The sequence below is a fragment of the Micrasema longulum genome, unplaced genomic scaffold, assembly GCF_059751315.1.
Source record: "Micrasema longulum isolate JH-2025_06_02 unplaced genomic scaffold, ASM5975131v1 h1tg000354l, whole genome shotgun sequence".
NCBI lineage: Eukaryota > Metazoa > Arthropoda > Insecta > Trichoptera > Brachycentridae > Micrasema > Micrasema longulum.
This window is the reverse complement of record NW_028277556.1, coordinates 663351-807529: the sequence shown is the minus strand read 5'-3', so window position 1 is coordinate 807529 and position 144179 is coordinate 663351. Positions and strand designations below refer to the sequence as shown.

Sequence of the window (144179 nt, the reverse complement as noted above, 5' to 3'; positions counted from 1 at the left end):
CCTCTTGTCCTCTTCATTTAGAAAAAAAAAACGGATTTTACTTATGTCAACACTTAATACATATACAGGATGTTCATTAAACCCTCTTTCATCCGAAACCACGATGATCAGTATTAGCAAGCAGACACATTGGCAAATTAAAATATTTTTTTAGAATGAATAATTAAAAAAAAAAAAAGAAGTAATAAAAAAAGCAAATAGTTGCTTACTTTTGCAGGGGTGAAACGAGGAGGGGGGAGGGGGAGTCTGATACGCCGATAAATTTGCGGCCGCGCTCATTTCGCTTCTCCCCTGCAAAAGTGCACAACCATTTGTTTTTTCAAATATTTTATTTAAAAAAAATCTTTGATCTAAATATTTTTTTCAGTATGCTAATATGTCTTCTTGCCCATACTCATCATCGTGGTCTCGGATGTGACAGGGTTTAAAGAACACCCTGTATATAGTATGTGTTAGTTACAACAATAATAAATATCGTTGCTTCGGTACCGTGCTCGCTACGCTAAAATTTTGTTTCGAAAAGCTTTGATTACGCAAGATAATTGTTGTCCTACTTGGCCACGTGGGAAGAAAAGGACTTTATATTAATAACTTGTTACTCAATTGTAATAATGTTGAATAATTTATAAAGCTGATATAATCGCTGAAAATCAATTCATTTAATATATACGTATGTACACTTTTATTTCATTTTATAGTATCTGGACTGGCACTTGATCATCTAAACTTGATTTGACAGATTACCACGATTAGTTTCTTAACAATCAAAGCGCCCACCCCTTTCCCGTATCTGTTTATAAAATTAGTATTTTGCTTATTCTTTATCAATTGAAGACGTCAGTGGATGAAGGCGTTATGTCGCAAATTTTTAAAAATGAACTTTTTCTTTACTCAAATAGCCCTTTCACATGAAGCCAAAAACACCATTGAAAAGAAGCAGAAAAACCGACTTTGAGACCGAGGGAAGGTTTTTATTCTACCAATAATTGTATTAGTGTTCAACATTGTAACCCCAGATATCCATGATTTTGTTTTTTTGTCACATAACACCGGTGGCGGCTTAAAGGGGGAAAATAGGAGGGTCATATTTTTTACTAAATAGGTACATATGCTTTTAAATTTTGACACTAAATTGCTTTGTAAAAATACATGAATATGCTTATCTATGTCTTTATAGATATTTCCAATATGATACACAAATTCACAAAATACCATTTAACGATCAAACCATTTTTTTGGTCTTAATAGTCACTTAATAACTATCTATTTATATTAGATACTTACTGAATATTAAACACAGTTTTTTTAAAGTTTTTGTACATAAGATTATTTTTTAATTTCTCTGCAGGAAGAACAATGAACATGAAAACTGGAGCGATTTTTTTCTTACGTACCTAATATAGCGAGTGCACTTAGTCTATATTGGCTTATAGAATTTTTCAAAAGTAATTTTTTTTATCATTGAAAAACATATTTCACTCTGAACTGTCGTCATCGTATTTCCATAAATAAAAATATTCCAGTAAATTTAATCTTTAAAACGCGAAGAAACTAATACAAATTTAAAGTATTTAAAATTAACGAGTCAACAAAAATTTAGTTCGTATGAAACAGAGCGCTAACAAACACTAGGTAATTGGACATGTGCAAGAAACAATATATTATAATAAAATTAATTCACAAAACTCATTTTAGGATGGGAAAATATAAGCTAATATTATCCTTTCCATTAAGGATTCGTCCTTCTTTAGTGTAGGTATGTAAAATACATAGGAATTCATTTATCATCGTATCTCTTCGAGTCCAGACCGATGCCAATATGATATTATTATAATCAATCATATTCTAATCATCCTTGTTTCATATTGCTATCCCTACCGGGAAAATGCCCGCGTTTGACCTAATTTTGGGCAAAATGTTTCGATATTTATTTACGAACGATACGCTTCATCTTTTTCTTCTCATCCAAAAATGTTGAGTTTAGCTTTAGAACAGGTATAAAAATGACCTGCGCATCCGACAAAAAAATAATATAGCGGATTCAACGGCGCATTTTTCTTGAAAATAACATTTATTATATATTTTAAAATATGAAGATTATTAAGTTATTATATATATTTGAATAAATGATTTAAAAAAAGAATATTATAAAACCTACTTACATTATATTATGTACTTTACATATTTCTTTAATTGGTCGCTAACTTTGAGGGGCATTGACCCAGTGGACATAAGGGAAAGACGCCGCTGCATAACACCTTTATCGACTCATGTCTTCAATTTTCTTTTTTTTCAATGAAACCGCGAAAATAACAAGACAGAAACTTTAAAAACTTTCTTTGAACTCTTCTTTGCTGTATCGTTACGTAATCAATCATATACACATGGACAGTAAATTCACCGTATTCTAATTTCCCTGTTTGACAGCGAAGGAATACAGTGTTAGTTCTAAATTATTGGAACTGCGACCATACTTCCCAGATCCTGCTTCGAAAGGATGAAGCACGTAGTGAGATAAACAGAATAAACAACCAGGTACATAGAACTCCTGTGCATCCAGTAAGCATTTACAGAAGTCGACTGATACAACATGGACATAGTTTGTTAGTATGTGCTGGGTACGCACATACTAACAAACTATGCTATATACTCTTGACCCGTTGAAAATGGTCACCGAAATTTGAGTAAATTATAAGAACGCTAATATTTCTTTAAAACGATAGTTAAATCAGCCACTGAACTGAGCAGCTAGCCTGTTCTTTAAATGCCGACATTCAACTGAATGGCTAGGCCGTTCATTGAATTATCATTTAAGGTGATTCTTAACGAAAATATAAAACTAATTATTCACACATATATTATAATTTTTTATTGAAAAATGCCATTTTTATGGTATTTGTGTAATCAAGTGTAAAGTTTCCGCCGACCAAGTTTTGTAAAATTTCCATTGAAAATAAACGTAAAAATGGCATTTTTTAACAAAAATGATGAAAGAGCCACCTATGAATAATTAGTTTCATATTTTCGTTTAGAATCACCTTAACGAAAGGGTTAAACGACGCTTAGCCGCTTTAATTTTAATACAACAGTAATAACAGGGTATTCGTATGAAGTTAGGTTAGGTTTCGTTGATTATAATAATAATTTTAAAATCATTTTTTCACCTAACAAAATCCCCTATTTAACATAGTAAATAATCCTTAACTTAATAAGTTACGTAAAAAATAATTTATATTTTATAAAACCGAACCTAACCTATCCCAAACTAACCCGGCGGCTTAATAAATATTGTGTACTAAAATTTGTGTTGTATAACTAAAATATAATTACTTTTTGACCGACAGACCTCAATATTTAGACGAAAACACTCCAGGTTTCTGGATCTATTTTACGCATAACTGTATTTTTAAACCGCCCGGACACGGACTATAAAGTATTATGTGCACATGGTTCATTATTATATGTATCCAACATGTCACTTTTTTATTTTATTTAATAAGTGAAAAAAAAAATTGTCAATACTTTTGGGAATCGAAATGTGCGGTAATCATAGGCACATTTCGGACGGATCGTACAAATCCACATGGCTTGGTAATATTACATAGGTGAACATTTTTTTATCCTACCGTTTTTTTATAGAAGGCAAACGCGCTACCATGTGGTCGACTAGTCTCTACTTGTCTCTCATCTATTGATGCATTGCCCCTTTTTTAGTCTGCACAGAATGCAACTGGAGGCGCGATGCAGAGGTCTAAATGAGGATTTACACGATGTTCATGTAGTAATTAGTCATTGGGACTTGTCAAGAGAGATAACATTATACATGACAAATAAAGTAAAGGCAATAAAAGGTATCAATGATAGCAGGACACCAAATGCCGAACACTCTTCAAGTGGATCGGAAGATATATTGACGAATTACAACGGTCCGCCTTCTTATGATGAGTTTTATGTGGTTTCCTCGTTACTAGAGCAAATGCGGAGAAGCTCCTGAAACAGGTCACAGCCGAAACATCCCACCGATCCTTACATAAAAGAACTAAATAACTAAACAAAGTTTTTCATTGCATTAAATAAAGCCTTTAGAATCATTTTGAAAAAAAACAGATATACGAGGGTAAAGTCGATGGTAAATGAAATGAAATTATTAACATATAAACAAAGAATATTTTACAATACAATGATATTTGTTCATAAAATTATAAACTCTAATAAAAAAACAGAATTTTGGAAAAAAATTGATCGGAACCAGCATGAACACGATCACAATACTAGAGAAAAGAACAAAATTAGACTTCCATTTAGGAAAAAGGCAAAGTCACAAAATTCAATTTTATTCAAAGCAATTAAAAAGTATTACGAAATGGAAAAAAATATTTATGAAGAAAAGAACATATCAAAATTTAAAATAATGGTCAAGACATATGTGATAAACAATTTATAAATTAAATATATTTGCAATGTTATTATTAGAACACACATAACAATATGTATGATATGTGTGCCCTACTTTAGGATTTAAATAAAAAAAAAGTAAGTCTTAAAAAAAAAAAAAAAATTTAATCTAATATATTTTTTTTTTAAGTAAAAAAATAAATAACTATCGCTTTGAAGTAAATATAAACCTTGTACATCACAAGCAAGGTAAAAGAATAATGCAACTCACATATTTAAAAAAAGTCTCTACTAGATTTTTCGCAGGAAGTTTACCTGAAACTACCCACTTAATAAATAAAAATCGAACGCGATGAAGCCGGCCAAACACTAAATGGTGATAGGGCACTGCATTGCTACACAAAATGCAGCATATCTCTATCATCTGTTGCGTGAAGGTAAGGTGGTCAGCTTTACGCTTCATGTGCCAGTCCAGAATGAAATACTGCAGGGCAGGGCCACCTTTTAATCAATATTTTATGTCGACCCTCCCAGGAATCGAACCCGCGACCTCAAACATAGTAGGCGAATGGGCCAACTACTGGACTAGGACTGGATTCAGGGTTTTTACCTGAGATTAGTTATCGCTATCGATACAAAAACACTCGTCCTGGATTCTGGTTCTATTTCAAACAGAACTGTATCGTACAGAGAGAAAGATCAAACTATTTGTATTGTTTATTATGAAGTTTAAATGATTGATGTTCTGTATTTTTCTCTCGAGGACACAGGACAAAGAGACTTTGTACGCGGAAATAATTTAAAGTAATTTAATAATAAAAAATGTATGTGGGATTCGTTTTTAATACTCGTAGCCTTATTCAAAATATAATAACGAATGAAATTCATAATTATTTCATCGATAAGCTTGTAAAAAGTCAAGTCATCTCAATTTAAAGAGCTACGTGGATTTATCATGCATTAGGAAGTAAACTGGAAATAAACTTAACTAATCACAATAATATTTAGATCACTGTCTGTTAATTTATATGTACATAACAAAAGTACCTACATTTGATTCCCAAGTACAATTATTTAGTTATTGAAATCTGTTAGTGAAAATTCTTGGTGGAATTCCATTTTCATTTACAATAGAAATAAAGGACGGGTGATGCGTCAATCCACAAACAGGCGGCCTCCGTAGTGTAGTGGTCGAGGCACTTGACTCACTCACGCAAGGTTCCGGGTTCGATTCCAGATTAGAATGCAAAAAAATAATGGGATTTTTCTCAAGCCTGGGTGTTCTGTGCTATATGTGTTATGTGCCATTCACCTCTGCGATTGGGCTTCTTGGCCTGTTGAGGTGCAAAAAAAAATGTAAACTGGGCACTGGTCACTGGTCACTGGTTGGTTATTCCAAATTAGCGGATATAAGTATCACCCGCCTTTATTTCTATAATGAATCATTATTTATAATTTTATAGAGGATTCATATGATTTGCAATGAGTAAAATGCCCCATAATAACGACGTTTGGAATATATCGTGAATAAACAAATCAATATTTTATTTTTATTTTCAATATATCGAGCAATGATCTCCAATTTATAGTAATGTGCTTTATCTGAAATGTGGCAAGTGTCTCGGACTTACGCTTTAAAGGTCCGTGGTTCAAATCCCACTCTACTACCCCAACTTGATTCTCATTTTCTAACCGTGAGTTATTTACAACTCGTTGAAAATGGCCCTCAACGATTTTCCCTCTATTTGGGTATATCATTAGAACGCATATATTTATTTATTATACTAAAAAAATATATATTTAAAAAATCCATTCATACTTTGTAGGAGAGAGGTATAAGGTTTTTTCGTCATATTTTTTTTTGAACAATTTACCATTCTATTTGAATTGTATACGTCTTTAAATTATGTGTCTGTATACCTACATCTCTTTTGTTTTTTATGTTTAAAGATAAAAAGATCATAATGTCAATGTCATGCAGTTAGAGTACTTTACGTAGGGCAAGTAGATTTTACAGGAGAACAGTAAGTTTGATTTTTAAAGTGTGATTCTTTCGAGAGGAAGACATGTTTGGTCGCGTCACTATTTTTTTAGCGGCCCCGTGGTGTTGTGGCTAAGGCGCTTGCCCCGCGCTCGAAGGGGTCCGGGTTCGATTTTAGGTGACGAAAATCAATGTTGCATTTAAACGAATAGTACACATAAAATATTGAGAGAAAATGAGAATAAAAGATATAAAGAAATAAAGAAATAAAGAAAGAAAATAAATAATATGAATTGACGGCTGTATGCCAAAACGTAAACGTTTTTATTTTTTTTTGCATATTTAACAACGGGTAAAGATTATGATCTTACAAGGCAAAAAATAACATATATTTCAGTGTGCCATAGCGATAAAAATTTAGATTTAAAAAATATTTTTTCTTGATATAACCGATTTTTTTATTTATGTATTTTTTGCTAATCGTGGCTTTAAAATCACTTTTAATTACTGTGATCACACTGGAAAACGAACGCGATCCTTCGTGTGTGAAGGCAAGCGTCTTACTTATTACACATATTATGTCACAATTTCGTTCATTTGTCATATATCCATCTCGATCCAACGAATTAAAAATTACGTTTCGTCTTTCCCCCTCATACGATACGAATGAATTTACGAAACGAATTTGTCACAGAATAAGGCTATAGGGGCTGTCTACGTTAAAAATACGTTAAAGTAAACAATCGTCAATTATCGGATTAAAAGTGATAATTTGTGAAAAATCTTTTTATTTTTTTGACAATTATTTTGGATTTTTTTTTTAAAAAGTATTTTACCACATTATTTACCCTTTAAAAACATTTCGGCATTTTTTTAAGTGGAAAAAAGCGTCATGAATGGTTATTTCTAAAGGTGGCGACCTAACGTTTGGAAATTGCTGGTTTAGCTGAAATGATGTAGCTCAGAATGTTATCTCTGCACTGAATAAATAAAATGTAACTATATTTTACTTCGCAAAATGCTAGTGATATTTATTAAAAATAAGATACAAAAACAATCAATTATTTGCAAGTTAGTTTATGGCAACCTAATACTCAATTTGAGATCGAAAAGGTAAAACGGTAAATGAAAGAAATCAATAAGATTATGGGCTTTTATTATTTTTCACGTGCTTTTTGAAGAATACAAGACTGCATTAGAATTTGATATAAATAAAAATAAAGTTGTTACATCATTAAACTAGTCGCATATTATTCAATTCCACCCTCATTTATCCCACCAAATTTTTCGTCAGATTCGACATAGGTACATTCGGTTTTTTTGCAATGACAAGGATATTTTGTGCTGCCCTCTGTCAGTTTTTACTCATTGCCAGGAAATTTAACCGTCATTATGTGGGTTTGATTCAGGTTCTTCAATTTCGCTATAAACAAGTCTTCAGTGCATGATGGTGCATGAAGTACATTAAAATAATTACCGTATATTTTAAGCAACGGTAATCTATAGACGTAGGAAACGCGGCTCTTCGTTGGCTTACGTTCGGTTCCCAATGTTTCTTGATAAAAATATGGATACTTTCTTATCCTATTATACTTGTTTTTTCGCGAGTTTTGCTCTCTCAATGTTGTTAGCATATATTCAAAAATAATTACTTACAATCTACCTAATCTCTAATCTATTTTTTTTCAAAGGGAAGATTTTTGCTTCTTCCTTCTTCACCATCCTTCATCTCTCCACTGCTGGATATAGGCCTCTTCCATACCCTTCCATCCATCAGTTTTGAGGTCTTATGACACCTCTCGTATTCTCCCAAAGTCTTCACTTTAGAATTCTAGAAGTCCATCTTGTGGCATGCTGTCTTGGGATATGGGATTCTGCGCCTAATTTCATCATTTGTTATTCAATCTCTTAGGCTTTATACCAAGCTTGGACCTCACCATGGATCGTTGCGTGCGTTTGAGCTTTGAAAAAATATTTTGGGTACTAACCTTTTTTTACATTTTATTTTTATTGTATTAATTTTTGGAATATTAATCTTGGACCAGATAAAGTTGAAGTTTAAGAATAAGTTTGAAAATTGAAAAATCGTTTTCAGGCGTAGCCTTGTATGCTATAATAATTCAATCAGATGAATCTCTTCACAACAATAAAGGTTTCAGTTCTTTAACTTCACTTAAGTTAGCGGATGGAAAACTTAAAGAAATATCATATATTATATTATGATATTCAAACATAGGCAAAATGTGGAATCTTACACTGTGTGTAAAGTGGCCATTTAAACCAGCCAATGACAGGTCTTAAGCCCTGTAAATAAAGACTTCTATATTCCCTTCCCTAAAATGTTCTCCATCCCTGTTGCATTTTGTTAATCTTAATAACTCCCTGGGGGGTAAAATCCAGTCTTTTGTCCACAAACATTTGGACAAACTCAAAATGTTGTAATAATACGCATTTTCTTAAAGTCAATAGTATCATAAATTTAGCTATACTAGGAACAAAAAATATTTTAATTTATAAAAAAAACAAAAAAAAAACTAGTGCAAATAGAAAAAAAAACAAAGAAATTTTAACGTACGAGTATAAAAGAAAATATTATCAAATGTAATAGATTTTCTCGTGACATAAGGATACCTTCCTGGCTTCTTCAATGTCCCCTTACAGTGCTACTCGTACACAACCTCGATACGGTTAAAGATCTAGGCATCACTTTTGTGAGTTCCCTGACATTTCTCGATCAGATCGAAACTGTTTGTAGTAGATTTGGGGACCGTCAGAGTTGAAGTACTCTCTTATGGTGGGGAGAGGGTTCAGAAGAAATTTCTTCGATTTCTCTACATGGGAGTGCGGATATTATCCATGGCTTTATCCCACTGAGTTCTTTCAGGGTATGCTCAGTTACAGCAGTTTGAAGACCAGATTGTTGCGCGGTATTATTAACAACCCTGGAATTATGCGGAGCATTAGCCTTTATGTTAGACAGCGTCAGCATAGATTGTTTCACATTCCAATATACAGTACCAACCTGCCAATGGTTATGCCTGTTGAAAGGGCTATCTCTATGTTGAACAATATTAATTTGGATATTGACATTTTTCACGTCTCTGAGAGAGTTTTTCGTTATAAGATTCTCTTACTTTTATAAAATATTATTCTCTGGATATTATGTATACTTTTGTGTTTTTTTTACATATTCCTAATTTTACCTAATTATTTACGTATGTATGAATTAAGATATTCCATTTTGTAATGTAGATATATATTAATAAATAAAATTGAAAAAAAAAAAAAAAAAATACCCGGCAGAGTTCCACCTGTTGACTGATTGCTCAATTTTGACAAACTTTTTTTACAGCCTTTCTGTGAGGCATTCTTTAACCTTTGCTGATTATTTTATTGAATCAAATTCGTTTTAACTTAAATTTAGATAATGGAATACACGTTATAAATATATGTCTTAAAAACGTATAATGTACGAGTAATTAAGAGAGTCTACTCTCTTTAAAAAAAATAAGCCGAACTTACCCGCAAATTATGATTTACTGCTTTAGTAAGAAAACGTAGGCTTAGGATTTCAACCTGAATTGAAGTGACTACGCTTAAGAATAATGCTTCTGCCCTTTTAAATAAGCGATTAATGATCACAAAAAATTTTCAAGGCCATGGATTATTTAATTATAATATGTGACCTTCATTCATCCTTTGCAATACTGGACAATCATGGTTTTGATCAGATTTTTTACGCATCATTAATAACCATATTTCGCAGCCGGTGTGTGGAGGTTGACGAATCGAAAATGCACACCGGATTGCTTAACAGAGCCATTGTTTTTTATCGTGATTTGTATGAAGTAATGATTTATTATTGATTATAATCAACATAACCTCTTTTTGATCACGTAAAAACTAACGTGCTCGAGAAAATTTTATGTGTTCTCGGTGTTTATTGATTTTGTTTTAAACAGTTTTCGTTATACTACTTCTACCGTTACGCCACTTCTCCGTAGGCAAAAGGGGAGAGGAATTTAATGTTAATAATAAATCCAATAGTACATAGGGCACTCCAACTTGTAGAACTGAATGCTGTGAATTTAGATCATTTGTAGCGGGAAGGTAACGTGATCAGTCTTACGCTCCAGGTGCTGGCCTAGGACGCTGAATTATCTCAGTGTAAACCCACCCTTAAAAGCAAATATTTTATGTCCCAGAAATCGAACCCAGGACCTTAAGTATGGTAGGTGAAAGCCGCAATCACTACTTTACGAGGCGGATTCTGTACTCGATTTTCTTTTTCAGGATTTTTACACACATATTTGTGCAGGATTTTGATTATTTTTCACACTCACAACTGTATTTTTTATCTTTCCGGACACATATACGAGTATTTATATATTTGTACGTTACTTCATTTATTATATTTCTACAGCGTTTCGCAAACAAGCATGGCGAAATTGATAAAAAAAGTATGCATTAAAGCTCTCAAATTTAAATATGTATTATTATTAAAGAAATTTTATTTTATCATACTTTTCTTTTACAGTATATTTTATGTTATGAATGAATTTATTGTTCTGTATTTTTGCTACTGTTTAAAATTCAATTATAACTTGTCTCTTACATAAATTTAGATAGTACCTTTTGTTGGGGTCCACGTTCAAGGTGCACGGAATGAATGTCCGGTTAAGAATGAATGGCCACCAAACCAGCCAATGACAGGTCATAAGCCCTGTAAATGCCTTGACTTCCATATTCCCTTATTTAAGGTATTCTCCATCCCTGTTGTAATTTATTAATCTTAATGACCCCAGAAGGGGTAAAATCCAGTCTTTTGTCTATGAACATTTGGACAAACTCAAATATTGTAATACAGAAAGTAAATAAAAATATCACAAATAACAACATAATGCATCGTTTATTTCCTATAAAACTAAACGTTATTTTGTTTTTTTTTTCTGGATAGATTTACGGATAAAGTCCATTTCAAACATTGATTATAATGAAAACAATCATTTACAGTAACATACGTCTTAGGTCAGCATTTGATTCAGGCAGAGGAAAACTTGTCGAAATCTGGCGCCCCCCTAACACTACGTTCGGAGATCGTGCTTTTGCCGTTGCAGGCCCCTCTGCCTGGAACCAATTGCCTTCAAACTTACGAATCATTGACAATCCCAGTCAGTTCAGGTCCCAACAAATATATTAATTCTTAAGTTTGTCAGACTCTCAATTTTAAATCAGAAAATATAATATGTCACTTTTGCTTAGGTAGAATGCAAGTATAATATAATATAATAATATAATAATATTCAATTTCGGTCACCATTTTCAACGAGTTGTAAATAACTTACTATTAGAAAATGGAAATCAAGTTTGGGTAGAGTGGGGTTTGAACCTCGGACCTCCGGCTCGTGAGCCCGCAACACTAGCCACGGGATCACAACCCGATTCTTTAAATTTAGAAGTATTCAGATTCTAATTTTCGTTAGCAAATCTTAATTATTCTGGATAGAGGTGGATGGAAATCGTTAGTCTTATGATGACCGAGAGACAGAATTTCATTATTGCTAAGTTTACGCGAAGGAACATTAAAAGGTATTTGTTGGAGAATAGTTGGGACATTATTTAAACCATTGAGTGTTTCAAAGATTCAATTAAATTATAAATTATGCATATTTGCTCTAGTATTACTTGTTAAGTATCTGGCCCAGTAAGAAATATGAATGATACATGTATAAACTTATGTAACATTACATGACAAAATTGATTTGCTGTCAAAACAACTTTCCTCGTTGGTGCAGTGTAAATAAGTGAATAATATATGTACATACATCTACAATATCTATCTACATCTACGATACTCGTGTATATATATTATGAATCAGGCTGTGGCCCGTGGACAGCGTTGTGGTCTCACGGATTAGAGGGCCGAGGTTCGAACCCCACTCTATCCCAATTAGATTTCCACAAACGGGGTTTACCACAAACTCTGAATTCGGGAAAAGAAATTTCAGTTTTCTGGGCCCCAAAATATTCAATAAGTTACCCAAACATTGCAAAACCATGACCCGGATTCAGTTTGATAAATTTGTAAAAAAATTGGTTTCTGGGTTTAGGTCGAGAAAAATTGGAAAATTTACTCAAATACATTCTTACATAATAAATGGTATAAATTAATATCATTTAACTGTATATTTAATTAATTAGTAGGTAGTAATATTATTGTTTATTTTGCACAAAAATGTCTGCCTTTAAACAGGTTGTACCTAGTTAGGCAGACTAGACATGATTCAGAGAAATCTATTACCTAAGTGTGTATGTAGTAGATACAGTAATTGTTATTTTTGTTAATAAACCATTATTATTATTATTATTATTTCCAAATAGTGAGTTCTCCATACTCACTGTTAGAAAACGGAAATCAAGTTGTAAATATGTAAACTTACAACTCGTTGGAAATGGCCTCAAAATTATAATTTTTGAGTAAAACATACGAACGCAAATATTTTCTTTTTGTATAAAAATACATTTTTTTATTTTCACATAATCTGTACTAAATGAAATAAGTTGTTTACTTATAGCTATAGAAAATAAATGAACGAATAATAAAAAATATTATTAATATTTAAAGCATACGCATTGTGGTAAAATGTTTGTAAATAATTTATTGTGTGTATTTTGCCGATTTTCTACGTCGACCGGTCGCGAGACGTACCCTCCTCTTCGTCAGGATGCTAATAATAACACTAACAAGCAAACCCTATACCCAGTAAATTCATGCTTCCTACTTCTTCTCCTCCCCCCTTTTCAACAATTTTTCTTTGCAAGTTAGTATTAGCTTCTAACAGCATGTATCCTATCAGCACGTTGGTTTTCTTTTTTGTGCAACTGCTACTGTGGTGCAGGTTCGTTTGTTAGTGTAACTTGTGTCCCGGAGAAGAGGCGGATATGTATCGAAACCGTTAGACATGGGTAAGACGGTAAGAGACTTTGTGAAATTATTAATTAACATTTAATAATTAAGAAAGTCAAAATAATAATTAAACTATGTAAATCTATGAAATTATGCGTCGTTAAAATCTCAAAAAGGTAACCCACGTTTGAATATAAGCTAAAACGATCCACACATAGGGTGTGCTTGTATTAAATTAGCTCCGCCGAATATTTTAACAGGAGTCAAAGTCCAGCTGATAATGGTTAGCGAATCAGAGCTAAGGGGGGATCCCCGATCAATCAAACATTTTTTGAAGCTTAATTCTACCAATTTCCTTCCCACAGACCTTGGTATTTGGTGTTGCGCGTCATGTATTGTCTTTCTATGTGCCATATTGTTTAAGACATTGCGATTGTGCTTCCCCAAATAGTCATCTCTCACTGAATGGTTTATTTCCCCCGTCGCAGTACTATGCCTGTCGTCGATTTCCGATCGGTAGTGGTTAATGTCTGGTATCCTGTCATCGCCGTTCACAAAACTCGTCTCTCTGTTCTCTCCGCGCTGTCCGAATATATACTTTTCATTTAGCGCATTGCCCAACTTGACAGGCTTCTCAAACTCTCCATTTTCTTGCTTGATCGATGACTTTTTCAGCGATGTGTCAAAATCGTATTCGTCATGATTTATTTTGTCTCTTATGTTTTCTGGATATCTCCTGTAAAGAGACGGGCTAGTTTTTTGTCTACCGAACGTATGGCGGTCTTCATTATTTTTGTCAGTATTGAGTAACCTCACCGTTTTATGATTAATCTTCGTTTCTGGATGATTTCGAAATATTTTTGTATTGTCCTTATTCGTGTATGGTTGATTATGTATCTGTTGACGCTGCAAAATAAAATGATTGTAGCCTGTATTATTTAATCTCTCACTTTCATCCGGTACCGCGTCTACGTCGGGTGCGGCAGATTTTTGATATCTATTATGTTGTCCCAAGATACTTTCGCTATGCTTACTGTACTCCTTTATTGAATCATTGAATGAGTTTTGAAAATAGTCGCCATCCGATAATATTGGAGTTGTTTTTTTAAGTTTATTTCCCGTATAAAACATTTGAGAGTACAATATTTCATAACTAGGTTTTGGAGAGCTGTCATTTTCGACGTCATCCATTTCATTAGAATGTTCTTCTATATTGTTTTGTGATATGGGTGTAACGACTTGGATTCCTTTGGTAAAATTGCCATGGCGATGATTTTTCGATATCCTATTTTTATCAAGTTCAATAACGATTCTCGTAAACTGGTCGTTATTTTCCCTCTCATTATCAATGTAAGATGAGGGTGATTCATTGGGTTCCTTTAATTCGTAATTCAACTCCTCCGAAATCCCACTTCTGGGAAATACTTCCACATTTATAACATCATTTATAGTTGGATAAACAATAACAGACTCTGGATTTAATATTTCAATATTTTTTTCGCCACCATTTGCACTTCGACGAATTATTGAGTGATTAATTTCATAATTTTTCTTTGCTATTTGATTGTATCTTACAAATACACTGTGTTGTGTACTTGGATAGGGGAACAGATCTGAAATAGACATTTTTGTTTTGTGGTCATGATTACCATGCCTATTATGTTTCTGTTGATTATTTCGATTATTTTTGTATTTTAAATGCCTTAATAATTCTTTGGGAAAGTAATGATCTTGATTGTACCATTCATTACCTTTGAAATTGTTTCTGGAATATAGAACTTCAAATGTTGGTTTTGTAAATGCAGGAGTTACTTCTACATGAAGAGGAGGTGGTGTTTGGTAGATGGGAAGATTATTTAATGCTTGCGGTTTTTGTTCTTTTAAAAATGTATGATCTGTATAATGTGCAATTCTTGTCGGTGCAGGTGGTCGAAGAAGTTCCGAAGGAAAATTAGAGAGGGGTTCATCTTCGGTTTCATCGAACAACTGTTCTTCTTCTGATTCTTGTTCAACATCGTCATCTGAATATGCTACTGATAACATATCGTCAGGATTTTCACTGTTTTGAAATGCGTTTGGATCTGAAATGAAATCTTCATATACATCGTAAAAATGATCCCTTAATATCCGATGCTTATTATTTTCAATTTCTCTGGTATTTTTCTTTTTCTGTACGTGTGGACGGATTTTAGGCGAGAAATTGTATTCGGGGTTCCGGCCATTAGTTTTATCTGGGTTTTTAATGTCCGCTAAACGAATATATCCAGTTTCTAGTGGTTCATATTCGTCAGGATTGGTGGCCAAATAATTATGTTTACTCTCTTGCCTCTCGAAGTATTTGTGATTAGGTGCTTCTGTTGTAGATGACAATACCATGTTGAAGCCAAAAATTTCACCTTCGATGCCGTCATCCAATCCTAAACATAATATATCATATACTGAACGGTGGTTACAAAAACTCGCAATAAATGAATTCAAATAATTATTGCTTACCTTTATCAATGTCTGTGTATTCTTGCCCCAACACAATGTCGCCTCCTCCTGGTATTGTTATATCCCGTAGCTGAAAAATTTCATTTTTGAATATCAGTGATCATTGGAAAAATCATTACATGGGATCGTTTCGTTCATCATTATCATTTCATTTCTGTTGCATGGGAAGATTGGCACTGCATTCGTAAGCCAACCGCAGTGTTTCGTGATATTTTTTGTTACATTAAGGTTAGGTGATCAGTCTTACGCTTCAGATGCCAGTCCATGTACTATGGCGGCCTCCGTGGTGTAGTGGTCAAGACGCTTGACTCACGCAGGTAAGGTTCCGGGTTCGATTCCCGGTGAGAAAACAAAAATTAAAAATGTGATTTTTCTCAAGCCTGGGTGCTCTGTGATGTAATTCACCACTGTAATTAGGCCTCCTGGCCTGTTGTGGTGCAAAAAAAATGTATATGTATGTATGTATGAAATATTATAGTGTAAAAACACATTAATTATTTTTTTATCAATATTTTATATCAGCTATGTCAATAGTAGAACTCGAGTCCTTTTACATGTATATATTTATATATCAGTTTAGTTTACCAGTATAAAATAAAAAAATTAAAAAATAAATGCATAGAAGTTTTAAGAAAACTTGTTTTTCGGTGCCTACTTTATTCAATACTATTTGTATTTTGCTGAATAAGATATTTTTCTTAGATTATCTGTTGTTGCTTTCTTAGAAAGCGTACAATAGGTTACTTACTCACTAGCGAAAAATACTCTCCTAGCGAGCCACTTCCTTGTCAGCGTCCGGTGCGTATCGCTTCATTGGTCAAATACGTTTTTTATCTTTTTTTTATAGGGGAGTGGTAGGGGTCTGTAGAGGAAATGCTAGTCCGAGAAATTAAAGATTTATTCCATTTTCAAATTATAAAAAAAATCATTAAAGAAATTAAATGTGTTTTTGGAAAAAAAATGATTTTTTAAAAGTAAAGTTTACCTTCAGGAATGTTCCTCTAAAGTTTTGCGGTCTAGTCCTAAAACACCGTGTATACATATATGTCTTTTATTTGAATAAATAATGAGTTCGTCATTTGCTTTAACATACCTAAATTATATGACTACTTTTACGAATTATGGAAATAAACAGTATATACAAACAAACATGTTGTAATTTTTTGTTTTAAAATACTTGTATTTAAAAACATATCAACTGTTATTTAATGTAACACGACGTTACAGTTACATCATTTTAGCATTGTATTTCGAGAGTTAATTTATATAGGTAGGTACTCTCGGTATGGATGAGAAGATTATATTTATTGGAAAACTACGATGCAAATATGTGTAGTCTTATACAGATTACTGGAACGAAAAATTGGTCCACTCGGGCGATTTAAAAGCAAAGGGTTAAACGCGATTTGGTGTTAATCATTCTGACCTTTTCGTTTATTCCCTGATCGACGAGGGCTCCGTTTGCGTACACCTGCCACGTGCCCGTCCCCGCGTGCCACGACTGGCACACGTGCAGCCAAGCGCGTTCGCGCGCTCTCACTCTAACCCGGCTCAGCTCTCGCCCCAATACGCGCGTGCTTAACCACTGACCACCCTCGCCCTGGGATAGACGCGTGCTTAACAGTCGATCCCGAGCGTGTTCTGAAAAAAAAAAAGACAAACAAGTTTCCGTGATAAATGAAATGTTAAATGGATAAACTGAATAAATATTCGTTTAACCACCTCCATAAAACAATTATCTCCGCGAGATACAACAAAAAAGCATCTAAATATTGAACAAGTTCAAATCGTTCTTGAAAGATTCAGGATTTGACCCTCAATATTTTATCATGATAGATCATCATCATTATTGCCCTTTCCGCGCCCAGTGGTTCATAAAGCACTGCATTTGCAAAACATTTGCCGAGTATTTTGATCATCTGTTACCTGAAGATATGGTTATGACTATTACGTCTAAGATCAATAGGATATTGCAGTTTAAATAACCATTCACGTCCACTATGTCAGAAACCGAACCCAGAACCTGAAGAATGATAGGCAAACGTGTCAACTTCACAACGAGATGGGCCTCTCCTCTCCACTCGATCTTCATGTCCAGGATTTTTACCCAAGAGCAACCGACGAGTCGAAAACACCCGTCCAGGATTCTGATTCTATTTCACACACAGAACTATATTCTTTATCCGCCTGGACACAAGATAGATAGGTATCTAAAAAAGAACTGAAGGTGCTTAACATGCTTTTGGTCGAGCCAAGAATAATTTTATGTAGATAAGTATTAATATTCTAGTAAAAAGTAAATATACAATTTAAATTTTAAGCACTTACTGTATGGTCATAATTAAAATTTTAATAAAACGACTTTGTTTTAAACCACTTTCCCCTACAAATTTAACCAAATTGTTTTGGTATATTTCGAAAAGGAAGCTTGGGTACCTTCAAAACTAGTTGGTAAAAAAATTAAAAATGATTGATTAAAAACGATTTTTTTAAAATTTTTTAATGAAATGTATATCGTTTCCCGAATATATGTTAGTAATATTCAGCGTAATAACGAAATTTATTGCTATCCTACTAGGGAGGCGAGTGTTTCAGGCTCCCAAAAACAAGAATCACGGCAACTCAGAACAATCTGTACCATAAAGGACTAAAGTTGTTCAATGAGTTGCCGATAGAGGTTGAGGAAGCTGGGTCTATCGCATTGTTTTGTGGGTAGACGATGGTTTTAGTTAAAAACAAACATCTACTAGAGCAGTGTTTCCCAGCCTTCTTTATGCCATGCCCCACCGTAGTCTTTTCAAAAGTCAGATGCCCCACCGGCATAGTTTTTAATTTAACAGCAGGTAAATTTTCAATTCATCTTGTTATATGTTTGTAAACATGTGAACCCCCTAATGAAATTAAATGAAACCTATTCCAATACATATATTATAACTGAAATTATTACAGAACACAAATTGAAAATGTAATTAAGTAGAATAAAATAAATACGTGTATAGTGCTCTTTATAGACACGTCTTCCGCGCATTGACATACCTATAACAATGTACTATCAAAATATCGCAATACAATTATACAGCCTGGGCCCGGTACCGATACAACATCTACAGCTAGATCCTTCACAGTTTCTGTGTTTTTAGAAAATCATTGAAGTAGTAACGGGCTTCATTCTATTTTAAGTACAATTTGGTGAAGGTTTTAATTTTGTTCGTCTCAGGCATTTTTTAGTATGACCGATGAGTATTCCCCTTTATATGTGGAATGCCGACGTGTCTCATCTCTGACGCGTGGTGCCCCACCTCTGAGGCGTTGTGCTCCACCTCTGAGGCGTTGTGCCCCACCGGCGGGGCGTGCGCCCCGCCCTGGGAAACACTGTACTAGAGTGTCAACAGGAAGCGTCTGGATAAATAACATTTTTTGTATAATAAGTTTTAGTTATAGTTGTTTGTCATTGGCTAGTTTAAGTGATATGTATTTAGTGATTTTACCTTACCGAAAATCATATTTTTGTTTGCTGAAAGTTAAGAACATTCAACGAGTAAACGATTTCACACAAGAGTCAAGTTAATACACAGTAAAAATTAAATTCAAATCTGTCTTATAATATGTATATTTATAACATAATATATATTATTAACATATTACAACAGAGATGAAGAACATTTAAGAGAAGGTAATATAGAAGTCTAGGCATCTACAGGGCTTATGACCTGTCAATGGCTGGTTTACCAAACCTGGAAACCAGCCATTACCAAACCTGGTAACCAGCCATTGACAGGTCATAAGCCCTGTAGATGCCTAGACTTCTATATTACCTTCTCTTAAATGTTCTTCATCTCTGTTGTAATATGTTAATATAAACAGCTCCCCGGGGAGTCTAATCCAGTCCTTGTCTTCAAAAATTTGGACAAACTCAAAATTTTGATAATATATATTCATAAAGTGTTAATACGGGACTCTTTTAAGGAGTTTTTTGAGCATTTTAGAGAAAGTAATTTAGAAGTCTTGGCACATACAGGGCTTATAACATGTCACTGGCTGATTTAAGTGGCTTCTTTCTTCTTTAAAATTGTATGCATCTCTATTGTGATAAGTTAATCTTAAAAACTCCCAAGGGGGTGAAATCGAGTCATTACTACAAACATTTGAACAAGCTTAAAATATAGTTAAGAAAAGACTTACTCAGTCGTGCAAAAATAAGGCTATAGTTCTTACGTGAATAGCTCAGGATAGGGTGGTCGAATGTCAAATTGTAGCTTTTGATCCAAACACAAAATGTGAACTGACTCAGCGGTGGCACATCAACTTTGTATTTGATGTACTGAAAAAAAAAATCATAAGTTCATATTTCTGCTCCTTAGAGAATAAAACACGGGTGTCCACTTTTTGCCATTTTGAAGTTGAAGGTGTAGAAAATGTCGCGATAAGCTATTTTATACATGAATAAAACACCGAAGTCCACTTTCATCATAAAAAAGGATTTATTTAGTTGAAATAAAAATCTGAATTTAACTTTGTTTGAATTAGTTATTTATTATAATTAGTTGAAGAAATCGCACAATCACTAAATCTTGTTTCCTGAACATTTTATTCAATGTGAACCCGTCGTTTTTTCTTTGAGGTACAGATTTGTATTTTGACGCCCTGTAGGCATTTAAACAAACACTTATAATCACTAAATAAACACAGAAAAAAGAGCAAGAACATCGCTCTGGCTAAGAAACAAGGTTCTTCTTTTGTTTTTTGTATAAAAACCCCAAGGAACAACACTGGCAGTGAAAGGAGGATAGCAGAGTAAATATAATATGACGTAATACGTCATGTCATGTCAGGTATTACTTGCGAACTCGGCAAAATCCAAAATCTCAAAAAAGTGAGATATGAATTGAAACTTATTCAGAATCCAATTGCTCACAATAATTATAACACAAAATAAGGCTTTACTTGTGAGAATCGGCCTTTCAAATTGTTGGGTTTGCTAAAAACATGGCAACTTCTACTTGATTATTGCAAAGTTGGCAATCTCCAAAATTAAATTTATTATTTCGCTATTGTTTCTTAACATATCTATGACTATTTCATCACTAATTACATGTAAAATATTTACTGGTTATAATAAACATTTGAAATATGAAAATGAAGTTGATGCTATTATATTGCATAACTTTTTTGTGATAAGCTTAATATAAAAATTAATTAAAATAAAAAAGAAATGCATACTGCAAATAAATTATATTTTCGTAATATCAGCATATGTTAATTTGTTTTTTTTTTTATTTTTCTCTTCTTTTCTTTTCATGGTCATGTCATACCATTAATATGTTCTATAAACTTTTTAATAATTAAAAAGGAATGGCCCACGCTCAGACGCTGTAGTCTTTGTGGGCATTTTTTCCAATTCATGTTATAGCTTAATTTTAAGATGTATTTTTCTTAAGTGTATTTTTGTAATTATATTTCTATGTATACGTATGGAAAAATAAAAAATAAATAAAAAAAAGAAAGACGGATTTTGCCGGGTTTGCAAATAGTAACCTCAATGTGTGGTCAGGCTGGGTAAGAATTGTTACGAATGATGAAATCTGAAGTGAATGCATATCTGTTTTAATATTGAAATTCCCTTTAATTTTTTTACATTTTAATTGATAAGGGTCCATGAAACACTGTCGAGTAAAAAAAGTATTTTTTTACCACTTATTAGGAGCATTGAAAATATTTTTCAAATTATACTTTTGAATTCCCACAAAACAGGTCCATTACATTGGCAACGTCCCTAATACTTCACAATTCGTGTAAATTTTAACTTTGTTTGTGACCGAAAACATTTCTCCACAATATCTATACTGATTTTGGGAAAACAATTGATTTTTCTAAATCCATTTAATATATTTTTATCGGTATTCGTAGTTTGTGATATTTTTTTATCGAAAAAAGATAAGAAAATGTCGGGTGTGGTTATTTGGATCGAATTGATGATGAAAGAATGGTTGAACTAGTGTACATTCTTATTCTGTATGTATTTATTCCGATATCAAACATAAAAGTGAATGCGTCCTTATTAGGATGTCTTCTGTCCTGTGCCGAAGAAACGGTCATAAATATATATGTCTTCCTCGGCACAGGTTTTCCCAGTGAAGAATACATTGTTAATTCAATTATTTATTTATGTGACGGACTTATGCAGTCCATTTTAATGCTGGTAAATACAATTTCTTATAATCTATACAGGCACTTATAAAATAAAATACAACTAAATCAAATTAAAGCTAGGACAAAAAAAAATTACTTCCTCAAGACAAGATCCGGTCTACCTTAGTGATTTTTTTAAATCCACAAAGACTTACACCAAAAAAGTCAATATCTTGTCTCGAGTTTACAATACAACACAATCGGGACATTGGTGCATGCAAGCCATAGTCATATAATGTATTCTTGTGAAGTATTAAATAAATAAATAAAAATGTGTGCGAATGTAAAAAGTATGGAGACACCGAAGAATACAGGCATGATGAGACAGATTTAACATTACTTAAAAAAATAAGCAATAGGTGATGTATCTATATAAATTAATTGAACACATTACAATTCCTGCGATGTCAAGGTAATATTTACTACTTTTAATTCGCAACTAATGATTTCGATATTCTGGAGCTGTAAGAAAACTGTAAAAACATATGTATGTAAAAAAATACACGAGAAATATGAAGTTTATCTGAGACGGTAAACAAGCCGGTTTGTGTACCTAGAACACGAACTATGTCGATCTGACTTAGAGTAGTAACGTGCTGCCCGCTTATAGAGATGCCATTTCGCTCTATTGCGTAGAACAAAAGCGTTGCAATTTTTATGTTTAGCAACAGACGTGTAACGGACTGTTTCGTTGCTGTGCTTAGCTTTGCTAATGAATAGTGTGGATTTTTTATTATTATAGTAATAAAAGACGAATTATTGAAATATTAATTAGAGTAACCATAAAATAATAAATTATTACATAATATCTACCTTTATTATCATCATTATTCCCTTTCTGCACCTAATGGTGCATAGGGCACTGCACTGGTACACCGATCGCAGCGTATTATGATTATATTTGAACATTAAGGTAAGATGATTAGTCTTACGTTTCAGGTGCCAGTCCAGGGAATTATGAAACATTTTACTTTAAATACACCCTTTAAAAAAAATATTTTATGTCAACTATGTCGGGAACCGAACCTGAGATCTCTTGCGTGGTTTGCAATCGCGCTGACCACTGACCACCTACGAAAATGTTTTAAGTGCGTCCAAACTTTTGTAGACAGGCTGGGTTTCCTCCCTCGGGAGTTATTTAGATCTATATTTGTTGCAACAGAGAGGGAGTAAGAAGTAAAAAATTGAAAATTTGTTTTCAGGCGTTGCCTAGTAGGTGAATTGGTTCAGCCGGATGAATTTCACACACATGATGAAGGTTTTAGCTCTTTAACTTCACAAAAGTTAACAGATGGAAGAGTTCGTATCTTGATCATTTTTTTTTACATGAAGGTTAGATGTTCAGTCTTACGTTTCAGGTACCAGTCCAGGGACTAAAACATAATTCATTTTTCATTATTTTCTTTCCCCACCTAATGGTGCATAGGGCACTGCATTGGTACACCAACCGCAGATTATCTTGATCATATTTGTCACATGAAGATAAGATGACCAGTCCCTCGCTTGAGGTACTAGTCCAGGGACTACGAAATATTCTAGTGTGAAAATACCCGTTTAAATAAATATTTCATATCAACCATGCCGGAAATCGAACCCGAGACCTCTCGAATGGTAGGCAAACGCGCTAACCATTACACCACGAGGCCGACATATTCCAGTGTAAAGAGGCCCTTTAGAATAAGTATTTCATGTCAACCATGTCGGGAATATAATCCTCGAGACTTCTTGCGTGGCAGGCAAATGAGCTGACCATTACTGCCCCACGAGGCCGACAAAATATTTAAAATACGCCTATCATTTGTAAACATAATAATGATATGCGAGGAAGGTTAGATAATTTATTAAGCAAGCTTGCGTTAAAACCATTTCTCGCTTAATTCAAGTTACAGCAATTATTATTAGACATATTGACTACCGGCTTCATAACTTACTAATGATTAGGTCACTATTTCGAATATAAAAAAAACGTTTGAAATCGGCTTAATATGAACATGTTTTTCGTCGTATTAGTATTTTTAGCCAATCCGTCATTTAAAGTACTTTTAACAAAATTATTTTTATCTTTTTTTTGTGTATGTAAATTAATTTTAGTTTCTTTCATTACTCCTTCTACCTTATTCATTTCTCTTTTCTGTTCTTTAAAAACAATTAGTCTTATCTTTGACTCAATCTTTACTATTACTCGAATTGATTTAATCAAGATATACACTTTATGAAAGATGGTCGAGTTCTATAATTGAGGATATTTATGAAGATTGATACCAATGCTTACTTACAAATTGTATGTATTTTATGTACCCTAGTTGAACTTTCAAATAAGAAAAATGAAATATGCTCAGTATTTAACTTATATATTTAGTCCACCCCGTGATCTAAAAGTCAGCGCGTATGCCTATAATGCAAGATGTTACGGGTTCAATTCACGCCATGAAATAATATGTTAAAAACTTTTTTAATTTGTAATATTTCCTAGTCTCTTGACTGATAACTGAACAGTGATACTGATCATCTTGCCATGGTAAAACATTCATTTTTAAGATACGCTGCGGTTGGTGTACCAATGTTTGTTTATTTTTATTTATTTTATTTTTCTTCAATGTGCGTTTAATTTACACGCTCATTGAAATTCAATATATAAATGAATAAATAAAACAGCACAAAGAGATGAAGTGCACTATGTACCACTAGGTGGGGAAAGAAAACGGTGATGATTTACTCTACATCAAAAAAATATTATGTTGGCCTTGTGGTATAATGGTCAGCGCGTTTGCCTACCATGCAAGAGGTCTCGGGTTCGATTCCCGACATGCTTGATATATTTATTTAAAAGGGTGTTTTCACACTAGAATATTTCATAGTCCCTGGACTGGTACCTGAATCGTAAGACTGATCACCTTACCTTCATGTAACAAAATTGATCGAGATATGCTGCGATTGGTGTACCAATCTAGTGCCCTATGCACCATTAGGTGCGGAAAGGGAATGATGTTGAAAAAAATATGTTATTTATTTCAGTTTGTTTTAAAAAAAGAAAGGCTAATTAGGGTTTACTCCGTGTGAATCCGATGACGAAAAGGTTTTCTTAAGACCGACTTAACAACAAAAAACTTTTTCTTTCCGTATGTATATGTTATGTAATATGATTGTTTTTTTTAAATGCACGAGTGGGGTGAAACAGAGTGACTTTACACAAAGATGCTTTTTTTAGCTTTGTTTTTATGTAAAGAAAGCTATAATTGGCCTATAATTTTCGTTTGTTTGTAAACGTCGTATTTTGGTTGTAATGGCAGTTTAAAAAAAAATAAAAAGCTAAACGAAATAAGCAAAATAATTATAAACGATTTACCTGAATAAAACCTCTCTGTGATAAAACGAATTTATGAATATTTTTCGAAAAGAGTTCGCCTTCTAGATTGTCACTCTCCGTATTGACAAAAAATACTACATTAATGATTAAAATCGACATTCTGTAAATAATATTCATGATTTGACTAATAATTTATCGCTCTTTCAATGTTTTGATTAACACTCTCTTCTCGATAACCGCTTATGTCTCCGACTTTTCAATTTGCGCTTTTGAGAACACTCCAAAATACATTTATTACGCTTGTGTGTGTTATCGGCGAAGTAAACGATTCAGTTTCTTATGTTTGATTGGTGAATTCTCAAATGAGAAAGTAAGCTGCAAATCGCACGGAACGTTTTCGCTTTCAATCGGAAACCGACTTAAAATATCCACACATTATATAATACGAATACTAGATCAATTTCTCATGCGTTAAAAATCCAATAATAATAACATGCATATATGAGAACGGTAGCGTGATACGGATTATTATCGCAAAATGTTGTTAACACTATGTAACACTTTATAGCACGATCATTTATTATAGTGACTTTCTTTGAACGTGTTTGAGTTAAGACTGAGATTCGTTTTATCTGTGCTCAAATACTTCAGCATTTTCAATTTGATTTTGTCACGCCTTTTCGTAATTTAACTATTTATTGTCTTTGAGAGTTATTGTCAGCGAGAATATCCTTCGTCGGTAATAGATTCGCACGACTAAACCTAAATGTACTTTCATTTCTAGGATTTATTTAGAAGCGTGGGTTTTATTTCTTTATAATATTAGAGTAGTAGGCTGGGCCGGAATTTTTTTTTGCATAATTTTTGTGTCTTTCTAGTAGCAAAAATATGGTGCTGAATAAATAAAACTACATGTACAAAAAATATTATAATTCAATGTCGTCTTCTGTCTCCGGAGTGGTTTTGAAATTTCGTATAAAACTAATATCTTACAGCCGTTTTCTAGTTAATGGTATTGTAAGTAAAGACATATTTATTTTTATATTTTTCTCGACTAAATAAAGTCTTTTACTTTAAACATGACCAAAATAGGCCTTCGTTTTGACCGAATATGAGTTATGGTAACGGGGCGGGAGCGCCGAACTCTGCTCGCGCGCAACAATTCGTGCTCCATACATTTAAGTGAGTGCCCGCGTTTGGGCTTGTCATTGGTATGTATTGAAATCGGAAATGATCAAAAAACTTATTCCTGGTAATATTCATGATATAAGAGGCGATGCGTTGCCAACTTATAAAGAAGAAGAAACGGTAGACAAGACAGCACTAAAAATTTTTATAATTTACTACAATACCTGACTTTGTACCAAACAAAATGAATACATAAAAAAAGCTTGTTTTTCTACTGTGATGTATATATTTTTTTTCATGGAAGTTAAAAAATATCATTTAATCTCTACAAAAATCCGTAAGATCGCATCGTAAGATAACGCGGAAAAATCTAGAAGAATTCCGTCACGGGAATCGTTAGTTAATTTAAAGTGTTTAAAAAAAAATTAAATCACCTCCTTCGTAATTGAATCTATGACATAAAGCATGGTAGGTGAACACGCTTACCACTACAGTTCGAGGCCGACTTGATTCACTTTTTCAGGATTTTTACCTGAGAGTGGCCATCGAGTCGAAAACACCCGTTTAGGATTCTGGTTTGATTTTACCTACAAATCTATTTATCATAATGACGTTCCCAACTTGAACTTGCCTAGTAACTTACAGTACAAAAACATAAATTTTATTTTTTCTTATTGAAGCGTGGTGCAGCATGTTGATTAGAATAATAGATTGAAATGAACGCTAGATAAGCATGTGGGTAATTTGGTTCGATGAGTAGGCTTTTGATAAATACTAATATCCGTGTTGGTTCATCCGGTAACCGATTCCGGTACCGGATTGTAAGATTTTATGTAATATCTACATAGCTAGACAAGTCCTTGTATGTTTTGCATATCCGATAGAATGGAATCATAAAAAAAATACAGAATTTTCAGGAGAGCCAAAAAAACTTAATTAACACGTCACTAAACTGTTTATTTTAAATTGAGTTTTTCGTTTTTCTTTTCACCTTTTAAATCAATTAATTTAAAAGATACTCTCGATTGCCATAAAGAAAACAGTTGAAATGTGACACTGCTTGAGAACGGCGGGGTTTAAATGAGCGTTTGTGTGAGTTCAATTTCGAATAAGGTAAACGAGGAAGTTCAGTACCATGGAAATTTGTATATAAAAAATGTTTGCTTACACGCGGTGAAAATTAGAGCTCTATTCCATCCGGTTTCATTGACAAGCTCGCTGTCCATAAGTATCCGCCTAAATGTGCTGCTGGTGGAGATGTTCACAGACAGTAAGGCCAGACATAAAGTTGACGTTTGTTTTTTGCTTAAAAATACAAACACGTTAAGGTTTAAAAAACATTCAGAAACGAGTGTGGCCCCCTTCCGCAGAAGTAGACTAACATATGAATTGACTTGGCAACATATTTATTTATTTATTATATGTAAACGGCCTAAGCCAATGACAACAGTTACATGAAGAAACATGAATGCAAGAAACTGAACAAAAAGAACATAAAACTATTCAGCAAAGACAAACAAGGGCAAAACAATAATACTCGTAGTATACAACATATGTATCTAACTAATTTATTTATTTAGAAGACGTTGTTTCTCATGATGGGCGAACTAGCCGATGCTAATAGTCTAATTTTTCAAATAAAAATAAAATTCTAAATATTAAATTTTAGCTTTTGAAAACATATTTTGTAAAATTATTCGTCTTAAAAATACAATTCAATTAAATTTTACAATTCATTTTTATAATGCAATTGTTTGAAAAAATTTCATGTACATAACAAACTTAAATTAAAGGCGTACATATTATAATAAGAAAAAAAACATTAAATAGGCTTTTGTAAAAGTAGTAAGAGAATCCTGCTTCGGCAAATCCCTTCGGATACATGGAACAGATCAACATCCAGAGCGATGTTTTTCAGCATAGGTGTAGCCCTTCCAATAGGCATAACCATCGGCAGGTTGGACATGGAACAATTTATGCTGACGTTGTCTTAGGTAATTATCAGGAATATACAAACCAATGCTTCTCATAATCTCAGGATTATCGACCATACCGCGCGCAATCGATAAAAATGTGTAGCTAAGTACACATTTTTCCTAGTCTCTAAACTGTTGTAGCCAAGCATACTTTAGAGAAACTCGGTCGGGTAGAGCCAAGAATAATATCCGCACTCTCTCATGTAGAGATATCTCCGAAAATTATTTTGAATTTTCTCTATCATAAGAGAGTACTTCAGTTCATCGGCCCCCAAATCATCGAATCACTCTCGAGTCTACTTTACAGTAAGGAGTTGTAAAGAGTTCTTAGTACGCAGGTATTTTCAAAAATCCTGACAGTACGTAGAACGAGTCCTAACATCTTCAATGATTTACCACTGATTGTCTCTATGTGATCATGAAATGTCAGAGTGCTCACAAATCTAACGCCCAGATCCTTAACATTTGATGTTCTTGTCTAAATATAGTTTTAAAATAGAGTTTTTTGGGCCCTAGAGAAAGACGTGACTGAACACTTGGAAACATTAAATCTAAGTCGGTTTCGTCTTCCCTATTCACATAAATTAGATATATTTGGTTGGAGAAGACGAAAATCGTCCAAAGTTGTCACCTTTAAGAAAAGTTTTAAGTCATCCGCAAATAACAGAAAACAGGAATTCAAAATGACATTTTAAATATTATTAATAAAAATAAAGAACAACAATGGACCCAGGTTAGAGCTTTGCGGGACTCCCGAGAAATTATATAAACACTCTGACGCGAATATACCATAGGAGACGTATAAGCTTGTATTCTGGAGGTAGCTTGCCATTAATTTTAACATACCATTCGAGAAACCGATCTCATACAGCCTTTTTAATAAGACATCATGGTCGACAGTATCAAAGGCCTTGGCGAAGTCATTATATGAACAGTCTACCTGATGTCTTGCATCCAGAGCTTTCGTGACGTAGTTCGTGAAAACCATTAGATTGATCTCGACCGAGGGGCCTTTCTCGAACCCATGTTGTTCATCCATAATAATTGGCTCTACTCGGGCAGCGACGATTCTACATATTATAATTTCAAATACCTTCGTTAGTGCAGAAAGAACAGCTACAGGTCTCTAATTTTCTACAGGTGACTTAGATCCACTCTTATGTATAGGTGTTATTTTTGACGTCTTCCATGTTGTGGTTCGTTTTTTGTTTTTTCATGGCCTTTTCACATCTCTACTCGGGTGTTCTGGCCACTTCCATGTTGTCAATAATGCTACAAGCAACATGGCTTGAATAATAACGCGACTAACACAACCCAACATAACCGAGGTAACGCGACTCTAACGCAGAGCCCCGAAACATAATAGTATTTCGTATAATGTATTAATTACTAAATAATATTGTACTTAGGTAATAAAATAATATCACAACTTTTCTTTTCCGAGTACTCGATTCATAAGTTATTTTGGTCTCATCAAGAAACTTCTAGAAGCGCTTAAGACAAAAGCAAATGGAGGCGGATCCTAACAATGTACTACGCTTGCCACTGCTTTGATGAGTGCACTTACCTATAAAGAAATTTAATTATGAATAATTAATAGCAAAAATATGCGTTTTTATTATTTTTTAATAGAATTTCTCTCTTTTCCACATCCGCTACTAAGTGGAGCATGTAGACATCACCAGTTGCCTTTAGCAGATCCTATCGCCAGTCAGCACTCTCGCCTCCTCCCACGTCAATCCAGCGCCCTTAATTTCGCCGAATAAAGTCAAAAGATCCTCATCGACGGCCTTCCAGGATGGCAAGAGCACGCAGGTTTAAAGAACAGGCAACTTGGGTTTAGGTTTTCCTGAGGCATGCGTAGCACGTGTCAGAGCCAGGTCCACCGCCGCATCCCCAAGACGCTCGTTATAGGAGGCTGCTGCGTCCGTTCTCGGACTTCAATATTAGTTGAAAATAAAATTGAACTGCCCTTTGCCTAATATTTTCCTCATGCACTTACTCTCAAAATTCAGAAGTTTAGTGTTCTGAGCTTTGGCAAAGTGCCAAGATTCGCACCTATATAGGAGTACTGGCATTATACTAGACCTTTAAAAATCGCCATTTCGGGCAAAACGAAATGGCGATTAATAGAATTCAATTATAGTTAAATAATGTCTTACACTTTCAAATAATTTTTTTTATCAATAAGTTTTTAGATACACAGAGGTATTTTCAATTTTGTTTACATGATATAATTTACGTTCCTACCTCTCTCATGAAGCAAAACGCTCATTTTTAGAGGGAAATTTAAAAAAAATATTTAGTGCACTTTAACTTTACTTCAACCAATAACCGTTTTCACCATCAAACCGGGCGTCTTCAAACTGGTGATTATTAAACAGTGTTCATTTGTACAAATTAAATAATATATGTTTTGTAAATAAATAAATTTTAATCAACATAAAATACAAAATAAAATAAAAAAACACGGTAGCGGCATTCATTCAATAGATGATTCCGCAATTATTTAACACGCTACTACCTCTCTAATAATCTCCCAATCAGACTGCAGGTTTTTAGAGAGGGAGTTCTCGCTTTACATTTTTTTTTTACTTATCTAAAGTACATTTTAAAAATAAGTTGAAAGCAATACACGAATTTATAAGTGCTAAAACCAGAGACAATGTTATGGAATTACCTGTTGGTAATGTACTGAAAATCTTTTCAAAAGATGTAAAAAATATTATTTTGAACAACAGAGTATGAATAAAAAATGTATATATAATTTTTGTAAAATGAATCTAATAATCCGTTAGGGTTAATAAATAAATTTTCAAATAAAAAAATACAAAAATTGAAAAAATATAATTCATCAATTAATCAAATAAAAAAGTAAATAATAATTTAAGTTTTAAATGATAACGATATAATTAAATTTTTTTATATATTTATATTTAGCTTTGAAATAGGCCGGTGGGAAAAAAAATAGTGGTTACAAACAAAGTAGTTTTATTAATTTTATTATAATTATAGTAACGATATCATTTAATTTCTAATCACGTTTATAGCCTGACTTATTTTTTATTTTTCTTAACATCATATCTTAACCGCAAAACACTTAGTTTATGCTTAGAAGCGATTATTTTCGAGTAGTTTTCTCCAACTTTCTCTAGACCGAATTAAGAATTGTTTATTAAAGTTAATTCTTACGATAATTTTGTTAGGTATACATAATAATGCACTTATCTAACGTTTTATTTATTTTTAATACATATAATCACAGTACCCCGAAGTTAGTTCGTGATTGTTTTAGAATCGAACAATCTAGAGAAACTTAAATAATAATGTAGCGTTAATAATAATAATGTCAACAATGAAGGGAGCGTGAGTTTTAAAATAGTATTAGAAAAATATACACCTCATGCTGCCGTTCTGCGGTGAGTTGGGACGTATTCAGAATATTTGTTTATTTCTCCTACCACGGGTATGGACCCGTTCGAAGCTTCCACGGTGTAAGGCAAAATGTATTTATCAATACGTTTATTTTTGTTAAGTTATCACAAGACAATATATTATGTATTATGAAAATCTACGTCAGGTGGGTAACGCCATCAAGAAAATGGGTGGATTTCTAAGTACATATAAAAAGGTTTGTGTACAGTTAATGTAAGTCTATGTTGAGGAATCTAACGGCCATGTTGAAATCACAGTAAAAAACTGGATTGATTTTATATTAATGGGAACAAATTTTCGGAATAACGTATCATATTTTATTTTATTCATTGGGAATATCAACAGTGAAAAGTAATATGCGTGAACAAATTGAAACAAAGTATACAGATAACAAAACCAATGACAGATATCCACAGAAATACATGAAATATACGTAAATCGGTTTTCTTTGCGCGTGTAAAATATGTTTTGGACATTAGTTGTGAAGGTTAGTGGTTTGTGTGATTTTAAGTGTGCGAGAGGGTAGATGAGTGGGTGTTATAATGGAATGAGGGTGGACATGTGTGTGTTTATTATTGCGTGACAAAAAGATATAAAATATGAAAAATTAGATAAAAATTAAGTTTTTTTAATGTTAAATGGAGAAACTACTAAGTAAAAGAGAAAAATGTGTGTTTTAAAATGCACATTTTAAATGTTAATTTAATATTTTGTGTTCAAATATGACCCGGAATTTGTAAAAAAAGACGTCTTTGGTTTAATTAATCGTTTATATTTATTGTATCCCTTTATATGCCAATACACATATGCCAACGCTTTTTCCAATCTTCATAGCACTTGTCTTAGGCCGATTTCGGAATGGCTTTTAGCTCCGCTTGCGAATTTTATTTATCAACTCAATCGGGTCAAAATACTTTCCGCAAAGTGATCATTTGAGTTAAGGGAACATGAAAAAGTCGCACAGAGTCAAACCAGGTGAATACGGTGCATGGGGAATGACTTTATAAGTCGATTACTAGAAGACATGTATGAGACGGCAAATTATCGTGTAGAAACTAAAAGTTATATTTTCATAAATCTGGCCTTTTTCGACAAATATTCTTCTTCAAATGCTTCAATACTCCTAAATAGTATTCTTAATTGATCGTCTGGCCTGTTGAAAGGAACTCCGAGTGCAAAGCACCACGATAATGGAAGAAGACAGGCAACGTTCTTTATTTTTTAGCGACTTTGGATTTTTTTTTGGGTTTTGGTTCAGATGGCTAGCGCCACTTCGAAGGTTGTCAACTTATTTCCCTGTCATATTCATACACCAGCATCTTATAACCTGTAACGATGTGCTGAACAGCGGTATCGTCTGTATAAAGTATCTCTTCAGCGACAGATTTGCGTTGATCTTTTTGAAAAAAAATAAGCTAAATTTGTAGAACACACTAAAGTTTACACAGCTGCCACAAACAAACTACATGACAGATTGCGCTAAAATTAACAGCTATATCTATGACAGTCCTACCAACCTTAAGAAGTAAAAAAAAATATCCTTAGCGCAGTTCTTTTAAATAACATAATTTGAACATAACACTATACAGTTTTTTTCCATTTATTATCATTTGTATTTGTTTGCGTTAGTGGTTGTTTTATCATATTAAAAACTCATTTAAAAAAGTGTTTTTATAATTATAATGACACGACATTATAATTAAAGTAACTCAAAATTTCGTCGAAGTTGTTTCCTCTGATGACCGTTTTTTTTAATTTTTTTCTTAATTTCATACACCTACAATATCTGGCCGCTAACCAATCGAAGTTTGAACGTGAATAGAATATCATACATTTTCAATAATTTTAAAGCAGCAAAAGCAGTAAAGCCTATTCAAGTATTACTGAAGATATTTGATCAAACAATATGTCGTGAATTTGTTGTTTTTACGTCAATTACATATGTAATTAGTTTTCTTTTGATAAATCCCAAATATGTTTTATGAAAATACACTATTCATTTCCCTTTGTTTTAAGACAAAAGTAAGTACACAATTAGTTATCTCATTAACATACGAAATATTCCACCCACCCATATCATTTTCACCCCGTCTTTAGCTTTTAACATTTTCTTGTACATAAAAAATTTCTGCTTTCTAAAAAGAAAGCATTCTTATCTAAAGTATAAAACCATATTCGGATATTATTTGTAAATTTTGTAATTCATACAATACAATGTTGATCGTGAACCTACCCAAAGTTGCTGCGAAGACTCAATATTTATATTTTGTACGTCGTTTCTCGTCGCATTTAGCTCAATAATTTTGTAAATCTAATTACTTGTCAAAATATTTTTTTGTCGATAATGGTTGTATCAGATGTCTCAGTCTTACATAATGCCCGGATCTCGACTATCACATATAGTTTTACCACATATTCGCCTGAAAGATTGCATTTCGACAGCATTTAGCCTACTTTTATCCTTGTTTTTCCGATTGCATACTTCGCTCCCATATAAAGGGGTCGACACCAGGATTCCATAGTAATCTGCTAATTTTGCCTCGATCGACAAATATGATATTTATTTGCCACGGGTGATTAAAGTGCACCTTTCACCCTATTACGGTACTCACCCTTTTTACAATATCTTTGTCAGTCTTTCCTACTTGAGTATTATTCCACTCATATACAATAATTCAACATATGTTGACGGTACTGAACATGCTTTCGTAAAGCAAAGAGCAATTTTAAATACTTTAAAGTTAATATTTAAATTAAAAATAAATTATTGCCCGAATACGTGTTTTGTGATGTTCAGCGTAATAACAAAATTCATCGCTATCCTACATATATATTTATCGCTATTCGAACCATTGATAAGATACGCAATAACTTCCTGCACTTTTAATTTATTTGGTAAAAAATCAGCAGTTTTTACATGCATGTAAAAACTGTTGCACAGTGCATACATACAATAAGAGTACATTCAAACTAAAATTCTAAACAGTCAACATAAATTTTCCACACCGATAAAAGTTTATAATTACGTACATACTTACACTGTAGTAATAAAATACCAATAAAACATTTATACAACAAAATAAATTTAAAATTATAGAAATGTTCAAAATAAGGAATTTAATTAAAAACTAAGAAAGAAACCAGTTGAATTAAAATATTTTAGAACGTACAAAACAAAATAATGATCAAATAATTAATTACTTCATATGAAACACTAAAAAAATTCTCTGATAGCGTGGATGAACGATACAGTACTATTCAACCCAGTGACACAGACAAATTTAAATATTCGTTTGCTAGATAATTCCAAATCTAAATGTTTTTTGCTTTGAAAGCATGTTATTTTTTTCTAAAACCAATTACAGGTAACTTCAGTGATCGTGCCCTGCGCGGATTCGTTATAACGCGATGTTTTTTGCAATGTAGTGACTTTAGAAATAATCAAAACGATTGAAAATTGTGGTAAATTTGCAGTTGCAGGTAAAGATTTCAAATCGCCTGAAACAGTGCGATTAATTGAGCAACACAAATGCATGAATAAAAACATTTGAAGATGTCTTTAAAGAAAGCAAACGTAAGTTTGATCGGTGTAAAAAACGATCTAACTTGCATTGCCTTATAATGATTGGCGAATCGGCTAGTGCGGAGGTAGAATCAGCTGAAAAATACCTGAAAGAGTTCTGTGAAAAATCCCCCGTTGATCGCGAAATTTTGTCCAGAACGCATCTCCTGCGATAAACGGGGGTTACCTGTTTTCATTAATTTAATTTTTCCTTTTTTTTATTTATTTTCTTTTATTCAGGAAACAGTACAGTTACCAAGTTAAATATTTTACACAATTAGACTTAATTTTAATGGACCAGTGAAGTTTCCATATTAAAAAGCAATTATATGTAAGGTTAATTATGAAAGCATAAAAAAGAGAAGGAAAAAGAAAACATAAATGAAAGTGGTTTAAAAATTAAAATTTAAGTGAAAAAAGGATATTTTAAGGTTTGTAGTGAGTATTTACAAATGGAAATAATATTAAAAATGAAGAAAATTTGTAAGAGGAATTAAAAATTAAGAATGGAATATTTACGTCGTTATACCTGTATTGATCAGGAATTTATTTCGAATTTTTTAAAATAATTCTATCCGCGTGAGAGTGTCAATGAAATATTGTAGTGTAAAACCCTTAGAGTATATACAGATGTATATACTCTAAGGTAAAATCACATTTTTAACCAATATTTTTCTCGTCGACCTGGCTAGGATGAATAACATGAGAAGAAAATATGAAAGTCTCTTTACAGAGCCTATGACTCGTCATTGGCTGGTTTAATTTGAGCCACCATTACACACTTTGTAACGTTCTCCATTCCGCCTATATTTGAACATCCTCATTTCCTTAACTCTTTCATCTGGTTACTTTTGTGACGTTAAAACGCTGAAACCTTTATTGATGTTGGTGAGATTAAACTGACTCAATTATTTCACCTACTAGAGAACGCCTGAAATTACTTATTATTATTATTTTTTTTTTTCCAAAAGTTAGTTAAGTGAGAAAGTTCAGTCCTACAAGCAATTGGTAAATGTAATTGGTAAATGTATTCTTACGCGCAGTAAAATTGTTCAGCAAGGTGTACTGAAAATTTATGAATAAATAAATAAAAATGATTTTAATAAAAACGAACTAGTTTGAATGACGTCACTAGTTCTTCCGAATCAACCAATAATAAAGGCGTGATATATTTCCGGTTTACAGTCAGTCAACTGACCAATCAGCACAACTTAACGAGAAGAAGGAGAAGAGAACTTGAGATGTCACACACGAAGGAATTTCTAAAATACTATACTTTAAAAAATCATAGTGCTGATAATACGATACATGTTTATTTTAAAATGGGTTTGGTTAATAGTTCTAGTAATAATTAAAAACCATTGAACTTTCTTATTAACAGTATTTTTAGTATGTCCAAATGATTTTTCAAATTTTATTTTTAGATTATTTTTTACTTTCTCTTTTTTGTTGAAATTTAACTTTTTTTGCACACGTTTCTCAATACATTGTCTTGTTTTTTATTGGCACAATGTATAGTTATTCAGGCCATTACTCTCTATTTTATTTTTAAACTAATAAATAAGACAAAGTTATTGTAGCAGTTTATTAGCTCATGGTTATTGTATCTTACATTCAGTTTTGTGTACCCATTACAAACTTATGTGTAAATTTCTGTATAATTAATTTGTGTTCTTTTCTTCTAGGCCGCCGTGAAGCCCCCTGCATACTATATGGGTAATGCTACTCCTAGCACACTTCCAAGAGGGGGCGCTATAAGGGCGTACTCTCCCGCCGGTGGGGGCCCTATTCCAGCTGACAGGATTAAGTCCATTCCCGGGCCTGGTAAGTAAATGAATTGAGTTAATGACTTTTGCAATCCTAAAACCCCACTTTTGACTGGAATCTTGTTACTCGCCAGAAAATTATATTATGCCAGCCGGAGCTGGAACCTACATACATAAATCAGGAATTGACAGACGGAATTGTGGCGTTATACAAACATCTTTTATATATTCATTGTTTTATATTACAATTGAACATCAAAGCTTGCATAATACTTTTTTTGAATTAGTCAGCGAAGACTTAGGCGCGCTTAGGTAACTTTGAAGTTGAATATTAATCAATTGATTTTTTTCTGGTATCTAAAACGCTTATCACGTAAAAAATCAGAAAAAATGCTAAAAAAAATAGAAAATGAATGCTTCTGTTTGTTTGTCCGTCACAAGAACTTCTCTTAAACGGAAAGTCATAGCGACGTGAAATTCGGACACATCTTTTTGATCCAATTTGGAATTTAGTATTTTAAAATAATATCTTAGATACTGTTATGACAGGGAATTCAAAAAAAAAATGTCATTTTAACTTTCAATTTAGAGAGTATTCCTTTTGTGCACTCATTAAAAATATATATTATGATTTTACCGGGAATCTAACCCGTAATCCCCCCGGGTGTGAGGAAAGCCTAAATCATTACACCAAGGGGGCTTAGAATTTACCAGAAGTACTTTATATTAGAAAAGTTGTAGATTGGATCTACAGGAGATCCTTACTCGTATATGCTTTGGATAAGATTTAAATCCATTTAACACTTTTAAAATGGTAAAGTTTGTTTGTCAACCTTACTACGATGGTATATTTAGTACTATTACAGTCCTCGTATGCCTGAAAACCGTTCCAAGCAACTTTTATCTTCTCCTGGACAGTTCGACAGTTAATTTGTTAAACTTTTACAGTTCTGTAGCAACAATGACAGGATTAACACCCTCACATAACACGTAGATTTCATTAAAATTCACAAACATATTGGATGCAAATCGACTATACAGAGACAGGAATTTTATAGCTTATGACGACCTTAACTTTTCGACCAGCCAGCGGCTGTAAACTTGATTTATTATTTTGACACATTAAAGGAATTAGTTTATATTATTTAATATATTATAACTGAGATAAAGAGCATTTTATAGCAGGGAAAATATATGTCTAGGCATTTACAGGGCTTATGACCTGTCATTAGTTAGTTTATTAAAAAAAAATGATTTACGATGTTTTGTTTACATTTTGGTACATTTTTTGCCATTTATTTTACTGTATTTATTAAACTAAAAAAATCTTTATGGGTATGGCCTGTGCGTGGGTAACTAAATCTAGAATATATTATGAAATACATTTAAATGGTCACTCTACACACTGTGTAACGTACGTTTTGACATCTGTATTCCGTCAATTTTTTTATCTGTTGATCGTTGTAAAGTTAAAGAGCTGAAACCTTTATCGATGCGGGTGAGATTCTGACCAAATTATTTCATCTTTATACTAGGCAACGCCTAAAAATATATTTTTGATTTTCATGGCGTAGTTGGTTAGACTGCCAACTGTGAAACTGGCGTCGCGGGTTTGATTCCCGCCAGTTACAAGAAAAAAATCCAAGAAATATATTTTTTCAATTGGTCTGGGTGTTGTGGAGTATTTTTCATTACCTCCTTCCATATCCCCTCTATGCCAACCAGCCTCAAAACAGAGGCTTAGCGGGTTTTTCCTATAAAAAAAACACTTCTTCTTAGACCAGGGCCGCGATTACAATGGGAAGTTAACGTCATACCTTCATCATGACAATTTTTAAAGATGAATTTTCCCGAGTGATTACGAAGATACATTACCGACACCTCACCTTCAAGTTTTGAGTGGGTACATCTATATGTACCAAGGGGACGTGTACACCACGATACATATATCCATGCACGAATTGTGTAAGTGATACATCTTCATTATGACGTCATAGTCAAAGATAAATTCTCCCTAGCGATTACGAAGATACAATACTGACACCCCACCTTCAAGTTTTGAGGTAGATACATCAGTATGTGCAGACGGGTTTAGTACCTCACGGTACACATATCTACTTTTAAAAAGTGACAAAAATTTTGCTCCACCGAGCAGTTTTTGTTTTAATTACAATTTATTTAAATTTTTATTCGTTCTGAGTTGACCAGTTTTTTTCTAAAAAGCCTATTAATTTGAGAGAAATTCTGACATAACTGTCAGTTTTGAATCCAAACGGCTGAATGCTACGCTTTTAACATATAAGGGCATCTAGCCGTAAAAACATACCACACATAAAACTAAATTTAGTTATTATATTTTTTTCCGTCTGATTTACAATCTTCCTGAGTTTAAAGCCAGCTAAATAATACCTTGGTAGATAAATACAGACGAAAGTTAAGCATACCCTCTTAGTAATTGTCAAAAGCCACATCTAAATCATATTCAAACGATCATTATTTGCTTGAATTGGGATTCATTTAAGTGTAAAACCGCTTTTTATCACTTTATTCTATTTTAATATAAATGTGGACTATTTTAAATTTTAATTAAGTAAGGAACGCCAACTAAATTTTCGGCGTCATTTATAAGTTGGATCATTCGATCATATGACGTCGAGATGACAAGTCGGTAGAACATACCGAGGTAGATAGAGATAGTACAGAAGTTAAGTATCCCATTTTAGTATGTACCGATGAAGATAGCCTTTGTAATTGACCCCAGCTGGTTTTATCACGAATGTAAGGAAGAATTAAAGGAATATAGATGTTAAAACATAGGCAGAATAGGACATGTAACACAGTGTGTAAAGTGGCCACTTAAACCGGCCGAAACAGGTCATCAACCCTGCAAATGCATTGACTTATATATCCCCTTCAATAAAATGTTCTTCGACTTTGTTGTACTATATATATAAATCTCCCAAAGGGGTTGAATCCAGTTCTTGTCTGCAAAAATTTGAACCGACAGAATATTCTTAAATAATTTATATCTTTAAGAACGGAATGAGGCAGTTTAGTGGCTTTTTTTTTTGTTAATAGACTATCAAATAAAGCCTTTTTATGAAATAAAAATATTTTTTTGTATCGTATTATCATCGTTAAAAATAATGCTTTATAATAAGTAAACAGTGGTTTTCAGTTCTAAAAATTCAACGATGTTTTGAATTTGTCCAAATTTTTGTAGACAAGGACTAAATTCAACCCCCTAGAAAGCTGTTTATGTTAACATATTACAACAGACATAAAGAACAGTTTACAGAAGGGAATATAGAAGCCCAGGCATACACAGGGTCTGAAATGCTCTTTAAATACAACCCATAAACAATGAAAAAATATATTTAGGCATAATCAAATACATATTGTGTTAAGTTATTTTATTTGTTAATATAAATAAATATTTAAAAAAAAAAGTAATTTAATAGCAATAAATTGCAATCGACTTACTATAGGTTACTTCGTGTCATCTTCCAAGTGTTGCAAACTTAATTCTAAAATATGAATAACATATCTTCTAATTAGCTTGTTGCGCAAGGCGTCATTATATACATTGATGATTATTTTTTGATTGCTACAAAAATTTAGATTACAATTTGTTCTAGATCTAACAATGTAGACATACTGATAGATATTATTCTTGTTTCCTGTTATAATAAAATAATGATCTGATCGTTTATATAATCGGTATAGTTTCAATAGTACACCTACTCATGACTGTCATAGTAAAATTTCCCGGTAACGAAATCGAAATCGACTCATTTAAACGCAGAAGAAAAACCCAATGAATTAACATATTACAACAGACATAAAGAACATTTTACAGAAGGGAATATAGAAGCCCAGTCATCCACATGGCTTATGACCTGTCATTGTCCAGATTTTTGTAAACAAGAACTGGATTTAGCTCCTTTGGGAGAGATATAAATATATATATGTATAGGACAACGGAGACGAAGAATATTTTGTTGAAGAGAATATATAAGTCTACGCATTTACAGGGTTGACGACTGGTTTTTGTCTGGTTTAAGTGGCCAATTTACACACTGTAACATTCACCATTCTCCCTAAATGTAAACATCTTTATTCCTTCGACTCTTCCATCTACTGACGTTTGTGAAGTTAAAGAGAAAAGAAGTCGAAGGAATGAATACGTTCAAATAAAGGCAGAATGGTGAATGTTACAGTACGTAAAATGCCCTCTGAAACCAGCCAATGACAGATCATAAGCCCTGTTTAGCCCAGACTTCCATATTCCCTTCTCAAAAAGTTATCCCTCTCTTGATACAAATTTAGACTTTATAACTTCTTTTTATTATTATTGTAAATAATTTATATAGCGCCATTTTTGTGAAAATCACTTCAAGGGCGCTTCTTCATTTGATAGAAACCACTTTTACTTGACTAATTATATTATCTTATCGGACAGACTGGGGTCGTCTGCTCTACTCGTATAAACCTCTTTTATTGGAAATTCTGATCCGCTATAGGTACTCGCATGTTAGTTTGTTTTGGCACGTCAGCGTCCCTCAGGTGTCAAATTTTCCAACCAAACTCATCGCCGACCACACATAATCCTCTCCTTTTGCGTCGTTTTATTTTATTGTAAAATATTTATTTTAGGTAAATTATAACCGTCAGAAGATAAGTCTTACTCATAAACTTGGTTTACAGTTAAGCCCTGGCATAGTGGTAGAATACGGATGGAAATATTATCCTTATTATAGTGGTAGAATAAGGTTGGTATTCCCACCGTTATTCTACCACATGTCTAGGCACAACTTTATACCAGGTTTATAAGTAAGGCTCTGTATGTATAAACGCCTCAGCGAAACTTTTTTTATGTCTAAGTTCAGTCATAACACTCCACTACTTTAAAAACTACAAAGAGAAATAACCGTTGTTTCGCATAGAGACCGGAAACAATAATTTAGAAATATGAATAAAATAATTACGAGTACTCTAGAGCAAATTACTTTTTATCATAAATATATTTTTATCAAAGAAATTGTTCAGAGAGTTCACAATTTTTATTTTTTTTTCTTAATTTTATTATTGTACACTGCACAAATGTATTTTACTAACATAAACATAAATATATTAAACCTAACTTCATTTAAGATTTTTTGTCCCAACTCATTGCATTTTTTTATTTTTATTTCAGTCGCTAAGCACACGATTTCCAGATGAAAGATATATTTAACATGAAAGAGTTTATCGAAGCAAGATTAGTTTGTGGGAGTGTATATATTTGAACAAAAAAATCTAATATGTTACTATTAACAAATAACAACAGAGATAGAGAAGGGAATAATGAAAGAATCGAAGAAATATGGATATTCAAACATAAGCAAAATGATGCATGTTACACAGTGTGTAAAGTGGCCACTTAAACCATGTAATGACAGGTCATAAGCCCTGTAAATGCCTGGACTACCGTATTCCCTTCTCTAAAATGTTCTCATTCTCTGTTGTTACTTGTTAATCTTAATGACCCCCTAGGGGGTGAAATTCAGTCTTTAGTCTACAAACATTTAGACAAACTTAAAATATTTTAACAGTGTTTATTACAAAATTATGAAATAATACAAAAGAAATTAAGTTCTATATATTACACAGTTGTTTAATACATTGTCCTATATTATAATACTAAGCGATACATTATACTTAACATCATCATCATTACCTTTCCGCATCTAATTGTGCATAAGGCACTGCATTGGTAAACCAATCGCAGCGTATCTTGATCTTTTTTTTTTACATGAAGGTAAGGTGATCAGTCTTAGGCTTGTGACAGGGTTTAAAGAACTCCTGTATATAATTTTTTTTAAACTATGAAAATAAAAAAATCTAGTCATTCGTATATATATATTTATTTATTAACATAATACAACAGAGATAAAGAACATTTTAGAGAAGGTAATATAGAAGTCTAGGCATCTTAAGACCTGGCATTTGGTGGTTTAAGTGGCCACATTACATTATTTTTAATTTACTTATTTCTTTTAATCGTTTTACAAATTTAATATTTAAACAGCAGTCATAATCTTAAATTATTTCTTAAATAGAAAGTTTAAACTTGATTCGAGTAGTGTGAAAAATGTCAATACAACTGATCTGCTTCTGTAGACTGTGCAATCTTGGAATACGTGAATTAATAGCATAATTTGTTCCTGCAATTTCTATACGAAATTCCTTACAAATATAAAATTATAGTTGAATGTCGTCCCTAGAACGGCTTTTTATTGTCTAAATGGGACCATTTTTATATTTAAGACAGGTAGTCAACTTTAAGAATACAGTTTAACAAATAAAAACTATTTTAATCTAGGACGTTTTTTTTGTACCACAACCGGCCTTGAGACCTAATTACAGTGGTGAATTACAACGCCTTGGCTGCACTACTCCCAGGTTTGAGGAAAGTAACTTTTTTGTGTTCGCACTGGGAATCGAACCCAGAACATTTAAGTGACTTAACCACTACACTACGGAAGCAGAAAGGAGGAAAATTGGAATAAATGCATTAAAAAATAAAGTAGTGGATAATTCACAAGCTGCGGCGTGGAAAGCGGACATTACTAAAATTGGTGTTTCGTATTCGTCAATTTTGCATAAATAGCTTTTATTTTTTACTCAAATATAAAAATTTTCAGACCATTTCCTAAAAGTCGTAAATAAGTTGTACTGGAAAAATGGAAATCGAGTTGTGGTAGATTGGGATTTGGACCACGGACACGGACCCCAGGTCAAAAGTCAGCAAATGTAAGATTTGAAGAAATGTGGATGTTTAAATATAGGCAGAATGGTGAATGTTACACAGTGTGTAAAATGGCCGCTTAAGCCAGCCAGTGACATGTCATAAGACTTGTGAATGCCTAGACCCATATTACCTTTTCAAAAATGATTTCCCAGTTCTGTTGCAACAAATTTAGATGGAAAGAACATATTAAAATATTCTACAGATCAGGCAATACAAGAAGATACTTTTGACAGATTACGATAGTGTTGTCTTTTTTCATTTGATTTTCGACATCGATTTTTCAATTTCATATATTTAGATGGGATATATAGAAACGGGTTTTAATATTTACGACTTAATAGCTTAATACTAACTAAAAGTAAAATCAGTGTAAAAAAATAAAACATAAAAGCAGTTTATGTAATTTTTTGATTAAGTCTTTTGACAGGAATGCATAAATAAAGACAAAATAATAGGATGACTTAAATAGTAGAAAAAATAGCCACATGAGTCAAAATTGTTTTATTTAGATTAACTGATTTATAATTTATGTAAAACTTTCATCAGTATTTTTACAGCTCGTCAAATACATTTTCACTATTTTTTTTTTAACCTCTTCTTTTCTTATTTTTTTTTTACATATTTAAAATCTGATTTTGATGTGTAGTTTTAATTTTCATTTTGTAGATATAAATGAAATTTTTTGTTTATTTTGTTTTATTTTTCTTTTTTATCTTGTTTTGGTTGCATTTATGAGCCACTTATTTTACTTTTTTCCTAAAGTTAAATATATTCAAGTTAATGTTAATTCTTTAATTTAATTGTTTTTTTTTTATTCTCTATTTTTCTACTTTTTGAAAAATATTTTTTACCGTTTTATTTGGTTTTTTGGAGTTTTTTCTTTCTTTCTTCTCAAAACTATTTTTTATTTGTTTAAATCATCATTAAAAAAATAAATATATGTTAATTATTTTATGTGTTCAATATTATGTCTGTACACTTTTATTTAAATCTCAATAAAAAATCATGTCTGAGCACCCGCTTACATACTTTTATTTAATAGTTTATCGGGACAAATATGTTTAAATACAATATATTTTAATTCTTATAATCTATTAATATTGTAATAAAATGTGGATTTTATTGTATAAAGACTCATTTAATAATAAAACTAACTAGCTTTATATTTTAACAAACTAAATTGTAGTACAGATCACATTATAATAATCGCGAGTGAAATTGTGATTTTTGACGTTATTTTGGGTATTATAGTGGGGATGTGCTAAAGTTACTAATCTGTGAACATGCCTTGTTTTAAGTGACCATTACGCATAATTGTATATTTAATTTTAAAAGTTTAACTTTTTCTAATGGGCGCATAAATAAGGTAAACGTCAAAGTAGGGAGATATCACATTTTTACAACGTTTTTAAAGTAATGAAGGTCTATGAACTACTGTGCAGAAAAAAAAAATTGCCAATTATTAGTAGCACTAAAAAATACTTTTAAATTTGTAATTTTGAATTCCCGCAAAAATGGTGATTCCATTGGCCACGCCCCTAATACGTCACGGCCTATGTTTATTTGTTCCTGCCATTAAAAATTGTGTTGAACAATCTCACAAATCTTGACGTCACAACAACCAAGGCCAAATACGTCGCGTTTTTCTACAAACGTATTTTTATTGAATTGCTTTTTTACATTTATGTATAAAAAAACATTTCTCCCCAATATCCACATTGATTTTGAAAATGCAATTAATTATTCTAAATCCATTTCATATATTTTTTATCGGTATTCGTAGTATGTGATATTTCCCTATTAGGCCTTATTTTTTTAAGGAGAACGGTGAGACGACCTCAAAATATATACATCTCATTAGTTTTTAGTATACTATAAAGAGACGACATTAATTTCAGATTGTTACATAAAAACGAGCAACAGCTTTTTTCTACGTGAATTAAAAATGAAGATTGATCTTTGTTATGTGCGGTTCCAATAAGATGGGGCCGCAGCTCAAATGTCCAGAAATTCAATGCCATATGTTCCCTGTGGCCGTATTCTGTAACTAATTCGTTTCGTAAATTAATTCGTATTGTTTGAGAGGCAACGAGAGCGAAATACGATTTTGGTTGCATTAGAGCGAGATGTATATATGACGAACGAACGAACTTGCGAAACGAAATTGTGACAGAATAAAGCTAGGGTTTCCTAGGACAGCGGTGTCCGTATCTTAACGGCCGTAGTGAACGGTGATGCGGTGGACAGCCGTCGTAATGGTGAATAGAGAGTGGTTTTCTAGGAAAACGGTGTTAACAAATGTTATCAATACCATTTTCCTAGGAAACCACTCTCTAGTCGCCGTTACGACGGCTGTCCACCGCATCACCGTTTACTAAGGCCGTTAAGATACGGGCACCGCTGTCCTAGGAAACCCTAACTTAAGTCTGCTGACCACTTTATTTCACGTTTGAGTATGTTCCACAGGCCCCAAGCTCACCTGTTTTGTTCACAAGCGACTTTTTATGGGGGTATTTTAAGGCACGTGTGCCATAAGACAACACTTTGTACTTTAGGCGCATTGAAGATTGATATTCCTCAGAAAACCGCCGAAATTAACAGACAGACGTTTGGAGAAAGTGGAGAGAATTTTTCGTCAATAGCTTCAAATTTGCATCGGCAAAAGTAGACAACACTTGAGTGACATATTTTTACGAATATAAACCACAGTTTAAGGCATGTTTTTAGGTTTTCCTTTGCATTAATAAATTATTTTTAAATATGCGAAATCAACGGAGTGCTGATTTTCTAAAGAACGTTCACTTTCATTTTTGATAGCAGTTGACATGAATATTTGAAATCTCGGTTACAAAGTGTTTTCTTGTTTATTAGGGGCTCCTCCGAAGCCTTTGCGAGCGTATGGTAGCGCCACTTCCATATCCCGTGGAAGTACAGAGAGATGTTTTCCTTTTGCAAACCCAATAGACGCTTTGCGGGCCCCAGATCAACTTTACAGCCTGCCAGGTGAGATCTAAGTCAATAAAGCAGAAAAATAATTAAATATTAACATTTTTCCTAAGGGTAGAGTAATATTACAACAGACGCTTTCCCCCTAGCGCACTACCTACCCCAAAAATATATAATATGTTTTTTTAAATAAAATCGTGTAATCCGCATGTTTTATTCATAATGCATGGCCAATTGATTAATACGCTTGGTTTTATAACTTTTTCTTTGAGGTTTCCGATTTAAAGAACTCGCTTAAAACAAAATTTTATTCATATACTATACACACATACTCGTACATATATTTTTTTATTCATTTTAATTTTTTTGCTTAGGTAGTTTAAATGTATTTTCTTCATTTATCTTCTTTAAGTAAAGATAGAGGCTTTGAACAAAACTTAATATTTCAAAATCTAACGGTTTTGTATTTGATTAATAAAAGTAGTAAAAATTTATTTGCGTTTATTTTTGGTTATAAAATGTACTAAAAAACTAATTCGTTGTTACACAACTTTTTTGAAAGAAACTACATTTTTTTTGACATACTATGCATATTATTAAAAAATATCATGAATATCTCTTTGGTAAATTCCGTACTTTATAATAAATCATCCCTACACTTTGTAAAGGTTTACAATTTAAAAGCGGTAAAATAACGACAAAAAAATGCTTTTCTGTTAACCACCTCCTATTAATTTACTTAATTATTTTTTACTTTTCGGATGACTGCTATTAAATTTGCAAATTATTGACCTACGTTTTATTTTTGCTGCAAGACTTAAATTGTAAGTCTTACTAGATTTGAATAATCACTAAAATATAGTGTAGGAGACCAGATCTTGTCTCGCGGTCGTTATTTTTTTTGTCCTTCTCATAGCTTTAACTGTTTAGCTGTTTTATTTTAATCTTACTTGTATGAAGAAATAACATTTTTTAAATTGGTTGCAACAGAGAGGGAAACATTTTTGAGAAGATAATATGGAAGTCTAGGCATTTACATGGCGCATGACCTGTCATTAGCTGGTTTAGGTGGTGATATTTGACTGAATTGAGTCCGTGAATAATAAATAAATAGCAAATGGATCGAGAGATTCTACGAGATTAATGAAAATATATTTCTATAAAATCTGGTCCAAAGGAAGTTTAAAAACTGAATAAATTTGTTTATAAAATCTGACGTTTTATTTTTTAAACTTTGTCTAAATACGGAATTTGGTAAAAAAATTTTTTTGGATCACCATATTTATTTTGCCTTACTACTTGTATTGGTTCTGACATTGATTATGTAGGTCAAATGCCAGACGTAAGACGAAAATTAATTTCAACAGAGAGGGAAAACATTTTTGAGAAGGGAATATGGAAGTCTAGGCATTTACAGGGCTTATGACCTATCATTGGTTGGTTTAAGTGGCCACTTTACACACTGTGTAACATTCACCATTCTGCCCATGTTTGAACATCCACGATTCCTCAACTCTGGAGTATTTTGACTTTTTACCTAATTAATAAATATTTTTTTTGTTTCATTTAGTGCTTTAGTTTTTATATATAGGTTAGCTTTTATTAAATAAATTGTAATTCATTTTCTTATTATTCCTTTTATATTTAAAAATTTTTAAACTGCATGCATGCATGCACAAAGCTATATAGTACAATAAAAGATTGTCCTTTTTTTAACGTACCAAATCAATACACTTATATTATATTTTTATGTACGTAATTATTTATATTATCGATTGTTTTGTGTTGTTAAATGTTTAAAAAATATACCGACCATGGCCCGTATTACATCTGGTTCAGTTCAAAGTTATCTTAAATTTTATCAATAAAATAAAATAAAGTTTTCTGTATGAAAAATAGAATATGCATACCTTTTTTTCTAAACATGTTCAATTACAGGTTACCGACGAAGGTATTTTAAATTTTCTTACAAATATTCACATTTTCGAACATAAATTTCTATTTTACTTTTAGAGACAGTCGAAGATAACTCTCTTGACTTCCCATTGTGATCGGGGTTCACGAATGTTCTTCCTCAGAACTTTTAACATTTAATTATATTAATTTAAACGTTTATCAAACATATACGTATAATAAACATTTAATTTAATATAGTATTCTTTGAGCGACGCATATAAATTTATGCATGTTACAAATAATATTACAAAATCCAGACTTCCTGCTACGGTTTTTCAGGATTATTAAAAAAAGAGGTAAGCCTTTTTCTCCCGTAAGCAGAGTTGCCAATTCGTCATACTGATGAAAAGCTTAATGCTTTCGATTTCGTTGGGAAAATATGTGGAGTCAATTTCGGATTGATGGGTCAAGCCGATTTTTTGTATCCGATATGCTCGTTAGCACTATGAAAGGTGTCATTCGTCCCTTCAATTTCAATAAATGAAGCATTTGGCATGTTTGTGAATTTATAATGTATTAATACCACACGGAAAAGCAAGCTTACTCTATGATCGTAATATGTTTAAACGGAATTGCATTGAATAATTTCAACTATACACGAGTACGCTTCACCCACTGAATGGAAAATGCATCTGTGGTTGACCCAATGCCCAATGAGGAATAAAAGCTGTTCCGTGTTTTTTTAATGACGATTTGAATGTTGAAATATTGATATGAACTTCATAGTAAAACAGCGTTCGAAAGATGTTTATATCACTGATATGTGTCACAACATATAATGATATTTATTGCAGATATAAAGCAGATATAAAGCAGATATAAAGCAGATATAAAGCAGATATAAAGCAGATATAAATATAAATAATGTACAGTGTTGTGAGAATTAATAAAATAAGAGAATTTGTTCTCGTTTTTTACGTATAGCAACACTCATATGTCAATTAGACAGTTCATACGCCTCAAAATTATGACTTACAGCTCATTAATCTTTTGGAAGCTAATATTGCTGTTTGTTGGAGTACTATCTGTTGTTTTTTTTTACATTTTCTCAATAAAGGACTAATTTTATAAATTGCTTGCATATTAAACAGTGTTTTTGAGTTGGTTTAAATCGTGGATTTCACGCCGAGGAAAAGCGAAAAGAATATAACCATAAGTGAACATACGTCAATGACTCAGAAGGAGATTGCAAATGAATGTTATGTGAGTCAGGGAGCAGTCAGCGAGATTATAAGGCAGAAAAGAGAAACAGGGTCAGTTGAAGCAAATATAATTGGGAAATATGGAAGAAACCAGAAATCTAGTGTCCGAGATAAAATATCTTTAATCAGAAATAGTAGGTTAAGCATCAGAAAAACAAGTTACGAACTTCAACGAGATTTAGCAGCTACTAGGGTGATGATACATGACTCAACAGTAAAAAGAAGACCCATTAAATCTGGAAGAAATGCATTTCGACCACAGAAGAAATAACTCCTGACGGCTCGTATGATGAAGCGAAGGCTCATTAGGGCTAGAAAATATATCAAATGGACTGAAGAAGACTGAAGAAAGGTGCTGTTTTCAGATGAGACCCACTTTCTCGTTTCAGAGATATCGCACAAAATTTATTAGAAAAAGTGGGGATGAAAAACTTACTGTGGCTCATATAGACCAATCGTTGAAATATCCCGTGAAGAAGATGTTTTGCGGCTGCTTTTTGTATATGGGGACCGGATCTTTGATACCAATAGAAGAAACGATGAATAGCCTAAAATATAAAGCTCTATTGGAACAGCACTTGAGTAGAGAACTGAGTAAATGTTGTTCTAATGGTGCGGCTGTATTTCAACAGGATCTCGGCTCCTTGTCACGTATCGAAGTTTATGCTTAAGTATTTCATTGATAAAAAGATAACTCTTTTAGACTGGACTGGAAATTCACCTGATCTAAACCCTTCATAGAAAATTTGTGGGCAATTTGTAAATCTATTCATAAAAATTGGACTGTACCACCAAGATAAATATGATAGAAGCTGTTATTCAGATGTGGTTTCGAGATGATAGAATAAAAGAAAATTGCTTAAGTTGAATTGATTCCATGCCAAAACGTGTTAAGGCTTTTATAAAAGCAAAAGGAGGACATACATCCTATTCAATAAAAAATATTTTATGATTTTACGTCACCTGTAACTCAAAATATTAATGAAAAACGTAGTTTATGATTACAAGGAATTTTATTCCATTAATTTGCACAATACTGTAGGTGCCTCTGTTTTTACGAGACATCCCTGCGTTTTTCCGTATTTAACTAAGATGAGATTCTCCGGGCATCATAAATTCGCGTTTGTTGCGTGTAGTCAGTCTTTAGTTCAGTGCCGAAAATCGGCGTTTATTATACTAAATAATAAAATGTCTTCTATTTGCAAAACAGTGAAAAAGGGTACAATTAAGTAAAATCAGGTTTAGTACAATTATTAAAATTAAATTATGTATTATATTTTTATACCACAAAAGGCCAGGAGTCCCCATTACGGTGGTGAATTACATCACAGAACACCCAGGCTTGAGAAAAATCAGATTTCATTTTTGTGTTCTCACCGGAAATCGAACCCGGAACCTTCCGTGTGTCAGTCAAGCACCTTGACCTTGTACATAACGGAGACTATAAGCAGACATATTAGATACTGTCTATCTTTACTATTTACTAGGTATAGTAAATACCTGTTCTGAGGTCGGTAGTATTTACTTATTTTTATATAATACTGCATATTTAGTCTTCGTGATGTCTAGAGATGATTTAAAGATGAAGTAACATATAAAAAAATTACAAAAATGATGTTACTAAAAATAATCGAACCGTCAAAGTGTATGAAACTGAAAAAAAATCGATATTTTTTTTTAGTAGGTATAAACTTATAGAAGTATAGTAGAATCCAGTGAAAAATAACATTTTTTAAACACTATACGTTGCCAAAAAAAAACGTTGAATCACATAAACTTTTGATTGCTACTACAGCTGGTTGGCTCCTTCATTTTTAAAAGTAGTGGATCTGAATAGGGATTCACCGGGAGTTGGAGAAAAATATGCAGCAGCTCTAGAGAGATTCTTATCACCCTTTGGTTTGGTTCAGTCCAAACATTGATAGGCTGGTCAATGAAAAGGCTTGTATTCCTCTTAAAGTATTTCAACCATCACTCCAAAGCCAGACATACTGATTTAAATTGGGTTTGCGAGGCAGTTTGGTCACAAATGCTCATGGAGATTGCTCGTCGTCTGATGATTTTCCAATATTAATTTTAATCCGATATTAATTTATGTTTCATGCTTTATAATTTTCCTCGTTTAATAAATATAATTTGTGAGTTACGTTGTATTCAAATGAAGGCCACGGTAAAATTGTGTGTGTGTTTTCTAACTTAACTAACACAAAATCATACAAATACTTAATTCCAAGATGTGGGTAAATTTTTTATCATTGGTTTATTTTCGATCAGTGTATGTTCTTCGCCCTTAATTTTTGTGCACGATAATATTCTCAATAAACTCGCACTTGAAATGCAAACATTTATGTGGTGGACCTTTTTCTTTTAGCCGACCGTATTCTGAACGACGGGTACATGTCTTCACCAGAGCGCGGGTCCCGGGGGGCGTATGAAGAACCCTACTACACCCAGTATGTGGGACCCCTCAGAGGCGGCATGACCCCCGTTATTGACGAGGAGGTTACTGGGTAAGTGAACAATACCATTTTAACCATGTGTCTAGAATAAAGTTGCAGTCGACTAAAGCAAAAATTACAAGAGACAGCAAATCCTACATATATATTATGTTATCGATATTTTTTCTGTGTCTGTTTATTGGTTCGGTAAATTTATTAATTTTTTTATTAATTTTCACGCCCTACGGGCTTTTACATATATTAGAAATTACATTCAAGTGCAGCAGTGAAACATAAGTATGTAAATTTAATTAAAATTAAAGATAACATAAGAAAAACTAAAAGATACAATAATAAGTAAAAATAAGGAAATGTACCAACATAGGTATATGGGTACATAGAAAAATATTTAATAAATTTACATATGAAAACATACACACATATATAAACATGCATATGCATACATACACACACATATACATACGTGCATGTACATATATAAACATACACATACACGCACATACATGCACATACATATACATACATATAAGTTTATACATTATTATAGAGATACATGAGAAAAAAAAATAGTAAATAAAGAACAATATTAAGAAATTTTATACAAATTAATTTATAACCCTTTGAATACTTAACCTATATTTATATAAAGACAGATGAAATATATCAACTTCACCATACTCGTTACCTAGCCGTTGGCCGGTGTAGTCTAGGTATTGGTGAATTGTAATAATAATTGTGACTGCCAGGAGATTAAAAAAATAATAAATAAATTAAGATGATATTTTATTGGTACTTCGATTTTACAAAATGAATGCACCGTTTTGGCATTTGGTGGTTGGAATATATAAGTACCTTGTTATATTATTTATATACAGACGCGATCAGCGGGAAGGATTTATTGCCATGGCCTTACTACTTAGTCACTCAAAGCTAGCTCAAAGAAACTTTACTTTCCTGGCTCCTAATATTTTCAATCAACTTCCGGCAGCCATAAAGAACTCCACAAGTGCAAGAGAAAAATTATTAAAGAAAAATGTTTGCAATTGGCTGCACATTGATAGGGACGAGGTTGCAATCTTTTTAAAGCTCGAGATTAGCGGAAATTGACCAATCTGCTTTCCTTCCATATTTGAATTGGCTTTTTATATATCTTGATATTGGTTTGTTTTTTTGTATTATTTAATTTAGTACTCACTGTTATTTGGCATATTTTTTATGACTCTCATTTTTAGAGTGAGTATTTAGATACCATATCTTAATTATCATTTAAATTATGTTTTTTTTTTTCTATTGATTTCAATGATACTATTATTTTGTATATTTGATTATGTATGAATCTAAATCTGTATAATTTGTATTTAAATATTTCTATTAGATAATTTTTTATATTGTCTTCTTTGGAATTTTTTTATTCAATATTTGTACTTTGTTTTTCTGGATTGTTGTTCTATTGCATCACATGTCATTTTAATTTAATTTAATTGATTTTACTATGTATTTTTTATTGTCAATTATTGTGGCTTAGTACTTGATTGGCGATCTAGCCCGCGAAGTTCTCGGTTCTGGCCCTTCGGGTTCGTGTTCAGTTTCTGAACGGACCACAGTAGTACATGCGACCCAGTCGTTAATTAAGAATTTAACTTTATTTTTTCGTAAATAAGAATGTTCAGAGATACGACCGTGGTAGTTGGCACATTTCGTATTAAAATGTCGTTTTAAATTGTATTATTTCATCACAGCAATTATTGAATTGCATATTAGGAGCATTGGTTTTAAATCTGTTGTCTTCGGCTCGCAAGAGCACTAGTGACGTCGACGGTCACGTTGCCCTCAAATCAATAAAGAACTTTAGCCTTACAAGAAATAAGATACAAAAATGGTTTTCTTACGCGCGTTAAAAATTAAAGCATTTAATTACATTGAAACGAAAAAAAAAACATGAAAACGAACTTTGAACGAAGGAACTAGTTCATATGAATCAATCAATTATAAGAGAGTTGTGGACGATTTCCGGTTTACTTACCGTCAACAGACTAATCGGCAGAACTGATCGAGAAGAAGCGAAAGAGAACATGAGACGTCACACGCGAGTCATTTTTGGTACCGGTAAGGGCAGGTATGAAGGAAATAACAACGTAAATAAGATATTGTTACAAATTGAATATTACAACCAGAGTTATTTTCTTTGAAAAAAAAGATAATTAAATTCTATAAAACCGGTTTCAACTAAAATATTTCAATAAATATATTTATTTCATATGCACATTTATATACATTATGTATAATAAAAATATATATTACCGGCACGGGCCATTTTAGTTCAATACTTAGTCTTTATATGAGAACCCTGATACCTAAGTTTAGTCTAAATTTGAAATGGCGTAATCTGCCAGTCTAAAAGTAAATATATTTTAGTTACATAAAACTTTTAAGTATATTTTTTGAAAGAAATACCTTTAAAAATTATTGTTTTTGTCTAATTTATGTTTTTTATATTTTTTTATTAATGCGCGATTAAAAAAAACATTAATTTTAAAATGGCACAATCGAATTATTTCCTTATTTTGCATGCGTTTTACCAGACTAGAAGCCTTAAGTTCACGCCAATAATGTGGGTCAGACCTTTTGTAAGAATAGACGAATTCGATGTTTCGTAGTCCCGTTTTCCGCACCTCCAAACCGAATCGATTTTGTTATTTTTTGACAGAATATCAGAATAAAAGCTTCTGTATCAGGACTTTTGCGTCCTTGCACCCGAAGACAGCAGATAAAACTGTATTCTTTTTACGAGGTTTTTGGATGGCTTTAGTTCCCATAATAAACATTTTTCAAAAAAGGAACAATAGGGAAATGCCGATGGTAATAGTGTGTAAAAAATCACTGCTCTAATGCCATAATCTAGAGAGAAAATACGGGAATACGTTTGTATGAAGAAAAGTCGGACCGCGTTTCCTCTTAAAATTAAACATTATTAAGTATACTTACAAAACTTTACTTCATAATGCTTTTATGTAACCATAGAAACAGGTTCGGTGTTTTTAAATAAACCATTGAATACACATAGACGTACCCGGAACGATCCAAAATTAGGACACTTAACTCCTGCCTAAACACTCGGTCCTGCCCTACGCGTATTTAGTCGTTTTTTATCCGCTAGCTGAGTTTTGACGTGAGCTTGACATTTAACTCGAAACCAAAATGCTTGGTTGTTTCGTGTATTTGTTTTTGGATAAACGTAAATAAAGATTTTGTAACTTTTCATTAGTAAGTAGGTACCTAGGTACTTGTTTATGATTGAATTCCAAAACTTAAAATAATTCATTTTCAAATATTGAATTTAAGTATATACCTCGGTACTGATAGTGTTTGGTTGAAATTCCAAAACTTTAAAAATTAATTTTCAAATATAGAATTCTTTTTGCAAATATCAAACTTTGCTCTTCTCACCAACAGGGATGCACTTGATTTAGGATGCGATTTTCAAAAATGTATTGACTGTCAGTTAATATTATTTATTATTTTAGTATTACCTCTTTGGCAATAGTAAATAGAAATAAATCGTTAGAAATTAAAAGGAATTTTAGGAAATATTCTGATGGGATCCATAAAAAAAGAATGTTATTTGTAAACATTCAAAACTTTTTTTCAGACACAAAAAAACCACATCTTTCCATTTTTTTGTAAATGCGTTCTAGGCAAATGCAGCCCTGGTAACGACGAAAAAAAAATATTTACGCTTCTAACTTTTTTTTTATTTGATAAATTAAAGATTTTTGAAGCTATAAATATGCTCATGGCAAAGATCTACATTTCGCTGAAATCCGTAACGCACGAAAATCGATCCAGAATTTATTAAGTCTATCGAGGACACACATACAAACATTGCTTTTTACATATTTGTATAGAAGATAAAATTTTATAACATTTTTCAAATTTCAACAATTTTATATTTTGTGAAAACCTAATTAATAGTATAAAACCAATACCTGAGTGTTTTTTTTTTATTTGTGTAAATATTTACATTTTTTACACTTGAATAAGAAACAAAAAAATGTATAACTCAAGAACTAAGTTGTATTTTTATATGCAGTAATGTCAGCATGCAGTTGTCTCTTTCGAACAGTACCGGGGAAGCATCTGCCAGACAGTAAAAGGAACACAATGTTCGAATACCTATTTATCAAAATTTTCTGTCCTCACAATTCATGTAAACCGAAACACAAAAATAATCATGTATGCCGTACATATCTAATTTGGCCTCTATAAAATAATTAATATAATATTTTCGATTCTGTTAATTTAATATATATATCCGAGTATGTACTCAAATCTAGCAACAGCAAAGCGTTGCCGCGTTCAGCTCGTATATTTTATACATTAGTTTGAAGTATTTTTTATTAAAATCTAATTAATTTGATTTTAACATTTGTTATATTATAGCAGTACAATCCGTGAGACTTGTCTCTATATTCGTACAATGTAATGTATTTAAATAGATACAACGTAACATTTCTGTTCCTAAGTTTATTTAAAGTTAATCGGCCACCAATCGCTTTCACTAACAGATAATAATGACTGCACCCGACGTATGGAAAATAAAAAGAAAAACCGCATTAGATGGTTAAGAAACAATTATATAAAAATCTTGTTTAAACGGAGCGTAATTAGAACTAAAAATATTAACATTAAATACATGCAAACTGTTAATTTAAAGTTTGTAAGAGAAAATTCTTGATGGAAGTTCATTGTAATTTATTGTAGAAAAGAAAGAAGAGTGAAACTTTAATCCACAAATTTGGAATATCCAGTGACCGGTTTCATCGCTTTCGCGATATCTTCGAGACTAATATAGTTATTAAGGAGTTAAATGTATTTATACAAAACAGAGGTAAGGATAGATAATTCAAAATTATATGAAAGTAAATTAAATAAAATTTTTGTCATCTTAAGGATAATTTAAAAAAAAATTCGGGTCAACTAATGAGTTGATATAATGCTATTTTAATGAGTTTATTGTATATATATTTTTTAGTGTCCCATCCTTCGTGAGTGTGATTTTTATCAATTATGATTTCTGAAAAACAAAGGGTAAAAATTTGTGGATTAAAGTATCACTCGTCTTTAATTTCTATAATATATGTTAATTTAATTCTTTGAAAATATTGATCCCATAACCGATTTATTTAATTAATTGATTAATTGTAAACGATAAGTGCCAAGGACATGTATACTTTTTTTTTTAAATTTTCATTTGAGAATATACAGAGAAGACAAGAAGAAGAGATAAATTACAAATGTTAAGAATGTTTTAAATACTACGTACTCGTATTTATGTTTATATTCAATTTCGGTATACTTGAATTATTTATATTATAAAACGTAAAATAAAATAACAAAAATATGACATAAACTATACGTTTGTGGATCAGGTGACTCAATATTAGTTTGAGCAAAAAGTACAATTCATTTACTTTTACCTACCTCCACTATCCATTTTTTTAAAGCCCTTTTTGAACATTTTCTCGTTGCAAATTGTTTTAATGGACAGTGAAAGTAGGTTATTGATTTTAATGGCATAATACTCAAAATCCCTTTGTCCGAATGCGGTATTCGTTTATATTTGTTTAAGTTGTATGTTGGGGATATGTATATTGATGTAGCCGAATTACGATTTATATTTGGTTATGAAAATATTCGATTGATCGCCCATGATAAAAAGGTTTAAAAAAAAAATCGTTTGTTGATGAAATCGATTAACCAATTCGTAACCAATATTAATTATATTTTTTCTTATGATTATCGTTTTTCGCTATCTTAACGATAAGCTAACCTCAAAATTTCAAAAAACTTGTTTCGCTTTTCCCCACAAGTTTCGCTTTGGACTTACATATTTCTTTCAAAGTCCCCACCCTTAGGATTGTCCCTTACCTCCAAATGTATCCTGATCGTGTTCTTTTTTAAAAAATTGTTCAAAATTAGGGGGCACTATCAGTGAAAACCAAATGCCGCACATATAACGCCTGCATAACACATATTCTCCTCTATGGATGCGAACCGTGGCACCTCACTTGAGCTCAAAACAGCAAAATAATGAGTTTTGAGAATATGTGTATCAGAAGAATCTTGGGTATGCAGTGGTTTGACTCTGTGCGGAATGAAGTAGTAAGAGAACGGACGCAGCAAACTCCGGTGATAACTGTCGTCAAGCGGAGGCGACACGGTTAGCTAGCCCATATACTGCGGATGCCTCCTGGGCTGGTATTCCAAACGAAATTATAGCGCGGTATAGCGCGTTTTTACGTACTAAATACGCATTATAGCGCGCTGTAAACGCGTTCGGAATACCAGCCCTGAGAGTCTTAGCCACGCTTGCCTACTTTTAAAGGCACCATTTTCTCGACGTCCTGGACGTCCACTGCTGACTGTTTGACGGCAGCTCGTGTCAGAACTACGGGACGCGAACCTGACTTAGGAGGATGCACAGGGGTTGGCAATCGACAGAGATGCCTGGAGGATCTTCTTGGACACCATATGCTCCAACTAGGGAGCGGACATGGAATGATGATCAGTGACAAAAATGTTTATCACTAAATTATTTACAAAATGGTATTTAGTTCATCTTCATTCTTCTTAATGGTTTTGAAATATGACTCGATTATGATTTCAAGATTATTTTTTTAATAAAATATCATAAGAAAATGACCATCGCTGTTACAGAATGATCTAGAGGCGTATTTAGCTTGATAAACTACCGAATTAGACCTAATTCACTTCCGTAGGATAATTGGTTCCCGAGTTACACACCTTATCGCATCGTAATAAATTATTACCAATAATTAATCATTGGTTGATAGTCGTGCTATGGTGACGACCACGTGACGACCGACGGTACGGCGACGCTGATGCGGGGCGTGACGGCACTCAGTGCTTCGTTTTACACCAATCATGGTGCTAAAAATTCTGCCATAAAAGGTCTTGATACCCATTCGTGCGATGTATTTCATCCTTCCACGATGAAAAATTTACTTTAATAGGATTATTAATTTTTTTGAAAGTCGCATGATAGCTTTTTTAAATGAATGTATTGAATTCTTAAGAAATTAAAGTCTACGTGAAAACATGTGTTTGAAGAGTAACATTTTACAACATTTTGAGTTTGTCCAAATGTTTGCAGACAAAAAACGGATTTCACCCCCTAGAGAGTCATTAAGATTAACAAATTATAACAGAGATGGAGAACATTCGTAAAAAGGGAATATGGAAGTCTAGGCATTTACATGACTAATGACCTGAATTGAAAAAATGGTGAATGTTACACAGTGCGTAAAGTGGCCACCCAAACCAGTCCATGACAGGTCATAAGCCCTGTAAATGCCAATACTTCCATATTCCCTTATCTGAAATGCTCTCCATCTCTGTTGTAATTTGTTAATAGTATAATATTAGATTTTTTTTGTTCAAATATATTCACTCCCACAAACTAATCTTGCTTCGATAAACTCTTTCATGTTAAATAAATCTTTTGTCTGGAAATCGTGTGCTTAGCGACTGAAAAATAAAAATAAAAATATGACACTATGAGATGAAAAATCTTAAACGAATTTAGTTGTACACATTTTTTTTTTCAATACATATAATATTTTGAAGTTTTTAAAAAAAACTCCCGACAAAGTTTTAAGATAAAATTGTCGACCATAAAAAAATTACCAACGTCATATATTTTTTTAGAGGAACACGTAGCATAATTTAAATTAATTGTTAGAAATAATATAGTACATTTTTAAATAACCAAAAATAAATATTTAAAACTCAAAACAACCTTGATCGAAGCGCGACAATGAGAGAATAAAAGCAAATCGTAATCACCAAAAAATATTAATAGTTTCGGATGTACTCGATAGTCAATGCTTGTATTAGTCATACAAATTAAGCTTGACTTTGTCGTGTTAATTATCTGGGAATGTCTCCATGACGTCATCGTTCAAGAATGCAAAAGTCAATTTCTAGCGTCAAACTTATATGAAACGAAAAACTGTGCGGCGTGACAGCGCCCCCGGGGCACGAGGCAGGAGGAACCCTGCGCAATAATGAATGTAATTTATTTTATGTGAAATGAAAATTGGTATCCAAAATTGTTTAATTAATAACAAGTTCGGGGTTGAAACAAGAAAGAAAAATGGGAAGACGGAATCTATTTGTTCGATAGAAAATGCACTGGTTCTTTAATGTCGTATTGTAAACATTAGGAGAAATAGCATTTCTTCAACTCTTCCTGACCCAAATTAGTTCCAGTAAATACATTTGATTTTTAAAAAATATTTTGTGTACTAAAGGAATTTTTTTTTTTTTTGGTGTTTGTGTTTTTTTTCATAAATACTAATTATTTAGCTTTCATTTTTTATTTTAATGGTTCTCAAACTGGTTACCAACCCACAATTTTAAACGTTTATTGTCTACAATGTATGTTTATTCAATTGAATTAATTTAATTTTATTGAAATATCTTTAAAACTTTTCTTACATATTATTTACAAGGACGACAGGAATTCGCTTGAAAAAAAGCAAACCAGACAGCTGTCAAAGTTAAAGACGAACTTTTCTGTGTAATGCTGGTTACCGACGCAAACAAAAAAATAGAGAGTACTCGAGGGTTCGAATTTCGGTAGGTACGAGATCAAAAAAATCTTAACATTCGTACATATTTAATGAACACCCGGGCTGAAAGGGATAAGGGTAAAAAAATAGGCGATTTAAAGACATTTAACAATATCGTCGTAACCAGAAAAGGTATTTTACGTTTGTCTCTTTGTGCTTTCGATTCGAAAGCTCACTGCTTGTTTTGTGCGATGCAAGCGTCGGCGTCGGTGAAAAAATTTAAAATATTTCTGTCTATCCTTACGGGGAAACGGCGTGATGGTTTGTTTGTTTTTGAAAACGAAATTTCGCCTACATAACATATCGAGGCTTTACTGACAGAATGTATTAAGTCATTAAAACAAGTTTCGATATAATCTCATTTAAACCTTTTTTATTCTTTCAACGCATTTTTTCTCCCACTATTTTATTTTATTTTAATATTTTTAAAGCCTTCAAAGAGTAATCTTTATTCTAGGCATAGCATTAAATTTGAAATCAACATCTAGCACCTATATTTAAACATATTTGAAATATATAAAGACTGTCGACTTAATGCATTCTGTCAGTGTAGCCTCTATATATTCTCCTCCACAGATGGGAATCGTGACACCTCACTGGGCCCAAAACAGAGAATATTTAATTTTGAAAATAGTTGACTAGAGAGAATAATTTTGGGTATGCGATGGTTTGGCTTTGTGAGAAACAACAATTATTATCAAGCAAAAACGATACTGCTAGCTGGGTAATGGGTAAGGTACTGCGGAAGCTTTCTGAGAGCTTTAAACGAGCTTAACAAGGCATCAGGTGCTCGACGGCTCGCGTATGAACAGGAGCTGATAGACACAAGTCAAGTCAGTCTAAAATTATTGTTAAATTTGTTTAATTCCATTAATCGTCTAAATTTTTTATAAAATAATACGGCGAATTTTTAATTTTTTTATTTATTTAATGCACACAGTACACAATTTTATCATAGCACAATTATATTTTTTTATGTCCCGACTTGTTGGAAAATTCCGTGGGACTCTTCTATATATAAAAATAAAAAACAATTGCAAACATATTAAACAATTAAATTAACGATTTTTAATTTCTTACATTTGCTTTACTAGGCATGAATAATTAAGTAGTTTTAGTTTTTTTTGTTATTATTTTATTAGTATAGGACTACTTGTCATTGGCTGGTTTAAGTGGCCACTTTACACACTGTGTAACATTCACCATTCTGCCCGTGTTTGAACATCCACATTTCCTCAACTCTTCCATCTGTTGACTTTTGTGAAGTAAAAGAGCTGAAACCTTCATCACGTGGGTGAGATTCATCCGGACAGGTCATAAGCCCTGTAAATGCCTAGACTTCCATATTCCCTTCTCGAAAACTTTTTCCCTCTCTGTTGAAATAAATTTAAATATGAACAACTCCCTAGGGATGAAATCCAGCCAGTCTGCAAGCATTTGGACATAATCAAACATTGTTAAAATAAAACACTTTGTAATTTTTTACCACAAACGAGTTTAATATGATTACACTACTAGTTTCAGGTATTCTGAATTACCCACCATCAGGTATAAACTAAACTAAAATATACAGATTAGTACTTAGCTATCAATATTCCCCATAATTAGGAAAACCCCATGCCCTCCACCTCACTCTGTCTTGCCCCTTTCACCCACACTGTCTTGCCCCTTCCGCCATACTTTATCAGTACCTAAGTACTAATCTGTATATTTTAGTTTAGTTTATATTTATACCTGATGATGGGTAATTCAGAATGCCTTAAGGTTGCCTTTTAATGGTAAAAATTGGGTTTTTTGACGAGCAAACTGATTGAGATGTATTTTGATTAAGGGTGATAGCCGCACATCCCTGAAGCGTGACTCATCCAACACATTCAATAAAGTATGCTATTGAGGTCTTCGAAATAAATGAAGTATTACAGAGGTACATCAATATTACAATTTTGTTATCGAAGGAGAGGTGAATTTGGATAACCGCTGACCGATAACCTTTTACTTCAAAGGAGGAATAAAATACGCTACCAACATCTAGTGTCGAAGCACATCCAAGTGGAAGAGAATGCAACTAAGTGAAAGTTTTAAATCTTCTCACCCACAGGACAGAAGCTCGCTGTCGCGTAGCGTCGCTCTGTACACGGGCGTTTGTGAAACGCTTGATAGGGCAGTAAAATACAGTACGAAAATTGGTATTCAACAATAGGGTATTTTCACATGTCGAGAATAACGATAAAAAAATATATTAAGAGTAGATTTTTACGATTCTAACGGTATAACTATCAATGTATTTAAAACGAGTTTTCGTTAATAATTTTCGGGTTTAAAAATGAGCACATACAAAACGGCTCTCAGTTGGCATCGCGTCATTTCGACGTCAGACGTTACGACCGCCGACTAAGCCTTTAATAAACATTGCGTCCAAGTTTGGCGCCAAAACGTCACATGTGCTGTTTGTCCCACCGGGCGCATAACGTCTCGTTTTCGGGTAATTCAAAATATGCTTATTTTAAGCCATCGTAGAAAATTTATCCGACGTCTCACAAAAAAATATTCATCCCGTTACCATTGTATTTGTTTGCTTATTTTAAAATAAAAAAAACGTGAAAAGACCCTATCCGATTCATCTTTCGAAGCGGGATCTGGGAAGTGGGCACGCGCTCCCACTTTGGAACTAACGCTGAACTTCTTCGCTGGCACACAGGGAAACTACCTAGAACAAGGTCGATGTAGTGACCGTGTGTAACAAAGATCTTCAGCCCCACGGGAATTTCGACACTAAAAATGTTTTCTTACGCGGGGTAAAAATAAAAGCATCAAATTATATGGTAAAGTTTCTTGAAAATGTACGAAAATTATTTTTTAAACTTAAAACGAACTACTGTGAACAACGTCACTAGTTCATATGAATCAACCAATGATAAGGGAGTTGTGGAAGATTTTCAGTTTACCTACCGTCAACGGGCCAATCGGCAGAACTGACCGAGAAGAAGCGGAAGAGAACTTGAGACGTCTTACGTCGAGTCATTTCAGAAATCATCATCATCATCATTGCATGTCCGCTCCCTAGTTGGAGCATATTGTATCTACAAAGAGCCTCCGTGCATCTCTATTGGCTGCCAACTCCTTTGCGTCCGTCATGTTTTCGTCCTGAAGTTCTGACATAAACTGCCAACGAACAGTCGGCAGGAGATGTCCACGACGTCGAGAACCTGATGCCCTGCAAATTAGGCAAGCATGGTTAAGGCTCTCAGGAGGCATCTGCAGTATCGCCTCCGCTTGATGACAGTTGTCGCCGGAGTTTGCTGCGTCCGTTCTCTTATTACTTCATTCCGCATACCCAAGATTCTTCTGATTCACCTATTCTCAACACTCAGTATTTTGCTGTTTTGGGCCCTAGTAAGGTGCCACGATTCGCATCTGTAAAATTTTTACTTACCTATCTAAAAATGGTTAAATTTGAACAATTTATTTACATTTGTGTATAAAACAATGCAGTAGTAAATATAGTAGTTTTTTTAAAATAAATAAACGTATTAGTATGTAAGAGAGAGGTTTATTTATTTACTTCGCTTGTAAATTTAAGCATCTTTAAATTTAGGCATCTTTAAATTTAGGCATCTTTAAATTTTAGCATCTTTATATTTTGGCATTTTTCTGTTTTACTGTATAATAAAGGGCACGAAAATGTAACATTTAACAAGGAAGACAGAGACGCTGTTCTGTGGCCGGTGTTTGTGTGAAAGAGACAAAGACATAAAAAGAAATTAGTCTAATCAGTCGGTTATTGGCAGTTAGCTCGAGTGCACGCTATTTATATATAACCGGCGTATTTATGATTTTAATTTTATTTGCTAAAATATGCCTAAATTGTATTATATTTTTTACGAATTACGGAACGTTATTTTAAATACTAAGCAGTATGTCTCTATGTCTGAACTTCAAAATATTATGTGGCAATACGATATTACATCACCATGTGTAAAGGAATTTTGTAGCACAGCCTTTCAAGAGTTAAGAGGATATGCGGTGTCTGGATTTTTTTATATATAGGTATTTAGTCGGCTTCGTGGAGTAGTGGTCAGCACGTTTGCCTACCATGTAAGATGTTTTGGGTTCGATTCCCGATACGGTTGGCATGAAATATTTATTTAAAAAGTGTTTTTACACTAGAATATTTCATAGTCCTAGGACTGGCACCTGAAGCGTTAGGCAGATCATCTTACCTTCGTGCAACAAAAATGATCAAGATACGCTGCGGTCGGCGTACCGATGCAGTGCCCTGTGCACCATTAGGTGCGGAAAGCGGAATGATGACGATTATGTTAATTTTAATATTACACACATTTACTTACTAGCACTTTATTAAAACTCTAAATAAATATCATCCCGATTCTCTTTCCGCACCTCATGGTGCATAGAGCACTGTATTTTAATCAATTTCGTTACATGAAGGTAAGACGACAATTTTACTCTTCAGGTGCCAGTCCATGGCTGTGAAATATTCTAGTGAAAAAATACTGTTATAAATTAATATTTCATGTCAACCATGTCGGGAATCGAACCCGATACCTTTTGTATGGTACGAAAATGTGCTGATCATTGCACCACGAGGCGGGCAATATACCCAACTTAAATATATCTATTATTTAACAAAAAATATTATTTATCCCAAAAGTACACAAAGCATTTTGATCGAAAATTGGAGACGCATCCAGCTTCCCTGGGACGTTGAGGTATTATATTACGAAAATGGCGCTATATAAGTTATCCATAATTATGTTCTGGCAACTCATGAAATGTTTTCAAACCTTTATAGTAAATGTTGTTTTAAGTTTCAGTCAGTCTTACCTTGGGAAGCCTGTGATCACCTTTACTTCTCGTTACATATTTGTGAAAATCGACAAGAGACTGATAAATTGTTCAAATTTATTTTGTTATACCTATTACACAGTTAGATTTTATTTTTTTCCATTTATCCCAAAATTTTTAAAAATCGAGATTTCTGTCTAGGTGACAGGCCTCTAATATATTATGTATAATTTTAGGGATCATCCTTCGCTCTTAGATGATCAGTTCTCCCTGTACGCACCAAGAGCTGCTGCCAGAGTACCGCCTTATGATGGACCCAGGTTGGTTAATATTCAATTCAAAGTATTTACCTTAATTTTTTTATTGCGATAATTATACATGTAATTTTAATTATAAATAAGATTTGGCGATATTTTGCGAAGTGACATCTGTTGTGCGACATGAATATTGCGTTTTTTTCCGTTTGAGAAACACTTAAGAGAAATTTTGCTACCGCCAGCGTCATAATGAGGAAGTTCAGTGCAACGGGAAGTTGGAAATAAAAAATGTTTTGGTGAGGATTCTCTAAAAAGTATGAAAAAATTCATAAGAAATATTTTAATAACTATGAACTACTCTGAACGACGCCACTAGTACTCCGAAATCAACCTATGGGTGTTGTGATACATTTTTGTGTAATATATATATTTTTTTAATTCTTGGACTACTGAACTTCCTCATTATAAATGATTTTGGGCAGCTGTATCGATATCGGGAGGAATATTTGAGTCGGATGAATTGATGATTCTGTCAAACACAATTCACATTTGCAGCCCGGTAGTAAAATAATTGTTTGAAATTGTAATAATGTAGATGCGAACCCTACTAATATTCTACAAAAAATGTATGTTTATGTATTATAATAAAATAAATTATAGGGTGTAATTCACAAATGTAATTGGGCCTCCTAAATAAAATAAAATAATAATGGAAATCATTGATTGCTATGGTATGTACGTACATTTCTAAATTTGCTTGTTGTGGATCCTCATTTGGATTGTGCCAGTGAATATATAAACTATCTATTTCGATAACGTTTTATTTGTTCACCAAAATATGCTAAAAGGCCTGGCGAAAACGCACAAGCTGGAGAATAATGAATATTGTTATCTCTCCGGGAATCGAATCTCGAACCCCCGTGCGAGATGCAAGCCTCTTGCTGAGTACGGAATGTGTATTTTTCATTCTGATTTTTTTTCATTTCTCTCTTTTTCCTTGCGTTGTGATTGCAATTGAACTGATAACTTCAAAAGTGTAATACGAAATTGAAAAGAAGATGTCCAAATATAATATCGCAAGGACACTAGTCGTCATGTCATAGATATCATCATTTAAATTTTTCTAATATTATGGATTGATATCATATGCTTAAAAAATACGATCAATTATTTTATAACCACTGTTGACGTATTCATATTAAAACAGTAACTTTACTATTTCTGGAATTTTGGTAAATGTTTTCAGGTAAGCCCTTTGATTAGTTTAATCTACTCCCGTAAATAATATAACTTTTTTATGTTTTTTTTTATTTTTAATTCATGATTTTAATATGTGGCTTACATTATTTAATAATTATGTCAAAGCGAATGTTTATTTAATCTGCACTTTTCGATACTACACCAACTTGTAAACTGAAAAAAATCAACAAAATTAAAACACAAATTAAATATTTTTCTTTATAAAACGGTTTTGTTTGGTTTGGCATCGAAGAGTGTCAGTAAGATAAAATAAACGACAGAAAGTATAAGTTACATTGTAACAAAAACTATCAAAACCATTTTTAAATAATCGATTTGGTCTTCTCGGCGCTTGTAACGTGGCCATCGCGTGAGAAAAAAAACATTTGTAATTTGGTGTAATGTTGATAATTGCAGATTAAATGCGCACAACGAAGATGTTCAACAGCGAATGCGTGTTGAACATATGGAGCGCCAACTTGCAAATCTCACGGGCTTGGTCCAAAAGGCTTTACAGACCCCGGCTACTTCACAACCATCGCGCGACTTCGTTCCAGTTGCCTCTCACTTCAGGACGAACCAAGGTTACTAATTAATCTCTTAAACTTTATTTTTACCTGCGTTGAGGAGTAATTAGCAAAAAATATGCGTCAACAAGGGAATAGCCATATTGTGTACAGGTACAAATTTATAATCATTTTTGATTTTATTTGAAAAATATGTTCAATGATAAAATTACTCAAATAAAGTCGGTTTTAAAAGCTAAATCATTCATAACATTATTGAATCGATTATGCTTACTGTCACTCCTTGATTTTTATTTATGTTTTAATTTTAAAAACGAAGAATTATCAGGGCATCACGGTAGCAATTTAAAGTAGATAGAACGAGAAGCAACTCTTAAAATTAATAATCTTGCGGTGGTAGGTTTATATTGTTATTTTTCTTGGTGGAGGCTTAAATTTATTACATTTGGCTGTGGGAAAATTAACCATTACAAAGAAAAGAGTTTCAAACGCATTAAACTTAAACATAAAAAAATTGTTGTTGCTCCAATATGGAAGGAATAGTTCAAATAAAAATATCAGATATTTCAATAACATAAGATAAATGCAAACTCAAGAAATGTTTTCACGTGATCCACTTGCGCCTATTGAAAAAAGTATTTAGGTACTAATAGGCAAGAGGTGCGGAAATACAGAAACTTTGAAAATAGTAAAAGTCTAAAATGGAAAAAGTCTGGAAAAAGGCTAAAAGTCTGGAATAAAACAACAGAGTACAGTTATTTCACGCATTAACATTTTTCTTTAATGTTTTTATATTCATCAAGATATTTATGTATTTTGGTGCAACTAAAACTATTGCAATAATTGATCGTGAAATTTTAGTAACATAAATGAACAAGTATGAATTATTCAATCATGTGTGTTTGCAAATATATTCAATTATAAACCCTAACATTTCAGTTCAGTTTTGGTGCCGAATTACGGCGTTTATTGTAAAAAAAATAGTACACAGTAAATAGTGCAATACAAAAAAAAAATACTATTAAAATACAGCAGGGCCTCGATAGTCCGAATGCCCTAAATGTATACCCTGTTCGGATGTACAAAGCGTTGAGATTATAGTGTGGAGATAAAGGCATTTTAAAAACAAAACAAAGTGTTTTGTCACTAAAAGTACGTTTTAATCTTGCTAAGTTAATGTCGCTATTATTAAAGTATAATGCTATTAATAATACATTTTTAAAGAATTCCAATACAGTGCTTTGACGAGTGGTATTTAGCGACTTAGAAAATGCAACAATGTTTTGAGTATGTCCAAATGTTTGCAGACTGGTTGGATTTCCTCCCTAGGGAGTTTATTTAGATCTAAATTTGTTGCAACAGAGAGGGAAAACATTTTTAACAAAGGAATATGGAAGTTTAAGTATTTACAGGGCTTATGACTTGTCATTGGCTGGTTTAAGTGGCCACTTTACACCCTGTGTAACATTCACAATTCTGCCTATGTTTAAACATCCACTCTTGCATCTGTTGACTTTTGTGAAGTAAAAGAGCTGCGATTTCAAGCAAGTATTGAACGCCTCCAATTCTTTTTCGTTTTCGCTGTCACGCTCATTTCCTACTTTTCTTACTATGTCTTCATCAGTTAAAGGCTTCAGACATTCAATATCGGCACCGTTTATCGAGAAATCGTTAATCTCTACTTCTGAAAAGTCTCTGTTTCGAAAAATACATAAAGTAAGTCATCTTCGAGGTTAAAATCTTCCGCATCTGATTCAAATAGCAAGGGCTTCGGTGGCCTCACGGAGGCAGGGGGGTCGCGGTCGTTCGGGCCATAGAGGCGTTCGGATTAGCTGGGGGATATCGAGGCCCTGCTGCAAGATGGTATTCCTAGCAATTTCACTAGGCCCAAACTTATATTGTTTTATTTATTTATTTTAATTCTTTTCTAAATTTTTAGCAGCATTTATTACTCAAACTACGAGTATTTAATCTAAGAAAATAATACACTTGTCGTCATACTGCTTAATTTTTATGTAAACTGACATTAAAAGGGAGAACTAAATTATTAGCACACCTTTTCACTGTTTTCATAATGTTAAATAAAATTATGCCTCTCATATTGTATTATCAAACATGACATGGGTATACATAACTTAGTAAATAAAATTCTTTAATTTAGGACCTGTTGGTGTGCTAAAAACATCATCCAGTACCACTTCCTTAGTAGGTTTGTACATATTATGAAACTCGCTAATGCATTGCGTATATTAACAACTACATATTTATCTCCCATCAATACTCTTCCAAATCTATATTGCTTCACCCAGAAACCATAAAACGTATATGTTTTATTTCCACTACCAATACACTACATTTATAACCAACTAAAATACATTATTTCCAATGTGTATTGTAACCCTCAAATTATAAAGAAAAATACTTTTTTTTAAGGACGAGCTATAATGTCTCGCTTAGTTGATGTACCATTGGTTGTTGTTCTCAAATAATGCTGACATTTTTATGTCTTAAAAATAAATCGAGTGAAATTTTCAAAAATACATTGAAAATAAGTAGAAAATATGTAAATTTGATAATATCATTAAGTTACCTTTTTTTATTACTGTAAAATACATACGGGATGTCTGATTATAAATAAAATATTATGATTAGCGTCTTGGGTGACAATGCTCAGGTTCAATTCCAGTAGTCAATTTAAAATATTTACAAAACAAATATTATTCTGATACCTGAAATGTAAAACTGGCTATCTTACTTTGTAATATGTTAGCGATGAGATAACACTGCAACTGTTGTCATAAATGTACTGCCTTATGCACCATAAGTTACAGATAAGATACAGTTTATAAAGAAGTTGTGAAGTTGTTGAAAATATCTTATGATTACATTTTTTAAGACTGTATGAAAAAAAATGTACCCATTTTTACTTTTTCTTGTTAATATGAGGGTTATAATAGAGTTGAAATATTATATTAATGAAAAAATAATGCTTTTTGTCTGGAATGAAATGTTTTGGTTCAGAGCGATGATTTAAAAGAAAAACACAAGATCTTATTAGAGAATATCGCTAATTAACTAGACTAAATATATCATTGGAAAAAACTAACTTATGTTACTGGGATTTGTCTAATGTATGCAGGTACTCTTAGCAAAACACCCTAAACACATCTTACGATAAAAAATCCCTACTGAAATATCACCAGTTCTATTATTGTAACATTGTTAATGTGTTGGTGAATCCTTGTTGGACACTCCACCCAGTTATATCGATACTATTATGATAACATCCCCCTAAACAAATCTAGACTTAATGTTGGTATAATATTTTTTGTTGTTTATTATTCATAGATGTAATGAAAATTTGTGATTCCCTGAATGTTTTCCTACAGCTTGATGCTTTTACATTAAAATGGTTTTATGGGTTTTTGGTTTTCGAAACATATTTATAAATTTATTTTTAAAATATAAACCACACTCGTTGTTGTGTGGCTTTTTTGTTTTTTTGTTTTTTTAATATATTTTTTTATCATGATTTAACTAGCTAGCTGCATTTGACATAATTTACATTCAAAATCTTGTGAAAAAATTTTTGTGTTCAGTTAAAAAAAAACTGTTGTTTTTTTTAATTTAATTTTTAATAATTTTTTAATATTGACTGCATTTTGCGATGTAATCATTAGTAGAATTACTGGCTTCATATAAATTTCTGTCCATGCTTCAGTTGTTAACATTTTTGAAAGCAAAATTTTATTGAAAAATATTTACCTCGTGCTTAGAATCTGTGGATCCATTCCTACGTACTGAGAGACCTCCGAAATTAGGCAAAGGTCGTTATCGTAAGTGCCCATTACCTATTATTACCTATTACTCTTACTTCTACTCAGTATTGTGTCTTGTTTCAGTTCCAATATATTAATTTGGTCATGCTTCCTCTATGTGCTTAAAATTTAGACATTTGGACGCTTCATGTAAAAATGAGAAATATTTCAAACCAATTGGCATGTAATTAAGCTTTTTCAAAATTATTTTCTCTACTCTGCATTTACCACAAGATTAAATTATTTTTTTTGATTACACGAATAATAAAAATCTTCATTCATACGAATAACAAATTCTAATAAAACAATAACTGTATTAAAAATGTTAACAGTAAAAAATTAATGTTTTGTGAATGTAAAACCATCTTCATCATTAAAAAAAATCATTTTCGGAATGAAAACCATTCTGTATATGTATGTGGTGTGGCATTAGTAATAACACTGTCAAACATAATGTCTTACTATATAACATATAAAGCATGTATAACATGGCCATACTTCCCGTTTTGAACGTGACTGTAACGTTTTTAAAGGCCGTTTACGCGTAGAAAATACAATATTGTTTTGTAAGCAACGATTTGTAGGACAAAAAAATTGTCCCGAGACATCGCCACCGAGATAGACAGGCATGCAATTTCGGCCGCCAGCGGTCATATTGTCCTTGTGTGAACACGTATGGACTGGACCTTGTGACACTCGAGGCTGTTCACGGAGCTGGGACAAGACAATATTATCATATCTATTGTATTGTCCACATGTAAACGGCGCTTAAGGTAAAAGTCCCGTTTACTGAAAAATATCAACCCGCCGTACAAATTTTTTAAAAAATCACAAGAAAAAAAATTAAACATTTGACGGCAGCGCCTAGTATTCGGTCGGATTGGAGTGCATATGAAATTGAATAATTTTGTGTCTAATGAGATTTAGAGGATGACCGATTTTCAAGCCGAATCGCTGTTGGAGTAACAAAGTTATTCCCGGAATCACTGAAATAATATACTGGCAATTTCTCCGGGCGAACATTTATTTAGGCCAACTGTAATGTACGAGTACCTACTAACTTTAAAGATGGGGAGGTGATTTAAATAATGGTACTCTGTGTTTTCTCTCATAACAATTGCATATTTCAACCAGGTGTGTACACAAGCCGGAATAAATATGAACTATGAATAAATATGCATTTTCTTGAATACACATACATTTCCTGAAAATTAGTAGATGTTCCGTTTTAAGGGAAAAATTAAATGGTCGCATTAAACATGTGTATAATATATTAAGCATATTATGGTATTACACATAACAGTTGGTCGTTAGTTAGTGTAAATAGGTAACCTAAATTATGAATGATTATAGGTATCATTTTCACAAGGCAAATTATTATAAGCTATGAAAATTCAAGCCCGAAATTCATGTTTTAATGCAGTATATGCAATCGTCTCACCCTGAAGTAAACGTGTGTTATATAAAATGCCACACCTCTCTACTTTCTTCATTTGTGTTGTTAATGTATTGCATGATAGTTTCTACGATATATTTACATACATTTCCAAGGATTTACAAAAGTCATATTATGTTGGATTAGTTGTATCTGAGCATGATTTGGTATTGTTAGGTACTTTCATTTCGCTACACTAATCTGATTTCTGTTTTACCAACTTACTTTTGCTTGGACCTATTTCAACATTGTCAGATATTATTGGGAACATATAGGAACAGGAGTTTTGTTTCATTTAAATAAAGGTACCTTTAATTTGTTTTTAATTATTGAATGATCTTCACTCTAGTTCATAAAACATACGTATTAAGTTAGCTTAAAACAAGGAAATACATACATTCAAAGCATATTCACCCAATATTTTGTATATAAATAAAATTATTTATAAATCAGTGAGCTAGCAAAACTGAACTTGATGTACTGAATAAACTAAATTTGAAATACTGTTACAATAATTATTTATTTTAAATTATAAATTGGTATTTCATTGTTTGTAGAGGAAATAGTAAATGAAAGCGGTGATCAATTTTAAAATCATTGAATTTTTTACATAAAATTCTTTACATATTCATGAAAATCTTAAATAATTTAAAAGTTATAATTAAATAAATATGTAAAACAAATTTGTTTTTAACCACTTATTTGTGTTAAATTTATTTTATTTTAATGAATAAACATAAATTTAGTGCTTCAAATATAAATTTAATTAAAAAAAAAGTATATATGTAACAGTAAAATAAAAATATATATTTTTAATTTAAAAGTTGTTTGATATAATGTCATTTTTGTTAGAGGTAGTAGTTCCAGCTTTTAAACAACATTGTCGGTATTTATTATTTCTATAATATGTATAATATATTAAATTTAGATGATATATATATATATTTTTCCTCATTGTAGATGTGACACTTGAATTGTGCAGCGAAGTTGAGTGGGTTGGATTGAAATAGTGTAGCTTGAACAAACCATTCATTTTTACGAAATATGGACCATGCCTACCTATATTATAAAGCATATTTATTAAAATTTATAATCAGCGAAAATTATTTGGTACCATTCCCAATGTTTAAGAAAAGAAAAAAAATAAGACTTCTTTCACTGAATCAATTATTACAATGCAGGTACAGGGGTGTTCACTTTATTATACTCAACACAAATTTTCAAGTAGGTAAACCCTGTATGAATTTGTCGAAAACTTTTGTTCAGAATGTTCTCGAATCATAAATTAAACAGTTATATATATCTGCAATAAAAAATCTTAATATAGTATTGGAATAGCAACACTGTTAACTACACTGAAGTATTCAATATTGACATATTCCTGGACAGTAATGATTTGGTAACCCGTGTGGCTTTTTGACTCTTCAGGTTTTGTTATTGCTTTTTCATAAAATATTTTTACTCTTAACGAACAGTATTTTTAGTTTGAAAAGTTTTTTAGCATGATTTTATAACACTTAATGTCATTAAAATCGGTTTTTATTATGTATATATGGTATTATTACGTAAAATAAATGAGTCAAATTGACCACAAAAATGCAAAAATAATCCTTAAATTAGCATACTCTATAGTTAAAATGTATTTTTTAGGGAACTTGGAATATATATTATAAATGTATATTACAACTTTACCCATGAGGCATACAATCAAAAAAGATATACAGTTGCATTCAATATTTAAACATAATCGTATAATTAGTTTTTTACACATTTTTACTGTTAAAAAATACCCGTTTTCATAATTTTCCTTGAATTTTCATTTCATTGTGATTTTTCTCAAGCCCGGGTGTTCTGCCATGTAATTCACCAATATAATTGGGCCTCCTGGCCTGTTGTGGTGTAAAAAAAATATCGTTTTTCATTTTCTAACACACTTATTTACTACTTAAAAAAAATAACCCCAAAAATAGAATATTTTAGTAAATCGTATGCAAAATTTTATTTTTGTGCAAAAAATCCTACCAAACAACTTCGCTAAACATTGATATAAGTATCAGTTTGCAATGTGACGTGTACCTTACAAAATTTGTCATCTCAATAAAATATAGCTTTTGTATAATATACCTATTGTGTGTCAATATAATTTGCATTCTCAAACATATAATATTCACAAATTCATTGGTTTGAATAGTCTGATTTTAAAACAAATATATTTACAACTTGTTGCTTTGCGAAAAAACTGCTTGAAATTGACTTGGACTGAGGTTAATTATATTTGTGTAAATTTACAGATAAGTCAGTTTCATTCGAAAAGTCAGTGTCCTTTAGTGATGAGCCTCCTGATATGAATTCACCAAAGCAGCACTCTCCACAAAACTCTGGTAAAAAATACTGCTTATTGTTTTTCTTCTAATAAGATAAACTGGCCAATCATTATGAGTAGATAATGTTATGTATTATATTAATAATTAAATAACAAGTTGCCAGGTAACTTTCATCCATTTGACAAAAGTAATTGTATAAAAAGCAATATGACTAACTCTGGTACCTATATATTATAAAAGATAGTTGTTTGACAACTATTGCGCAATGTTATGCATATACCCATACCTATCCAATAAATAAATCCTTTGTTGAGTTTGTTGACAATATCCAACAGATCAAAATTAAAAATGTTGTTCACTATGTTATTTAACAGATTTGGAACATTGGTAATTGACAGAAATAGGTTTGAAACTTTGGTTACGTTTACAAAAATGAGCAATAGATGGCATTCGACAAAAATAATTTTGAAAAATAAAAAATTGAATTATTATTAACCCAACATAATCCATGGTGAAGGAATATAGAGCATCCTGAGGTTATAATATAACTAATATATAATAATATTATTTCCTGATTGTCTAAAGATACTTAATTATGGAGTTGGTGATTAGTTGGGAAAATTCCATAATTTAATAAATAACTAAACTGTAATAAAACACATTGATATGGTTCTACAATACTTGATAAATGATAAATATATAAAGTGATATTGGTAAATTCCCAAAACACTATTATTGTAATGCAATCACATATTCAAACAATGTAATGACAAAATAGTTTTATAATCTCTTGACACAAAAAATAACAATAAAAGTGTTTTAGAAATTTACAGTATTTTGAGTTTGTCCAAATGTTTGTAGAAACGATTCGTTCTAAATCTTATAGAATCACACTTTTGTGTTTTGTTTTGGTTCTCATTATCTACTTAACATTCTTGTTAATAACAACCCATATTTGTATATATAAACATGTACACAAATAAAAATATTATTTGATTGAAAAATAAATCCATGATAAAGACTAATAATATTATATATTTAAATAAAAGCTCAGCCTTCACTTACATCAGGCCTACAATTATTATACTGTAATTATGTACAAATTTCCTAATACAACTGTTGTGTCATTTTTGGATTAACTTTTGAAATAATAAATAATCCTTTAAAAAAACATAAAAATATGTTCTATAATTATGAGGAAATGAACTCTTTATTTACTTTAAAGAGCAGTAAAGGAAACATGTTTGATTATACAAGTATTAATAGTTTCAAAATGATTATTGTAGTCTTATTACTAACACTTTTTTACTTTAATTAGTTGATTCCAAACCACCAAAGCCAGCTATCAAGTCTTCTACTTTGCCGAGAATGTCATCTCAAGGTACGATTCACAATATTTATTATCTCTATTCCCTGCTTGATTCTATTGACAGAGGTAGTGTCAATAGAGATGAGCTTTACTGAGTTTTACCTTGGCAAACATAAGTTTTATCCGAGCACTACAATAGTTGGCATTTTAATTATTGTTTAAAAATGTTATATTCAAATTTAATGATGGCATCTTATTTTTCTTAAATCTTTACACCAATCCATGATTAAAAATGCACCATAAGCACATTACTTTATTTGGTTTAAATAGTAAAAAACTACTTTTGTGTATTCATACAGTTTTCCTTTGTTGCTCTATTTGTGACCCTTTGCCACTCGAGAATAGTAATAATAATAGTAACCTCAGACATTTAAAAAAAAAAAAAGAATATTAACTGTGTTCAAGACTAAGGCTTCAAACAACCAAAACGGAAAAAGAAGTTTCATTATTTTAAACTCGTTTTCACCAATTACGTATGTATTATTCTTTTAAATGTGGGTTAGTGCTATATAAGCTCTTGACGTGTCTCTGTGTTACTGTGTGAAAGGCGAGAGTTCTCAGAATTCCCCATAAAGATCGAGGTTTTCATCCGTATGGTTATCGCTCGAGAATCATCAGAACGTGAGTGCCGTAATTAGTTTCGGGCATGTGAAAGTTTCGGAAATTTGATCTTCCTGAGAGGTGATATTCAGTGGCCCTAAAACTAGTTAGATTTGACCCCCTGTGATTTTTTCTTGTGGGGTGGGGTTATCTCAAAGTGAAAGTTTATAAACATCGCCCAAGAAACTTACAAAACATGAAGGAGGCAATCCGCACTGAAGTTTGCCATATTCTCCAAAAAATGCTACAGAGAGTTGTGCGACGCTTCAGATATCTTATGCAGGAGTGTAAAGACAATAGCGAGCACCACGTGCACCATCTCTTTTCAAAACATTACAAGATAAAATTACATATATTGAAATTTTCAGAAATAAAAAATACATTTCTTGTACCTCAAATAGCTTTTTATTTATCCATCTACAAAACTAGAGAGATAGCAATGCTGCATCCTGTAAAACAACAAACAAAAAATTGAGATTTGAAGCCTTTGTTTTAAACACAGTCAATATACCTATCTGTACTCATTTTTAGGATGAGATTTGTGAATTTAAAGATCTCTATTATCTCAAAACCGTATTTTTGCCTTAATAAAGTATTTAAGGTGCGAGGGAGTTTTAAGTCAGTTACATACCACTGAGAATAAAATTAGAAGCTTTTTTATTGCCTTCCAAAAAAAAAACAGTTAACGCCATGACGATTGCCACAAATATTTAGAATATTTAGGGTTGGTCTTTTTATGTGTTCATTAAGTCAACACATTACTCATAATTGCGTAGTTCTAATTTTCAAATATAACGTTTTGAGGAGGCAATATTTATTCATGTATTTTTGTAGTTTTATTTATGTATGTTTTTTAATAGTGTATTAATTTTTCTACAGAACGGGATCGCTTGAAACCTGTACCACCACCAAAACCAAAAGCATTGGTACCAGTCTCTGGAGTTGTTCCTGTAGGAATTGCACCAGGTTGCACATCACCTGCATTAGAATACTATGCCCATCTCAGACAACTGCACAGGAGATGCAAGGAAATACGCTCTGAAGTAAGATTTATAGCGTCTATCAATATGGAAATAGATACGATACTCACCATCACATCAAGTAGCATAACTAAGCTAGTAAAGTACTAACTGGGATGGTCGACAAAAAGTTCTGATTGAAAAGGTGATTTTACAATGCAATATTTCATGATTCTGGACCAGCACCTGAGGCATCTTCACGTAACAGATGATCCATATACGCTGCATTTGGTGTACCGATGCAGTGCTCTATGCACCATCGGGCGGCGACAGGAGTATGATGATGATGATAATTTGTACAACGCTATTAATTTTTAGAATGTTTTTAATATTATTTTTTTATCAACCAGAGAAATATATTTTAACTAAAATGCTTGGCTTTACAGTATCAACATAGCAAGTCAAATCGTCGCGCTGGGGTAACAAGGTTCTACCAAACAAAATATGTTTTTTCGCATTGAACTTTTATTATATTTATATTTAAATATCTGCATCAAAATTTTAAAGAAAAACAAAATCAGTCCTTAATTATTATCAAGTTTATTGAAACAATATTCATAAAAACTATTAGATAAAATAATGTCTTCATTTCAAACTCTTATTTCTCAAAAAAATTATGAATCCACATAGAACCTCGTTTCTCCAAAACGACAAAATGTTATATTAAATGAATGCTTAAGGAATTTTTCTGTTTTTTAGATGCGTAACTTACGTCGTATGACACTTGCTCAAGCTCACACTATGAGGGAATTGATTTGTGATACCTTTGTAAAGTTTAAAAATGCAACCATGAGTGGTGGGGACTTCAACTTTCACGAGGACTCGGTATGTATTATTATTATTGTAGTTGTTTAATTTATGTAACGCCATTTTTGTGAAAATCACCTCAAGGGCGCTGTACAATAAAGAAATATCCCAGCACAACAAGATGCTGCAAGCAGCTACAGATCATGGACGGTTGGGATTCTATTTTATTGTCTCCAATTATGATCTATTTTAATTATAACAGATAGGAGTTAGATTACAACAATTCTTGCAGTTACTGAACGCATGGACGGTTAGAATTCTAGACCCCATATACAAAATTTCGGTATTTGATAGTTGATAACATTTACATATTGAAGCTACCGAAAGCATGGTCGAGTGGAGTTCTTGCAAATAGTATATCAATAAATTTACAAAAAATAAACCTTAAGGAGAATAGTAAATTTGTCAAAAGTTCAAGCTAAAAAGTAAAGAATAAATAACTAAATAAATAAATCACTGTTTCAACCCATGTTTAACAAAATAAATAAAGATATCTGAAGGGTAACTTTCGAAGATTGTAGGTAGTTACTGCCGCACATGTAGCTTGGAAGCGGCTTGCTAATTCTTGGAAGGTGGGTAGGTGCACATGTGAATTCATTGCGGAATGGTTCATTAAAAACTATTAAAATAATTGACACACTGATGTAGAAATCAGAAATAGAAATTTGTCTGTATCCCAGTGGATGAAGAATACGTTTCATTTCAGGACAAGTGTTTTCAAATCGATAGCTACTCTCAGGTAAAAACCCTGAAAATGGCAAGTGAGAGGAGAAAAGTCCATAGTGTACCAGTTGGCGCGTTAGTATTCCATGTTGAAGTCCTAAGTTTGATTCCTGGGAGAGTAAACATGAAATATTATCATGAGATATCATGAAAATTGTAAGGCTGGTCACTTTACCTTCCATGTTACGAAAACAATCCAGATATGCTGAAATTGGAGTGTCAATGCAGTGCCCTATCACAAGAGATCAGATCTTTGAAATATAAAGTGAAATAAGCTCTTCATCACGGATCGGATATTTTTATTGAAATAATATACAGTTCTAAAATGAATTAAGGTTATTAGGTATTGATTAGTATATTGAACATAAAATACTTAGGTGTGACAACAAGATCCTATAATAGAAATTTATTATTAGTTCAATGTCAAATATCAAATGAAAGTAACATTTTTATTGTGACTTTTCTCTCCCGTGAACCTGAATTTATCCTTCTGTATCTACTTATGCTACAAAATGAGGAGCTTAGTATCAAAGAGGGATAGTAGCTATTTTCATAATTTTTTAGTAGAGATGACTTTCTGTTTCGAATCAATTGTCGATAATATATGTATACACTAGATGTGCCACTGAGCACCTGACTTGTACTCCATTCAACATAGGTTCCGGAGTTTATTTTGTATTCAGTGGGAAATAGTGTGCTTCTTTGTATACGTTAAGCAAATGTGAAGTAGTGCGAAAGGGCGCGACGTACAGTTTTGTATTCAGAGTTGGCGGCATAATCAGTTAGTCCTTTTTACTACACGTTTTGCACGGTAATGTTGTTCGATTATTAAAAGAACATGATTTCAAATTTGCGTTACATGAAGTGTCATCTCTATTCAATTATACCTTAGTGTATTAAATGTTTATTTTTATACCATCATAAAAAAATGGGTCATCATTATTTCCTTTGCGCACCTAATGATGCATAGGGCACTGCATTGGTGCACCAATCGCAGTGTATTTTGATCATTTTTGTTACATGAAGGTAAGATGATCAGTCTTACGCTTTAGGTACCAGCCCAGGGACTATGGAATATTGTAGTGTAAAAAAACCTGTTTAAATAAATATTTCATGTCAACCACGTCGGGAATCGAACTCGAAACCTCTTGCTTGGCAGGCAAACGCGCTGACCACTACACCACAAGGCCGACATGACACGATAAAAAAATGGGTAGAGATTCATTTTGTGAACTTCAAATATCTAAGATGAACATTATTTAAATAAAATAACACAATTTGAAAATGTCTTTGTTCGTGAAACCAAAACATGCAGTTGTCCGTTTTTGAAACCCATGGAATTGCAAGTGTCCGTTATTTCAAGATTCATAAAACAATGATAAAGGGGGTTTACGTTCAGTGTATAGAAATGCATTTTTATTTTATACTTTTACTACATAGCAACACACTCTCTGAACTCTAAAAATGGCAGACGCTCTCACTTCAGCGGTTGATTTTGAGCCATCAATAGATGACGAAATAACAGCTGTGACATAATGTATGGAATGTTCACTTTGATGCAAAGATGGTGTGTAAATATCCGTTTTTAATATTGGGTGCATATTTTATACCTAATTTTCAACTCCAAATGGCTGTTTTTGATATGTATCTTTAGTTTTTTGTTAAGAAAATCTTTTTTACTATCATAACCAATCAAAACACCCAGTTTGAAAAAAATGGTGATGATCCCACTATGATACTAGAGTCCTCAATTATTTATAACTGTTTGTAGCTTACGAAATGAAGATAATCATATTCCTTATTAAGTTTTCTCTCATTGTCCATGAAACAATTTTTTTTTCTTATGAGATGAACGTTTGACTGTAGATGCGTCTTGCCCAAGAAGAAGAGGACTATAAGCAAGAAATGCTGAAGTTAGAAGCTGATTTGTGTGATTTGGAGAATACAGTGGAACACCTAAGAGGGAGCGTCATTCACAGGTATTATCTTCTATCAAAAAATATATATTATATAAATCAGATATATTGTAACACCTGCTGTAAAACAATTTTGGATGCACTTGCATGAAAGATTTCATGATCTAAGATATTTATTTTTTGAGAAATGCATACTTAAATTATATTTTGTCTCCAGGCGGATGAAGAATACAGTTATGTGTGTGAAATAGAACCAGGCCCTGGATGAGCATTTTTGAGTCGATGGCTACTCCCAGATAAAAATCTAGTTGAGATAAGTCAGCCTCGTAGTGTAGTGGCTGGCGTGTTTGCCAACCATGATTGAGGTTCTGAGTTCGATTCTTGGCAGGGAACTGTTATTTCAAAACTGTTATTCTTCTAAAACAGCTTAAACAGTTTCACAAAGAAATAAACTGTAACTTGGTAAAAACAGCCCTATAAGAAAATGAAGCTGGTAATGTATAGAAAAATTAGTCAGGATATTAACAGAAACGGTTTTTAAAAATAACAGTTTAAAGGTGCATGGGAAAAATTATGACCCTGACCATAAAAATTAAACTGTTTTTTTTATTATATAGAAACCAAAAAATGTTAAAATGTTAACAAAAAACGTTTTAAAATGTTTCTAATAGTTCAATAAAGCTCTACTAAACTGTTATTTAGAAACAGTTACACAAAACAGCTTTATTTATGAAACAGCAACTGTCACTGTTACTTCTTTTGAATTACCAAAACGCCCATCTTTAGTTCAGAGCCAAAAAAACAGAGTTTTTTTTATTAATTATTCTTACATACATGTATTTGTAAATGCTGATTTAATAGAGATTTTTGTCTCCAGGAAAAAATATGAGGTATTTTGTTACGAGCTATAAATTCACCAACAGACTTCTGGGCGGCTCCTGTGGTGCAATAGCTAAGATGCTTGCATCATGCACAGAGGCGGGTTCAACTCCCATCGAGATCACAAAAATGAAATGTGGTTTTTCTCAAGCCCGGGTGTCTGTGGGGATGCAAAAAAATATAAAAATACAAAAAACAAGCCTCAAAAAATGGATTTGTAAAATTTAGTTTAGAAAAATTATATGCCATGTAATATATTGTGTTCTGCTTACATTTTTGTGTTTACTAAAATAAAATAAAACAAGTATATATACAAACGTATATATTATGTGTATTACGTATATTAGTAGGATTTTGAGTGTTGTGAAGTGATCACTTAGGTCGTCTTTTGCTAGTAACAGGAAGACCAGAGTAAACATGCTGGACGTAGAGAGAATGGCTCTTATTCTATCCAAGAGTAGCAAAACAGTTGCAGATCTGAAGGTTCGCTTTCCTTCCCTTCATGAAGGGATGAAAGGCATGCTTGGCAACGAAATGGAAAAGGTAAATACATTTTAATTTTGCTATTAAACTAAATAAATTATTTTGATTCCATTATCATAAATATGTATGAGTAAATCAGAAGCGGTAGTTCCATAGAAGCCCATAAGCCGGGCTTGTCCGACATTCCATGCATATTTTCACTTGAAATTGTTTGTCTTTATGATGTCATAATATGCCTTCTGGGTTCTTTGTATGCTTGCACCGTGTTTTCATGTAATTGAATTTATAAAAATAAATATGGGCTTGCCTTACCGGTACTAGGCATGCCGCTGGTGTAAATATATGTACATATATATAATTCTGTTACTTATAAATAATTTATCTTTATTGGAAATACAAGTGTTCTTTTTTTATAAAAAATATTATTTGGGTTCTGATTAATTGACCCAAATATTTAAATTTTGGGCCAATTTCCAAGTCATGAAATAAATGTGTTGAAAAATTACAATTTGAAGAAAAAGTTACAATTGTTCTGTTTATTGTAAGTACAAAAATACATAACTCTTTTATTGGCAGTACTGTTATCTGTAGGAGATGTTACTGTGGAATGAGCACTGCCAGTCGTAATTTTATGGATATAATATTGTTACATAATAAAACAATATCATACCTAAGTACATATCACATATTTGTTCATAAAACTTACAAATATGTGATAATGTGCATATTTTATAACATAATTTACAAATTTCATTAATACAAGTTGTTAGCAGTGCTGTACAGAATATATGTTTTGGCCATTTTGGTTATTTATTATTATTAGATGCTTACCAATGAAACTGCCATTTTGAATGGTAAAAATTAACTATTTTTAGCATTTATTTATTGAATTAATCAAAATTCTGTCCCACAGAATACTCATACATATTAATCTACAAAGTTTTGCCATTTTAATGGTAGTTGATTAATGCCTTTGCTTAAGTTCTGTGGGCGGGAGTCGACAAATAATGCTATGAAGGAAATTTTCACAGAATCTTTAGAGTAAATTTTTTTCTCTTGTAAAAAGTTATGTACATTTAAAAAAAAAGTAATCAGGTGAAGCAAAATCCGGCGAGTATGATGGATAGCTTCCGGCTTCAGTTTTTGTAGCTCAGAGAGCATCGGCTGTGAAGTGTGTAACCGGCATTGTTATGAAGCGACAGTGGCGATGAAGGATTGATCAGTTTCGGTTGTTTTATTGCAACCTTCCCCATCATTGTCTGCAGTTATGTACAGTTGAGCCAGATCTTATGAGGCTGTAGTGGATAATGCCTACTCAGGATCGCCATACCATTACCATGAGCTTCTTTTGGGTGATCTCTAGTTTTTGGCATTGTTTAGCTGATTCTCTTTTATCTAACCATTGCGATGACGCAAACTTGCCGACTTTATGTTAATGACTAAATATTGCTTTGTCACTTACATTCAACGCTTTCAATCCCTCATCTTCAACTTTAGGGGGGGGTTCATTCTTGAGCTTGAAATTTCCTGAACGGAAGTGATTAAACCAAAAACTTTCAGTGCGTTCGCTTGCGGTGTTTAGCCCTTACATCATTAATGTAAAGCCGTCTTCGTTACGTTTGTACTATAATGGAACTTGTCAACTTATACATCATTAAAATCGTGAAATTATCGGAGCAATAACAAACGACCAAAAAAATAAATGACTTAATTACTGAAAAAAAACAAAAACATGGCTTCAAAGCAAAAAATTCCTATGCAAACGATAGTCAACCACGTTCAAATTAACCGATTTTTAAGAATGGAAATTTCATAGGTATGAAAACACCAAATATTAAAAGTAATAAGTAAATTGTATCGTTGAATACCTTCAAATTGTATGTTTTCTAGTTTGTATCTTATGTTATAAAATATAAAATAAAATAAGTAAATAATATTTTCTTCCTTAATGCAGTATAGAATTAAGTAGGATTGACATGGTGAAGCTAGAAGTCTCATGTAAAACTTATTCTCTGAGTACAAACTAGATACCTCTTTATAGTTACCCTTGTTTTGAAATTGCTAAATATGTATAAGTTTTGGTAAAACATCTCAATGAGGAAAAAAAATGACCAAACAATTGGTTTTTAAATGTATTTTTATTTAATTAAAGGTGGTCCGAGAAGAAAAATTTTTGAAGGAGGAACCAGAACGGCTTGAAATGGCTCTACGTCGCTGCAAGAAATTAACCGGAACTCTCGTTACTTTGAAGAGGTACTTAGATTTTTATTTTTTAGAAATTTAAATCTGTAATATTAATAAATTTTAAAAGAATATAAATCTAAGACAGGTTTGATTAAAAATATTAAAGATTTATATAACCAATGTGTTTTGGTCTCATGGAATAAATGAATGATGAAATAATTTCACACTAAACTTAAATAAACAGGTATATATGGCGAGAAAGAATGGTAACATGGAATGAGGACGTCCGAGAAAGACTTAAATCTGATAGCAAAATGTATTGAGGTGGATAGGCTTTTATAACGATAAACGGACGTGGCATTCCATCCTCTCTGCTCACCTCTGCAGTAAATTATTGGCACTATTTCTATTAAGTAACGAGGGTAAATTGATGTTTTCTATATTATTTATTGTGTCTAATAACTTTAGATTGGCTAGTGTCCAAGAACAACGCCTGCCATGCGATGGTAGAATGTCTCCTGATCTAGAAGATATGGAGCTTGAAGATCTCCGTGCTCATGAAAATTCTACTCACAACAAGGTAAAATCTCAACCTTGGGTATTTATATAAAACTAAACAATATTTAGATAATAATCTACAACTATCAATAATTCAGTAGTAGTTTCAGTGAAATTTTTAGCTAGGTACTTTATTTTAAATATTATTAATGAAAAATTCAATGGGAAAAGTATTAAAAAATTTTTTTACTTTGAAATGTAATGTGTAATGTGTAAGACTCCTCGGGTTCGATTCCCAGTGAGAACACAAAAATGAAATGTGATTTTTCTCAAGCCTGGGTGTTCTGTGCTGTAATTCACAGCTGTAATTGTGGTGTAAAAAATGCTTACTGGCAATGTATGATATATAAAATACTGACTTTTTAATAAAGAGGATTTAAAAAAAATGAATGCAGAATTTAAGTATTATTTACTTTAATTTATACTGATTTAGCATTAAAAGTGATGGTTTTGTTTTCACATATGAACCATCTTGTTTTTTTTATTATGAAACTAAATTTTTAATTGCATTTTGCAGCTATTTCCTTGCAGGATTACTAATGACTAATTTCACAAGGACATTTAATATTAAGTATTATACATATTCTTTATTAATTTGAAATATTTATGATTATTCTATATTATACTGATTAAGTATAGCTATATATTTTATATAATGTTTCATTGTCTTAACATCTCACTATATGCAAATAAATAAAATAGTAAGGAATAGTAAGGAACAAAACCTTTTTTTTAAATAAAATTATAACAGTGATGTTACAGTAGATGAAAAATAACATAATACATTACATTTTACTGTACACTTAGGTCGAAAATTCGCATTTTTTCATTCTGAAAAATTTGATCAAAATTTATCACTCCTTTCCATTTATTTGATATTTTGAATTTGCTTGAATGGCATAAATAAAAACGCACCCAAAATCCGTTTTTTTCTGTACAAAATAATAACCATTTAAATTACCAACATGAATAGGTCGAAATTACAGACAAAAAATGATAAAGGACTTGTATTAATTTTATTTTGATTTTTGAACACTGCTTGTTTCGAAAGGTGTAATGAACAGATAAACGATAATTACTAGTTCTCACGCCTCTCGAAAATAGGTGCAGCTCAGAACTCAGTGCATATAATAACTGATTTTAAATTTCTTATCTATTAATGCTAATAGATGTAAAAATGTTTTTCTTTATCTCATTCAAGCAAAGATCGCATGGAAACTTTTGTTTATTTTGATTACTTTTTTGTTGCTGTTTTTCATCAGTTCTTATTTTTTAGTTTTTGGTTGGTCTCAATACAGTAAAAAGCGATGTTGAATGAATATTATTTACCCAAAATAGATCAATTTGAGGTTTTTCGAATCCCTGCATATTTTGGACAAAAATTGAGGTAGAAGTCTCTCCAAAAACTCCACAGAAACATACATGTTATTCATTTATTCCAGCATATTTTAGACAAACACTGTACACATACATAGTTCAATACACATAGAGGTGCATGATTTCAATCTGATCACAATTTTAATTTAAAAATTTGCTTACAGCTTAGTAAAGAATTAAAAAAATGAATGGCAGTTTACAATATAATCACAATTTACTAATGTTTTTACTAACAGCATGGTAAAAGTATTTGTAATTTTCACAATAGAGTAGTTAGAAAGCTTGCAAGGCTCCCTTTGAATTTGTACTGTGAAAAGATCAAACTGTCTTAGCAGAACAATTAAATAACACGTTTTTATTGGAAAAACAAAAAAGAGGATTTCACGTTCTAGGCTTTACTATGATTTTTAATATTTGAGTTTTTATTTTTACACCTTATTTATATAAAATATTCCTGAATGAATCTACACACACATTATACATGTGTAGCACAAATCCCTGGCACTCTAGAATATAATAATACAAGATGAAGAAAATGCCAATTTTCGTGGACATGTATCATAGGTTTGTTTTAAAGCTATTCAACCGCAAGTAATGTTGTATTGAAACTTGTTTGAGTAATTTAGACTACTTATACCATAAAAACATATCTTCGATTACTTTACGCAATATTGCAAATTCAATAATAATATCAGAATGGTTGTGTTTGTTTTTATTAAATTTATTGTTAATCTCTAAACTTAAACTCGGTTTTAATGTATAACTCTTGTAATAACTCTTAAAAGCATTTACATATGTTTTTTAGGTTCATATCAAATAATTTACGAAACATCAGTATGGTCTGCACTGCGAAAGCCTTTATAAGATGTCACCCTTTTTCTAAATATCAGCTTACTGACAATTCGGATAGAGTTCTCCCTTTTTAACTTTTTGATTTGAAATCCACCATAAATAAGTGAGTGGATTTTATAAAGTTCACTTTATCAATTCCGTTGTGTATTTCTTATTAAAATAAAAATAAAACTAAAACAACATTCCAGTTAATAAAAAGTAGCCATGACCAGGAAAAGAAGCTTTGAAATCTGAATATAAAGTTTGGTCACTGAGATCATGTCGTCTGGTTGTTAATAGTTAAGAGACTGGAAAACTTTATTCTTATTGGCAGCAAGAAGACATTTTGTATCACAGCAGTGGCTCCATGTACACATTTTGCCAAAATATAAGCAGCTTTTAAAGGTAAAAGTCTTTTATCAGTTCTAAACTCTATAGGGGTTACCTATTTTATAACTGTGTCCTCTAGGGCTGATCAATATTTTGGAAAATGCTAATTCTTGATTGACGCTACAAGACTTGTTATCTAAATCTGAATATTGTTTAAAAATACATTTTGTTTTTTGTTTCCTGTTACCATTTGTCTCCAGTACGGCTGGAAGTGGAGTGCTAATTTCAAGGAAGCCATTTCGGTTCATGAGTATATAAAATCTATATAATAATATTAAATATTTTTCTTTTGATATAAAATTTTATTCATATTTATCACAATATTTTCATATAATTAACACCTTATAAAGCATATTTGGGATGGAAAGTGTTTTGATTCTCCTCTTTTGGCAGTTTCTGGCCAAAGAGTGCCTTTTTGAGTGCATAATTGGTTCTATTCTTCTTGTAACTTTTTCTTTATTTTTCTTTTAAATATACATTTTTTTTATTGTTTCTGTGTTGTCTCTAATAATTATGATCTTTTGAATTCTCAGTGTTATGCAAATATTATTATTACAGTTTTTCCAAATAAAGTATTTTAGAATATTTATATTTTATTAATCTTTAAACAAAATTGGCAATAGAAATATATTCTCTAGAAAGGCATTCTTACCATTATGTATTTATATTTTCTATATGCCCCTTTCCTAATATATTATAGATTTTCCATTGGCTGTTTTTTTCCCATCATGCACTTTGCAATCATATTTAAGCTGCAGAAATATAGAGGGTTTTTTGTATCAAGCGATATGAATATAATTAATAGCAATACAATACAAAAGAAAATGTTTAAATATGTCATTTATATTATATAAATTTCTTAATTTCAATGAAATTTCGTTATTCTAAATAAATACTTCATAGCAACGATCTTTCAATTGTTATCTACTCTATTCTTATTCTGGAAGATGGAATTCAGTAATATATAAGCACTTGACATCACTGCAACCTGTGTAGATCTATTGGAACAAGTTTCCGTATGTTAATTATCATCCTCGAAACCTAGGTATTTAAAGAACCGGATTACTGAGTGGAGTTTAAGTGCTCTCATATTGCTCAACCTCCTCCTCCGAACATACGAGCATACTAATATCCTCAGGTTCAACCGGTGGTCCCTTGAGGATGCGGCTTCTTGTAAAGCATCACATTTGCGCAGAATGTGTAGAGATGTTTCATCATCTGCACTGAACCTACATCTAAAAATTTCCAAAAGGTTCATTCTAGCAAGGTGTTTATTCAATTTACAGTACTCTGTAAGGGCTCTAGTGATAACCCTCACTCAGTTTTGGCTATGTTTCATTAGGTCGACAGCAAACCTTTGCGAGAACTTCCTCAGTAGTTCCCTTGTATGAAACTGGCCGAATGCTTTTTGCTAAAGCATTATGCTCTGCTTCCGGGCACACGACCTAAGTTCATTATGAGGAGCACATTAGGGCCACCCGCAGTAGGGCTCTGGGCCTATTGGAGCTGGGACAGCCTCCTCAATACATAGACTTCCTTGTTACTGTCAGTACTGAAATTGTAGTCTGTTAGAATCAAAGGCTTTAAAGTACTTAAGTTCTGACTTTAATTTCCATTTCCCATTTAGAATGCAGTTTCTTCATGCTTTAAACATAAATCAATGGGAATTGTATTAAAACTTTTTGTTTAATTTCATGTAATTTGAATAAAACCCCTCTTAACATTTTTTATAGCTTTAAATAATATTGCTTTGAAATGGCTAAATTTATATTTTTTTATTTTTCCCTCTCAAAATTGACCCTCTCGTTTCTCCTCTGGCGGTTATTGGCAAATTCTAAATTAATACTACCTTAAACACTTTCAACACTCCTTTAAAATACTTAATGATTTTGACAAACTAATTATCTCTCCATATGTGAGATTACTTTACATTTTGCTGGATATATTTTGTCAACATCATTTTTACATTCAGCGAGATAAGAAACCTTTCACAAAAATATTCTTAAAAGTTATAATGAATTAATTCTACATTCTCAAATATTTTTACATTAGTTTATATTTTTCCAAAAAGGTTTTTAATCTCAAACTGAAATGTGTTTCGATGAAAATATTGAAACATGTGTTAAAATGCTTACACTCATTATGTATGTACAGCATGAGCTGAAATTTCTAGATTTGTAGTCAGTATTTTGTGTGGTAAAAACATAAGTCTGTACAAAATTATTTTTAATTTGAAGTGTTTATAAATTTTCGTCTGTTTGTTTGTAAAACCTGTCGATGTATATTTAATACTTTTAATTCAGTAGTTCTGCATTTGAATGCAATTTATGTGTATATATAAATATTGATAAGATCTAAAAAAAAAATAAGTAAGATAAATGCCTATTTATTATGCAAATAACGCAACAAAAAAACAGTAAATTCAATTATCTTAATACAATGAAAATGAATACACATTCTTTTACACTGTACATTTTTCTTTAATGTTTGAAACTTACAGAAAATTACAATTCTTACTTATCCTCGGTCCAAACTTTAGGCCTTTAGGGAAATGTGTAGGAAAAAAAAAAGTAGTCAAAAGAGCAACAATAAAGTTATCAACTGTTGGAAAAAAAAATATCCGTGCCTCGGAAAAAGTCTACTGACGTAAAATATATTTTAAATTTTGACAGCACAACTCAATGGGTAAATGGTTCTAAATAGTACATTCAAAGAGAAAGTCACCTTATTTATTTCATAATAACATATATCCTTTTATAAAGTATATAAAAATATATGTAATAATAACATGAGTGCTTTTATAATTTATATATACTATGTAATATCGCACTCTCAGACTACACCATAGCACATGGTTAGTGTCAGCATTAACCAAATAGTAGTTGTTCATCCGTAGCTAACTAATAACAGCTTCGATTATAATGTTAACTAACCTTTGTAAATATTTAACAAAAATTATATGTGATTAACTAATTTAGCTAACTTTGTCCCATTTATAACAGCTAGATTTATAGAATTATATTAAAATACAAATTATATTGTTTTGCTAAGTTGGTTTATCTTTTGTAGAAATCAAATTATTTTATGGTATTTAATAAACAAAAATTGTCACTGAATATCACAATAAAACAGTGATTATTATCAAGCCTGTGCCTTTATTGCAAATATGTATATAGTATAAGATATATCAATCATAGACAATTATTTTTTTTTCCATTAAAAAGAATCTGAGTCTAGTAACTGACAAGGGTAAAAAAAATTCCAAATTTATTATTGTACATTATAACATTTTATTATGTAAACTCTATGTTTACACATAATGATAAATCAATTAGTTGTGATAGAATACCTACTTACAACCAACATGAAGTTATGAGTTTAGATACAACTTCACTCTATGTAAAACTAAGTAAAGAAAATCAGCGTTCGGTTTTGTATATCAAGTACCATAATCCTACTTTATTAGAACATCCACTCTTGCAAATAAATTTAATCTCCAGTTGTATGCAAATTATTAGATAGTATTTGTACATATTGTTTTCTAATCCACTGCATGCAATATTTTCTTTTTTTTTGCATTTTGTTGTTTCAGTATCTATGCCCCTAACAACCGAAGATCTGATGGTGATTCTGCGTACGAGTGTGGGCCAAGCCACCATTGTAACGCTTTCCTTTGCTAACTTTCCCATCCGAACCTTTACATTGAATTCCTTTTCTGTTCGTTTCCTCAATAAAAGCCATTGTCTCCGTTTGTGCCATGAATACTTTGGTTAGAGAAACATAAGTTCTTTAACTTTATGGTAAACACGGAGGGAGGTATCAACTTAACATTAACTGATATGGCTATTCAATTATTATTGATATCTTTGAAAAATGCCTATCACATCCCACTACCTGTATATTTATCAACTTCTAATATTGTATTTTTACACATATATGTACATGAATTTATTTGTAATCTTATAACTTTGGAAAACATTTTTAGCAATGACTTTTAAAGAAGACTAGTAGTATTTTATTAGAATGTAAGAATCAAGTTGTTGCTCGAAGGGGTTTGGATCTGTTGACCATCTGTTGATTCAAAATGTATAATAATATTCCCGTGACACCTGACTCACGATAATTCAAATTCAGTAGTTTTAAGGCATAGTATAAATAAATTTATAGTGGAATAAAAATGCTTAGGTATGGCTTTAATTAAAAAGTATTTGAATATACTATTAACATTACTTACTATTATAATGCACATTGAAGAATTAACATTTTTTTTATCCAAAAGTAACTGTTTCTTTTGTAAATTGATGATCAGCTGAGCAATATGTTTCAGTTAGAAAATTGTTTCTATGAATGACTTGTATCACTGAATTCTGTATTTCGAAATAACCAGATTAACGGTGATCTAAATGATGTAAACATTTGATCTGAATGAACATTAAATTGCTTAGCAGTTTTTATACAATATTATTGATAACCTTATCTACATATCTTTTATATCCATCCCCTCCTTCCTGATTTACCCCTTTTCACTGAAATATTAAGTACATCTTTAAATTTCAGCCTGGCATAAACTGAGGTAACTTTTTGAAAAATAATTCACCTAATCCTTAACCTTCATTCATAAAACACATGTCATGTAATTTACATTCTCCTTTTGAATTATAATATCACAATCACGTTAAACAAAATTATGCACTCCATTGATTGAGTTCAATTATTGTTTTTAAATGGTTTTGACATTTTGTTTTTGCTAGTTTATATCACCAGGATATTTTTAAAAAGTGTTTAAAAAAACAGTTTTTTTAAAATTTCTTTTACCGTAAGACTTTTTTTTTGGGTTCAATGAATATAATTTGCTAAAATCGAAAATATGTATTAATTTCCTTTTCAACATTCGTTAATTCCTGAGAGTTTTACACATACAGAAATACTATAAATATTTAATATATTTTTGCTAGTTTATTAATCATATTCTTTCTACAATTTTGTTTTTCAATTTTTTTATGAAAATGATTGTATTTCATTTTTTTATGTTCTTACACGGCATGTCCTTGGATTGTAAAAACATTTATTAATAGTTGTGTAGTGGTCAAGACGCTTGACTCACACACGGAAGGTTCCGGGTTCGATTCCTGGTGAGAACACAAAAATTGAAATGTAATTTTTCTCAAGCCTGGGTGTTCCGAGATGTTATTCACCACTAAATTGGGCCTCCTGGCCTGTGTGGTGCATTTAAAAAAAAATTGATTATGAATATTTTTACGGTTTTGGTCAGGAAATTAAAACAACAATGAATTAAACATTTAAATTAAGTTTAAAATTTGGTTTATTTCATTATTATTTACTAATTGATAAACATTATAAAAATAGTGTTTTACAGAAACAAATTATAAAGATAAGAGCAGAGAGTGGTTTCCTCTAGATAAAATATTTTATGAATGCGTTGGGACTAATGTCCCAACTTATTCAACCTAATGGTTATCATTTATTGAAATAATAATTCCAATTTTAATACGCAATAAGTATCAAACAAACCTTTTATCAAATAACATTATTTTAATTGTTGTGTTTCATAGTTGAATATCTGGTTTCTGGTAATAGAAGCATTACATGTATGGATAATTTATTTACAACTTAACGCTTTGCAGTACATTTTTTAATATGAAATAAGGAATAATTTTAACAAACCATTAATTTATTGTAGTATTTGTTTATATCACAGTCATGCAAATTGCAGTAGAAATTGTCAAAATAGTATACAAAGTATTTAAAATTCACTCCACATGTAGGAATTGGAATCTAACATGCTTATACTATCATATTTACCATTGTATGTATTTTGCAATATTTTGTTCCTAATGTTAACCACTCATAATATCCAAAATTTAAGCACGGAACTTTAGTTGCAAAATTAAAATATATTTGGTTGCAAATATTTATTTTGCTGTCAAGTGTTTTTTTTTATTCCTAAATGTCTAAACCATATTAATACATACATTTAACTTTTATATTAATATTACATCAGTATACATAATGCACAATATAAATATATACATATACATACTTAGAAAACTAACAGTCACATATCACATACCCTGTTTACTCCTACCAGAGTGCGTTTCTTTGGAGTTGGCCTCGCCCTTTCCTCGTCGCTCTTAATAAGAATTTGTTTTTATCAAGAGGTCGTTAATGTCGAAAACGTTTGTACACTCGTAAAAATCGAGAAGAATTTGTACGCGAGAAAAACCAAAAAGTTAAATTTTTCACTTTTTTGTACATGAAAGCTGTGATGATTCGCTTATTTTTCCTCTGAATGCGTATGATTACTTTATGTGAGATATGTGTTACCCTCGTGAGAGAATGCGCCCGTGTCATGAGTGTAGGTCTGGGACTCTCAGCGGATAGTATATATGGCCTGTTGCAGGGGGGCGTACGCGGGCTGGGGGAGTCAGGAGGCGGCGCGGAGTCCGCCGAGCGCTCGGAGAACGCGCTCGACGCTCTGTTAGACGAGCTGCAGACATTCGCGCGACCGCCGGGGGGTGAGGGCGAGGAGGAGGCGGCGGCAGCGTCGCCCGCGCCAGGCCCGCGCGCCGCCGCCGCCTCCAAGCCGCCCGTGCCGGAGCGCAACCCCGAGCTGCTGCAGCTGGCGGCGCGGCGCGCGCCGCCGCCGCCGCCGCCGCGCACGTCCTCACGCTCGCCGCTGGCGTCACCCGCCGCCGCGCCCGCGCTGTCGCCCTCCAACTCCAGCTCGTGCGACTCAGTGGACTCGCAGGAGGGGGCGCGCCACAATCTACTGGAGCTCCGCCACCAAGAGTTGCTCCGCAAGCAGAAGGCCCTTCAGGAGCAGTACGCTCGCCTACAGCAACTGCAGCGCGGCGGCAACTCGCTGGCCGTGCTGCCCCCCGACGACCAGAACGACGCCTCCCACGCCCCCACCACCAGCAAGACCTACGAGACTGATATCCTGTGACACCTGTGCCAGTCTGATGGCCGCTCTATAGCCTTTCACGCCTCTGAGGCCATTTACCTTATATTTTAAACCCCCGATTAAAACACCCTTACATTACGAATTTTCTCCCTAACTCACCACCTTTGCATCTATTAGATCGAAAACAACATGTGATTATTCATTGTATAAGACATTGACGTTATAACAACATGTGATTATTCATTGTATAAGACATTGACGTTATAACAACATGTGATTATTCATTGTTTAAGACAAGGACGTCATAACAACATGTGATTATTCATTGTATAAGACAAGGACGTCATAACAACATGTGATTATTCATTGTATAAGACATTGACGTTATAACGGAAAAGAAATGTCCTTTGCGCCTGTTTTAGTGAACTTTGGAACATTACATATTATATAGTCAATATTATTGTTTAGTATTTTGGAATAATATTGTCACTCTACGATACTTACGAAGATAAAACTACCTACTCTAACTAAACATATTACCATGAATGTTGTCGTAAGTATCGAGATGACTAATTACTATTCATGAATAAATTTACTTGAAAAGTGTGAATTGAATAGGTAAAAGTCTCATTTTCATACTTCAAATGATTTTTAACATTCACAATTAGACACTGTAATGTTAGAAATAATTTATGACTATGGAAAAAATATTCAACCATCTGTTAGTTTGCACATTAACATTAAATTAATATTAATTACACTTTTACCAAAATTAATATAATCATTACAAAGTATTCATGAAATATATTGTTACACTGACACAGTATTTATACCCAACACCTGTGTATGATATATTAAAACTCAATAGAATATAATTTGATTCTTGAAATGCACAATTATTTTAAAACAGAATTTCTAATGCAACGTAAAATCTTTCCACCATCATTTTATGTTATTTAAATTATCTTAAATGTTAAAAGTTAATATATTTAAGAAAATAATGTATTGAATATTATTGTTGGTAAATAAGGAAAAAGTTTATTTCTAATTTGCATTTATCAAAATAAGTATCTCAAGCTTGTTATATTAATATTAAATAGCACCAAATTCAATGTTTATATCACAAAAATAAGAACTTAAATGTTGTAGGTCATTCAATGTTATATTTAAATCGGGGAGAAAATGTTTTCAGGATTCAAATGTTTAATCTTGATATAGTGTAAAATTAAATTTAATGGATCCTTTCTTTGCTCCATCCAAAGAAAACTGATTTATTTTCAAACAATTTAATTACTCTTACTAAACTGCTTTTTTACAAATACTCATAGTATGGTTATTTTTGTTTCTCAAGTCTGTCTGGGATTGTATTTGGCCTAATATGTTAAACATTATTATATATATTATAAAAATATGTTTTATTATTATTACGTTGTAGGTATCGAATTGTGTAAGTCATTATAATATTACTACTTACATACTATAATCAAATATATGTATAAGTGTATTAGAAAATATTACCACCCTGCTAAGCAGTTATTTAAGATTTTAATTTTAATTAATTAACTTCATTCTGTTATATTAATTTTATTTTATTTTTTATTGCATTAAAACATCCCTTCAATATTACTTTCACAATTATATATTTTTAAAATATATTCAGTTAACATCAAATTATTTCCATTTGTACAAATAATACACTTTTCTCAGTATTTAAAAAAATCTTATGATAAGTATTTAAGACCTAATATTTTAAAAATAAAATAGGTTGAAACAAATTTATTTCTCATTTAAAATATAATATTCAAATTTGTTTGGGCGCACCACAAAATGCTGAGGTATTTACTATTTTACTTTGCCATATTTTAAGTAAAATGCACGAAAAATTAGGAAATGATTACTTAAAATTTCCTCATTTTTCGTTCGTTTTACCCGACTACAGCCCCAAGGAATTAGTTACCTCTTAAGTTCAAAAGACAAAAATGTGTTGGTTTTATTTTAATTTTAATTTGGATAAAATTTGGGTAATATTATATAGGTAATTTATACATAAAATTCTCCCTATGTTATTTTTTTTTCTTCTGATTTCTAAGTGGATAATATAAATTTAATGTTTAAAATATTTGTGTATATTTGTAATAAATGTATCCCCTAGATTAGAAATAGGAAAGATTCAGAATCAATTATTTCAATGTACTAGAATAATAACATCCTATTCCTTCAGTATAGCTAATCCACGTATTATTGTAGGCATTTCCAAGCTTTATCCCCTTATGAATAATCTTTTTTTATGTATTAAAATGCTACAGAGTAGAGGTCACCAATGCATAATATATTATTTATTTTACTTTATTCTTCACTGGTTTAAGCTTCTAATATGTTTTCTTTTTAATATGAATTAAATTTAAGCAAGTAGTGGAGTTTAAAATTTCCTAGCAGATAGTCAATTTTCTGTTAATATTTTTTTTATTACTTTAAGGTAATATTCCGAGTCATACTCGAACCACGACTAAATGTGTTGCCAAAATTGTAATAAAATTATTATTGTTATGTGAATAATTACTACCTACACAAATCTTTAAATACATTTTAATTAATAACATGTCACTTGAATATTTGACTTAAACTTTTAAGTTTCACTTTCGGTGAATTTGAAAATTTCATGCATTTTATGCGTTTTAAAATATACTTAATTTTCACTTTTATTCTTCATTAAAAAGTACACACCTGCCTCCCAGAATTTATTTATTTAATTATAATAAACCAAATAGTGACAATTTGTAAATATTAACATTTTGTTTTTCTATGTAAAAGCTTCAGAGTAAAATTCATTGCTGGTTATATATTTCCGAGAGCCATCGAGCTTAAGCAACGATTATACTTAATATTACAATATGCCCATGTATTTTGAATAGATTATTTTTTTTACTTAGCACAATTTTTAATCTCAAAATAAAATTAAGGGTAGCACAGTTTTTTTGCAAAATTAATTGTTTTCCAGTAAAAGTAAAATAAAGTGATTACTTAATTTTATTGCGTATAGGAGTGTGTTACATTGAAAATGATCATTTCTTTCTTTTATTTGATCAATTATTATTCAATATTTTTCATTTTAAGCAAACAAAATTGAAAAAAAAAATGTTTGTCCATAAGTTGAACTACTACATATGTAAAATTGTTATTTTTCTGTTTGACTTTTGTCCAAAAGGGTGAATTTTATACTGATAAACCAAAATATGTTTTTAAGGCATTTAGTTTTCAAATTTTCAATATGTATTGTGTTAATTTGTCCTTTAAAACATTTTTAGCATTTGAAGCATTAAGCGTAAGATAAAAAATATACTTGTTAGTTTATGCTTTCTCTGGTGTTCACTAGGGATCTAACTCGGACTTTTTTCCCTTTTTTTATTAATTCACACCAAAATATAAGTAATGCAACGAGTTCTCATACATAACCGTGAATGCTCGTTTTATAAAACCTTCTTTACATGCCATTGTTTTAACATGAATACGAAGCTGACTTTTGTTAATCTCTGTTAATATCTACCAGTCTGTTGACTCTAATATGTCATTGATTACAAGGCTCACCATGTGATTCCAACATGATTCCAACATTTGAAAATAAACAAGCCATGACAAGCATGATCGATGAATTGCTGTCGTTAGTCAGCTTATAGAACATGGTTTCACTAATATTAGAAATATGTTTATCTTAAATTTGAAAATTCAATAGAGGTTTTATACCATGGCTCAAAGGGTGGGCATGTTGAAGTTTATTGTCTCTTAAAAAATGAAAAAAAACATTAATTTATTACTTAGTAATCATATTTACATAAAACACCATTTTAAATAAACAAAATGGTAAGAAAACTTAACTTCACAGTAAGAACAGTAAAACTAATTCAACAATATATTAGCAAAAAGTAAATTTAATACTTTATTACATTCTGTAAGAATTATTTAAGTTTTCTGGTCTTTTATTAGTTGAAATTTTTTTTTTATGAACTCACAATTTCATTGGTTTATTGGCTAAGACACTTTAGTGCCATGCATAAGGGTTCAAGGATTTCCGAAGAGAGTTAAACAATACCTTTTCTCAAGTGTAGGTATTCTGCATTCAGTACTGTACTTGGGCCTTCTACCTTTTTTGTGGTGCAAAAGATTTTTAAAAAAGAACTACAATTAATTTATTTTATTTATGAATTCTGAGTCGCTTAAGCAGTTCAAAATAAATTGTTATTACTTTTAAGAAAACATGTATTTTTTACTGAATAACAATTTCATGTAGTTCAACTTATATACACCGACGAACAACTTATTTTTGGAAAATTACTGTTAAAGGTGCTATGGATACAGTTAGACCATGTGTTTGGCCTATAATAATTACATTTGAAAGTATAGGAAATTGGAAAGAAAATATATGCAATGATTTCGGACGATTTAAAGATATTTTATCCAAACTAAGTATTAAATTGTTGCCAATATTAACGAGTCTATGTGAGATTCTCTAAATGAATTTTTAAAATACTTTATTAAAATGCAGAAATCCAATTTCTGATTGTTTTGACATTTTGACAAGTCTTACCTTTAGATAGGAAAGCTATTCAGTACGTAGAAATGGTTTGGTAAAATAGATGTGATTTTTTGGCAGCTTTTATTTTATTTATTCATGTGCTTCTAGTGTGATCACATTAAAAAAAATATTAAAAAGTACTTTAAAATATTACAAAAAAATATTATCCCCGACAATGTGTTCTACACAATTTTTGCTCTCAATGTAATTAATAACAAAGGTGATCACACTAGTTCAATTTAAAATTCGATTGTCATTGCAATTTTTTTATCTATATGTGAGCACAACATTATTATTAAATATGTTTACCTTTTAAAATATATCTGATGTAATTTGATTGTCTAAATGGATAATAAACTGCATATAAAAAAATATTTTTGATTGATTTGTATGTTGATAGCCCTGTACCTATATAAGAATTAATATTTTAATTTAAAAATTTACAATATGAAAGCAAAAAAATAATGATGAAGATGTCAGAAGATAGGAAAGGAAAGGCTCGAGGTAATTACAAAATACTGAAAATGATAAAAGAAAGGAAAATATGAAATATTGAAATGTAAATTTATTTAAAATACTGAAGGGGATAGAGATGATTACAGAATACTAAAAGGGATAGGGGTGATCATACAATACTGAAAGTGGCAGAGGTGATTATAAAATACTGAAAGAATTGAAATAAATGTTTTTTTATTCATGTAAACATACATATTCAAAAAAATAAATGTATCCCGATCTCTATGAGGTCAAGTAAGGTAGAGTTGGAATACCACAATATAGAAAGTGGAAGCCTGCGTATTATTGAAGAATACTATACATTTCAATAAACATCTTGACAACATGCTTACTAGTACTATATATAAATCTATACCGTGTCTCGCAGCAGTCTCCTGCAATGGTCTCTTCCCTTAGACAAAATCCAAACTTAAACACCTCTCATGAAAATGGGTTTTTGTTTTGGAGAACTTAATACAAATGTTCATTCAGAACATTGAACACTCTTGGGGCCACAAAAGAAAAATTTCTATGAGCGTACGTGTTTTTGGTATTATTACAAATCATTGTGAATTTTTACTAAGAAACATATATGTTCATGGAAGCAGAGATAGAGGGAGGAAATAAGAGTTGGAGCTATACAATGTCTTCGCCCTTTTATGTACTTTTAAATTATTTTTTTTGTTTTAATATATATTTTTTTTAAATTGAATTTTTTTTTCCCCTATCCTCGGGCATTCATAATAAATTAACGTGAAATCTGTAATTGGTCATACTTTCTTTTATTGTTCTTTTGTATTATTTATTGTTTCAGCATTTACTTTGTGGAAAAACATTTTGTATTTATTTAAAATGAAACACTTACTAATTTTTACCACATAAGAGTTTAATATATTATAACACAACAAGCTTCAGGTATTCTGAATCACCCATCATCAGGTGTAAATATAAACTAAACTAATATATATATATATATGTACAAATTAGTACTTAGGTAGGTACTGATAGGGTCGGGTGGAAGGGGCAAGGGAATGTGTGGTGGAGGGGGTGGGGTTTTCCTAATTATTGGAAATATTAATAGCACGGATAGGCAAAATACTTGATAACTCCTAATCGAAAATAGAACTTTTAGACAAAAGCGGTGTGTATGAAATTATGTGTGGGAATTGTAACAATAAATATATCAGCCAAACTGCGAGAAATTTGAAAATTAGAATTAACGAACACCCCCGTGGACTTTCTAGCACTAGTTTTTCTGAATTTGCAAACTATATTATGGATACAAACCATTAGTTTCATTCCCATAAAATTAAACTATTACATTTTGTCACTAAAATGATTTAACAATAAAAACCTTTTTAATAATGTAAGAACCCACCTTGAATCTGCGTCTATCATTTGGAATCCACAATACATGACTTATATTGACAGGCTGGAGAAAGTACAAAACAAATTTTTAAAACATTTGAATTTCCGATGCTCTCTTATATTACCAAATTATGACTTATCTGCACGTTTTCACAAACTGTGTTCTTTTGTACTTTGTATTTATATAAAAGACCGTGTGATTTATTAATTAAATAAATAAATCAAACCTCGTACGAGCATTTTGCTGGGATCTCCTCTTGTAACCGCATGACCAGAATATGTCAGTGACTCTTTTTTAAAAAATGTCTAATATCCAGTACATTAATAAATTGAAACAATGTCTCAGATGGGAAAGTTAAAGGATATCAAAGCATCACTCTAATAACTAATTTTTGTACATATTTAAGGGGGTCATACAATTCTAAAAAGGCTGACTATAAAGTACCTGTTAAAAGGAGTAGAGTTAAATATAAAATGTTTAAAAGAATGGGAGTAATTCTTAAATAGGTACTGAAAGCGATAGAGGTAAATACGAAATATTGAAAGGGTTAAAGGTTAGAGGATAAATGATAAAATACACGAATGAAAATAAATATATAAATGTAAAACGGGCAAGTATTAAAATGGATAGAGATAAATATGATATACTGTAGGGGTTAGATGTAACTATGCAATACTGAAGGAGGAAGAGATAAAGTTGAAATACTTCATAGAAACTTTTGTACCAAGTAAAGTAGCGGGCGTATTTCTTTAACCCTAGTAGACACCCAGCCTTCGTCGCATCGACGAATACGCTGTATCTTTTGTTCGCCAATGATCGTGTTGTCGCTTGTCAACCCAGTCCATACCACGGTCTCTTAAAACTCAAAAGACAGTTTTGTTCGGCGACGTTTGTTTCATATATGTGTGTAATAAACATAATAAAACCATATGTTTTTAATTAGAAATATCCACCACAAAGATTGTTCGTCGAATCGACAAATGGTTAGGTTTCACGGGGGTTGAGTGGAGTTGAGCGGTCAAATTGTAAAGAGAGAATTATGTCTATTTTTTAGCATAATATGTGTGTTTTTAAACATAATTTATTCTGGCTCAAAATCAGACTTTTTGAGTTATGAGTCTACTTTATTGGAGGAAATACTAAATACTTCCGTACGAAATACTTCCGTGGATTAATGCTGTTTTATCATATTGATTGCATTAAAGTTATTTGCATACCTGGGGGTTAATGCTAAAAGTGCTAATGTCAGATTTTGATCAAAATGAGTAAGGCATCAGAATGTAATCTTACAAATTCATTATTATTTCACCGGCCAGTCACTTTGAGAAACTCATAAAAAAAAGTTTTTTATGCGTATTAAATACTTAGTTAAAACATTTAAGTTTGTAAGTGAAAATTCTTGATTAAGGTTCATTGTAATTTACTATAGAAATAAAAGACGAGTGATACATTGATCCACAAATTTGGAATACCCAGTGACCGGTTTTATCGCATGCGCGACATCTTCGAGTATCTTATCTTCTGGTATCTGTATTAAAAAAGTCAATGTATTTATACAAAACAGAGGTTAGGATAGAGAAATCAGAATTAATTTCTGAAATACGTAAATTATGTAAATGAGGAAATAATGTCCATAATGTTGGCATTACCAATAAAAAAAAGAATTGAGATTTTTCATGAAAAAAGTGCATTAGATCACATAGGTGAATATTAATTTAAAAATCTTTGCTATTTTTGGTAATTGAAAAAATGCCCTTTTTTATGGAGTAAATTTATACAAAAAATTGTCACAGAAACAATCCCTTTCATTAAAAAATACGCGTTTAAGCGATAATAATTACACACGTCCGAAATCGTCGTTTTGTTCTTGAATTTATATATTTTTGGCACAATTATTGACATTCTTTCAAAGTTTATATGGGCTGAAAAGCAAAAATAATCATTTAAGCGTATAATTTTTTACTCAAATTCAAGAAATAAAAAATATTTTGAGTTTGTCCAAATTTTTGTAGACAATGACTGGATTCAACTCCCTGAGGAGCTGTTTGTATTAACATATTACAACAGAGATGAAGAACATTTAAGAGAAGGTAATTTAGAAGTCCAGGCATCTACAGGGCTTATGACCTGTCAATGCCTGTTTAAGTGGCCACTTTACACACTGTGTAACATTCACCATTCTGCCTATATATGAACATCTCTATTCCTTCAAATCTTTCATCTGTTGATGTTTGTGACTTCTATATTACCTTCTCTTAAATGTTCTTCATCTCTGTTGTAATATGTTAATCAAGAAATAAAAGTGGCAAAATGATCCATTGCTATTTTTGAAAACATTTTAAGCTAGATGGTACAAATGTGATTTGTTCGTTTGTTTTTGCGAATGAATGTTAGTTTACTGATAGCCTGTGCACGTGTATATGTAACTGCTGTCTTTTAAAAATGAGTTTATTGCGTTGTGCCACTATAATTCCTGGGATGCAAAGTGCACAAGTCGGTCACTTTGAGAACATTGACAAAAAACACTGAGGTGCCGAGCGTACCTCAAATTTTGAGTTGCTAATGAAACTACGTGTGCCGAAATATTGAAAATGTTGAATAAAGCCTTTGGCGAATCGTGTATGTCGAAAACACGGGCATACTAATAGTATAAGAGGTTTAAAGACGTTCGTGAATGCTTGGATGATGATAAACATACTGGACGTCCAGCATCGTCAAGCACCGAAGAAAACATCAAATCGGAAATAAAAACATCTCATACAGCGGTAATTGTTTAAGAATTTTTGGCCAAAAATTCGACTAATCGCATCAGCTAAGCGCCGTTTTCTCCAGACCAGGCCCCGTCTGACTTTTTTTTTCTTAAGACTAAATTTGCTATTAAGAGGAACGCGATTAGAGACGGTTGATGCCATAAAAGAGAATTCGCTGCAAGAGCTAAAGGCCATACCTTTGCAGGCCTATGAAAAGTGCATGGACAATTGAATGATCGTAAATGGCAAGTATTTTAAAGAGGATAATATTTATTTTCACTGAAAATGAAAATATTGCGTTTTTTCGCCGAATTACCGTTTATTTTTTATCATAATATAATTAAATAGAGATGCTGCTTCATAGAACAATAGGTTCAAATTACGTTAAAAAAATGAGCGTCGTCGCACCATGCCGCATCAACATTGCCGTGAAAAACGCGCAGGAGAGTAAAAGAGACTAAATGTAAATGTCAGCTAACCCCTCAGTACCTGCGTCATTCCTCAGGTACACCAAGAAAAATAATCATATCTCGTTATTTTCTGAACCAATCTGCCCTATTTTTTGCATGCATCTAGCCAAAGAAATATTCTGTACAAAACAGTACATATATTTTTATGCTGGTGGCCCATCCTTATTTTTACGTTTGTTTTATAAGACTGTTTTCCTAATTATTTTATAGTTTAAAAAATCATCACATTAATTAAGAGTTTTTTATTTATAAACAGACACAGTTTTAGAAAAAATCTTTTTTGTTTTTTTATTTACATGTTTTTTACCATATTTAAAATTTATTAAAAAAAAGTAATTGCGTTTTGTACTCTGTACCTTTATTTCACACCCTCTGAGCCACAATGTCATTCCTGAAGTACAAGCTTTTTTGTCAACTATACAAGCTAAAAACAAATATTAAAAATATTTGTAAAAATAAAAAAAATACAAATTCAACAAAATAATATTTTTTACTCTGGTACTCGGGGGTTTACTGTGAATTCATAGCTGTATTTTACGCTCTTTTACACCGCGTCGCATTTACCGACCGCTGCGCGCAAAACACTATTTCCCACCAAATAAAAGATAAGTTCCGAAGCCTCAGTTAAATAGGTGCTTAGTGCGGCATATACTAATGTACTCGTATATAAATAATAATATATCAATGGAAATATATGTTTTTATGCGTATTTCAAAAAGTGTTTAAGCATATTTTATAACAGATGTTGACATTAGCGATAAAGGTAGATATTGAGATTTTTAGAGTGAATTGTCGATTGAATCACATTGGTAAATTATAACAAAAAAACTTGTTACTTTTAGTAGTAAAAAAAATAAATTACTTGGGTAATTTTATACGAAAAATAATTTTTGATTTCCTCGAGTACGTTTTTTTTTTGACATTTTGGTGGCATGTCACTTTTAAGGTGTTGCCAGTGTTATATTATATAATTAATAAAAAAAATATGAATGAGAGGTAAGGAGGACATTATAAAAAATGTTTTCCTTCATCAGGCAGAGGAGGAATATGTGGTCGAGATCTTCCTCATTTAGAAGGCACTCAAACATTGGGGAGTCTAATACATTCAGCTTTGCCAGGTGAGATCCCACACAACAATCCCCCAACCGCATTTGGCATATGGTGGACGTTTCTTGTTTGTTATTATAAATAACCTTTTTGAACCAATGGCTCTTTGGTATATCAAGTTGAGTTTATCTTTGAAGATTATATTAGTGTTCCAGTGTTCCGGTGTTCCGTCTAATTTACCAGCAATTATTCTTCTTTGGTGATGACGAGAAACTGATTTTTTTTTACGTTTGCACTTCTAGCACTAACCCGCAGTATTCTTCTGTCAATAATTCTATGGAAATACATGCGTCGCGCCGCGGCGTGAAGCGTGATTTTGAGTTGGAATAAAATTGATTTGATTTTAATTTATAATAATACCTACGACCAAACAATAAATTAATATTAAATGAGAGAATATTAGATTTCTTATCTAGATAACGAAATTAATTGATCACGTAATGTATTGAAAAGCAAAATGCCTACCTATGACGTAATTCATTTGTAAAAAAAACAGTCATTAGAATGTTTTTAATACCTTTATATTGAAAATATTCAACACCTACATTGTACATGTAAATATTGATGGAATGTGTACCTACCATTTGAATAAGTCAAATTATCTGCGAGTGTTTTCGAATTGATAGTCGCTCTCAGGTAAAAGTTTGGAATAAGGAAATTGAGTAGAGGTAAGTTCACTTTGTTGTCAGGTTGCGCGTTCGCCTACCATTCTTGATGTCCTGGGTTTGATTTCTGGAAGAGTTGACGTGAAATATTGATTTTAAACGTTTTTAAAATTGCAATATTTATGTGTTCCTGAACTGGCACCTGAAGCGCAAGACTGGTCACCTTACCTTCATGTAACTGACGATCAAAGTACGCTGCATCTGGTTTACTGATGCAGTACCCTATGCATTACTGGGTGCGAAAAGGAGGATAATGATGAATCAGCTCCAAATAAAAAAAAAAATATGAGTTAATTTGATTTTAATTCGACAATGAAGATTTTTAAGAGTAAATTTGATTCAGATGATTGTTAAATGCTTACAAATTTAGCCCTTTGATCGAAATCCAATAAAAATGAGTCAGTCTCTTAAAATAATGCTACTAAAACCACACGAATCTAATAATGGTATTTTTAACAACACGTTAAAAATGTTGCAAAAATTTAAATGTTCGGTAAATCATACGAACTCTAATATTTGTTATTTATAAATGTGTAAATTGTGTAAATTGTAAAAATTGTACCTATCGTAATTTTTTAAAATTCTATTTGATCTCGGAATTATAGTTGCATATCTGCTATTTATAATTTATGTTTATATCCATATAGTGTTTTGATTATCATATAAAACATTGTCGTATATGTCGAGGACCGGCAGCCAGCCGGCGTAGAGGAGCCAAATAGCCCGCAACGGTGGTATTATAGAATAAGGATAGTATTCCCATCCGTATTCTACTGCTATGCCTAGGCCTAACTTGTACCAAGTTTATGAGTAAGGTCATACGTGTTAGAAGCTTTAACCTTTCTAAAAATATCAGCGAGATCCTAAAGAAGGTACCAGGATACCCCAGCAAAAATGCTATAAATACAACTATAAAAAAAATATTTTAAATTACATTATGATCGTCGTAGAAATGTTTAAAAATTGGTTACATAATATTACTAGTTTTTTGCGAAACTCATAAAATACTGTTGCGAGTGGATGCTGTAAATGCTGTGAGACATCGCCCCGCTTTTGCTGTGACGTGTCGAATAGCACTGATCTAAAGTCGCGCCACCCGTTAGCGTGAAAGTACATGGGGAGTTGGGAGGGGGAATGCATGTAAATGTAAAGTACGAAATCCAGATTTTTGTGGCTTTGGCTGGGGAAACATGCGCTCAAACACCAAAAAACACTCGTGCAAAATGACCAACATATCAAAGAATATTAAACTATAGAGCGATGAATTGTAATATTTTCTGTTCATGTGAGAGGAAAACCAAGACAAATCTGAATTATTGAAAAAAATCTACAGAAAACATATGAATAGTTTCGGTCCATTCTTAACATTATGGGGTAGAGCTATGCCAAAAATGAAATCAATATGACGATTTAAAAAAAAGTTATTAAAAAATGTGATATCTGGGGTACCCTAAATACCCTGAGTAAAAAGGGTTAAAACTTAGGGTATTAGGCCCTGGAAAGAAGAAAAATATATAACTAGACTAATATACAAAAACATAACCAATTGAAAGTGTATATTTTATGATATGAGTAAATCTGCATACGTAACATACCTAACTAAAGGTACCTAATTAAGTATCGCTATTGATAATAATTATCATCAAATTATAGACTAATTACAGTCACCGCATAATTAGATTTTCTACCATGTAACAATCGAATGTTGAGGTTACTGTGATAAATCTTACGCTTCAAAATACAGTCCAGGATCAGTGAAATATTGCGGTGTAAAACCAGCTTTTAAACAAATATTTCACGTCGGTCCCAAGAATCGAAACCGGGACCTCAAGCATGGTAGGCAAACGCGCCAACCACGCAGTGGTAAAGTCCTAAATAAAAAAGTACCGGAGTGCACCGCCACCACTTTGCGAATTGGAAGGGGTGGAGAGGGTGGGAGAGGGGGGAGAGGGGGAAGAGGGGGGAGAGGGGGGAGACATGTTTAGAGTTTTGCTAGTTATCGGCAAAAAATAGGTTTTTTTGTTATTTCGAATTGTTTAAAGAGACTTAAGTAGATATTTTTTGAAACGTAATATTTGTTTCTGACCAGAGCCGGAGCGCCGCTCTGCTCATATAAAAAGTGCCAGAGCGCCGCTCCGGTGCGCTCCAGCCCGACTACACCACTGCAACCACTGCCCTATGAGGCGACTAATCTCTATTCGATTTACTTATTCAGGCTTTTACCTGATATTAGCCATGGCGTGGAAAATACTTGTTCAGGGTATAAATATTTATCTTTAGCACTTCTCTCTTCTATAAACAACTGCCGCTAGACTTTTTCTGTTATGGAAAATTTATATTATTAGGTAGCCTTCACGTCTTCAATAAAACAAACGTAATTATTATTTAAATTGATCACTTTTATGTTGAAGGTTAGGAGGGCTTTTTGCTTCCGCCGTGAATCACGGTCTTGAATTTTGAGGTTACTTTTTTTTAAATATACATATTTATGCTACTTTCAATTCAATTTTTAATAATTTTTATTTTATCGTGGTTTTAGTTTTAATCAATTTATCTTAATTCAATTAGTCGTCTTGTTTTTATCAATATCCACAAACGATAGTGGGGAGGGCGCTGCGTTCGTATACAAACTGCATCAAAAATTTTATAAAATTATTCTCTTTTCTTCTTCTTTTTTATCGACTTTTCTTCATACAAACGAATTTTTCACTGGATTATGGCACTGATTAGACCGTGATTTTTTTTAGCATACTATAGATATTTACCATTAGTGTTTGCTTTTATGATAAAAAGTTTATTATGGGAGCTAGAACTACCAATTCCAAAAACATCGCCCAGTTTTATTTGTCGTTTACGGACGTGCATACAAACATGACAAATATGATTTAAAAAATGGAAATAATACACAGAAAATTTATTTCTGTTACTTTTTTAAATTACAAAAAAAGTTCAGTTTTGGGGTGCGGAAAACGGGAGAGCACAATATTGATTTTGTCGATTTCAGTTGAGCAAAATCAGTCCGACGTGTAGTTGGCTTTTGCGCATAGTATCGGGGAGGCATTTGAGAGAGAGTGACAGAAAAACAATGTTCAAATACCTATTAATAAAAATTCTCAGACAAGATATTTTTAATGTAACATCTAATTTATTTATTTTTACTTTGTTTGTATTCTTTTTTATACAGAATAATGTTCCCTCACGGGGTCCCGTGCCGAGGGAAACATTTTACAAAATGTGAAGCATGCCTTAAATTAGCTATTTAACAAAGTTAACATAATAATAACTACAAAAAAAACGTAAATTATCCAATTAACCTTATTATCATTAACGTAATAAACAATAAAAAACTAAAATAATAATAATAAACATAACCAATTAAAAATGTTAAAACAAGTAAATATGACAATTACAGATAAATCAGTAAGCCGTTTTACCACAGTAGCTGACAGAGAGGATAGAACGTCATACTCTCTCCGATGGCGCTACAGCCCATATCGAGCTGTGCCCTCCTGCAATTTTCGCCTCCAACTCTGTTGGTCCTCAGCCGCCGTCTTCCAATTTGCCACCTGGAGAAACTGCGCTGCATCCTTTCTCGCTTCATCCTCTCATCTCAGCCTGGGTCTTCCCACTAATCTCTTTCCTCCCGGGTGTCCGCTCATTATTGTTTTAGGGACACGTGAGTCAGGCATTCGCTGTACATGTCCGCCCATCGTAATCTAAGCAACTTCATATGTGCCGAGATGCTCGGGGCCTGGTATATATTGTACAGTTCTTCGTTATACCGAATGTGCCACTGATTATTCTCTCTCACTGGTCCGCAGATTCTTCTGAGTACTTTTCGTTCAAAAGTGTCCAGCATTTCAGCCATATTTACTGTCAATGTTAACGCCTCACACCCATATGCCAATACAGTGCGTATAATTGTTTTGTATATGGTTATTTTGGTTTTCCTGTAGACGTTACGCTATTTGAACACTGGCAGAAAAGAAAAGTATGAAAAAAGTAGAAAGAAGAACGTCTAAATGTATAAAGTATTAAAAGTATAAATTAATTCAAACGTGTAAAGTATTAAAACTCTACAGTTCTAGTTATTTATATTTAATATTCACATATTGCATAGGTGTAGAACCAATAATAGGTATCCCCGAATTCTACAAAAGTAAGTAAAGATCTGGAAGTAGGGTACTAATAATAAGAGTATTAAATAAACAATAATTTTATTTCTAAATTATTTAACACATGTGTCTTAACATTTAATCGGAATTTCGATATGATTTAATATGAGTGAACCTTTGCCTAACTTATTACTGTGCAATTTTATTCAAATTTATATCGGTTAATCAGTTTTTTGTCATCATTTTCAATCAGGCCTTTTTACAAACTGGAAATTCACAATTCCACATCCATACCCCTTCAATTTTTCCATCTGGCGATTTTTATAAAATTATGTCGAAACCTTTTTTGTGCGGGTGAGATTCATCTGGCTGAATTATTTTACTTACATAACAGGCAATGCTTGAAAGTTTTTTTTTTTACTTCTTGAACCAGTGGGTATAATTGATTCACAACCCTGCCTATGTTTAAACATTCATATTTCTTTATCTGAAGATTTTTATGAAGGAGATTAGCTGAAATCATTTTTTTTTCTACCCTTTTAACATAACTTATAAATATTTGACAGTTGCCCAGCGTCATTTATCCTCTAATTAAGGTTGTATTTCATATTAAAATAGGGGATCGAAATGTATATAGAGAGAACGTTAAGGGGGTAATGTAGTACCGTTGTCACCTGTCTCCATCCATCAAAGCCTTAATTTTAGGGGATTTTAGAAACTTCATACCTACCTAAGGAGAAAACAGAAATATTTCGTACTTTTGGAAATACAGTAAGGGATGATTTATTCAATGTGTAATCTGTTAACTAATAAGAAGCAAAACATGCAGTTTCTGTAATGAGGATGATCAATGGTTTTTAAAAAAAATGTCATGCATGTAACGCTCGTCCGAAATTCTGGTTCTATTTTACACATAAAGCTGTATTCTACATTCTTCTGGACACGGTAAAAAAGTCCGGTTGGACACATTTTCTTGAAAAACTGATATTTTCTAGATGTATTGTTTACGCATCTAAAATCAATAGTAGAATAAAATAATAACTAAATATAAATGTTGACTTTAATACATTTTTTACTGGTTGATTTCTTGAAAATTTATTTTTTTATATCTTATTGGTAATTTAACTATTTTCACTGCAACTTTTCTAAGAATATAACGTTATTTGATTATAATTTTTATTCTTGTGTCGGTAAAAAAACAGGGGTTTACTTATGATGATATTATGAATAAATGTATAACAATGTTATAGTGAAAAAAGTACTACGAGTATTGGGTAATTCCAATGGAACTCACATTAATTTAACTCCAAAACTGAGGCTATTTAAATTTGTTTTATCTATATAATGTAAATAATGATTTATTATGTATATCACTGTTCATTGAACATCAATTTAGTAAACATTTTCAGTAAAACAATAATTTAATCAAGGTAAACAAAACATTCATTTTGCTTTGGAAACCCACGTTACGTTGTGTAACATAAAGTTTTATGCACAGGTGTATGATGCTTAAACTCTGTTCTCATTAAAAATATAAGAAAAAATAAGAATTACCTAAACTTTAAAGAATTCTTGTTTATTTTAATAACGATAAAAAAATCGTTATCCATACAGAAAAATAAAAAATAAAAAATTATAACAAAAGTAACCCACGTTGCATGGTTTTGGTAACTCAGGTCACGTTATTTAACAAGTAATTTATTTAACAAAATGCGTCAGGATGCTACGGAATAGTAACATAATTAACTTTGTAGTCATTTTGAAATAATATTTTTTGCAAAAATTGCTCATTTGAGCCTCTTCTTAATAATGATACACTTTACTTAATCATTTTGGTAATCTTCAGATGAGGAACCATAAAGTAATAAAATAAGTATTATTTTTAATTTTTTGGCACAACAATAGGCCAGGAGGCCGAATTACAGTGGTAAATAATAGCATAGAACACCCAGGCTTGAAAAAAAAAATATTTTAATTTGTGTGTTCTCACTGGGAATCGAACCCGGAACCTTGCGTGATTCAAGCGTCTTATCCACTAAAACACGAAGGCCGTCGATGAGTTGGCTGAAGTGTCATTTTTCACAAGTATTCTTTGTCTTTTGGCAATGTTTTAATGAACAAAATTCTTTTTTCAAATGCATGTTGCATTTTAATGGAAAAACACATGAAAATAATTAACAAGCTGTTGTACGAGTAAAATACATAACGATTTAAATGGTTTTTCACTCATTCAACCCCAATACGAGGGAAATAAAACAACAACAAAAAAATGCCGTGACTGTTTTCCCTTTCCGTTGCAACAAATTAAAAAAATATGTATTATTTTTTATTTCTGTAGTCCTTTTCATATAATGGCAAAAAACTTAGGTCTTTTGCCAGAAACACGGGGGTTTTAGGTTTAATTACCGTTGAGATCATAAGAATATTAAGTTTGTTTTCTCAAGCCTGGGTGATTTGTGCTGTAATTTATCATGTTAATTGGAATCTCTTGAATGTCTTGTTTTGGTGCTAAAAATAAAAATGTATGGTTAATCTATTTTATAATAATCTCCTTATTTAACTTTACTTTTGTATCGTCGTTGTGGTGTTGTGGTCGCGCGCACTGTTATAATACATAAGGTTTCAGGTTCGATTTACCAAAAAGTCTTCATGAAGTAAGTATTCCTTCAAATTGTCTTTAGAAAAAGATTTATAAAATAGTTACTTAAGTGATATTTTTTATTTTCATTTAAAAAATAGAGGATATGGAAGGAAGTTGGGAAAAATACACCAGAACACCTAGGCTAATTGAGAAAAATTATTACTTGGATTATTTTTTTGCAACTGGGGAATGTATCCCGCGAAGCAAGTTTCAAAGTTGGCCGTCTCACCAACTGTGCCACGGCGCCTGTCAATTGTGACTGTTAGTTGACATCTTGTATTTTATAAAGTTCTATTGGAAAGTTATTTAAATATTTTATTCGTAAGTAAACAAAACTATTTTGCAATAATTACGTTTTTAAAATTGAGTAAAGTTTCAGTTTCGACAAGTTTTCTGATTTTTATGCATAATACGTTCATTATTAGAGTACGCATCAATTGGTAGCGACTCTACTAGATGTTTATTAGATGAATTTGGCTTGCTCGAGATATAATATTTAGTGATCTTTGTTTAACAATTACGTGACAGAAGAAGGGCCTTGATCGATACGATAGAACGCTATTATTTCGACCTCCAACGTGCATATTTTCCAAACAAACGATGTCATTTTTTGCCCATTTATTTTTTGTGCACGCGAGTGAAAAAATTCAGGTCGAATGACTTAATTCGCGACAGCCATCCGTCAAATAATGAATTATGAATAACAATTGGTTAATTGAGAAATATTATTATTAAATATATAGTAATATAATATTATTACATATATAGTATTTGCGCGTTTACATTATAAGTCCAGTAAACAACATGATAGAAACGGTTGTGTAAATAGCAGATCTACCGCCACGAATTCGCTTTTTTACCAAAATTACATGGTAGAGGCATTTATTATCAAAAAGCAAGTCGACAGCATCTACATACATTGATTTTTCAAAGGCATTCAACAAGGTATCAAATAAACTTATCATATTTTATGAAAATTGCATGTCAGGGGAATAGGGTAAATTTTTGGAGTGGTTTTCAAGTTACTTGTTTAATAATATTTGAAAATTCGAAGAAATCACAGCCACATTATAATTTCTAGCGGCTTACCACAAGAAAGTCACTTGGGACCAGTATTCTTCTTCGTGCTCATGAATGATATTGTCATCATGTACATATGGCGTAAAAGTTTTTTTTTTTGCAAAAGACATAAAAATATAAAGAAATATATATTTTAAATGACGGTCAAACACTTAACGTTAACTCAAATGAATTAATTGGTGCATACAAAATAATTTATTTTTAAACATTAATAAGTTTAAATCAATGTCGATCACACGTCGAAAAAAATCCGCAATTGAGAAATATCACGCACTACGAATTCCGATAAAAATACGTGAATGGAATTTAGAATACTTAATTGTATATTCAAAATCAATATTGATATTGTAGAGAAATGTTTTCATATATAACTTTAAAAAAATATATATTTAAAAATAAATTCCTAGAATAACGCGACACGTTTGGGAACAATATTTGTGACGTCAAGATTTGTGACGATGTTTTATACAAATTTGAACGGTTACAAACAAAGTTCAAAATTAACACGAATTGTGACGTTTTGCCAATGCAATGACTGTTTTTAAGGGAACTAAAAATTATAGATTGTAGAATTTAAATAAATTGTTGAAAAAGGGTGATATTTCCCTATTATGTCTGTCAAACAGAACAACAAATGTCTATAAAAAAACTTGAATGGTTTGGAACAAAGTGAAAAATGAACACGAATCGTAACGTATTAGGGGCGTGGCCAATGTAATGTCCGTTTTTGCTGGAATTCAAATTTACAAATTAAACAATTTTTTTTTAAATTTGTAAATTTTAATTTTAGTTCGTTGTCAGTTATTCATTCACGCCCAAAGGATTTTCACATATACAGAAGTTATAAATAATTTACAAACATAAAAATACAATTCAAAATAATAAGGAACATTTGTGTTCAAAAATAAACGGGAATTTGGCAAAAAAACGCAAAATTTTAATTTACAATAATTTGTTTTATTTTCCCGTTTAAAATACTCGCCAATTGCGACAATTCATTAATGCCAACCTAATTCAATTGTCCATGCACTTTTCATGGGCCTGCAAAGGTATGGCCTTTAGCTCTCGCAGAGAATTCTTTTTTATGGCATCAATCGTCTTAAAGCGCGTTCCTCTTAATAGCATATTAGTCTTGGGAAAAGAAAAAGTTGGGATAATACGGTGCTTGGCTAATGAGATTAGCCAAATTTTTGGCCGAAAATTCCGAAACAGTCACCGCTGTATGAGAATTTATCGTGATTTGAAATTCACGAATTGTCCTTCCACATTCCTTCAGTGTTGTTTTTGGAACGAGGGGGGCAGTGACGCGTTTCGTACCTAAAACATCTCAATGACGAGATGTTCAATAATACAGCAAGCTCTCGGATTGGTATACATCGATTTTTTAAACACGATTTGCTTTGCCGATTCGATGTTTTTTATTTTATTTTATCTTATTTTATGCAGAAAATATACAGTCTTACATAATTATTATTTAAAACAACCTTTTTTTAACATAAAAAGACCAATCAAGTTTTCATAAATTATGCAAAAGATGTAAACATTGAATGTGACAAATAAAATAAATAAATGAGAAATTCAAATGAAAAAATATTAATTGTTGACATTTGCGATTTCCATGGAGGTTACCGTTATTAATAAATTAAAATAAATAAAAATTTAAAAAAATCTTCGGTACTTGACGTTGCTCCAGTATGTTTATCATCATCTAAGCATTCACGAACGTCTTTATACCACTTTTACCATTCGTATGCCCGTGTTTTCGACATACACGATTCTCTAAAGGCTTTATTCAACATTTTCGATAATTCGACATGAAATTTCATTAGCAACACAAAATTTGAGGTATTCTCGTTGCGCCAATTTTTTATCCATTGTAAAAATCGCCACACCGCAATTTTTCGAGTAATACTGAGCGTCTGATCACCGTAAAATTTTGACAGATTTTCAAAAACAGTGCTGTCAACGTGACTACAAAAATACCGATTGGAGCAGCTTGAGCATTTCAATTTAGAAATCGGGTTGTGGTCCCGTGGCTAGTATCTCGGAGTCGCGGCTCGAAGGTCCGTGGTTCGAATCCCACTCTACCCCAACTTGATTCCCATTTTCTAATGGTGCGTTTTTACAACTTGTTGAAAATGGCCCTCAAAATGAAATATTTGGGTAAATCATAAATATTAAAAAAAAAAAATATGTGATCATATGGTAAGTATATAAAAAACAAATGAAAGTACTAGAAATTAAAATTTTCAATTTTTAAGAGAGTAATTGGTTTTTATAATATAAATAAAAAACAAAAGAATATCAATCCATTGCTCGGTCTGGTCAGTATAAATTATATATTAAAAACTTAAAAATAATTCAAAATAGAATTTGGGGATTACGAAATTTTCAGTGAATTATTCCCGTAGAAAACTTGAATTACTCATATATTTTTAAACATTTAAATTTACTTTTCTTTAAAGATCAAAGAAAATTATCTATAATAATCTAGATTATGATATTGTAAACTCCTAAACCTTATTTATTACCTTTAAAATTCTGAATCAAGTTATAAGAAATACACAGCTATTTGCATCTATAAAGAAGAGAATAAAATATAGAGCGGTGAGTAGGTATGGAAGGGGATAGCCCATGTTGTAATAGAGGTTGGAAGAGCTCTCTCACCAATCGCTTTTTCACTGCGGTATCAAAAAAAGGTTTTAAATGACAAATTAACAGGATTAACTACGCTACATAATAATAAAGCATAGAATTAAAATATATTTGGTAATCGGTTTATCATAAGTAGGTTGTAAGTAAAAGATCTCAATGAAATGAAATTACAAGTGGTCCACCATATATTGCCCATAGGGCAATGCGGTCTACAGAGTGTGTGAGTAAAACTTAAATTGCATTGTATAATTAGTATAAAATTTGGCTTAAACTTAAACAAATATATATTATAGTAATAACAATACTTTTCAGTTTAATTCGACGTAATTCTCTATTCTACTGCGGTCCATCATCGACTAAAAATTACAACGCGCACGCGTACGTAATTCACCAGTAGTACGGATGCATGTACTAGCGAACCAATATGCTGACAACGTCGACGTTTTTAACGTGAGACTTGGAAATTTAAAAAATCCATACCAAATAGAAGTTAATATTTGGTTTATATTGTATTATAGTATTCTGTACCTAGCTGCTTTAAGTCTTTAGGCTGGAATTCTTTCATATGATTGTATTTGTTTGTCTAATTTTTAATTTTTAATAACTTATACAAATTTAACTCTCTTTTATAGATTCTTTGGGGTTCGAACCGTTTGTAGGGTCGCAGTGTGTTACATCTTGCTGGAGGGTGTGATTCTATAAAATGCTGAGAATGCCCAGTTGCATTCCGCCGGTAACACTGCTGACTAGTCCAACTTGTTGGCGTCCACGTCGCGAACCCCGGGCAATGGGTGTAATAACAGCAGATAACGAGAGGCAAGTTTCTGGCGCCCTCAAACCAGAACCATCCAGCTAAGGGAAGGTAACCCTGACAGAAAAATCCACCAGAGAAGGCAACGGGAAACCACTCTGGTCATCTTTTCCCAGGAATCACTCTGGCGAGTACATCCAATTGGCAGTTGTCCTGGCTGCGGAGTAGCGCAGGACCAAGATGTTTTCGCCGCAGTGATTGCCAACGTCGGGGGCCCTGATTAGGCACCAGAAAAAAATAGCTTCTTTATATAAAATATATTTTTCAATACCAACTATATTTCTAAACGCTGTTCTATGTTTAATTTATTTATATAGTATTTAAAAAAAAATATTATTTATATACTCGTATTTAATAAAACTTTAATGTATGTTAAAGCCTCATGGGCGTGAAAAAATAAGGAAAAATAAATAAATAATAAAAAAAATCGTTTTTTTCATAATTAACACCAGTGACCGGGTTTCGTCGTCACCGACATCAGTCTGTCGAGATCACTCTTGATAATTATGAATAAAAGTGAAATTAAACTATTATAAACACGTATTATAAATATGTACATTTAAATAAAAATGCAGTTCCACTAAGAAATGTCAGTAGATAAACTAAAAATTGTAGTGTACGAGTTTTCCTTGCATGGATAGTAACTGTATTATGTAATTAGCCAGGAGATGAAATAATTTTGTACAAAAACAAATAAAATAAATAATCTACCCTATTGCTATAGACTTGCAAGCCAAATTGTTAAAATTTTTAAAGTATTCGAATAGTAACGAGCATGTAACATAATGCATTACAGCAGGGGTGCTCAAACATGAACTGCTGGCGATCTACCTCAATATTTTTAGACTACTTACGATCGACTTGAGAGGCTGCAAGTATGTGTGATGCAGGGTTGTCGTACATACACGATACACCCTACCTACCTAGGTAGGGTGTACCGTAGCATATATAGATATTAGCTTTCGACTCGGTCGATCGCGATCGACTGGTCGATCGCGATCGACCGTTTGAGCACCCCTGCATTACAGTATATGCGAGTAAAAAGCAGGTAATTTAAAGGCAGGACATTAAACATAAAAGTGTTCTTTGACAAAACTATAAAATAATACAAAAACAGTATAGTCATATGTTACATATTAAATAGTTTTGAAAATGATATGAATATATTGTATTATATGTTAATATATTACAACAACATCAGGGCCTCTGATAGAAATAGTAGTTTAATAGATAATATATCTGAATATATGATTATGTGTACATCATAATATGCATGTAAAATTTGTAAACATTATATGCATCTTATATTTCAACAACTATGATATACACAATTTGTACAAATTGGTTTCGGCTGTTAGTAAATAAATAAATATTATTTTATTCTGGGGTGGTCGTTAGTAAATATCTTCTCCAGAGGGTGGCCAATTTGCGGATTTTTATTTTTTTAATACGACGACACGTTGCTTCATATAATGGCGACAGTGGTAATTTAACGTCAAATGATGAATAAAAATGTTTAAAAAAACGAAACAAAAAAACGAATCCAATTAGGTCAATTCGTCTCAATTTAGTGTTTTGGGTAATGATGTTATAAGTGAAAATCTTGAAAATTTTTATAATAAAATATAAATTTTATATTTGAAGCACTTACTTTGTGGTCATTCATTATAATAAAATAAATAAAACAATTTTGTTTTTGGCCACTATTTTTTTTTCACTGACCGGTTTCAAAGCAAACAAGCTTCTTCGTCAATGTTTACCTAACTAATGAATTATTTGCTATTTTTTTTCCGTGTTTGCTAAATACTACACGTGGAGCCAATAAATAAAGTCTATTTTTCCTTAAAGGGTGGTAATTTCATATGAATATTTTCGAAGCTAGACAGGAGTGGACTAAAAGAAAAACTGTTTTTTTGGTTATTAATTATTATTTTGTTAATCTGAATCGCTTTTTTAATTTCTAAGATTTCTAAGTTGTCTTATTCTTATATTTTATTTTCAACATGGAGTACTTTTAATCGAGTGACTTTATTATAGTTATGATTGTTTGCGAATTCAGATTTTTTAAAATTATTTAAGCACCTTAAGTGTCCTTTTACTCTAATATTAAAGTTTATTTTTGTTTTTCCAATGTAGATTGAATCGCAATCATTATAATTTAATTGGTATATGCCAGATTTTTTATATTTATGGCTTTATCTTCGTGATTTTTTAACAATATTCCTATATTATTGGCTGTGTTGATTACATTTTGATTTCACGTGTTAATATTTGTTTGACGTCTAATCATCAGTGTGGCCAGATGTGAAGCAAAGTTTAATGGCATGCATAAAATAAAAATCCCAGATTAGACACTCTGTAGGAGATAGAGAAGATTCAGAACAGAACCCCTGTGCTGCGATTACAATGGGAAGCTAAAGATGTCGTACCTTCACCATGACGGTAGTTGAAGATAAATTCTCCCGAGCGATTACGAAGATACACCACCGACCCCCCACCTTCAAGTTTTGGGTAGGTACATCGATATGTAACAAGGAGAAGCGTACGCTACGGTATACATATCTACGCATTAAAGTGACAAAACTTCATTATGACGTCAAAGGTGAAGATTACTTAACCCGAGCGATTGCAAAGATCCACTACCGAACCCCACCTTCAAGTTTTGAGATGGTTGGCTTGTACCGATGGGTCTAGTAACTCACGTTTCACGTATCTACTAATTAAAAGTGACAAAAATTTCGCTCTGCCGAGCAGTTTTTGCTTGAATTAGGATTTATTGGAGTTTACAGTAGCGTTGAAGTAACTAATTTTTATCACAAAAGCCTATTTAAAATATACTACTACTACTACTATCACGCCATTTCTCCGTAAGGGTAGGCGGAGAGAATGGACCGCCACATACGTCTATCCTGGCATACATTTCTACCTTCAACTACATTCATACATCGTGTCATACATTCCCTTCGGTTTTGCCTGCTTTGGACATGACCAGACTTAAGATTTTGGTTTATCTGATCATGCCACGTCTTCCTTGGTCGTCCTCGTCTACCGTTATCGTTCATTTTTGGCATATATACTCGTTTAAATTATTTCTTTGAAATGTAAAATATGGTTATTTGTTACGCGTAATTTTGCAAAGTAAATAAGGTGTTTAAGGGCCAATCTGATAAAAATGACAGTGACCTAATTTAAATTCATAACTTATGTTCACCGTGATATGAAATACAAATTAAAATTTAAACATATTTTATTACGTCGATTACACAGTACATACACGCTATCGAAAATCATAATATTATATAGGTATACGAGTATTATATATTTTTACCCATATGCACACACTGAACAGGTGTGCAGATAAATTACATAACGCTCGAAGGTGTGACAGAGTGGTTAAAAAACACATTCGCAATTGTTTCTTAAACAATTCATTACTTGACTTTAAATCTATCAAAAATCTTCGACTTAGTTTTCAAACAATTTGATCACATCTTTTAAGTGAATTTCTTAAAGCGTAAACTTAATAAACTCGAACAATTGGAAATTCATAAATATCTAAACATCCCTAATTCTAAAATAATATCAATGAACAAACCAATCTAATATCTTCACCACTATTAAACATATTTACATAAACTGTTATTTTTCACTGTGTCTTTTTGTGTACACGCTTGCATGATGTGTTATTGATACATGAATTATTTGAAAAAATGTTTCTTTTCTAAGTTCTTAATAATATGAAAATTAAATAAAAATACATTTATGTTTATATAAATTTCTTCATAATATTTCAATCATGTACTAAAATTAAAAAGAACAATTAAAAGATATGATTTCCACAACAATTATCTAAAGATATAAAACTATAAAGCTTTATTAATTATCTCACAATACATACATGTATGTCAATAAATGCTCACTTTGTCATAAATTTTTCCGAAATTAAAATATAAATACCTAAATTTTACATTGCTTATTAAACACTTAGCCTTGCCCTTAGCTATTGGTTTTTTCACAATTATGATTAATGTATATTCTATAGTTCATAAGATTATTTTTATTTTTACTTAAATACATTGAAATATATAACTATTTAAGGACATTCAATCCATCTAATCTTCAGATTCGTTTGAAAATGCCCAACAAAGCGAAACAATTGTCACGAAATTTTTGTTTTTATATTTGTAAAAATATAATAAAGTGCTCAGTAGACTCAAAGCAGTGTTCGATTTCTTATAAATTTAAGTGTATTTCTCTTCATCGTCTTTCATCGTCGTCTGCAGGGATGTCAGGCATAAATGTATGATACGCCTCCATTTCTCCCGAACCAGAGGCAAGCTGAGGCCAGCGTCTAATGAAAACCTCTTTATTATCTTTGTTTGGTAGAATCATCTTGTATAAGAGCACACTCTTACTAGCTTACCCTCACTGCACCCGAGACTTACTTACTCACACCGCATCTGAGGACATGTCTCCTTGGCGGTACCCACATACACGGAAATATTGCTTGTTGCCAAACAATAAAAGTTGCCTGAGGGAGCTCTCTGTAATCTGGTAGTCTTGGCATCTCAGACATGAAAGAAAGTAATCCAGGAGTACATAATATGCATTTAATTGAATTCTTCACTAGTTGGGTTATTGATTACACATCGATTCGCCGAAATGACTTTTTTGGCAGCTACCAGATGTGTATATCCGGCAGGTCCTTAAACAGGACCACAGATAGTAGCGAGAAGCTCTATTTGCTATTCATATAGGGGGGAAGAGACAAGACCAGGGGTGGGTTCAGAAGATTGATTAGGATATCCGCAGCAGCACGAAGGGGAATCAACAATATTAAAAACAAATAATTTTTCATTAAATTTACCGTAACCTGATAAAATTGTTTTTTAAACAGATTTTTATTTATTAATTGAAACTCCAAGTTTAAAAATAAATGCACTTGGGCAGTGTTATATCTTCCAGCCGACCGAAAACAGACTGGTGAAAACACACTCAAATTTGAACGCGTTAAAAAAATAAAAATATACATATTTTCCAATTACAGTTCTTTTTCAGTGGGCAGATAAAGACTGAAAATAAAAATGTATTACTTAAAATACTTTTATAATACATATTATTAAAAGGTAAGAATTTTGGGATTGAGAAGGAAGTTTCAAAGGAGACAGGAAGAGGATACAGGAAATAAAAGGAATTAAAAAATGAAAGGAATTTAGGATTCTTACGATATAAAATGATGTTTCAGGCTTTTCTTAATTGTGTCCAAGGAAGCATTTTAAGTCTTTTGTTGCAATTTGAAATCCGAAAGATTCAATTTTATTTATGTAAATGTATAAAACAGAACTATTACCATTTACAATGCACATATATAATATTATAATTTAATTACATTTTTTTAAAACAAAAAGCACAATAGATTATTAAGGTCCAACATATAGTTCATAAAATCGGGTTGTGGTCCCGTGGCTAGTGTTGCGGACTTATGGATCAGAGGTCCGAGGTTCAAACCCCACTCTGGCCCAACTTGATTTCCATTTTCTAATAGTGAGCTATTTACAACTCGTTGAAAATGGCCACCAAAATTGAAATATTTGGGTAAATTAAAAGAACGCTAATATTTCTTTTTTGGTAAAAATAAAATAAAAAAAGGTTTGAAAGGAAGAGTCTTAAACTGGTAATCCTTGCATGGAAAAGATCCACCTCTCTCGGTAGGCTGTTCAACAGCCCAATCATTCTTCCCACGGGTCAACGGTTTCTACATGTGGAAATTAATTGAATGTCATTTTTAATTAATCCTATATTTTACCTACGTTTATTTAGTTAACATTTAATATACACTGTTTACACAAAGAGCATATATTATAAAATTTACACTGAAATTTGTAAATAGGGATAGCTGAATTTTTAGTTACAGTTAAAAAAATTAAAAATATTGATAAAAATTATAAAGCCATGATTAAAATCTTCTAATTTTGCCCCAAGGCACTGTACTTAAATGATTGTTTTAATTACATACACTTAACATCATGCTTTTTAGTTAAAAAGAAATAAATCAACAGTACCTTAAGAGATTGGGACTTTGAAAGGTAAGTTATATAATTTATTGAACGAATGAATACAGAATATAATAATGTTACATTTTTGTTACGCCTACGAAATTAATCATTTGAAGGTCAACGAATGTCCGAAATATGTAAGTGGAAGGCATTAGTCAATATCTCTCCATATGTACAAGTATAACATACATATCGATGGCCCAGTTCCATAGAGGGATAAATAAAAAATGTACTTTAGAGTTACACTATTCATTATATTGTAAATAACACCCCTTTTCAATCCAACAGACGTATAACTCTTAAAAACTATTGATTTTTTCTTGTACGATAGATGTTTTTAGATGGAAATAAATAAACTGTAAAATCTCCAAGCACATAACTAATTTAAACGTTGTGATAATTTGCACAACAACTATAATCCTAAAACTAATAATCACAGTGGAAATATTTTAGATAAATATACACATATAATGTTCTTAAAGAAATTATTTGTTACAAATAAATTTAGATCTGCCAAAACTTTGGTCAGCCATTTATTACTCAAAACCAGCAATTTCTAGTTATCTCTGTATGGAACTGATCCATCAATATACAATACATAACGTATACGATCTAATTTTATATGTTAGTCGGGGTGATTAGAATCTGATTGTACGCTTTGAAGGACTTAACTTATATTTTGTTAAGAAAACAATTTAAAATTTACCTAATAATTTATTAATATTTGAACAGATAGATAAAACCATTTTAATTTTCTTGGAAAATCTGTGAAAAAATATTTGACCAACGAGCAATATGCCCCGAACGTGGACAAGGAAGTGGTTGGGCAGGGGGCGGGGAGGGTTGTGGAAGGGATGTTAGTCCAAGACGTAAAGGATTTTCTCAATTTTCAAATAACAATAATAATTTTTTCACTGACAAAAGAGATTTTGTGAAAACATTATGAGGATTTTTAACCCTAAGATACATAATTTTTTTCTAAATCTAACAAAAAACATATTTTCAGGTATGTTTTTTGATGCAAATACTTAGAAAAATAATGCATTTTTTTTTTTCAGTTTTTATCTAATGTTTTAGTTTATATGGACAATATGCTACATCGGGCATTCAAAGGTTAAAATTCTTATAAAGATCTTTTAAAATAATAATGAAAGTTGCGGAAACAATTATAACTTTAAATCTAAAAAAAAATCCCCCTTTGAACTTTAGCAAAATTACACTTTTGACAGAATACGTGCAACTGACTTTTTGTTTAAAATTTAATCGAAAAATTTTACCCTGGTGGCGACTTTTTAAAATAAATTAGAATGGCTAGTGTGTTTTAAATATAATAAACTAGTCACCGAGTAATAAAAAATTGTGAAATCTCTTTTATACGCCGATGCGATGTAGCAGATTGTCGACATTGGGCATCGTAGGGTTGAAAAAGTTGACCGAGAGGAATGTTCCTCTAAAGTTTCGCGGTCTGGCCCTGAAACACCGCGTATATATGTTGGAAAATATACAAATAAACGTTTCAAATATCGAATTTTTATGTTGCAATTTCCTGACGGAACAAATTTGCAGGACTTTTTTTTGTCAAGCTATAAATAGCATAATTCAAAATGGCAAAGTTGAAAAACTCCAATAAGTTCAGGGATCAAAGGGTTAAATTGGAAAATTCAATAATTAGAAAAGCGCGAACGAAAGTAGGCTGAATGCTGTCTAAATGCGATCTGTCGTGCAAATGTGCAGTAAAACTATGTACGATAGATAGTGAATCGTGTAAATTGATTCACTGTTGGGTTTTTAAAATAAATTTATAATAGCGGGAAGTAAATAAATTCTCCAAACTGACAATATGAGCTAGTGGATGCAGCCAACAATCTATTAGAAATGTACTTAGACCAGAGAAAATCAATATGTAATAACACTGACTAATCTGGTGTTGAGTACTCTTCCTTGTCGGCGATCAGCTCACGCTGTCAGGAAAATTGGTGATCCAAGAACACTGCAGGCACACAATTTCGTCTGAAGGCGGCGGATGATGATGAGCAACGATGGATTGATGATAAATTTGCGGCGTTGTGTGACTTAAGGCGAAGTTTTAACATAAACCAAAATAGCAGATAATACTTTTTTCAATTAAAAAAGCGTGCAAATATAAAATGTCAAAAAAGCGAAGAGAGGTGCGCGGGCCGAACAGTGTAGCCAAACCAAAAATGTCCCGCTAGGTGTTGCAACTTCACAAAACCAAAATTAGCCAGTATCTACTTACATATGATTCTTCTGGCTAAAATGCATCGAAACAAATTATCGGCTCAACCAATAAATGCACAAATGTCGAAATCCGTACATTTTGTAAGGCTGAGATAAGCACTATCGACAAAATTATGAAAGGAGCTTTGTGTTGGTTTGGACATGTAATCAATGAAAAACAAAAGGACGGCTTAATTAGAGGAAGACAACACGTGGCATGACCAAATCAAAAAATATTTATAAAATAGGCATGTCAAAAGTAGGAACAATCAGCGCGCGTGCATGAGGTCTGAATGTAGAGGAAGCAAGATCTGTATGCAAATACAAAGTGATATGGCGTTTTGTTCTCTCTTTTTGACGGTTTGCTTAGAATACATTAGAATATATGACTTCAAGAGGTTAAAGGTTATGTTAAAATAAAGAACCAATTGAAATGTTAAAATTCTTGTGTTTCATATTATTATAATGTACTAAAAAACACATTAACAATGTTTTGAGTTTGGCCAAATTTTTAAAGATAAGAACTGGATTCAAATCTATTCTGCCTTTATTTGAACATCTATACTAACACCATAAAAGAAGCCCTGTAGAAGCATAGACTTCTGGGTTTTGTTTTTTAAAATGTTCTTTACTTCTGTTGCAATCAGAGACGGCTCCTTAGTATGTGCATAAGTGCAGTGCACTACCAAGTAAAAATATGTGTAGATTAATTAGTAATTTTATTGATAGTAAAAATATGTTATTAGTACAAAGAAATAGGGATTCGATGCAATATTATACACGCAAACATCATAATATTCAATACTAGCTCCAAAAGATCTAGCGAGATCTACTCAAGCAGTCGATTTTCTCATTTTGTCTACGCAAGCGCAATTCTGTTTTGCACAATTCTTTACCCCGAATTTGTATGAAATATATCATATATCCTAAAATCGTCATTTGAGCGAGATAGACAACGCTTCATACCGGTGAATGGTGCGTTAGAGGGAGAATATAATATACATCCTCCGAGCATTGCCAACGCATGCGCAGATTTGAAGTTTGAAGTTCGTTTGTTATGTCACTTTGAACATGCGTAACGACAAGATTTTAGTACGAATTTAGTTGATTTAGTTATCTATAACGTGCGTATAATGTTAGGCGAATTTAGCGTTCCTTGTTCCGATGCGCGGGCTGTCATACTATTGCTCGTTTATCACGTCAGACCTTTCATATTGTTATAATATTATTGAGCTTAATATTATACAAGTTGACAAAATATAAAGAAATGCACTGCGAATGTTTTCGGTCCGAAGCCGCCAGTGGTTACAATATGATAATAATAAATAATTTGGTTATTAAAACAATTTTGTAATCTCAATATTCGACTTCGATATTAGTATTTTTTAGTTTTATCCTTTAAGACCAACAGATAAAAGTTGAATAGGGCACTGCATTTGTTCTCCAATTTCAGAGTCTCTAGATTATTTTGATACATAGAAGGTACGGGGATCAGTCTTACGCTTCAGGCGCCAGTTCAACAACTGTAATATATTGTATAATACAATGTAGAACTAACCACCTTTAAACCTAATATTTCTTGAGCGCTTTATAATTCGACAGGTCAGGAATAACAACTCCTATCGACAAGAATTTACAGGATTTAATGAAGAAAGCAATGGTAAACAATATTAAAATCTAGGTTAATTTGATAAGTGAATTAAAATTACTAGGTTTAAATTATTTCGTGGCGACACTGGGTTTCGAAATTTTTATCAAGGAATTGAGTGTTCTTTGCTAGATTCTAATCGTTAAATTTACCCTTACACGATATGACTTAATACAATTCAATAGCAATGAATGCGTTACGCATCGTCACCGTTCAGGCAAAACTCACTAAATCTAAAAACACCTTTTTGAGAAATCGCAATTTGAAAGTTTGGAGAACTGGGAATGATCAGGTTGTCGTGCTTTGGAAGTTTTAGGTATACAGCACAACTTCTTGTCTTTTTATAAATTTCATTGGTAACCTTTTTTTAGATACATTTTTATATATTTTGAAGGTTTTATGTGGCAAGGTGGCTAAAATTTGGTTAAGTGACTTTTGCTCTTTTCTAATCTGGACAATTCAACCCAAAACAGTTAGCGACACGAATGAAATATGGCAATTTTTAAAATTTTTTTTGGTAAAAATATGTTTGATATTATGAAATATATAGGAAGATTAATTACAGAAATAAAAAACAAGTGATACTTAAATCCACAAATTTGGAAAATCCAGTGACCGGTTTAATTGCTTTCACGACATCTTCATGACTAGTATTTTTATTAAAAAAATCATTAGTAAAAAGTCATAAGTATAATTATTAAAATGGGTATAGTAATGGAGAATACACGTGTGTTAGCTGTTCATTAGGTAATTCTACGTCGGGTTTATTTTTTTTCTATTAATTTCGAGAGTTTCGACATTTTACCCTTTGTTTTTCAGAAATCATAATTTATAGAAGTCCAACTCACGAAGGATGGGACAATTAAAAATAATGCTTTTACAATATTTAAACTCATTATAAACATCATTATATCAACTCATAAGTTAACCCGAAACACTATGTTATTGATCTTTAAGACAAAAATATTTTAATTGAATTTATTCTCATATAATTTTGAATTTTTTATCCTTACCTCTGTTTTTTATAAATACATTGAATTTCTTAATAAAGATACCAGTCTCGAAGATGTCGCCAATGCGATGAAACTGGTCACTGGATATACTAAATTTGTGGATAAAAGTATTACTTGTCCTTTAGTTCTATAATAAATTACAATGAACTTTCATCAAGAGTTTCCACTTACAAACTTAAATGTTTTATACATAGAGATGGTGATTGTTTTATGTTAAATTATACAAATACTAAAACACAAAAAAATGTCATTTTTGGGAAAAAAACTGTCATACAATTGATTTTTTATAAAAAGCTGCCTAAATAGTGAATACATTATATCTGCTTTATGTAATTTATGCTTGATGAAATTTTATGGAAATTCACACCACTGTTTTTCACTAACAACAAACAATTTCGATTTACGCAACCTTTTTGTAACTTAAAGTAGGGCCAATTCAATAGGTCACATTTGACACTTCATCAAAATTCAACAACATAACCTTGTAAGGGCGGTAATAAAATATTATTTATTTTTTCGAATTTAGAACTGCACAATTGCTTAACTTTTTTCAATTACGATTATATATTTATTGTAATAATGACAAAAGAAGGTAATTTTATGATTTACTTTCACTAATAAACCATTCTAAACATAATAAACTTTTTCTGTTCTAAACGTCGTTACAATGTTGCATCAGTGAACCTTTTTTTCTTTTTAAACACTAGGGATGTTACCCAGAATAATCGAATGTTGATAATTTTGTTAACTTATGTACTTATCTTATTTTGTTCCTTAAATTTACGATAGAAAATACTAATGGGACAGGAATTCGACTTATGCTATTTAAAATAAAATTACAGTACATATAAGTACTTTTTCATAGTAACGGAATTCAATTCACATATATTATGTTTGAAGACCGAATCGATTTATTCACATTAATCGATGTTTTTAACCAGGTCTCACTATGAAGCTAAAACCGACAACTCTTGAAGAACATCATTTTACGGTTTGAATGGCATGTTCAACTCAAAACTGACTTGTATAGAGTTGGTGACTTTTGCCTGAACGGCCGCAACATGGCTAACTAAGTAACATGAGTAACTAAGGAATAGGTAAACCGTTTTTTTTTTTAATTTGTCTTTCTCTAGGTTTTGAAATTTGACAGCCGTATGTTGTCCGAGAAGTATTTGATAGTTTTTCACCGCAATATTTCATATTTCTTAGACTGGAGGGTAAAATTCTCTCTTGCGCCCATATCTATATTTATCTTGTCTCTTATTTTATTTATATAAAATACTCGCTACGATTGGAGCACTAGTGCAGTGCCCTGCGCTTAAGATTTTGACGGTGTTGGTGCGTTTTAAGCGGCTTTATTTTTCGAGAGAGCGGATAAATGAAAGCAAACTTGGTTTTATAACATAAATAATACGCAGTTGATCGACTCAATGAATAATGTACTAAAATACGTTTTAGTATCAAGGTTAAACTACTGCAAATTTAAGATCATTCAACTTTTTGAACAGTCTAGTACAATATCTTATTATCTTAATGCCGATTTAATTTGACGCTGTTACATAATATAAACAGGATCGATAGAAAACAAGATTTGGGCTCGGCTGAAAGATTTTTTTGGAAACCAGTACAGTTATTTATACAGGAAAAGAAACAACATCAAAAGATTTAATGACAATACAAAAAAAATTCTTACACAGTAGATTAACTTTGAAGACTACGTCACTTTTTAATTAATTTTTTTCCTCACACTGAGTTATAAAAACTTGATTAATTTTTTATACTGGGTGCATATTGTGGGAAGCAGATATTTAAAAAAAATGTACTCTGTCAATTATACATTAAAAAAAATTAGATAGTCATTAGATAAAATTTGTATGTGAAAAAAGCGTTTCGTTTAACCTTAAAACAGCGGTTTATGTATTACAATTCAATTTCGCTTCAATGAAAATGGACATAAGGTATTCTTTAATTTAAAAAAAGCGAAATGTGCTTATGTGCCTTCAAACATCATCACCTTGTTTCTTTCTGCACCCAGTAGTGCATTGCATCGGTGAACCAAATGCAGCGATATTCGATTATATGATATATGAAGGTAAGGTGATCAGTCCTACACTTCAGGTTCCAGTTCAATAACAACGAAATATTGCAATTCAAATAACATTTTAAGTCAATATTTCTCGGCCATCCTCCTAGAAATTGAACCCAGGACCCCAAAAATGGTAGGTGAATGCGCCAGCCACTACACAACGAGGTGGACTTATGTCCAATGATTTATTTCAAGGACAGCCATATAATGAGAATACCTAATACTGACTGAATTACTAACTTTTTAAAGGTTATGTGTTAAACCAATGGATAATATAGCTAGAAAATATAATACATCGCGTAGTTACGGCGTTTGAGTTAATTTCATCGATGAGAGTTATTGTATCACACAGAACCACAGAAAAAATTGAAATTTACAAGTAAATATACATTAAAATATGTACCTTCTATGCAAGTATAAATAAATGAAATTTTTTATAGCTTAGCTTTTTTATAATCATAAATAGTATATGAACATATACAAATGTAAATTATATCCACTATCGTTTTAAAGCTCTATCTTTACTTACATATTACAACAGACATGAAGAACATTTAAGAGAAGGTAATATAGAAGTCTAGGCATCTACAGGGCTTATGACCTGCCAATGGCTGGTTTAAGTGGCCACTTTACACACTGTGTAACATTCACCATTCTGCCTATATTTGAACATCTATATTCCTTCAATTCTTTCATATGTTGATGTTTGTGAAGTTAAAGAGCTGAAACCTTTATTTATGCGGGTGAGATTCATCCAATTGAATTATTTCGCCTACAAACTAGGCAACGCCTGAAAATATTATTTTTTCAGTTTCTATACTTCTTCTTGGACCAGGTTATTTATGTTCAAATATAGGCAGAATGGTAAATGTTACACAGTGTGTAAAGTGGCCACTTAAACCAGCCATTGGCAGGTCATAAGCCCTGTAGATGCCTAGACTTCTATATTACCTTCTCTTAAATGTTCTTCATGTCTGTTGTAATATGTTAATATAAACAGCTCCCCAGGGAGTTGAATCCAGTTCTTGTCTACAAAAATTTAAACAAACTCAAAATATTGTCTATCTTTACTGTTTAAAAAATCACTTTTACAGATTAACTGCAATTAATTTTACACGTCTTACTATTGTGTTAGTTATTTAGTTAGTAGTTTCAGAAGTAGTAGTTTTAGTTAGTATCACTACATCATCGAACGTTAGCTATAAAAATATTTTTATTAATTACCGGTAAAGTAAGTGAGCTGACGTACTCATACAATCAAGGACAACATGAAAAATACTCTTCAACCTTAGAGTAATAACCTAATTAAATCGCCCATATGTAGAATACAACGGGTAGAGAATTGCGAGCGCCAACCGAAACCGTCCATTACACGTTTTTTGTTCAACTAAAAATCAAACTAAAACCTAACCAAAAAATTGTAACGCTTTCGTTCTATGCAATAGGCTTCTCTAGAGTATTATTACTCTGAGTCTTTAACCAAAAATTCTCATTACATACTTACTGATCATAATAATATTATATACTTGGACGAAGAAATAGTTTCGAAAAAAAAAAGAAGTTATTCGATATGCTTTTGGTATATAATGTTTTATTTACAAATTAAAAAAAAAACACCGGTATGCAAATAAAAATTATTACGTCAAAAATACTCATTTTAAAACATATTTTATTATTCATTCTCAAGAAAGTCGAGATTCAACCACGATAAGAACTCACATTGGATTATTCCGTTACAATCATCTCGTTATGAATCGAATATGAATTTTCAACGGACAGATTTACAAATTCATTACAAGGTTAAAAATTGTTCAATATTTTTGGCAACAAATGTTGTATTTTTTGTATTTAATTCGTTTTTTTATTAAAACGTAGCAGATTTGAATAATTAAAAAAAAATGTACGCGAAAGGTCGCCAAATGTGAATTTTTCTGGCTAAATACATACACTCATGTACACACATGTTTAGATTTAATATTTAGTAAACAGTTGAACTTGAATTGGATGAGATTCACAAGTAAATTATATCTTAAAAAATAAGCTCATGAAGCTTTAAAATCGGTTGGTAGAAATAAACATTGGTTAAAAACAAGTTTTTTATTGTTATTATTACAATGAATAACCACAAAGTTAGAGCTTTAAATACTAAAATAATATATAAATACACTAATTTCAAAATAAAGGAGATTATTTTGATTTACATCGGTTAATGCAAAATTTTAACTTGTTAACAGATATTTTAAAAATATTTTTTAGGAGGGCATATAGTTGTAGCTAATAGTTAAACCGAATTCGTTATTAAATTAAACTATAGTAAAACCCAACTTTCGTTTTAGAAGTAGTTGTTGAAGTTTTGAAGAAGTAGTAGTAGTTGTTGTTGTGATTAAATTCCAAAACTAAAAAATGACAATATTTAAAAAATATTGAATTTAAATAGGTACTTGTTTATGGTTGAATTCCAAAACATAAAATAAACATTTTTTCAAATATAACATTATTTTTGCAAACGTCAAACTCTGGTCGTCTCACCAACAAAGGGGTGTACTTACGTAGAAACACGATTTTCTAAATGTATTGAATTTTATTTTATTTTAGTGTTACCAAAAATCCAATAAAAATAAATAAATGGGTATAAATTATAAGGAATTTAAAGAAATAATCTGATTGAGATCCACAAAAAACAAATGCTATTTGTCAACATTCAAAAACAAAACTTTTTTATACAAAAAAAAACATTTTTTCATTTTTTTGCAAATGCATTCTCCTCGAATGCAAACCTGGTAGATTGATGAATAAAACATTTACGCTCCTAACTTCTTTTTTACATATTAGATTGAATATTTTAATATCTACGAGCATGCACAGCGCAAAGATCTATATTTATCTGAAAATCGCACGTAAATCGGTTAAGCCATTTAGAAGGAGTACGGTGATATCACACGTACAGATGAATTATATATATAAAGCATATAATTAAAAATAGTCCAGAAAGAGCGTAGAATCATATTTGAAAACATCGTACTGTGTCCAATAATTCCCTCACTATGCCTCACTTTCGCCGCGCGCATTCGTGAAGTTGCCGGGTAATGTTGCTTGATGGGAAAAAAAATAATCATAACACAAATGTAAGGTAAAAAAAGCAATCTGTAGATAAGTAAAGGGTCATTTATTAAGAGTAATTTAATTAGTGAACTTTAAACTTAAAATATAAAACAAATTTTATTCTACATAAAACGGATATTTTTATATCATGTTAAATTATATTTGATGTTTGAAGGATAATGTCGGTCAAATGTCCACGATGGAGTTGTTTAATCCGAGATCCAATTTTCATTAGATGAGCAAAGTAGAGAAAAAAATTTACTGCCCTGGCAACACTAACGAAATGTTCATTTTGTTTCTTCGACAATCTGACAGATGGAAGAATAATTAAATTTTTAAGTAATACACTTGTTACATACATATTCATTTGCTAACTACACATAAAATTTGTTGCCATCCCTTTTCTTTAAGATCATAGCAGTATTTCTACACTTTAAAAGGACACAGCACGGCATAGTTGAATTCAAATCAGGAGTTGCGTACTGAGCGACGTCTACAAAGAAACCAATGGGCCAAAACGTAAACCTACTCATTTATTAGTAGTTTAGTCGCCTTCTGTTTGATGTGCGTATGCAGATTCTGGAATATTCTTAACTCTTTGATATAAAGATTGAAAACAAAAATTAATTTAAAAAAATAAAAAAATACTATACTATGAAGAGAAGAGAGGAGATGGAAAGGAAAGAAGAAGGAGAAAGGTACAACTTCAATATTAAGATAGTGACATTTAAGTCTAGATTTAAATGTAAATAAAGATGTCTCTAAGTGGTTAGATTATAATACAATCAAGCAGCTACAACTGTGAAAGAGGAGGAAAGAAAATTAGAGCGTTGAAAGGGTATATTTTGAGCTATAAAAATATTAAACTTGCTTGTTTCTTTGTTGTTCTGAATATGTGCATTAAAAAAAATATAAATAGTATTTATGTCTCAAATTGAGTTAAAGCATCTTCTGGGAATATAATTAATTTGTATTATACTTTGTAAAAAAATGACTAAATAATTTTAAAAATATTTTCCGAAATTTAAATTTAAATACAAATGATTGCTTTACCATTAACGTCATTTAACGATTTATTAGACATGCTTTAAGGGCACATGTAATCGATTTTCATCCATAAAACCATTAACAAACGATTTGATCATGGAAATTCACTTAATTTATTGAACACAAGTCAATATTCGTCATTCGAATGTAGATCATTTCTATATTGAAAAAATGTTCCCGAATTTGGGTCAATAACAATCTAATAGTAATTGATTTCACGACTGCATATTATTATACTATAAATAAAAATCGATTCTGACTATCGAATAAAAACTAACTGATACTAGGTATTACACTTATAAACATTTTCGACATTTTATTTTGTTTGGAATAATGCATAGTTCCTTATCTTTATGATAATATTATAATTAGCAATAATTTTTTGAGTTTGTCCAAATTTTTGTGGACAAGGACTGGATTCAACTCCCTAGAGAGATATTTATGTTAACATTTTACAACAGAGACGAATAATATTTGCGAGAAGGTAAAATATAAGTCTAGGCATCTACAGGGCTTATGGGCAAAATGGTGAATGTTACACAATATGTAAAGTGGCCACTTAAACCAGCCAATGACAGCCCTGTTAATGCTTAGACTTTGATTTTCCCTTCTCAAAAATGTTTTCTCTCTTTGTTGCAACAAATTTAGATAATATAAATAATATTCAAAATTAATATATTATCTAATATATTAATATGGCGGCCTCCATGGTGTAGTGGTCAAGGCGCTTGACACATGTGTTCGATTCCCGGTGAGAACACAAATATTCAAATGTGATTTTTCTCAAGCCTGGGAATTCTGTAATGTAATTCGCAACTGTAATTGGGCCTCTTGGCCTGTTGTGGTGCAAAAATGAATCAAATAAAAAATATAAATAACGAATATATGTGAATATTGATAATGATAATATATTAATATGTTATTTATTTATTTGGGATAATCAACATAGCGCCATTTTTGTGACCACCTCGAAGACGGTTTACAATAACATCCCAACTCGACTTGCTACAGAGCGCATAGGAGGTTAGGATCCTAGTTCCTCATTTTTTTTGAAAAATTTCTAGGAGCTACATTACAACTCATCTCGCAGCTACAGGATGCACGGAAGTTTAGAAATCTAGTCTCCATTTACACTGTACAGAAAAAGTACTAATAAGAATTTTTAATTAATAAATAATCGTACAAAATACAGATACAAAAAGAATCTAGATTACATGTCCTGCAGCCACAGAGCGCATGGGCGGTTGAAAATATAGGCCCTAATTAATATTGATAATATATACATAAAAGTAATAACTATAGATCGAATAATGCTAGACAACGAGTATGATCGTCATACGATAAAAAAAAATTAGCGCAATAGATCTTTTCAACGAAAGAAAATATTGTGTTAAAAGATATATCAAAATGGCGATAAAGACGTCACAAAAACAAAATTTTTAGTTACTATTTTTTTTGTACTTATTAGTTTTTATTATTAATAAATAAATTAAAAAATAAAAGTAAAAAATAATGAAATGCTTGGAAAAATAAAACATGGCAATTTCTATCAAAAAGTCAAAATGTATATCAGGGCTAAACAGGTATTGAGGACTTTCGAAATGAAGACACTGAGGATGAAAGCAGGTAAGACTAAAAAATTGGATGAAAAATACAAAAATAAGATATGTGAGGCTGGAGACATCGTAAGATGGAGTTGACAACGAAGGAGGGACTGATATGGTCATGTCTAAAGAACGGATACTATCAGACTCCTTTATATTGCATTACATAATCAGTTCCACGAGACTCGCCCCGTGGAAGACCTCCTAAAAGATGAAAATACAGGATATTGTTAATACACGTATTGAGTGTTTTCGTACATAATTACCATATCATTAAATAGGCGTGGCACAAGCTTCTTTATGCCCTCTTCGGAGAACTCTCCTGACAGCTCCTTCCCCTACTTCAAAACCGTCATCTTCTGAAAAATTATGTTCTAAAAGACGCAGTACATAGACTTCACCAGTTTTGAAAACTTTGTCATCATTCACTGGTACAAACCTCTGCAGACTGCCATTACCTCTCCAACTCTGTCAACTTTACTCCACTATTTGTATCTAGACTAGACTCTGCTAAATTGATGGATGTAGACACTGAAGAGCCTGTCGCAGTCCGGGTCTGATCAGTCCAGAATGTTAGTGCTCTCCAGGATGTTGTTTTCTCTTTAACTATGTCAGCTTTACTGGTCAAGTTATCTCTTGTCTAGATTGGCTTGGAAGATGGCTGCAGTCCAGATGATTCTGTAGCAATCCTGATCTGGTCGGTTTACCATGTTGGTCCTCGTACTCTCTTTTATATTTTTTCCACCAGGACAAGCTTCTCGTGGCAGTCGTTGTTATCTTTTCAAAATAAGTGCTTTGTTCATATCATGTCAGTATAATAAATATACTTTATACGCATTTGTTTCATTTTTGATCACCGGAATTGACGGTTTCTGCTGCGTCGATGCAAAACTCCAATCAATGGCAAATCTTCATAAAATCATGACCGCTATTAATTTTTCAAGGGCTAGCGGAAGTATTTGTACCAAAAAACAAAAGCACTTCCGCACACGAAGGAAAAATATTCGTATAATATCAGTTAATTTTAACAAAATTTAATGCATGAGTGTCCATTATTATTTTTAACATCAATTTAATTTATTATTGTTTTATTGTTCATGATTAATAAATCAACACATTACGTACCTATTACTAAGAAATTTCAGTTTTCTTTAAAAATATTTATTTTATTTTACAAAGAAAATTCTTAAAAAAATAAATATTTATATAAATACATTTATATTACAAAAAATATAATCATAGTTATTCCCACGTATCTGATATATTTAGTGTAGGGTATTGTTCCTATAGAACAAAACTTTTGAACTTTTTCAAAGATGGTGAATGGTAATTATATTTATTTATTCATGCATTTCATAATATATACAGTTTTTGTTCACTTTGCCCAGCTGTATAAAACAGTACTTATGATTTTCTTGTTTTATTACTGTAGAATGTTTTATTATTTGAACTTTCTACTGAATATGCTGTATAATTTTGAGGTTAATTTTTAAATATGAATCTTGTATAATTTTTAGGTTTCATTTTTTTTTAAATCTTGGGTATAAGGAAATTTATGTTTTAAAAAAAATATATATAAATATATATTAACCCAAATATGTAAGTATTATAAATGTTTGTAAAAGGCAGTTTTGCCGTTTATGTTTATGAAATTAAAATAAAATAAAATAAAATAATAACGCATCCCAAACTCTATGAGGCCAAGGGCCCTGTGTTAAGTTGAGATACAACATAATGGAAAGTGGAAGCATGTATCTACATAAAATTAAATATATTATTTCATAAACATACATATATTTCAATAAACATCTGGACAGCACTCTTAATATAATATAAATCTATGCAATATCTCGCAGCAGTCTCTGCAATGGTATCTTTCCTTCGACAGAATCCAGACTTGTAGATTCTTTTTGGAAATGGCTTTCGTTTTGGAGAACTTAATATTTTCATCCAGGACACTCTTGGGGCCACAAAAGAGAAATTTGTCTGAGCAAACGTCGTACGAGTTTTTGGAATTAAATCATTCAAATTACAGGAAAACCTCGTACAAGCATTTTGCTGGGATCTATTCTAGTAGCCGCATGGCCAGAAATGAGTCAATGACTCTTTTTTTAAAATTGTCCAATGTCCATTACCTTCATGAATTGGAACAATGCCTCAGATGGAAAAGTATGAGGACATCGAAGCATCACTCTAAATGTTAATTTGTGAACATAAGGGGTTTCTATATGTTAATAGATACCGTGCAACCTCCCCAGCCCACTATACCATAGGTTGCCACTGAAAGAAAAAGAGCAAAATACACAATTCTGAGAGTGTCAATGTCCAAGATGTTCCTAAGTAAGCAGAATACATGACGCAGCTTTCTTAGTTTTAAAATAATATTAGTGAAGAGCCCTGATACACTCGTATTTTAGTAAAATTTCCATAGAAAAATATGAAGAATATATTTTTTTAATAACATGTTTATGAAGCAAATTTTTTTATGATATCTCAACTAATAATAAGTCTAAATTGTCCCAGATAAATTTGTTAGTAAGAATAAAAATGAACAAATGGCTTGCTGCGTTCTTAAAAACTTTGTAAATAAAACTCGTGCTTTTGAACTATTATACAAATGAAAATTCACAATATAAATCATTTGACACCGATATCGATATAAAAAATATGAACATGATATTTAATCTGTGTTAATATTGCGATTATGAACGCTACCTTTATCTGTATATATCGAGAAGGTATATTTAACTTCTGTACTATCTCTATCTACCTTGATGTGTTTTACTGACTTTATCTCGACGTCATATGATCGAATCTAACCAATAAATGACCCCGAAAATTCTAAACCCGTCGGTGTAAAGCGACGTACTTACATCAAAACTTAATGGTGGGGGATCGGTAGTGTATCTTCGTTATATATGTCTAGATGTTTATCATCTTCAACTATGACTTCATAATGAAGCTATGTCACTTTAGTGCGTAGATATATGTACCATGAACCGCGACGTACGCTTCCCCTTGCGAATTCCATTTCATTTCATTTTTTTTTTTTGCACCACAACAGGCCAGGGGGCCCAATTACAGTGGTGAATTACATTACAGAACAACCAGGCTTGAGAAAAATCACATTTTTAATTTTTGTGTTCTCACCGGGAATCGAACCCGGAACCTTCCGTGCGTGAGTCAAGCGTCTTGACCACTACACCACGGAGGCCGCCTTGTTACTACATATCGATGTACCTACCCAAAACTTGAAGGTGGGGGGTCGGTAGTGTATCTTCGTAATCACTCGAGAGAAATTATCTTCAACTATACCGTCAAAGTAAAGGTATGACGTCCTTAGTTTCTCAGCTCTCGGCCCTGGAATAATTCTCTTCTAAATAATGAAGTAAAATAGAATCCGAACCTTGCACAAGTGCTTTCGATTCGATGCTGCTCTTAGGTACAAATAACGAAATCTAGTGGAGATAAGTTCACCTCTTCGTTTAGTGGTTGACTACCATTTTTGAGGTCCCGGGTTCGATTTCAGCGTGGATATAAAATATTGATTTCAAAGGTTTTTGGAACGGAAATATTTCATAGTTCCTGGACTGGCACCTGAAGCGTAGGACTGATCACCTCACGTTCACATAACAGATAATCTAAAAAACTGCAGTTAGATTACCATTGGGGATGGCGATGACGTTATTAACTATCAGGTAAGATCAGGATGTATATACTCTAGGGGTAAGACGATTAATATTCTAAAAAATTGTTTCGTAATAATTTTAATAATAAAAAAAATTGAAAGCAGGTACTAACTAGTTTTTGATTATCGCCTCACTTTTAAATTGGTTGCAACAGAGGGCAAACATTTTTGGGAAAGGAATATTGAAGTCTGGGGATTTACAGGGCATATGACCTGACGTTGGCTGCTTTTAGTGGCCACTTAACACACTGTGTATATTGTTTTTTCAAAAATATTTTCCCTCTGTTGCAACAAATTAAGATCTGAATAACTCCTTAGGGAAGACATCCAGCCAGTCTGTAAACATTTGGATATATTTAAAACATTGTTGAATCGTCCCACTTGTTTTCATGTTTTAATTAGAAACATGTTGAAAATATCAATAGATTATGTTGATATTGATGATGTCCATGAAAATGAAGATCGGGCTGTTAAACAGCCTACCGAGAGAGGTGGATCTTTTCCATGCTGGGATTACCAGTTTTAAACTTTTCCTCCCTAACAATGAATCATTATACGTATTAGTGACTTAATAATCTATAGTGCACTATTTTTTACAGTATGCTTTTGTAATTACCTTATCATATATATTGTCAACAATGTTTTGAGTTTGTCCAAATTTTGGTTGACAAGAACTGGATTCATCTCCCTAGGGATTTCTGAAAGCTTAAAACGGTGAAAATAGCTCATAAAACCTCTGTGACCTGTGAGGATTTGAGTCATTTCATAGCCTACTTGCTGCCTTTTCCTAAGTTATAAGGCATGAAAGATTGTTGGAAAAAATATTTTAGTTACCTGTCCAGTAGTTTCACTTAAATACCGGTCCTTCCAGAGCTTAAGAGTTCTGCTTCTTATTCAATAGTAATATAATGTCAATAGCCCGGCTTCTCCTGAATGAGTTTTCTGTGGTTTCCTCTTCTTAAAGTAAATGCGGAGAAGTTCCTTGACAAGGCCGCAGCTGATTATCCCACCAGATCCTCACACTATAGTCAGAGAAATTAGAAGAAACATACCTTTTGCAGTTAATATAAGCATTGTACATTAAGCAATGCAAAAAATAAGCAACTCCTATTTTTTTTTAAATATTTAAAAAAACCCCTAGGGAGCTGTCAATATTAAAATATTACATCAGAGTTGAAGAACATTTTGGAGAAGGAAATGTAGAAGTCTAGGCAGGGATTATGATCTGTCATTGGCTAGTCTAGTATTTATTTATCTGACACTTCATATACATATACAATATATTTACATATACAATATATATACATATAAGGGCGGGCATATGCCTTAAGGCAATTTCTTCAGTTTGAGAAAATTATAAATACATGGACACATTGAATCTTACAATTTTATACAAAAATTAAAAACAAAGATTAACAAAATAAAAATATATAAAAAAAATAACACTATACTATGAAGAGAGGAGAGGGGATGGGAAGGAAAGAAGAAGGATAAAGGAACAATTTAAATATTAGATAGTGACATTTCAATCTTGACTTAAATGTAAATAAAGAAGGGGCGTCTCTAACATTAGTGAATAGATTATTCCACAGTCGAGCGGCTACTACTGTGAAAGAGGAGGCTAGAAAGTTAGAGCGATGACAGGGTATTAAAAGGGTTCTCTCGTTACTTGAACGAGGATATAGTCCGTGTTGTGAAAGAGGTTGGATGAGCTCTCTCAGGTTAACAGGCGAAGTGTATGTGGTATGTGGTAGTATGTGGGTGGAATAATTCAATCATATAAACCTCGTCCGCAACACTATAGGTTTCTTCACAAACGTCAACAGATAGAAGCACCGAAGGAATATAGATGTTCAAATATAGGCAGAATGGCAAATGTTACACAGTGTGTAAAGTGGCCACTTAAACTAACAAGACTAACATATATATTCAAACCAATTCAAAATGTAATTAATGTACAGGAACTTTTAAATCCATAATTAAAATAATACTCAGAGTCCCGATACAGACATCGGCTCAAGAAATATTCCACAAATCACAACTTATGACACCAAAACAATTATACGCTAAAACTATACTTACTTACAGATTAAAAAACTACTTTTACTCAAATGAAAGGCATAACCCCTACAATACATCACAAACAAATAATATATTCACTAGATCCTCAACACAAAGAAAACTTAAACAAATACAAACTAATACCACTTTCGGACAAAAGGATTTTGAGTATTATTCAATTAAAATCTATAACCTCCTTCCACAATTGGTAACGAGAAAATGTTTAAAAAGGCTTTAAAAAAATGGATAGTTGGCTAGGTAGAAGTAGAATGGATTGTCTCATTCGCCCTAGCCGGTATTGAATCAACCGCTCCACAAGTTTAGAGCTTATGTTAGGTTTTTGATATTTTCATTGTGCGTTTTGAAATATAAATAATATAGATGTACATATATACCTAGTTTTTAAAACTGTGAGTATTTTGTTAATTATCTCTGTTTATTAAGTTAGTCTTCTTTGTTTATTCTCTAATGTAAAAACATTTAAAAAAAGTATATTGTTAAGTGTACTCGGCACGGGTAACCCCAGTGAGGACACATTATTTTTATTATTAATTATAGTTTGTAAGAGAAGAATATGAATAAATAAATAAATAAAATAAATAAATAAACCAGCCAATGACAGGTCATAAGCCTTGTAGATGCCTAGACTTCCACATTCCCTTCTCTAAAATGTTTTTCATCTCGCATGCATATAGTATGCATATCGTTATTGGCCACAGTGCTGTATTATGCATTTGAATAAAATAAATAAATCATTTATTTTTGTAAGCTGCCTTTGTAATTATGCCACGTGTCATTGAAATGGCGTTTAATAAATTGGCCAGGATGACGGTAATTATTGCATTTTGAAAGGTAAAGTGATCAGTCTTTCGTTTATATGTATCTATTCGATTAGAACTTCCCTTAAAATAATATTATATGAAATCCCAAGTAAGGTTGGTGGTCGCGCCAACCATTTTACTAAGAGGCGGAATTCTACACTTGGTTTCCCTTTTCAGAATTTTTATTTGAGGGTAGCCATCGAGTTAACTCTAGTCCAAGATTCTCATTTTGTTTAACACACAGAACTGTATTCGTCATCCTCCCGGATACGGAGAATTTTTTTTAAATCGCAATATTTTTCACTTGCCGTCGAGGACAGTAAAAATACGTTCTAAATAACTGTTACCTTAATGTTTTCTATCGACTTTTAATAACGACGTCGGACGATAAAACAATTACTAGAAAATAGGCTACGTTTTTATTCTCATTTCAAGGTAAATCATAAAATTGTGCAACCGCAATAAAACTGC

At 31.9% G+C, this 144179-nt stretch overlaps 2 protein-coding genes across 13 annotated transcripts in view; one reads left to right on the top strand and one right to left on the bottom strand.

Moving 5' to 3' along the window:
* The window catches only part of LOC148282251 (uncharacterized), a 76369-nt gene extending 50479 nt beyond the window's left edge, over nucleotides 1-25890 (bottom strand). Inside the window, exons 1-6 of the mRNA XM_088225374.1 lie at nucleotides 25312-25890; nucleotides 19992-20097; nucleotides 17203-17417; nucleotides 15777-15846; nucleotides 15268-15700; nucleotides 13780-14019 (exon numbers count right to left, since the gene is read on the bottom strand). Coding sequence (XP_088081500.1) covers nucleotides 13780-14019; nucleotides 15268-15700; nucleotides 15777-15846; nucleotides 17203-17417; nucleotides 19992-20097; nucleotides 25312-25449 — 1202 coding nt within the window. The 5' untranslated portion in view covers nucleotides 25450-25890. The remainder of the gene's footprint in view (nucleotides 1-13779; nucleotides 14020-15267; nucleotides 15701-15776; nucleotides 15847-17202; nucleotides 17418-19991; nucleotides 20098-25311) is intronic.
* An 11172-nt stretch (nucleotides 25891-37062) lies between these two features.
* Nucleotides 37063-100347, top strand: LOC148282250 (coiled-coil domain-containing protein AGAP005037-like). 12 transcript variants are annotated; one of them, XM_088225383.1, is made up of 15 exons: nucleotides 37063-37197; nucleotides 46804-46935; nucleotides 52408-52546; nucleotides 66192-66275; nucleotides 67869-68035; nucleotides 70140-70187; nucleotides 75523-75612; nucleotides 76874-76936; nucleotides 78404-78567; nucleotides 79243-79368; nucleotides 81940-82052; nucleotides 83270-83411; nucleotides 85504-85604; nucleotides 86004-86115; nucleotides 95113-100347. In XM_088225383.1, exons 1-15 carry the CDS (start codon nucleotides 37086-37088, stop codon nucleotides 95656-95658), a joined length of 2139 nt encoding a protein of 712 aa, XP_088081509.1. In that variant the 5' UTR covers nucleotides 37063-37085; the 3' UTR covers nucleotides 95659-100347. The 12 variants fall into 12 exon arrangements, with proteins under 12 accessions (XP_088081509.1, XP_088081508.1, XP_088081516.1 ...); XM_088225382.1 differs by having other exon boundaries at nucleotides 83264-83411; XM_088225390.1 differs by lacking the exon at nucleotides 95113-100347 and adding an exon at nucleotides 92284-93381 and having other exon boundaries at nucleotides 83264-83411.
* Nucleotides 100348-144179: the final 43832 nt, after the last annotated feature.

Coding starts and splice junctions, on each gene's coding strand:
- LOC148282250 (XM_088225382.1), top strand. CDS start 37,086: ATGGGTAATGCTACTCCTAGCACACTTCCAAGAGGGGGCGCTATAAGG. Junction 85,605..86,003: donor ACTCTCGTTACTTTGAAGAG/GTACTTAGATTT, acceptor TAATAACTTTAG/ATTGGCTAGTGTCCAAGAAC. Junction 86,116..95,112: donor AAAATTCTACTCACAACAAG/GTAAAATCTCAA, acceptor GGCCTGTTGCAG/GGGGGCGTACGCGGGCTGGG.